Below are 135,626 nucleotides of genomic sequence, written 5' to 3' on the forward strand. Positions count from 1 at the left end.
GCATGGGGCTTCGGAGAACCTTATGTCTTATGATTTGCCCTAGGGTGCATGTCGTGAATGACTCTGTCGAGCGAAAAACAATGATCAGTGATTTTCTGCCCGTCATGAACTCTGTTTGAACACATCAATATTTTAGCGAGCAATCATACTTGTTGTTGTTATTCATATTGGAGCGCTGATTGCCGCATGAAATGGATCTTTGTTTTGGACCCTCAATTCATCAATCTGCATTCCTTCGCAATACCAAGCTTCTGCTTCGCTGGCGAACCTATTGGGTAAGACGTGTGTCCATGCCTCTCACTCTTTCGCCCATCTCCCACATGTGCAGCGGTCGCCGATGTTTACCCAGGGCCGTGGAGACCTTGTCCGCCTAGACCCGAGAGAGCCGGGCTGCGCAATCTCGGGGGGCTTATGGACGAGGTGGATCTCACGCGCGACCCCCGAGATGAAGGGCTTCCAAGCACCGGGTCTCAACTTGTCTTTTGACGTAGCGGCATAGTAGCGCTTCTGCTTCGTCAATTGCTTGACATTTAACATTATGTTGGCTGTTTTGTTATTGTTATTTCTTCGACACACTTCCAAAGCGGCCCCGGTTCCCTGCTTCGTGCCTGATTTACCCGTTGGGTATTCCCTTCAGGCCCAAACCTGGTGTTCCGTCCCCCCGATCAAAGACTCGACCCGCATAGGGGTGATCGCCATTTCGCAGGCCGAGACAGGCTCGATGCCTGCGGCGCCAGGCACGAAGGTCTTTGCTGGACGCAGGAACGGCGGCGGCGTGGAAAGGATCTCGCTGGTCTCTGAATGAAGACGGGGGTGGGCTGACGATGGCATATTGGCGGATGACGCCGGTAAAGTGGATGATTGTTATTGTTCAACGCTCTTCCTCTCGCTGGGCAATGCTTGCCAGAGTCTTTACGACCAATGCTTGCTTCTGCTGACCCTCGAATCTTGGAAAGATGAAGAGAGTAAAATGGCTTGCGAAAGTGTGAGGCTAGTTTGCTGTGCCCCATGTCTAGCATGAGGACTAGTGTGGCTTCCCTCCAAATGACCTTCCATCCTCGACGCTAGATGCAGACCAAAATCCTTCTAGCCTGCGGTGCGATCCTCACCGCGGAGGGAAGACCCTTGTCGATCCGTGCGCCGGGAGGAGCGCAGCGGTGGCCTGTCTTTGTCGATTCTTGGGAACGCCCAGGTAGACACAGCCCGGCACCAGCCCGCGAGCTCGTCCTCCCAATGACGCCGTCCGCTGTGTACGGCGGCACTATATGGTAGCTCGACGAGGCTGGCTAGTCTTCTCAGACTTTTTGGACATAACTTGACACTAGAAAGTTGGAAGGCTCGGGCCAAGAGCTGAGATGGCCTGATGTCCGGATGCATCCCCTTTATCGCGTCATCAGCGAATCTCCTCAAAGACTCAGCATGAATATTGACAATCTCGTCTCCGAGCAGAGACCCTCTGGAGACCACCGGGAGGGCTCGTGCGAAAACGAAGAAGCGATCTATGCGTTTCTTTGACGAGGGCGCTTGTCGTTCATGTCGGGCTATGGTATGGGAGACGCGGTTATAGGGTCTTAAGAAACCGCTACTATTGAGGCGTGCGCCCCCGGGTATTGTTCCTGACGTAGTAGCTGGAATGCTCACCGTTGCAAAGGTGTCAATCGGCGCAGCCTCCGCTGAAGATGAATAAGCCTCGCTATAGCAGGGACCGAGGGGTCAGCGAGATTGCTGAAGCACAGGTGCCAGTCAATGGAAGGGGGATCCCATCCGCCCGGCACGAGGTCCGTCTCTTGTTGAACGTAAGAAAGTTTAAGCAGGCAAAATCCTTGCCAAACTCTTACAAGGTCTCGCTGTTGGTCAAGCTGGTCATGTTCCTGCAGAGCCGACTCAGGACCAGGCTCACCGTCATTGGCAATTGCTCCTCAGAGCCCAGCACTCCCTGCACTGCAGAACCTCAGACGATTCATTGGAGGAGCCGAGGGGTGAGTGAGGGTGTGCAAGAAGGAAGGGGTGCACCTGTGCTTGGCTGTATATCGAGGGGTGGAGGGTGATCTCTGTTATCTTTCCTAGCCTTTCCCTGCTTGGTAGCGTCTGTTCTCCGGACTTTGTAACGTGCGACAATGCTACACGGCCACGGCAGTTTGTCGCTTTGGGGAAGAAGAAGGGGGTTGTGCGCCGTGCCGTCTTTCCAGCGTCGCGGTGGCGGGAGGGGAGAAAGGGGATTAGCAAGATTGTCACGATCCCAAGGGAGTGTTACGGCCCCATCGGCGCCGTCACGACGGAGAGTCCGTCGAACTAAAAACCAACGTTAGCGCCGGTCCCTTCCCAATGGTAATGAGGACCAGCAGCCGGTGCGGGCCCCCGTTAGACCGGGCCATCTTTCGACCGGGAGTCCCTTTCCATCCTTCATGCTGCCCATCAACACTTCTGCCGCTTCTGCAGCGGCCTTCCTTCGTCTTAGTCGACAGGCCATTGGCCAGGTTGCGTCGTCTGCGAATCGCACGCCTGCCGCTTCCCACCCCCTCGGCGTGGATGGGGACAAATTGCAACGTGTTGGAGAAATAGCCAAAACCACCACACGCAAGTTTCAAGATTTTCATCTGATCAACTCCTCCACACCGAGGTGTGTCCAGGTCTTGTCTATTTTCCCGCCCTCCCAGTACCGCAGAACGGTCAGGCCTGGGCTGATAAGGCCAGCTAAGGTGTTTAGCGTGAATGAGGGCGGTTCAGACGGAGCGGCCAGTCGTCGTCCGCAGATTTTCTGCTCCCCCTCGCCTGTCACCAGCCACACGACTGAAACAGTCAGATGAAAAGAGACGAAGACCAGCCGATGCTCGCTTATGCATCATGAGAGACGTCAACGTTTGAGAGCGTCGCCAAGCGAGCTCTAGCTCCAATGCTGTTACGGCACAGACGGCGTAGGACAACGGGGGCAGACGACACACAAACGGTCGTTGCCTTTGCTACCGCTCGGACGCCGACGTTGCGATGTCACCTAAACGCCAACTGCAACGCCATGCGCTAGAGAAAATGGGGAGACGACGTCGAAAAGAGGACAAGACGACACGCATCCCGACTGTTGAACCCCTGCACCGGAATCTTGACATCCCATCTGCACCCCTTATGCCCCGGACGATCCTAGATCAACTGATCACCATGATCAACCCCTTCGACAGCTGCACGGCGCCGTGGCTTCCAAGACAACCACCGCATCGGGCTCTCAGTCTGCCACGGCCTCCAGAGCGCACTTGTCAGCGACTAGCCAACTGCCGGCTGGTCCTCTCATTTCGTGCTGTCTTTAATTCCCTCAGAAAAGCCAATGCGCTCTCTGAGCCATGCGACAGTGCATAGCGAAACTGAGCGGTGAGAGACATTGATCGTCGAGGAATAAGAAACTATCAACTGTGAAGTTCTTCTTCAAAGTCTGGTCCGAAGTCGTTATTTTCCCACGGCATGCCTTGCCGTGGCCTTGTCTGCAATGCGTTTCCCTTCTCCGCCTGTGCTCCGCACCCCCCAGGACGACGCCGTCAGGGCCAGCATTGAGAACGGCTGTTGCGGCTACGCCCTTGACTGGGTCAACAAGCTCAGAAAGCATGGCAAAGAGCCTCTTGATGTTCGAATGAGGATGAATGAGACAGTCAAGTTTGGTAGAGGCGGAGAGACCCTCGTCCAGGTCTGTGACAACCCTCCCGTTTCAGGTGGCTGGGACTAGGTTGCTGCACGCAGCCCTTCTCTGAACTCTTGACAGGCGGGATCGCGGACGCCGGGGCGAACTTTGTGCTGCCCATCACTGGGAGCTCCCGGGCTGCAGCCTTTGACTAACCGCTTTGTAAAGCGACCGAGCTTGACTTTGAGTTTTAGGTGCATTTTGCTCGCGCTTCGCCATGCAATTGCTTTCTTACTCTCGTGCTATAGAAAGGCGAGTATGTTTGACTCGGGCACAGCAATTGAAAGCCGCCTGCCGCCGACCAGCGAAACCGATCGACGAAACTTTGGACGAGGCCAAGTCTAGCTCGTGGATCGCCGGACGCTAACGCAGTGCCGGGTGGGTGTATCTGTGGGGGGAAAGGAAATGGCGAATGGCTGTGAAGGGGATGTCCAGTCGATAAGATGATGGAGGCTCGCACCCCTGCACCGACGAACGACAAGGACGACGAGACGACGTGAACGGTTGGCGGAAGATGCCGCCCTGGCTCCTACTTCGGCGCTGACTTCCCTTTCCTCTCCAGCGTGGCCTGTATTGGATGCAAGGCGTCTCATGAATCGAGTGTGACGCACACATGCACAGTCCGTCTCATTGTGCATGGCGTATGGGCCACCCCTTTCGTCCCAACTTGTGCCCCTTGCCAAATTGTATTTTACCGCAAAGCCGGGGAATCCCATTACGTTTCCATGCCGACTCCGAGCGAGCATGGGTGCTGACCGTCTTTCTGGTGGAGGCGGCCCTGGTCATGAATATCCTCAGAGGGGGGAGTGGCTGGAAGTCCATGATAACTCCGCTTCCAATGGCCTGCCTTCACATGTAGGGGTCACGGGAAGAACGCATTCCGTGAAGGAAAACAGGGGAATATGGGAGGCAGTAATACCCTGAATACCGGGGATTCTCGGTTTGGTAACGTGTTTCGAGAATCTCCTGGATGAAAGATCGTCGATAGAGTGTGCAAATCCCCCGAACCCTAAACCGGAAGCAACAGGCCTTTATTCGCAATGATCCGACATATTACGCAGTGCCGGTAAATCATCGAGGATGGCGGTGAGAAACAAAGCATCCCAAGGCCGTGGAGCAACCCGTGGAGCAAAGCAACAGACGGGGGCTTGTCTCGTGAAGGATGGAGAGGGAGTTCGGTAGCGACAGTTCCGTTCAACAGACTCTGTCCTTATTTTCAGCCTCCCGCGATCCCCGCCGTTCGCCTTGTCACCACCTGCCATCAAGGCGTCAAGTTTCGTCTGTATTCTGTCTTCTACGTCAAACTTGACACAGGCTATGCCGTTGCCACTGTCAAGCGGGTTGAACGCGTGGCATCTCATCTTCGCCGGGGAATTTCTAGGCATCGCTTAGGTCGTTTTGGTCTCAAGTTGTTCAGCCTGCCTCGATCTGACAGCCGAGCCTTATGCACTCTGCCACTCATCCGAAAGGAATGTGGGATAGCCAAGCATGTCGAGGTAGCGTTTTCTGGCCCAAGACGCATGACACTCTCGACCCCCGTGTGGCTCCGTGATGCTTGTCCCTGAACCATGAGCCACCTGGAACGAAGAGCGCGCCAGACACCTGTCAGCCCCGTGTGGGTTCCCGATGCGGGGGACAAAGGTCGGAGACTGGCTCGTCCGGACGCAAGAATAGCATCTTGTCTGACGAAAGAATGAGACATCGCCGGGAAGAAGCCCCTGCTGGCATGAAGGATCTGTTGAGGCTCAAAGCTTGGCTTGTTAATCTTCTTTCAATGTCAACGACTGTCATCACTTGACGGGCGGGCCGACTTGTTTCGACTCATCGCCTCACGGTGGCGGTGTTTCAACTCTGTAGGTTGCTTGTGTATATATCTTGGCGACATATAGACTATAGTGACAGATGGCGTTTCTTGACAAGGCTGTCTTGACGCCCTGGACTGCCTGTGCTCCGACGAAGTATCTCTCAAGTCATATCTTGTACAGCATCTCTTCCCGAGGGGCGTCTCAATAGCTAGACTGATCGTTCCAGTACAGAGTCTCATGATAAACCCTGTGTATGGGTCAGTGTACGCGTGCTATGGTGATCCAGCCAAACCTTCTCGGCTTGATGTGCAGATGAAGCCAGCATATCGCAGGATGGAGCGAGCTTAAACAGGATCTTAGCAAGGGGAACTTACTCAGGCCCAGTAGCGTAGAGTGGCCAACCAAGCTTCAAAGTGATGTACTGGATGAGGTGGCTGGCAACCTTGATCTGTCCGACATCCGTGGGGTGCCACTGTGGCGCGATATCGTTGTGCTGCAAGATGCCGGTTGTGTTGAAGAAGTGCACAAATGGCTTGACTGGTTTGCCTGTGGTAGATGTCGTGTTGGTGATGGCATCCCAAGTGATCGGGTCGCCGAGATATTCCTCCGTGTTGAAGTACTCATACACGCTGTACACTTCGTCTCTCAGATCCGTGTTTTGGCCGTAGGTATTTCCATCTTGGAAAAAGCCTTGCCACATTTGCTGGCCAAGTCAGCTTGAGGGGCCGCATTGAGGTGAGACTTGTTCCCACCATGATGACGACCTGTGCTTTGGGCCACTTTCCATGAACGCCCTGGATGAGTTTCTTATAACTCTCCACATAGGTAGACTTGGTGACATTGTTCGCGGCGTTGGCATCGTTGGTTCCAAGGTTGATGACGACGAGGTCTGCAGCTGGGTTTCTGGAAAAGTCCCAAGGCTCAGGGTTGTCTACATTCGTCTTGGTCAGTTGTGTGATTTTTGACAATTACTCAAGTTGAGAATCGGGAGGAAATCTCGGACTCGAGGCGGCAAAGGCTATTTGATGCCCAGGCGTAAAGGCAAAACACATACCTCCCCAAACCTCGGCTGCCCTCCCACCAGTGTCAGAAGTGTAGAACCATTGATAGGACTGCCCTCGAGGATTCCCCCAGCAATCTTGATCAGACACACAGATGCCTGGATACGCTGTGATTGAGTACTCGGTGTTTCCGAGACCTGCCCCGACGCCATACGCAAAGCCCGCCAGAGCTTCATACGAGTTGTACATGCCTGCCGATAGACTGTCGCCAATGAATTCAACCCGGCGTGGGTAGTCTGGAATCTTGACAAGCTTCTTGCCAGCAGCCACATGAACCGTGTCAATCTGCACTCCATATGCCCAGTTCGTCACTCTCATCTCGAAAGTAACGGGGCTGATGGGACCTGTGAGTTCAATTCCTGGCGTCTCGGGGCTCACAAAAAGATGCGTAGCGCCCGCCGTGACATTGGTGTGCATCCAGTCTAACCCAGCAATTCTGTAGGCAACCAAAGTGCCCTTGGTCGTCTCGTTGCCGAAAGTGACAGCGACGCTCTGACCTGTGAAGCCAAACTTGATGCCTGGACCGCTGTGCCATATTAGATACTCAAGAGTTTCTGTGCTTTGGGGAGAGCAGACTCACGCCCACCAAGATATCATCTTGGAGTCCCAACGGCCCTTGTAGGAGATTTCTTCCGCGTCGGCATCGTACGTCTCGTACTGGCCGTCTGCTAAGTTCACTTTGGTATCCGGGAAATCAGTGATTCTTGGACGACCATTCTCAAGGATGGTTGCTGTCACGGCACATGCGGAAAGCACGACTGTCGCTAGTGATGGAACGAACATCATGGCTACAGGTGCCTCTCAGTCAATCGACTGGAGTTGTAGAACGAGTATCAGCTAACTTGATCAATGCAAAGGCCATGATGAGCGCAATCGACACTTCTTATATGAATGCGCGGCCTGCAGCTATGCCTAGTTGATGTTGGCCCCTCATTGCGATATCAACTGGAGATCCGGGACGGCATAATAAGGACCGAGATGAGCGGGAAATCCGTCACTTTGGCCCAAGACTTGTTGGGGTGCATGCAGAGAGTATTCCGGCTATTCGGATCGCGAACCGCTTCCGATAGCTGGTCTATTTTCGAGGACAAACAGCGACTCGTCGCCAAAGTTGCTGAGGGATGAACACGCCAGAGGTCTCCTTAAAGTGCATGGAGTTGCTCCCTTCATGCATTTTGACAAGACGCTTCTTGTTCTGAGCAGGTCGAAACCAAACAAAACGAAACAAAAAAAAACCACGGCTTCGGTAGCCAACAGCTGGCGAGCCTCAGTCAGCTGGGATTGTCGGATTCGCGATTCGGCTCATCGCTAGAGATATCCGGCGGAAGCAGACACTCCGTGCCCAATTGGTGCGAGCATGTGGTCTGCAAGGTGTGATGTAATGTGGGCCGTCGGCGCAGGCGATCTCCTGCTGAGAGGGACGTGGATTCCGGAGGAGCATGTGTTCCAGTCCGGGCCGGCCGCACGGGGCGGGGCTTTGGGGGCACTGAAGGACGGCAGAGCCGTTGGGTTGTAGAAGCTAGACGGGTTCACCTCTGGAGAAGTCGGCACTTTTTAGCGACAGGGACCTATGCGCCAACCCCGTAGCGTTCGGTCTTCCTGAGGCAACGTGGTGGGTTAGCCGGGACACATGGTCATCGGCTTCGTCTGGATGTGCAGACGCGCGCGTAATGTGAAAAGCCAACCTTTCCTGGGCTAGACGTCACAGAAAATCCAGGAGAGAATAACGGACGAGGGCGGCTAGCAGCAGCGATCGTCGAGATCGAGGCTGACGTCCACGAAGCGCTGAACAAGGGGGAGGGGAGGGGGGCTCCCCAGAAGCAAGCGCCCTGCAAGGTCCGATGTGATGTGCATACGGGATCTCGATGATTGCAGCAATCAATCTGGCTGCCCGCGTCCTCTGCATATGATGAGGTACGGGATCGCACATTTAAGCAGCATTCGACCTGCAACCGTAATGCAAGGCCGTGCGTTTCGATTGGCGCTCGTCATCGGGCAAATTGTCTTTTTCTGCATGTTATCCTGGCATGGCTTGTTAGCACTCGACCGACTGCTGATGAGAAGAAAGGTCCTACCAACACCAACAGGAACCACCGTCAGGCCATGGAGAGAGCTGATTGTCGAGACGGTGCCGAGGTGAGGTGTCTGAGCCACGTGTGAGGTGTTTTGAATATTCCGCAGACCGGTGGTATCAAGTAAGGTAGGAGGCCGGTAAGGTAGAAAAATCAGGTGTTCGGCCAGCAAACACGCTACGAGCAGGCGGCGTCGAGTTCGGCGACGCCTGACGGTAGCAGGCCGTGTTCCCCGGAGGGCCGGTTGGAGGATGGAATGAAGCTATCATCCCTGCGGCGAGCTTGCCCAGCGTGACGGGTCTCAGGGAGGGCACTGGCCGCCTGGGTATCCCCACGGAAAAGGAACAGATCCCTTTGGACAGCTCGGTTGCCGTGGCTCGTGGTTCCAAGGTTTCGAGACGAACAGACCGGCAAGTTGCAGTCGTTCATTGATGCTCCATTAAGGTCCATGTCTCTCCTCGCAGGCGAGGTTGCGAGGTTGGGATGGGGGATTGCGGCCGAAATGAGGAAACGGTGTGAGCCAGTTCAATTTCGGGGAACTCAGAAGATGCCACCCGGTGTTCAGCGCAGCGCAGCATCGGGAACGCGCACAAGGTAAGGTAGGAAGAAGAGGTTCGGCCGAGGGACATGCATCAGGAAGAAGATTGCCTTGAAAGGTTGGTTGGTGGTTTGATGGAGGAAGGCAGGTACGAAGCAAGGTACCTGCCCAACTTACCTTACCTTAAGGTAGGGAAAGAAAGCATCAGGTGCGCCTTTCTTCCTCCCGGGCACTTGGAATTCTGGCAAGCGCGACCCCATCGTCACACCGAGCTGCATGGGCCCATACATCACACCTACCTTACCTGCACCTTCCTACCTCACACTCGTTGCTCTTGCTTCCTGCCTCCTTCCGTGCAAGAAAGCGCCAATGACGGGACCGACCTCCCGGTGTGGCTTCCTTGACCGTGTCCTCACCTTAAATATCGTCCCTGCCTCTTTTGGCCTCTTCGCACCCAAAGCGATCTACCTTACGTACCTTACCTGGGGGCCTTTGGTTCTTCTACACGACTCCTCCCGACTTTGGTTGCCTCTCCGTCTCTCGCCGCCATCATCGTCCTCTCCGACTGCTGCTTCTCACGTCACCTCGCCAACTAATTACCCGACAACCCCTCATTTCCTTCGAACCATCCGCAACCGAGGTGTTCGCAGTGTGCGTGGTGTCTCAGTTGCAAGATAGCGCAACGATTCCCTCCCACCAGCATCCATCACACCCACCGAAATCCCATCATCACGAGCGCCGTCAATCGCCATCCAGATAGGAAGGCCAATAATCTCTCAATACCACCACGGCGGAAACCCGGCGCTTGTCTCGAATTAACAACAGCCCCGAGGGCTGCCACACTGTTCCTGTTTCCCTCTGCACACCATCTGCATCTCGAATCATTCTCCCGCATCCATTGCGCGACTTGATGCTGCTGGAGACTTGACGGACTGGAAACCTCAACCAACAACTCCCTGTCCTGCTCTCATTGCCGGCTCAATTCCCGTCTCGTCTTCGCCATTATTGATGGCTAATCACCCAAGACAAGCCCTACAGCCACCTCGCATCAAGTTTGCTTTTTGCGCCGCTGCAGCATTACATCGTCGCCGTCACTAGCAGTTGCGGCGTCCCAGGACGTGGGAGATCGCCTGTCAGCTGATACCGAGCTTCCTCCATTGCACAAAGGAAAAAGAAACCACACCCGCAACCAAGACATCCAACAAGTCCTCGCTTCTTCCAATTCCCGTGCCGTCACCAGGGACCGTCTTTCCTTGTGTCCCTTGCGCGCCGACGCTTTTGCGCTCTTTTCCCCCCAACAGGTCAAAGCGGCCGAGACCTGGCCCGGGCCTGAGTTTGGGTCACCAAAGTTGGGACCTGTGCGGGTAGCAGAGCATCGCGGTGTTAGAGCGTGCGAAGTCACCGGTTGTGTATCACCAAAAAAAGGTCCCCGACTTTCAAGCACTGTCTCTCGGGCTCCCTCCTCTTCTTCTCTTGCCCTAAAACCCCCCTCCTCGAACTCCAGTCCAAGACAACACCTCTTGTCCGCGACTCGTGGCTACGATCACCTCCGTCTTGCGAAATCCTCCAGCCTTTCGCGCTTTCGCAAAGCACTCGGTGCCAGCACGACGACGAGCCTATCGATCCGCCTCACCCTTGCCGGGCTCGAACTCCGACCTCCGACCTCCAGCAATGCTCTCTGTCGCCTCCTCGAGATCATGACTTTGTGCGCGCTGAAATCGCCCAAACAAAGGCCGCTACGTTTCTCTGCTCCAAGTAAGAGCACATGCTATTCGTCGCATCCGCACACGCAGCTGCAGCTCTCCTCCGCCCCCGACTGTCGTCGACCCCCTCCTCTCCCCCGAACCCCACCTCCGCCAGGGACAAGACTCCGAATTTCATCGACGTCGCTGTAGCACCGCTGAGGAAGGAAGTTCCATCAAGCATATTGTCCCACACCGAAGCGCATCACCTACGAACGCTAGTCGAGCAACCAACCAACTGCGCACGGTGCGCTGCACCGAGCCATGTCGACCACCCATACGAACGCGGTGCCGGACTCGCAATTGGGGTTAAGCTATGAAGAAGTTCAACTACTGCGCCAAGGCCAGGCCGCGCTGGGCCAGGGAGCTGGAGGGGGCGGTTCAAATTCGTCCCGCGCCGCGAGCCGAGCTTCATCCCAGGGCTTGTTGCTGCTGGACAGCACCTCTTTAGCAGCGCTAGGACGGTATTTTGACCGCGTCATGAACCAAATCGAACAGCAAATCATCTACCTCAGCGAACAAAGCCAAATGTTCACCATGGCACAGTTCGACCGAGCAGGCAACCTGATCGAGGGCGCCGATGCCGAAATCCAGCGTTACCACGAGATCCTCCGGCAACTCGACGAGCTCGAGCTCGACTTCGATCGAATAAGACATATTAAGGAGATTGTGAGGGGATACAGATCCAGAGTTGAAGAGATGGAGCGTGAACTTGAACGAAGTAGTGCCTCGTCTTCACGGCACAGGGAGGGACACCACCATTCCTCCCACCGACACGGTCACTCCCACCGCCATGGCCATGAAAGCTCCCGCAGACATAGGCATTGAGTTGTCTGGCAGGCTGCGTACCTGCAGACTTGATGGCCCACGATCTCAGCTGGCAGGAAGCTTACTCTATGGGCGTCCTAACAGTGTGCATGGGGGATAGTCGTCTGAGGATGTCTCATTCATGTTGGGGGTAAAATATTGGTCACACGGCCACCATAAAATCACAAAAGGTCAAAAGGCCCCTCGTGCCAAGCGGGAACACACAGCACCGCGGGAGCAGGCGTCTGAGCCACAATGATGGCGGGGCTTTCGTGTACTATGGGTTGTGCGAAAAAAGGACATCGATGATCAAGACGGAGGGCCTCGCGGCTGGATAAGATGGAATAGCCTCACGGCTCGTTGGTTTACTTTCATGGCGTTCAATTTTCTTTTCTTGCCGAGCCTCAATGTTTCGGCGGTTCATGACGACATTTTCATCAACAACTCGGTTCTTCAAAGCTGGAAAAATACCCATCTTCCTTTGTATTGCGAAAAACAAAACTCAAGCCTCACGGCGATGAAACATGTTTCGATTCTGTTTCGATGGCAAGGCCAGCTTGTCGCTACCTAAGATGACGAGTCACGTTTTCTACTCTGTAGTATTGGTTTTTATCTCAGCCTGATCTCAGCCTGATGGAGGGGGGACGGACGAATTGCCCAAGACTAGAGGCTGACGTCCAATCCCATTCAAGTTTGTATGAAAAGTAATCACCCCCTTTTCGGCGTACCATTTAATCAGACAATTCTATCTTTCTCGACCTGTGTGTCCGCACTGTGTGCAATGAGGAGAGAGAGAGGAGGGAGATTTGCGCCCCTGACGCAGTTGGATCGCAGTTGCGAAGCGCTTAAAACCAAGGCTCGGGGAACCTCGGCCCTAAAGCGGCCGGCGGAATATCTCCTCCCCTGGGTTTTCCATTACTGAAGAATTGGACCAAAGGTTTATTGCTGCTGCATTGCACTTCGGCAGCGTGTGGCGTCATGTTCTGCGTTTTCTCTTACTATCTAATCTGATGCACGCCTGTAAGCTCGGTCGCAATGTGGCAATGCTGACGTCCCGGAGAGATGGCATGGCGAGATGGTCTTAGTGATTTGAAAGACTTATTAGGGGACATGAGATATAGTTGTTGGATCATCTCAACGTTGTCTATATTGTCGTCTATACTGTGGTACCCATGGTCGGCGTCGTCGTCTTTTCCGTTGTTGTCTGTGTTGTTGCTATCGTCGTTGTCGCCGTCACTGTCATTGTCAGTCTTGTTGTTGGTATTCACAATTATCCTCCACATAGCTGGCAATTCTTTGCAATGTGCATCTTTCCGTTGCAGATTTGCCATTTCAGTCATGGCTGCAAGCATATGCATACGGACGCTTTGATTTCAATGTATCGCTGGTGGCTGTATCTACAAGACTTGGCATATAATCCTTTGCTGGATTGGTAACTTCAGAAGAGTCATTTTGAACCTATCGCGCAAGACCATGCGTCATACGACGTTCAGCTGGAGGCAGACGCGCAAAGATGCAGCACATGGTGTCAGCCAACCCGCATGTCTTGGGTGCCTCGTCCTCTCCGTGCTTCGATTGGTCGCCTGGTCTCTGGTTGAACTGGCTCAAGTTTCTTGAAAAGATTGCACTCCCAGAGAATTTCTTAGACCTGAATGGTATCTTGCACACACCTGCCAGACCATTCGTAATTCGAAGTGATGGGTGCGACGTGCTCGAAAGTCGATTGCCCGGACTACATAGACCCGGAGGATGTTGCGGACCCTGATATGATGGGGTTTGGAGTATGAATCTCTTGCAGAAGATGATTACGAGCCGTCAACTGACAGTAACGACAGGTGCTTGTGGCATTCTTTATGCCTGCGTTCTTGTCCAATGCTGTGCTGGGCGTGGCGTATCTGTCTCGCACATTGCCCGATAACATGTATGCTCACTTCGACGAGAAATTGGTGTCGAGGCTCAACTCTACCTTGAAGAGTTGGAGGCGACTCTGGAATTTCTTGGAAAAGCACCCCAAAACATGGACCTGGATGCGAATGGTGAGATACGAGGCGCTGCTTCTTACAATCAGCGACCAGGTACTTGTCGCAAGCCTTGTGATTCTTATCGCGATGTACGCGCAGATTTGCAGCGTCTCAAATCTCACTTTCAGCGTAGCTATCACGCTATCGTACTTTGCTACCGGCGTTCATGCGTTGACTCTCGTCGCCTTGAAGGGGTACTTTGCTGGGCACCAGACACAAGCCAGGATCCGACTAGGCTCGATGGTTTTCATCACCGTATTCCAGATAGCCAGCGTATTCCTCTTCAAGATCGCCGAACAAGGCTACCTCTCCAATCACGTCGTTTGTGATATCAAAGACCCTAACGTGGACTGGGCGTATACCATGTGGAGTTCACTCGCCGAAAGTTGGTTCATTAGCTACGGTCTTTATAACGCCATGTTCAGCATTTGGGAGCCTCACTCGCAATACTGTCCCGTCAACGCCTGGGTATTGGGCTTACTACGACTATCATATCGAGATGAAAACTGTCGAGTGGACAGAGACGAGCTGGTGATTCAAGAAGGACGAAGGCTTGGCCAGTCTCGCGCTCGTCACATCCACAAGCTTCAACAGCATCCTGACGCCATTTTAACGAAGCTGCGCATTATCGTCCCGGTCATTGCGATAGACTTTTCAACATCAACATTCTGGACGATATCAGGCTCTGTATTCTTTACGTTGTGGACTACAGAGATGTTCGTGGAAATACTATTTTACGGACGCTACGAAAGCATTGATGTCAAGTCCCTCCTCGAACCCAAGTTTGGCCAGCTTCTGCCAATACTTCTTCTTCTGGTCTTCGTGTTCAGCTTCATGGAAGCCAGCGGTATGTATCTTGATGGGATGTCAGTGGAAAAAGCTGGAGACTAACGCAAAGGACACAGGGACCCCGAATTTGACAACAGACGTGCCACCTGGATGTAAATCAAAGGCATCCGACACAAACTCCATACTTGATAATAATATTGGAGTCTCTGGAGGTTCTAGAAGTTCTGAAGATTCTCTCAACGAAGTACCGAAACTGAACCAAGGACAAGCTGTCGCAGTGGAGGCATCAAGCACTAGAGAGCGACATGCAGCATATGTCCGTCTCGAAACTACCGACGCGCAAATCGATCACACCCCGGCCGCGAATTCGACTGATACAACTCGCCTGATAGAGCTACAGGCCCGGACCGACACCTTCGGGCAGGAGGCTGGACGTCTTGAGCTGGCCTCCTTCGAAGAGCTCATGGAAGCGATTTACACTAAGGCCCCAAAGTACAGTAGAGTTTTTGTCCTCGCGACGTTAGCGGCACAACTGTGCTTCTTTGTTGCCTTGTTTTTCTTCTTCAACCCGACTGTCACGGCTCTGTTCTGTTTGAAGACCCTCGTTGTCTTGAAACGAATAGTAGTGGGGTTTAGGGGCTTCAGACGGGTAAGAAAGGAGCGGATGAACAGAGAAGCTGATCAACATCAAGAAGATGAGCAGCGACAAGAACAAGTAGATAACCGGAATTATATTGAGGGGTTAACTCCAGAGTAGCCGAACAGGCAGCTGGCAGGTCTTCAAGGTGCATAGTATGGTCGCATGAGTGAAATTCTGGGGATGGGGATGCTCAGGGAGGAACTCAAGAAAGTTGCCATGGGGCCCATATACCAAGTTTGCGAATACATCACTCCTTATATTGAGTACTTATCTGAATGACAGTATGACTACTAATGCTATTACATCGCAAGCCTGTATTGAATGCAATCGGCTCTTGCAAAGGCCCACAAATACTCGTCAGTCTGCCAGAGACTTTTCTTCGGCCATTGAAGATTCTTAGGATGAACATTTACATTTGTTGGTTAACGTGTGCCACGCCATATTCGCTGCCCACGGAGGTAAGCCCCCCCCCTTGACCAGCTAGCTGGCCCCGCGAGACGAACACCAATGGATCACAGTCTGGCTTCAAGAGACGGGATCCTTCTAAGTCGTACTGCCTACTACGAATACCGGGAAAGCGCTTATTCGGACTGACAGACTTTGCTTATCTTGTGCTGCTCTGGTCGTCTTTTGGTATGCTACTGTGCGCGTGGATGATCATATACGTAGAGAGAAAACATGGTCTTGGAGACAATGCATATAATACAGTACCTGACTCCAGAATTAAAGCTTTACTCGACAAACACTTGCTTCCTCAACCTTTGATAAGGTAGAGCTTGCATGCGGCGACAGTTGTATTGTGGGCGACCCAACGGACGCTGACATCCATGATAGAGTTCGGGGGTGAGATCTTCGATAATATTTCTGAGCCTGGTTGACGTCCCGCAAGGTCCTTGCTGCTTTCATCTTCTCAGTCATTGCGTCTCACTTCTTCGTGGTGTTATTCTACTCACAAATTAAAGAACGGGGTCATTGAGGACTAGAACGCAGGCTGATTTCTCGGCGGTTCCTTGAAAACCCCCACCATTCAATTATCGCCCAGTCGCCGCATGGCTGGCGATAGTAAAAGCGTTTACAGCCTGATGACGTGAATTGAACCGAGCCTTTCCCAGGTAGTTAATGACCGCCAGAACATTGTTTTTCCTACATACTAGCTCTGGACCTTTTACTACATCAGTCATTGACAATTGGCGGCAAAAGGGTCCATCGATCTAATTCGACTTACTCCAATTGATGAGCTGCATTCAGTTGGATGAAGAGTTGTTCGTGGTGGGCTATGAAAAGTCAGGGATGCATGCAAATATGCATGCCGGATGAGTCAACGGCGGGCTGGGCAGGTTCGTGAGACGAGCACAGCCCCAACAAGCACTCTGGCGTACGGTGAATGGCGGATATTATACAGCCTCAAATAATGTTCAAACGCTGGCAACCACTTCAAATCCAAGCAAAAACGAACTTGAAGTCTTTTACTCCAACAACTCACATTATACACATCACCCAACCTTCGTGATCATTCATTGCTCACAAGTCAAGTACACCGCATGAGTCGAAACCTGGAAAGATGGAGAATCTGATGCATTACGGCAAATACAAGCAGCGGTCTCATGAGACATCTCGTGAGAGGCACCTTGTAGAACTCGAGAACAACCCTGCGCAACCGTCTATTGTGTTGCTAGGAGATTCTATGATCGAACGCATGATCACAACTGGCCTATCTCCGAGCTTCGACCCATGGCCCTCCACAACTATGATTAGCGACGAAACCATGGCTCAGCAACAGCCACATGCCTCCTCGGCTAAGCCTGCACGGTCACAGGGCGTCTTGAACGCAGGCGTAGGCGGCGACAAGTTCGAAAATGTCATCTATCGACTTACCGGCTCATCAGACCCCTCGAGACCCCTGGGTGGTCTGCTGGATGCGCTTCGGAACCGCAACGTCAAATTATGGGTGTTGCATGTGGGCACAAACAACCTGCATCCCAAGCGCGGGTTGAGAGACTACGATCTAGCTCTACTTCGCTTGATCGTCGAGGCTCTGCTCGGCATGGGCGGGAAGATACTCCTTGTCGGGCTCTTCAGAAGGAAGGATATCAATGACGAACTGGTCGTGAAAGCGAATGAGAACTATCTTGAGCTCGTTCGACAATTTCAAGAAGAAGAATCAGATCGGATAGAGTTTCTGGAGCCACCCTTGGTTGATAAGGATGAGTGTCTGGTAGACCATGTTCATCTCAACGAGAAGGGTTACCAAATCTGGTCCGAGGTTCTGTTTGGGGCAGTCACGAATATTGTTGATGATCTTTGAAATGCAAATCTTCAGCCACTTTATCACGCGTTTGCAACGATGCTTGCCGATACTACCGAAAGAGATCTAGACACAGTGGTCGTCAGGGGTGATTATGAGCTCCTCCACCCCTTCCTTTCAACTGTGATATGGAAGACATTCAGTCATACCAGTTTCCTGAAATTGGACGTCGAGATTCCTATCGTTGTAGGGCCGTAGGGATCACTCCAATTCTACGCCGCGCGACTATCCCATAAACCCTTAAATCTGGAGGTCCTCCCCAACAGTTCCCTTGGGTCTCCAACCTCCACAACTCTCCCCTCATGCATAACGACGACGACATCGTATCCAATGATAGCCTCCAACCGATGCGCAACTTCCACAACAGTACTGTCATCAAATTCTTCCGCCAGAACTCTCCTAACCTCCTCATCGGTACCATGATCAACATTACTTGTCGCCTCGTCAAGCAAAACCACAGGTCCATGCTTCAACACCGCTCTCGCAAGACAAAACAACTGCTTCTGGCCAGCAGAAAGCCCTACCTCGGACATCTCCACCTCCAGTCCACCCCTTGCCTCCAGAGCGTCCCAGACTCGGGTCTTGCGGAGGATGTCGATGAGGTCTGCGTCAGGGGTGTGGCCTGCGGGATCAATGTTGTCACGGACTGTGCCCGGCAAGAGAACAGGGTCTTGAGGAAGGGTTGTAAGGGACGTGCGGATCTTGTTGCGAGACATTGTTGTCAGGGACTCGGAGTCGATGGATAGAGTGCTGTTGGGATCGGTGTCGAGAAGACGGAGGAGGGCCAGGAGGAGGGAGGATTTGCCGCTGCCTGAACGGCCGCAAATGCCGACTTTCTGGCCGGGCTGGATTGTGAGAGTCACATCTCGTACGACGGGATCGGTTTCGTCGCTGGTGAGGAATAAACGTCAGTGGATAATCTGAAACGGAGGAAGAGGGAACAATGCGGACCTGTAAGCTGCAGTCACGTTGCCAATTTGAATCTTGCCGTTCTCTGGCCAAGACGGAGGGGGCATGTCTTTCTCGCACTCTCGGTCTTCGCGAGGGGTGTGCTCAATGAAGTACTTGAGCCTTGTAATAGCCCCCAAGCTTGTCTCCAGCATAGTCCACATCTCGATGAATTCAGCAAGCGTCCGGTTGAAGCTGATGATGTTGACCATTGCCAGACCGATGGCGCCTTTGGTAGTAGTATTATTGAAGTGCAATGCGAAAGCAACCAGGCAGAGCGCCATTCCTGCAACAAAGAGATCCAGGACGACATTCAGCCAGCGCTGGACACAGAAGAAGAGATAGTACGGCCTCTGCGATGCGTCCAGTAGAGTCTGGCTCTCGTGCAGCATGGCCGAACGCCAGGAGAAGGCGCGGAGTGTGGGTAGACCGGCGAGGACCTCGGTGAAGTGGGTGAATAGAGGAGATTTGGCTTCGAGGTCGATGTGACGGAGCTGACGGGAGGTGCGGAGATAGTATTTCTGGAGAAGGTAGAGGGCCACGAAGGAAGGGGGGATGAGGGCAGCGAAGTAGGATGCGCCGGAGGCGATGAGAGCTGTTTCGGCAATGACGAGGAGGAAGGTGTGGAGGGTTGCAAAGGCGGACATGGGAAGGCGGTGGTCTATAAGGGTCATGTCTTGACTGAATCTGTTGAGGGTCACGCCGCTATCTGTCGTTGTGAAGAAGACCAGAGGGGCACTGGGGCGTTTGTTAGTTGAGTGTGATGAGAGGAGATCTGGGTACATACGCGAGGACAGCGTCAAGGAGCATCTGGTGGAGATGGCGTGCGGATCGAGGGACGACAGTGAGCATCCAGAAACTTGAGTTATTAGCATCAAAGTCCACAAGAAAAAAAAAAAAGAAAACTTACCTCAAGGAGACGGCGTTCATGACGAGATAGAGCAAAGCGAACATGAGGTAGATACCGAAGTACATGGCCGGACGTTCGTTCGTGCCCTCTTCTGTCCACACTCGCAGCCAAACCTCTGTAATTGAGAGGTCAGCAAGCCTCACGATCGAAATTTGCATAGTTGAAGGACACTTACGGGGAAGCTTGGTAAAGCCCACATACAAAACGATCATGAATACGAAGGGACCTAACATCCGCCACCCGATGGAACTGAAGTAGAGCCTATAAACCTCGGTGTCCCCTGTCTGTCTCGTGAGCTCTGCCTCGGTGACCCTGGCATTAGTTGGTACTGAAGCCTCTACTTTGATGGTCTTCGCTTCATCTTCGGTCAGCTCTTCGGCATCATGATCGTGGTCTTCTGCAAGCTCCTTGCCCTTGACGTCCTGAGCGAGATGACCCCACACAGACCGTGGTACGGAGTCGAAAGCGATCTGATTACGGATAATGGTACCATCTTCGATCATAGTAATGCAATCGGCAGCATGAAGGAAGTTCACTAAAAGCATGTTAGTCTATAGAGTTAGTATTGCCTGTGAGAAGACTTACCATGACTGGTGGCAAGGAGTACGGTCATGCCAGCCTGTCGAAGAAGACCATTAGGCCCCAACAGGCGTTGAAACACCGCTTTTGAGGTTTTATTGTCAAGACCACTGAAGACGTCGTCGAGAAGGAGCAGCTTTTTTCGAGAGTATACTGCGCGAGCGAGTGCCTGGAAGTCCGTGAGCCACGATGGAATGACGCCGCAGAGACTGACTTACCACTCGTTGTTTTTGCCCACCACTCAAAGCCACCCCGCCAGTGCCAACAAGAGTATCCTCAGCTTTGGGAAACAGAGCAATGTCCTGGTCCAGACTGCATGCGCGGACGACCGCCGAGAACCAAGCGGCATCATAAGGGACTTGGCCGATGATGTTGTCCTTGACGGAAATATTACGCAGCCAGGCGGCTTGGTCGCAGAATGCAACGGAAGAGGTATGTAGAGTCACAGTGCCGGAAGAGATCACCAACTCGCCGAGTATACCTTTGAGGAGTGAAGACTTGCCACAGCCAACACGGCCAACAAGCATGGAGATGGAGCCCTTCTTCAGTACAAGTGAGATATCCCTTAGGATCTCGGTGCCGTCTTTCAAAGTGAACTTCGCTTCATTGATGCTGACAAGTAGCTTGCCCAGTTCGATGGATGGCGGTCTGAGAGTCGTAGCTCTCAATGACTGCAACTCGACCGCATTGCTGGCCGAGACTTGATGCTCTGGGGTCAGGGGTTGCAAGTCTGACCCGTGGAGGCTGGGCGGCAGTCGCGCAGAGTCCAGAGAGGACTTCTCAGAGTTGGTTAAGATCTCCCGCCGGTCTTCGAGTTCGTCCAAGAGAAGGAACTCCTGGATTCGGGTAAAGCAGCCAAGAGCACCCACGAGTTGAATGATGGAAACGATCAACTTCATAAAGGGGGCAGACACGAGAACGATAATCGACAGGGCAGTGAAGGCCTCGGCTATGCTCAAGCCTTGTTCGGCCCGAGTCCAGAAGACGGCGGCGGCGATGATGACCACGGGTGTGATCTGATCGGCAGCTCCAACTGGAAACGTGGTGTCAGTTGTCAGATTACTAGAAGTGAGGTGAAAAGATCTTACCAATCACACTGAGAAAAGTGATAAGAATTCTGAACTTGACGGAGAGCTTCAGCTCCGTGATGCGAAACTTTTGCACTATGCTGGAGAAATGGTCGGCGAGACCCATCATCTTGACACCCTTGATCTGGTTAAGTAGTGATGATGTGATTGAGATACGCTTCTGAACACCTTCGTTCCACGCAACACGGGCCGGGGCCATGCGCGCAGATAACTTTGTGGTAACCGCAGTGCAGACTTTACGTTCGTTAGCAGCGGCTTGGGAAATGGGCAGATGAAATTTACTCACGGAGCCCGGGGACGAGAAGGAGGAAGCAAGGTGGTCCGACTTGACGGTACAGGAGGTAGATCCCAATTGGAAGCTCAACAACCGCAGGCCAGATATCATGGATGAACGTCAAAGACACGGCGATATTCTCAATGTCGACACTCATCAATGTGACTGGCGCGGAGTCTTTGATCGCCGACGCGTCTAGGTCCAAGGTCTTCTTGAAGATGAGCGACACGAGGCCGCCGCGGAAGAGGGTTACGAGCTGGAATGTCATGTGCTGGTACCAGCATCGAGATATCTGTGGCTGTTAACCTATGATGCGTAGGGGATAGATGAAAGACCCACGGCAAGTCCGACGTAGATGCAAGCCGTAGCGCCGACCAGGCCGGCAGCTGTGTTCCTTGAGTCCTCCCCCCACGGGCTGCCGACGAAGTTGACTATGCGGTTGACGAGCAGCGGTTGGGCGAACGTGAAGCCCGCGAACAAAAGACGGGGCAAAACACCAGCAAGGAAGGTGGTTCTGTATGCCCAGAACGTGCTGATGACCAAGCTCCATTTGCTATCCTTCTTACCTATGCAAAGTTAGATGACATCTGTAGATGAAACGGCGTTACGCACTTGTAGCCCACGCTCTGTCTAGCATGCCAAGCAGACGCGCCGAGTCAAATTTGGGGTCGATGGAACCCAGATCCTCAAGACCGATGAGAAGCCTGAAGCCCTGGAAGAATAACGAATTGAGCCACCAGAAGAGGCTTCTGCTGACGACACCGGTAGTGGATTCGACAGCAACATCCTTCTCACTGCTGGCCAAAAGAACTCGCTTGGGAGTCTCTTCAAGGGCGAGAATGACCACCTTGACTACTAACGAGGCGGTAAAGACGCCCGCGACCGAGTTCAGACCGTCTCTGAGCCATAGTGTTCTGGCTTGCGCGATGTCGAGGACGATGGTAAGAAACAGATACAGGCCGATGAGTGCCGAAGGCCTGATGGAACGCTTGTGCTCCGTGTAAGATAGGGCACCGAGGGCGATTGCTTCGATCAAGCCCAGCGCGCTTTCTGCGACCGAGGTGCGAGCTCTGGGTGTTGATGGTATGGACCATAGTGCTATGAGAACGATCTGGAGGCATAGGAACACAGAAATTGCGACCTACACGAATTAGCTCATTATACGAAACCTGATTTGCCGTAGAATTTGATATTACCAGTTTCAACCACAGCAGCTTTCCTGCTCGAACGCGGACGTCATTGCGAAGCAACCAGGTGATGCGAACCGGAGCAAGGAGGATGAGAAGGGCGGTGGGCAGGATGGACAAGATGCTCTGCTCAAAGAGCACAGTGAAGTCAAAGTAGCCGTTGACCTGCGGGCCGAAATAGTTGTCGGCGTCGCTCATGATGTCAGTCACGCTCAGAGGCTACGTGACTTACACTTGGGAAATGGTCAAAAACATAAGATGCGCTGGGAAAGCGCGTTGCGACTAGCTAGATAACCAACGGTTTTGCGAAACACGAGGTTCTTATCCATTCGCCAAGTTATCAGTCGCATCCCCTGGCGCAGGATTCCAGCTTCCTATTCGAGCGCGCTGATGCTGATCGGAGGCACAGTGTCCCAACTGCAGTTGACAGCAGTGACCGATTTGTCCAATCACACATCGCCAATTGCGAGTAAGAGACACGCGTACTGCTGGCTTCGTTTAGAAATTGTGACGGTCGGTGCCTCTTGTTCACTTATCAGCGGCTGTTGGGGTCTTGGTATCTGTGCTTCGATGGATTAATATCTTTGACACGAGTCTTGGAATCGCACGTCGCTCTGGTAACCTGCCGTTGTGTCTGTATTATGTCTCTTTGGGCTGGTTGTCTTCTCAGCGCCTTGAACTGACACCATGTCGTGACCAGGAGCGGCATTGCGCAATAATTTCGCTGACGTTGATACTTCTACAATAAAGGCTTGCAGTCCTAGTGGTTCTATCGTCCCTACCAATTTCATCTGTCATGGCCCTGACGTCTCTATTGGCCTCACTGGCCTCAAACACCTCTTCGCCCCGAGGCCAACTCATCAAATACCTCGATGGTCTGGCCATCATTCAACAAACCGAGTCTTCATTCAACACATGGACCGATACGTTTGACTCACACCCAGATTTGATGGCCCTAGGGGCAATTCTTGAAATTTTCACACGAGTATTAAAGCCTTGCATCGCACCTCTTTAATTGCTCCGTTTCCCCTACCAAGACAGCAACATACATCAACATGATGGAGATTGACGAGCCTTCGCCTAGAAACGAATGTTCCTTGGGCACGACTTTCCATCGATTCCCCCAACTCCCTCCGGCCATTCAACGAATGATATGGAAAGAGTTCTACCTCATCCCACGGCAGTTCCTCGCGCATTGGGAGGGCTACGAGGATCTTATAGGTAAAAATACTATCCTATCACCCTGGGATTTATACCCCGTTGCCCCAGGCTGCAACTGGAACGCAAAGAGTTACTACTACTCCATCGACAACACCATTGATCGTATGTCGAGGTCCGTGGCTCGCGGCCTTCGCAAGCGGTTCGGATTTCCCACGTATCGTCGCAAGAGCCTAGACCCCTGGTCGTTCTCGCAACCAACTGAGCAGGGCACTAGGTCGGACGTCATGATCAACTGGGAGGTGGACTTTATAAACCTGGAAACGGAGACTCCTCAAGTGGATCTGATCGACGACTTACCGCATCTTCAGTGGCTCAGATACATCGAGAACATCGTCGTTCAAACGTGGTTCAGCGAGTGTAAGTCAATCATCGAGAACATGAACGGGCTCACATCAGAGAACAAGTGGCTGCTGGAGATGAGGCACTGGCTCCCAAACCTCAAACTCATGCAGCGTGAGTTCACCAATAGGGCGCCAGTCGTTCTCAACGAATGGGCATTCTTCCAGACAAGCTATCTACTTCGTGAGGCAGAAGATACCCCGCCGAGCTGGAGGCATACAAGGCAAGTTGCGACTGACCTCCATTGGCATTCCTGGATTTTTTCGCCCAAGACACCTCAGTGGACTTCTTTTCTAGAAAGATTGCAAAGTAGTGGTGTCGAACTTCGACATGTGATGTCGCAGGAAATTGAGTTGTACAACGAGGTGTTGGGCAGTAGAAAGCTTTTTCAAGGGCTCGGGCAAATCGAGGCGAAGGAAATGGAATCGTGAGATATGGAAGCTGCGACGCCAGGCCCCCTTACGTGGGCTACTCCAAGGTTACCCAATGCATAGTGCCTGCCCATGTAGTACTTTACGAGTAGTTTAAGTAGTACCATCTTAGAATGAAATAATGTCACAAGAAAATACTATTCGTGTAGTTTGCTGGCGTAGACCCTCCAAACGCCACGCACTCGAATGCATCTGCGGCGGCAAGGATACAAAGAAGTAGCCGTATCTACGGCTTTCCCACAACACCCGCAACTTCCAAACCACCGTCCTTTGTCCGTGTCCTCCCAGACTCAGCTTCTTCCAGCGCAAGTCTGGGTCCCTTGCCAAGCACCTTCTCGCGATGCCACTGCCCGACGAACATACCCTCCGGGTCAGCCGCGTTCCTCACAGACCGCCACTCGGCCAGCTCCCTGCCGTAAAAGTCCTCCACCGCCTCGCTCGCGAGGAAATTCTTGGCCCAGTGCGGCTTGCCCCCGAGATCTTCCATCAGCCACTCGAAGGCCTCGTAGTACCGCGCCCGGCAGGGCGGGTCCATGAGGTACGGCCGGTACAGCGTCGCGTTCAGGTACAGCGTCGGTCCGTCGGGGGAGGTCGGGTCGAGGTACGGCCGCACGTTGGAGGTCAAGGTCGTGTCGCTTACGCGCACCTCGACCGGCGCGTGGACGTAGAGGCCTTTGGCGGAGAAGGGAATGTTGTGGGGGACGTAATCCGGGTCCGACGGTTTTAGGTGGTTTAGCCATGACGATAGACGGCGGAGGGCCTCGGGGCCCCGTTCGAGCGGGATGGCCCACTCGTTGACGAATTGTGAGTAGAGGCAGTTCATGAGGAGCGCCTTGCGACTGGGTTGGACGGCGGAGATGGTCGAGCCGTTGGAGAAGCCGTATTGCATGCCGAAGACGAACCACTCAACCATGGGAAGGATTCGCGGCACGTACTGCGCCAGGTATAGCAGGTTGTGGTAAACGTAATATCCCAACGCGCCATCGTAGTTCCTCCTCGGTGGCTCGACAAGCTTCTCGTCCGTCTTGTCCGCCCTCCAGACCACTGCTCTCCTGGTGTACGGGAACCACCACACGCGAACGAACTCGCTCTGCGTCCACAGGTCCTTATTCCACGCGTTCAGCATCTTGACGTCTGTATCGATGGTCTGCGTCCATCTCAGGGTGAAGGAGCGCACAGCGCGGAAGGTGATTTCGGTGATGATGCCCAGCGCGCCGAGCGACAGCAGCGCGGCGCGGAAGAGCGCGGGGTTCTCGTCGTGCGAGCATATCTCGGTCTTGCCGTTGGCGAGGGTGATCTTCAGCGCCAGCACGTCTTCGGACATGAGCCCGTGGAAGAGGCTGCTGCCGTGGGTGCCCGTCGAGATGGCGCCGGCGATGGACTGCTGGTTGATGCTGCCCAGGTTCGGCATGGCCAGGCCGTGGCGCTCGAGCTCATCGCAGAGGGCGTATAGGCGAATGCCGCTCTGGATGATCGCCAGGCCCGAGGACTTGTCCACGGACAGGATGCGGTTGTAGTTGTCGAGGTTGACCAGCCAGCTCGAGGTGCAGGTGATGTTGGACGGCGAGTGGCCGCAGCCGGTGGTCACGATGCGGCGGCGGCATTTGCGCGCGAGGTTCACCACCTTTTCGATCTCGGCGAGGGACTCGGGCTGGATGTACAGCTCCGGGAGGGAGTAGAAGGTCTTGGCCCACGTGTGGTGGACGTGGTTGGGACGCGCGCGAAAGGCGATGTCGTTGGAGCTCTTTTCGAGCTCTTCAAGGATGGTAGGGTCCATGGCCCCGGGTGTAGGAAAAAAATCCTGGGTGAGGTCGAATCTGTCCGTTTCTTGCTTTCTGTGCAACTTGATGGCTCAGAGATACTTCGCTAGGCTGTCCACGTTCATCAAGGTTGGCGCCCAAGGTCAACTCGGCGCTCGGCGCATTCGGACAACCATGGAAGCAGCACAGGTAGATGAAGGACGCATGGCTAGTGAGGGAGAAGACGGAATGTGCTAAATTTCTACCCCAGAACCGCGGGGTTGGTGTAGGCAAGGGCTGGAAAGAGACGGGATGGAACATTAATAAAAGGGTCTCTCAGTCCGGTACCGTTTTAGCCCGACGAGGTCTTCGATATCTGGATGGTCGCGTCATCGAGTTGCTGTTTGCGACATGTGGATGCGCCGATAAGCTAGGGCTGAGCACGCTAAGCTCACAGCTTCTTCCGCTGTACAGCTGTCCGCGGGGTGCATTCCGCTGAGCTGGAATCCCTGCACCGACCAAGCCGAGGGAAGAGACGCCGACACTTACCATCTGTCGTTCTGTGCATCTTCAACTTCATCGCAGTTTTTCATGCATTCTCGCGTGAGCGGATGATGTCTAAAAATCAACGTAAATTGTACTGTAATGCATTCTCTCATACCTAAACAGAACCGCCACAGTATCCAGATTTCTAAGTCAACAGCTGCCACTTGACAGAAACACCAAGCACACAACTAAACCACACAACGAAAGGAAAATGCCCTCAGATTAGCTCTCTTATTGTTCTCACGGACAACGGCCGATGGGCTCCGCCAAAGTGACTGGATGTACCCTCGTGCTGTCTGCAAATTTGGCTTTTCGGACTCTGGGTCATCACCGGGCAATTCTGAATTCCTCGCTGCGCAGCCACTGGGCGAGCAGTTCTGAGATCTGTCTCCCGTTAGCAAGTGTCAACAGCGTCAAAGATTGAACTTACCGGCCAGCTCCGATTGAAAACTATATACGTGCTGTCATGCGCATAGTCGAGGCAAGCCACAACCCCGAAGGGGTCGCAGCCGTTGGCCAACGACCTTGCTTCTAGACTTGTTGCAATTTGTCGGTCATTGCGGCGCGTGATCTCAGAACGTGAGCAAGCCTAGAAGAGAAACGCAACGAGTTGTTCCCAGACTGGGGGAAACCCAGCTGGTGCCTGCTCAGATCTCTGTTCTTGGTGCTGGTCCTGTCACCAAATGGCGGGTTTCGTTAGAGACCACACCGTTCGGCGATCCCATAACCTTGTGAGAGTTGTCATCAGCGCAGACGATATTCTGAAAGCAGTAAGGGGATGGAAACGGTGGCTTGCTCGAAAAGTGGTGAGTGATCAGGAACAGAAACGACGTTGACGATCTCAGGCGCATCGGCAGGATGCTGCTTCCCGCTTGGGAGACAGCCACCCAGCGAGCGAGAGAGCACACGCGCTGGATTAGAGGCGCTTCGTGAAGAGGAATAAAAATGCTGGGAGTGATGGCATGGCTGGAAAGAAGCTCTCGAGCTGTCGCCGACCGAGTGCGTTGATCTAGAATCAAATGGTCAGTCTTGGGGCTCTGTGATGGCAGTAGCGATCCAAACGCAGGCTGGATGGCTAAACTGCCAGGACGCCCGACAAGTATTGTGCGACAAGTTCAATCATCTGAACTGCCTCGTAGATTCTCACGAGGTGCGCGACGTTTCGTTGTCAGGAAGCCTGGCAGAAGATGGAGGTGGATTGCCTTCGGTTGGTGCGCAAAAGAAGAAGGAACGCGACTGGACGCGACAAGCTTATGGGCTTGACCCACAGTGTAATATCCACCAACATACACAGCTCTACACACTGTATCCACCACCTAGGCAAGAACGGAGAGACTTCAAAAAGGGGCATGTATGTGCTTCGTTAGAATTGCACTAGTTTTTAATAGTTGGACATGGAATCATGATCAAATGACACTCTATCTTCTAAAGTCTATCCTTCTCCGCCTCGGCAGCCTCTTGCAACCTGGCCTCGACCCGCGCAATCACCTCCGCGTCGTACAAGTCCTCCAGGTTCTTCTCTCCGTTGAGATACTCCTTCTCGTGACGGAGAGCCTCGTCCCTCGTCATGCAGACCAGGTCGCGGAACCGGATGTTGGTCCACTTCTGCTGCTCGGAGCCCTCACCAATGACGAGCTTCGTCTTGCCCTCAGGCCTCTTCCACCGCACGAGCACGAGCCTGTTAATGAGACCGGTGACGGCGCTGCGGCCCTTCCAGAGCTCTTCGGTCAAGAAAGCGGCATCACCGAGGGAGACGGGGACCCGGATGCCCATGGATGCCTCGACGCCGTCTCGGTGCTTGACGAGGCGGGTCTCGGAGCCCTGGACGAAGCCGACGATGTCGCCGTAGAGCTTGTCGCGGTTCTTCGCCGGGACGTAGTCGAGGGGGTATCCTAGCTCACTGTTAGCCATGGTCTTGACATGGGTTGAATGTTTCTTACCTGAGATGCTAAGAATAACGTGGTTCGCGACAATGTATCCAAAAACGGCGGGCATGGTTCCAAGAACGGGGAGGATTCGCACTCTGAAGCTGGGAAGAACGCTGAGATCGCCAACGGTGCCCTTCTTGAACTCCTCCTCGGAGAGGGGCAGCAGAGCAGCCTTGCCTTCGGCCGCCACCTCGTTGGAGTACACGACAGGAATACCACTAGTCACACCAAGCAGCTTCAGCTTCCTGCGCGTAGCCCTCGAGAGACCGTCGTCGGTGCTGGCGCCGATGTCCGCAACGTTGATACGAGTAGGATCACCCTTGGCACCGGCGCCCATGCTGGAAATAACAGGAATCTGGTGGTCATGGCAGTACTTGAGCAGGGCAACCTTGGTGTCGATGTTGTCGATGGCGTCCACCACGAAGTCGGGCTTCTGGCCGTCCTCGGCCCACGGCGCGAGCAGCTCGGCAGCGACGTCCTTCTCGAACTTTTGGTTCTTGAGCTCGAAGCGGGCCCACGGGGTGATGGCGATGAGGCGGCGGTAGAGACACTGGACCTTGGGGATGCCGACGTCCGCGAGGGTGGCGACGGCGTGGCGGTTGAGGGAGCTGAGGGTGACCTGGTCGAAGTCGATGAGGCGGATCTTGGAGACGCCGGAGCGGGCGAGGGCGGCGGTGCAGTGGGAGCCGACGCCGCCGACGCCGACGACGACGACGAAGGCCGAGCGCAGCTTGCGGAGGCCGTCGTCCTTGAGGAAGACGCGGTTGCGGGCTAGTTGTTCCAGGATCAGTTCTTCGTCGAAGTCACCGGCTTGGGCGCGACGGGCCAGGGCTTGGTTGCGGGCATCCTCCTTGTCGACAGGGGGAGAGGCGCCGCCGTATGAAGTGAGCTTTTTAAAATGAGTTAGTCGTGAGGTTTTCAGTCACATATGGAGGGGTTGACTTTACATTTCCAGATGAGTCAACGGAGGCGGGGATGGAGTTTTTGAGGTCATGAATTCGTTCTTCTCGTTCGAACGCTTGGTAGCCGAAAATAAGACATGCTACCGTCGCGCCGGACAGTAGCGCTGTTGCTGCCAGTTGTATGTGCGGATTTGACGCCGCTTTGGAAAAAAGTGAAGACATTTTATACTCGTATGCTCATGATGAAAAAAGGGTATAGGGGAATTCCTGGCGAGTTTCGCTTGAGGAGAACAATTGAGACGGCAAGAAACCGAGCCGGTCTAACCTTCTATCAAACAGGTTGACCCTCTTGGAGTAGCAATTGGGTCTCAGTCGTGAAAATCAAAATGTTGCACCATCATCAGCGAGCAAGGTCAAAAAATGGATTTTCGGTCAATGGCCAATCAGACGAGACTAAAGTGTCCCGCGTCAGCGGGACCAGCACGGGGACCTTCCACCCCACTGCTTCCCCCCAGATTTCAATGGCACAACCAGACAAGGGCAGCTTCAAGATTTCCACGTCGAGCTCCTAGCAGCAAATCAACCCCACGATCCCGACCTCGCGAATTCACCCGTCCATGATTGGCACCCCCATCTGAACATAGCGAAAGGCCCCGCAGCAGCCGAAAATGCGCCAACGCCTCGCCCTCCGCCGGATCCTCCTCCAGAGGCTGTTCCGCCTGCAACAAACCACCCGCCCCTTCACGAGCAACACCGCCCTCACCGCGCGCAGCAGCACCACCCGCCCCCAGCTCCCCTTCCTCACGATACCCGTCACCAACCGCCCCCGCGCGCGCTACTTCACCACCGAGAAGAAGCGATGGCTGCGCTGGGAGGGCAGCCTCTTCCTGCGCTACAACGTCTCCATCTGGGGCGGCGCCGCCTGCGTTCTCGCCATCGTCTTCCTCCTCAACCAGGAGGCGCTCGAGAAGGAGTTCCCGACGCCGCATGAGTGGTCCATCCGCACGCGCATGTGGATCCGCGGGGCCAAGAGCGCGGCCGTCAACCCGCACCTGAGGAACGTCGACTGGGCAGAGGTCATCATCTCGTGTAAAGAGGCGCTGAGCATATTGGAGGACGTAGAACGCGACGGCAAGGGGATCAGGGAGCTCCTGGACGAGCCGTTGTCGATTGACGGGCTGGGCGCCGCTGGCAAGGATGTGTCGGCCAAGAGCGAGGAGTGGAGGAGGGGATACTACGAGGTTCTGATGCTGATGGCGCAGGGTCAGGAGCAGATGGACGGATGGGTAAAGGATCGAACGAGCAATCGTGTCTTCCCTCCCGAGATGGTCATCGGACCGTCAAATCCGCATCCCAAGCCGATCCCCCATGGGGTCGACAAGGCGCCCAGAGAGGAGGACTGCGAAGTCGCATTCGAGCCCGCGGAGAACACCTACCTGCGCATCTTGACAACGAAGGGCTTCACGAACCGCCAGAAGATGGACGCCGCGCTGGCATATGCGTCATTCCTTGATTTCAAGAGCATGTCCGATGCCGCGGAGAAGATGTACCAATGGGCCCTTGCCCTGGCCACGGAGACTGCCTCCGCCTCGCTGGTTGACGGACGCACATACACTATCAACGACAAGACGACACCACCCTCCGAGAACGTTCTGACCGTCTTGACGTCGATCGCCACGCACAAGGCGAGGAGCGGCGACGTCAACGCGGCGCTGCCCATCTTCATCTCCGTCCTCCGCGCTCGCCGCGCCCTTCCCACGACGCCTCTGCCGGGCCAGGAGCGCCCGCAAGAGGTCCCCATGTCTCTGTGGCAGAGAGTCTGGAACGCCGCCGCGGCGCCAAAGTACCCGCCCCCGCCTGATGACGGCTCCCGCCCGCCCTGGAGACATTCCAAGGAGCTTTGTGAGGAGGCCAGCCTGAACCTGTACATTGGCGAAATCCTCTTCGCGACGAAGGACGCCAAGGCGAACCGCGAGGAGGGCCTGGCTTGGACGAGAGACGCTGTCGACCTTGCTGAGGAACAGCTCCGCAAGGTCGGCACGGTTGGCGGCGACAGGGAGGCTCGCCAGACGTGTCGCGAATGTTTGGGTGTTGGACTGGAGAACTGGTCTGCTATGGTGGCGAAGCTTGCCAAAGAGGAGGAGGCGAAGAAGAATGCCGCGCCTACTAAGTCTACGTTCGGATTCTGGAGCGAGGCCAAGACGGTTGATGGACGGTGGGCTGCGGAGCAAGACGTTGTCACAGAGAGGATACGCCGCACCAGGGAGCTCCTAGTGAATGTTGAGCCGCCTGCTGCTGGGCTTGCATCACTGCTTCGGGCGTAAGACTTGTGGGCACTCTGTGCTGCTGTAAAATATTGTTCAACATCACACACTCAAAATGCAGAGCCATGATACCAAGAAATTCGATTCCCTATCTATGCCCTATGACTGTGTACTGCAGCTTTGCAGAGAGCAGATGAGCACCGCCAACCACACCATCCTCGGCTGAGCCCCAGAACACTCTATTGCTGGGAGTTGGATGCTGCGCTGTTCCATGCGTCCCCTCAATGACAGCCTTCTATCTGAAAACACACTCCATCACTCCTTCCCTCCCGTGCGAAATTGGCCTTGCGTGTGAGGAAGTCTATGCATGTGCCCGTCCTGGCCTACTGATATGCCGGGTGTGAAGCCTTAGACCGCGATAGGAGCTGGAGCTGCACGACCTGAAATATCCTAGCGTTCAGCTCTCTGCAACAACTGCTCCTCCTCGTCGTCGCCGTCGTCGTTGTTGGTTCCGAGCTGCTTCTGAACCTGAGCCTCCATGTGAAGCTCCAGTTCTTCGAGGGCCTTGGCTTGCTCGGCAACCTCCTTGGGCACGGCGTATCCGATGCTGGGCTTCGCATACTCCGGCATCTGTTCCCACATCTTGTCGAAGGAGGAAGTGGTCGCGGCCCACTCCTCGTCGGTAGGCATGGCCGGGTTGACGGGAACGATCTCAGGGTGGCGGTAATCAGGTCCTGCCTTGGCAACCTCTTCAAGCCAGGCGAGAATCGGGACGCGGCTGGTGATGAGCATCAACTCAATGTAGTAGACCTCGCCAGAAGAGAAGACGGTGCAGCCATGTTGGGTGAATGAAGCCGTGTTGGGGTTGCCACCGGGCTTCGCAACGGGCGTCATGGCGGCAGCCTCATCCGTAATGTAGGCTCGACCGCGGCGGACGAGGAGATCCTTGAGGGGTTCGTGAGAAAGCTCGTCGGCGCTGGTGCTGCAGCCGATGGCCGAAAGTGTGTTGATTCTCTTGCCGATAGCATCAAAGGTGCCAGGGTTGTCGAGGGCCTTCATGATGTGGTCGGCGCTCAGACCGATGCCGATGATGTCGATGGAAGCAGTCGCATTGGTGATGGCGGGGATAGCCTCGTCGAGGACGTACTGAATGTGCGCCAGCGGGTGCTCGTTCTTGGGAATGGCATGGACCTTGGGGTTGTGAGCGCGGCCGTGGTGAACCATGCTTGCCATCGGAACAGCGCAGGCCGAGACGGGGCTCAGAGGCTTCTGTCCCTCAGGCCACCACCACAGCTCGCCGGCGTTGGCAAGAATGATACCAGGAGGGGAAGGATCGGTGGCAGAGGATCGCTGCTTGAGTAGCTCCCGGACGATGGAGACCATGCTGCCCTTATCGATTCCGCCAGATCTATTGGCGACGCGAAGAGCCACATTGCCGAGATCCTGGCAAGGCTCGCCGAAAATGACGACGACGCGGGAGGCAGTGGAGAGATTGCCACTGGTGAAGATGGGCACGTGGGGAGAAGTGGCCGGGGTGCCAAGAGGAAGGAGCGTCTTACTCATGCCGAGATTCTCGAGGCGCTCGTGGACGACATCGCGGATGGCCTCTGTGCGGACATTAGTAAAATTGGCAGGAAGTGGTCTGCAATGGGACTTGCCATTGAAGTGGAAACGCTGGCGGTCGTTTACGCGCTCGTTCTTGGTAAGGAAGTACTTGAAGTAGAAGCTGGGGTCTCCGATCTTATGAATCTCATCATCAATGTCGACGAAGTAGCTGCTGGTATTAGCTTCACCTGAGCGAACGCAAAGGCAGGCGCTTACCCAAGCTTCGTGATGTCCGAGGGGAACACAGGGTCCTCGGGTAGAGCAGACCAGCGGCGGCGGAACATGATTGCTGGTGGCAATGTTGATAGTTGCCAGATGGTCTGGTCGAGTCAGAAGGAAGTCTGGCTGACCTCGAGATTATTGAGGTTGCCTTGTGAAGTGGGAAGAGAGGGAGAAGATCCGAGGAATGACAGATTAGAAAATATGAGAAAATATTGGAAAGAACTGGCGGAGGACTTGATTGGTTTGTGTGGTGCCCCGAAAGTGTGACGGAAGGTGAAAGTGAAAGTGTGGTAGATCGGGTTGTTGTTTGTAGAGGATGGAAGCAAGAGGCTGCTTTGTGTAGATATACCTATCCAGTCGACAAGCAGAAAACGGGAAATCACAAGCCTGGCTGTTCCTTCTGCAAAAGCTTTTGGAGACCAAAAGGAAACTGCAAACAATCACATACCCGGAACAAATGGGAGTTGTGCATTTTACTTGTTTTGGTATCTGTACATATCCTTCTCAGATCCGGGAAGCTGCGACCAAAACGCCAGTCCCTCGTCTATACGTCGCTCAAACTTGATTGAAGTCTACTTCGTTTGAAGAGCTTCTCAATCATGTTTGTATCGTACACAGGCACTCTCGTGCCATAATCGTCGAATCGTCTCCTTCCACCCGTCCGTTTACCAACTGGCCCTCTTCACACCAGGCAGGTTGCCCTCGTAGGCCTGCATACGGAAGTTGTACTGCGATCGCGTTAGAAACTATGCCCCGATCCCCAGAATCGCCGGCTTTTCGACATACCCTCGTCATCTTGAAGTCACGGAAGACACCCCTTGACTTGCCTCCCAGGATGCAGCGGTTGCGGATCTGAGTCGAGCGGGTGTAGGAGTGCATCTGCGACAGCTGGAGCTGCGCCTCGGCGCGCACGCGAGGAGGGAGGGTCGCGTTGCGGATGATGTGACGGAGAGCTTGCCTGCAGCGACCGCAAATGTCAGTCCTCTGGCCTCCGCAATTTCGACGGTGCTCGGTGGTGCTCACCTCTCGGGCTCGTGCTCCATGAAGACCTGGCGCTTGGTGTGGTCACGAATCGTCCGGATGTTGACGAAACAGCCCAGGTCGAGCTTCTTGGCACGGAACATTGACATTTTGGCGGCGTTGGGGGAATTGGGCGGCGACGATGATGTCGATAATCGTGATGTTCGAGAAGTTCAGTCGAGAGCTCGCGCAGAATTGAAGATCCGTCACGTGGTGTCGGTGCGGGTGCTTATCTTATCAGTCACCGAGAGCTCACCGAAAATGGGTAGCCCAAGCAATCTGCGGAGAAATTCAATGCTACCTAAGCACTATTACCCGACCATCGAACGAACGCAATGCGAACCACGCTACATAGTGCGCACACTTGGTCTCGTAAGGCAACCGCTAGTATTGCGATTGAGATGTGACGGAAATGATTTTGGTATTGAATAGCCATTGACCCCCGGAACGCCAGCCGTCGTCGCAGTCTATATCTGGACGTCCAACAGAAATACAAGTACACCACCACATCGTCTCCAGAATATCCTTTTCCCCTCGGCAAATTATCAGATTTGTCGTTGTACGCAGAAGAGGAGAGCGCCGCGCCATATTGCTATAATTGGTCCAGGAGCTTCTGCCGTCTCCTGTTAATCAACTCTTCTTGCACCTCCTCCAATGTTGGCAACACCCAACCCTTGCCGTCCCCTGCGTCGCCTGGCAGTGGCTCCCAATCTTCTGGCGCTTGCTGCTTTCCAGACTTTGCCATGTGTTCGAATGCTTCCTCCTCCTTGGCAGCTTCGTACGCGAGCAAGTCCTTGTCCTCCTCGTCTGGCGCGTAGCCATAGTATGCCGCATCGACCTGTTTCCGCAGGTCATCCCTGGTCTCCAGCGGTCTCTCGTCGCTCGCTTTCGCCTTTGCTGCTTCGAATAGCTCCTTGACTCCCGGGAGGTCTCGCGCGCGTCCAAAGTAGCGGTAGCCTTTGCCGCCGCCGGGTATCTCACGTCCTTGCTCGTCGTATATCTTGCCGCCTCCGCGCATGTAATTCGGTCCTCCCAGATTTCGTATTTGCACCTCCCACATGTACTTCTCCCGCATGAGCTTGTTGATCTCGTCGTTGAGGTCGCGGATTTGGTAGTCGCTAAGGGCCGGGTCTTGGATCTTGGAGACCTTGCGCGAGATCTCCTTGAGCACCTGACCACGCCATTTTTCGCAGGAGGGTATGGAGTCGACTTCGGTGATTACTCTTGGCCGTCTTGTTCTGCCAATGTCGATGATTCCGAGGTCTGCAGCCTGTGCTTCTCTGAATCGAAACAGCATAGACTGCGCCTTCTCCGAATTTCGCGCCTGCAAATCATGTTAGCGCTCTAGTGCTGCATACAGAATACTTTGGTTTACTTACCATTTTGACAGCTTTGGGGCCGGAGAGGCGTCAGGGTTCCTGGAATGGGAGTCGGGTTCGCGCTGGAGGTGAAAGTCGCGGAGGAGCAGTTGCAACTTTCCATTGAAGGTAATGCGCCAACCTCTCCACGGAAGCACAGGCCACCATGCACCCAATCAGCCAACGGCTTAGGTACTTTGGTGGGGCTAAGCTGCCCGCGCTGCTGTATCCGTACTGAACAGTGTGACGTCCCAGCTTAATAGTACATCTGGACATTTCTGGAGCTATCAACAGCTCGCGCGACTTCAGACCAACCCCACGATGCGCCTTCCGACGCTGCTTCTCGCAGCCTCATCTCTGGTAGGCGCGGTGTTCGTCGACGAAGTCGGCGACATCGATTACCACCATAAACTTATCGGCGTGCCTCAGGTCGAGACGACCTTCTTCCACAAGCCCAGGAAGGACGACAAGGCTTCTCTCCTGTACTCCTTGAGCGACGTCGGCGTTGTCGGAGCCGTCAACCCGAGCAATGGCGCCGTAGTATGGCGTCAATTCCTCACTGGAAACATCACGAACGGTGGTGGACATTTGCGAGCGGCCGAGGGCGAGGACTGGGTGGTCTCTGCGTATGGCAACACCGTACAGGCTTGGAACGCCATGTCGGGCAGAAGCGTGTGGTGGACCGATTTCACGGGCGACATAAGGGATTTGGAGGTCATGGAGCTGACAGAGAACGGGCGCAAAGACGTGCTGGCGCTTTTTGAGGAGGAGGATGGATCTTCGACCCTGAGACGGCTCAATGGAAAGGATGGAAGCGTCGTCTTCGAGTTCCACGACACGAGCAAGACCGTTCCCCTACAGGTTTCGAACAACATCGAAAAGATCTTCGTGGTCAGCCTCTATGGTTCTGCCAACTCGTACGGTGTTCGTGTGTCAGTTCATGACACGGTTGATGGCCGGCGCGTTGACGACATCAGCCTTGGCTCGAAGGGCGATGTCCAGACCAAGGAGGATCTCCTGCTCGTTGGTGCCAACTCGGCATCTCCCATCATTGCCTGGACCGATGCTGCGCACTCGAAGCTTAAAGTCAACGTCCTTGGTACCAAGACCAAGCAGGAGTTTCCTCTGCCTGCTGACACGCTCGAGGTGGCCATCCATGCCCCTCATCACCTCCAGGCTGAGCCGCATTTCCTGGTCCACAGCAGGACGAAGGCTGGCAACAAGGGCGAGGTTTACCATATCAACATCAAGAACAACGCCATCGCCAGGGACCACGAACTTCCTCTGTTGCCAGGCCTTGGCGCGTTCTCTACCAGCTCTGAGGGCGCCAACGTCTGGTTCACGCGCATTACTGAGGAGGAGGTTATCCTGACGTCTTCCAGCTCTCATGCCATTTTGGGCCGTTGGCCATACAAGGCCGGCACCGAAAGCGTCTCTGCTATTCATGCCGTTTCGGAGGTTATCAAGAAGGCTGGCGACAACTTCGCCGTCCGATGCGCCGCCGTTACCACTTCAGATGATTGGCTGCTTGTTCGTAACGGCGAACAGGCTTGGAGCCGCCCTGAGGGCCTGACCGGCGGTGTCGCCGCGGCCTTTGCTGAGATTCCCGAGAGCGAGGACCTGGCCAAGACCCTCGAGGCCGAGGCTCACAGCAGCATTCTGTCCGCGTACATTCACCGTGTCACCCGCCACATCGACGACCTTGCCTACCTTCCTGACTACCTTGCCTCAATCCCTCAACGTCTTGTCAGCAGCATCACCGGTGCCGAAGTCTCCAAGACTGAAGGCCTCTCTCGCGATGCCTTCGGCTTCAACAAGTTGGTTGTCTTGGCCACCCGTCGCGGCAAGCTCTTTGGCCTTGACGTTGGCAAGCATGGCAAGGTCATTTGGAAGCTCGACGCGTTCAAGATCCCCCGCGGATCTTCCTGGGACGTGAAGGGCATCTTTGTCGAGGATGCCAAGTCCCACGTCACCGTCCGCGGCTTCCACGGTGAATACGTCGTCGCCAAAACCGATACCGGTAAGATGGTTGATGTCATGCCCGAGGGTTCCTGGGCGCAAACCCAGGCTGCCGCTATTGTGGACAGCCCCTCTGGCCCGTGGCTTGCCCCGGTTGGTATTGGCGGTGCCATCGGCGATGTTCCTGCTGCTTGGGCTCCCAAGCAGACTGTTGTTGTCCGTGGTACAAACGGCGAGCTCAAAGGACTTACTTACATCAACGAGGACGGCACTGCGAAGGAGCAAGTCGCCTGGGAATTTGCACCGCCGGCCGGGTATGAGATTGTCAACATCGCCACCCGACCTGTCCATGACCCCATCGCATCTATCGGTAGAGTTCTCGGCGACAGAAAGGTCAGATACAAGTATTTGAACCCCAACACCATCGTCGTCTCTACAGTCAACGCCGCCAAGTCGACTCTCAGCGTGTCTCTCCTCGACTCTGTTTCCGGAGAGGTCCTTCACTCTACTTCTTACGAGGGTGTTGACACCAATAAGAACGTTGAGTGTACCCTCTCTGAGAACTGGTTTGTGTGCACTTTCTTCGGCGAGTACGCCCTGAAGGACGATGCTGGACAGCCCCAATCTGGCCAGTCCCTCAAGGGCTACCAGATCGTCGTCTCGGACTTGTACGAAAGTGACTACGCAAACGACCGCGGCCCGCTCGGCGATGCTGCTAACTTCTCCTCCACCGACCCCGTCGAGACCCCCACCGGTGCTCCTCTTCCTTCCGTCATCAGTCAGGCTTGGATTTTGTCTGCCCCCTTGGCTGCTCTGGCCGTCACTCAGACCCGACAGGGCATCACCAGCCGCCATGTCCTTGGCTACCTGCCACAGTCTCACGCCATCGTGGGCTTGCCTCGCCAGCTTCTGGAGCCGCGTCGCCCTGTCGGACGTGACCCTACCCCCGCCGAGATGGAGGCCGAGGGCTTGGTCAGATACCACCCAGCCTTGGAGATCGACCCCAGACAGGTCATCACCCACCAGCGCGATGTCATCGGCATCCAGAAGATCATCACTTCTCCCACAATTGTCGAGAGCACCAGTCTGATCTTCTCCTTCGGTGTTGATGTATTCGGCACCCGCGCCACTCCTAGCTTTGCCTTTGACATTCTCGGAAAGGGCTTCAACAAGATTAGCCTGATTTCGACCGTGCTTGCCCTCACCGTCGGTGTTGCTGTGTTGGGCCCCATTGTGAGTTAACCCAAGCCTAGGCACGCATGATTTTGACTAACAGTATGCAGGTCCGCAGGAAGCAGACGAACATGAGATGGGCATAAATAGTGTATGATATGACATGACATAATAAAGTCTTACGAGTTTGAGTCAACTGTCTGCCCCTTGTTTGCCTCATGCGCTTCCATCGTGTCGCGATGATTGTCCTGGTACTCTGACATCTGTCTTTGCTCATTCTAGCGCCATAGAAGGCCTTCACGTGACGTTACTTTGATTCTTGTCACCTTGCCACATCTTTCATTGACACAAGTGTGCGGGACTGTTGCAGTAAGCCAGTGTTAGGTCCGGAAGAGACTCGGCGGTCTATTATTGAGTGGGTAGACCTGACGTTCGCCGTCCTGGAGGAGCCCTGCGATGTAAATCTTGGTGAGCAATGTATCTGTACATTTACATGTAGTGTTGATCAGAAGGAACCTCCTTTGGACCTTCATCTCATCAACTTGAAGGTGGATCAGGTTGCTTTCGATGACATGGCCTGTTCGCCGGTTGCAGGGTTTTCGCAAGAACACTACAGTTACGGAGGTTGGGGGGATGTTATTCAAAAAGATACCTACGAGAGCAAACTGCCAACCATATCAAGGGTTGCTACAGGTCACAAGTTATGGCATTTGTGTGATGAGTGTCAGGTTTCCCGTCAATCAATCCTGCGAACATACCTCATGGATCTGGTATGTTCACTGAAATCCCTACGATTCACCCTTGTCTGAACGTGTCTTCTACTAGGTGCTTCCCTACGTCAAGCCCAACTATTCCAAAGTCACCTTATCCGAGTTTACATCACCTGCGACCAGTATAAGCTCAGCTTTATCTTGATCTTGCGACTTCTCAACTTTCCGGAACGTTTTAGCCATTCAAGAGTCTCTCATGAAGCCTATCCAGGAACTCATTGGGATTCACCGGGGATGATCAAGATCTCAGTCTCCTGTGGACATGTTGGCAAATCGTCTGTAGAGGAACTAAGCTTAAACAGCTATCACCCTGTCAGATATTGGACGAAGATCCATGGAAGCATTCATCCTTCATCCCATCTCGCTGACCAGCCAGACCATCGTGGTCGCCGAGAACTGGCCCGCGGAACATGCACGACGGAACCTTGATTTCCACAGCACCATCCTTTTGAGGCCAGCACTGCCCCTGCTAGACTGTTCTCGAGTTCTTCAGCGATCTGTTTGGCATCCACAGACAATGATAGCGCAAGATCGGAGTATTGTACTCCCAGCTGCTGCTTTCACCTTGGTGGTCTCATCCCCTCGAGAACGTGTCGGATAATTCTCTACAGCTAGGATGACTCACGTCCCTTATCCGGGGATTATTCGAGGACCTCGTTAAGTCGTTGACGAGATCTACATAAAAAGGCAACTCCTGTCGCACATCGTGGCCCCAATCCAAAGCAGACACCATCTTGCTTGCCGAGGTAGCCGCACTAACTCATCAGGCAATTGTAATTTGAGATGTTTTCATACCGATGTGGCAGCTGCATGCGAGCCAAGGAAGCAACTGGTCACGATGGCATCATACAACCTCAACTGCATTGCTAGACTGGTTGCCTTGTTTTCCCATACCTGTGAAGACTTTTCCATTTTTCACGCGAAGTCCTTGTGAGGAGGACCAGTGTGTTGGAGGTGGGGGTTTCTACCAACACTTCTACCACGCAGAAGAATTTACAAACACGACCACAAGGATTAAGGTGCAATGCAGTGGGCACCAGTGCATTGTTGGGCTCAATATCAATGACCCAGATTGTTGAAACCGTTGGTCTGAGCCGACCACATCCAATTATTGGAACTGACTGTGCGGCACAGCGGATGTGAACTTTCAAGCAGCCGTTTCATCCAATACATCTCAGCAAACAGTGGTCTAGCATTTGACAGCGAGGGGGGTTGGGAGCTGGCGGGGTCGATTCAGCCTACGCTAGTTGTAAGTGGAATTCGGAAAGCGGCGGTGAGGACTGGAAGTCAACCTTGCCAGGCGGACGTTAATGCACAATAGGCACAAGTTCTCTTCACAGAACAGGAGCCAGAGCCCAGCTACCTCACGGGACAACTGGTATTGCAGGTCATGTGCTCAACCGGCGATGCTCCGGCCCGTGCCGTGGCCGTAGACACTGTGTTCACCGCTCTCACCGTGCGCATCGACAAGGTCCCCAGTCGTGCAAGGGTTTGGATAGGGGTAAGGCCTGTTCTCAACCTCGTCTTATTGCTACCCTGAGAATTCAAATACTCACCGACAAGCATCCCGCGATTTCCTGACCGACGAAGTAACAAGGGATGGCCATGCGAAGTGCTTTCTCAGCAGGCAGCTAAAACATCTGCACTGCTGCCTTGTATGGAGGACATTGGAAGAAGCGCATCGTATCCCGAAGTGCTTCCTTCCGCAATCCTCCGACGTCAGGCAACTCTCAGCTCTGCAGTCACGCTTCCTTCCGAGTGCCGGGTCTCCCAGGATCTTCTGAGAGTCCCGTCCCCCCCCTGTGAATGTAAATGTAAAGCCGCTACCGGACGAGAGATATCACAAGCTGAACTGTGCGTATGACGAAGGCATCTGGTTCATCGCGTCCCAGGTTGAGCGTCTGGAGTCCGACATGCGCTGCTCTCACCAATAGAGTTTCGTATGACCTCCGAGATTGTCTTGCCAACGCTCGCACAGGCCTATGGTTCATGCCAACTGTAACATTTCTTCACAGGACTGTGTTGCGGAGTGCCGAGGTCGTGCGCTGGGAAACGTTGTGTTCAGTTCTACGTGAGACGTCGTGCAGGACCATCGTTCGATGCTCGTGGCTCTGTGATACCGGCCTCATCTACCAACAGTCAGCTGTGCTTCATCTACACGATATGTGTCGGGCGGATTTCATAAAGAGTTGGGAGGAAGCGTTCGAGCCTTGGAAAGTTCTAGGATGATGAGGGTTGCCTCGTCGTCGATCGCAGTGCGAGGCGCTGACGGTTGGCATCGAGGACATGGAGTCTCACGATGGATCCTCCTCAAACGCCCGAGAATCCAGCTTCAGGATGCATTTGCATGGAGAATCCCCGCTTTGATCGGTTTGAATCCGTAGGTACTTACCGAAAACTGAGGCAGGCACAAGCTAGCCAGGAGAAGGCATCTGGTGCCTTACGAGGCGGTGGTTTCGCCCCTCAGACTTGTTGAACGCTGATCTCTGTCTGAGGGAAAGTTGTTGCCTTTGCGGAAGATCGCTGGATCTCACGCATCTCAGTTGTTGCTAGTCCTGTAGCTCCAGCCTACATATTGCGGATCGTTGTTGATGGGGTCAGATGTGTCTAGGCAGCATGGAAAATCCCCAGGGGCTGGCCGCCTCGCCCGGACCTTTTCGAATACTACCTTACGGATAAAGCAATAATGTTTTGCAGCACCTCTTATTCGTTTATTCCAGAACCAGTAAGCCGACAGCGCAGAGTAGGCTCACACTAGACCGGGTCCGCCTCGACCTGACAGAAACAGCTCACTTTGCAGTGGAAGATCTCCATCTGATAGGTCATCAATAACATAGCCCCACGAGTCAATTCGCTGTGAGAGGTCGACACAGGAAACGAGGGGCTTTGAATAACTTGCGGGACGATTCTGACACCAGCATCGTTCGCAGCCCAATGACACGAGGAGAGACGCCCTGGAAGAAATGGGTGGCTTATGTTCTCTCTGGACATGCTGGAAAGATCTTGGGTTTTGGGCCGTCACGCAAGCATACAGCCCTATTTCGGATCAGATAACGCGGCCAACATCCTCGTGACCCGCTCAATAAGAACACGTCTTCGTATGATAAATCGCCACGATATTAGAAAAGAAGGCAACCTCCGAGGCGACCTCAGCCGCAATGCGTGGCATGCCCTTTGCTGATAGTATCGTTGCCCGATCACTGCTAGAGATGACTCCTTCAGGCTATCTCGAAGTGAGGCTATGCGAAGCAGATGTTGGGTGGCACTTTGAATCCTGTAAGGAACCATGACTGGGTGAAGAATCGTTGGGTGCCAACTTTATGACGACAAGGCGTGAGAGGTGATGTTGAAACAGATTATACAAGCCACCTTCATGCGAAGAAAGGGTCATCTGGACTCGCAGGCTATTCGGTGTGCTGTCTACCGTGGGGTAGCCGGAAGCATGTACTACCTCGGTCAATGTTGCGTGGTAACACCCGGTGAAGAACCTGGGCAACTATATCAAGTGTAGTAGGAGAGGAACTGATTGGCGAGACCACAAAGTGCAAAAAGTCAGGTTGCAGAACACGTTTGATTCAAACCGCGACGGGCCGAATGTTTCAGCAGCGTAATGCATCCAAGCCCGCAGGACACACTGTCTGGTGTGCCGACCTGACGGGAATCATCTGCACGGTCCGGTGCCTAACTGTCCGATCAGCGAGGGGAGCAGCGGCGCCGAGGCCCGATAATTACGGGTACTTCCACAAAGATGCGCCGATGCCTTTCCCGGCGTCCGCCCGGGTAACACCGCATGGATATAATCAACCAGATAAACGTAACACAGACGCACTTTTGTCAAATGGAAGAAGGCACTGTCCCGATATTCCAAGTGTAATTTGTGATGCCGAAACACACCCATTTAAGCTAGCTTTGTTTTCTCCTCTGCAGGTAGCCTACGGTTCGGGTAGGTTTCGAAGCTCCAACGTGGAGTTCTATCAATAGTTGCTTTTATGCCACGGTAAGAGAGCCCCAGTCCGGTGAGTTCTTACTACCGCGGAATCCGGATATTGCCCTGGCGCCGAGGCATTGATAGGGGACCGGTGAGCTGTACGAAATTGGAAAAAGAAAAGAAACGTGTAGTGTCATCCCCCACCCTTGTTGGAATGCGTTGAAGGTTACTACACCACAAATTCCTTTCCTAGATTGGTTCTCCCTAGTATTTCGGTCCATTCTATGGCGTCAGGCAACGAGGCGAAGTGCTTCTCAGGGGGTTTCTAAGGGCGGCGCATGAAAGGGCCAGAACGAATTCAGTGGTGGTGACAAACAGCAGTGGAAAGGCGCGGTAGCGGTAGCCTTGGTTGGCTGGGACGCTCGCAGCATGTTGCAAGCCGCGCGCCAACAGTACCAAACAAACAGTCCTACAAAGGAAACGTGGGTACGAAGAGCAAATATTACGAGACAGCCATCTCTCAAACAGATATGAATTTGGTATCAAATACCCGCGACGTCTAGGAGCCGTTTGCGAGGCGACGAGGCTTCCAGTAACGGGACTTGGCCAAGGGTTTCAATGGATGTAATTGTCCTAGGCACTTGCAAGGCAGTCAACTCATGGGCGAAACAGAGAATAGACCAAGGGGCCAGGCAGCAAGACCCAGTGGTGCCTTGCAGGGACGATATGCATCGGGAAATTGAGAGGCATTCTTGCCTGCGATAGGACATGACGCCTTTCACTTGTTAAGGGTCGGGTAACCGCTGTGCCTAACACAAGGCTGATCTTGTTGGACCCCAAAGTAGGGATAATGTTGGATCCAAACGCCCGCAAATGTGTATTGTATGGCAGCATCAATGGCAACTGTGTCTCGGCCTGCTCCCCGGCCGGCTAAAGACATCAGAGCCAGAGGTTCGGGGGCAAGTAATCTGCCTGCCAGCCCTGGACGGAATGCTCGTTTCTCAAGGCCCCCTGTCAGATGTTGATTCTCCTTTGTCCCGATCGCATGCGGCAATACGAGCGTCAGATGTAATATAACGCAGGACCTGCTTGCTATGATGCCTAGCTCATTCATCTAATTGTATGGTTGCCTTTCGTGACATTCGCCCGGATTCGCGCGTTCGGTCGTCAGGCATCAGATGCCTCGACAAAGCCACGGGCCTTGTTGGCAGGCAAGGGTCGAAACCGGTCTGACCTCGAGGTCATTTTTTCGGTATCGCCTTAGACGGGATCTGTGTCGGTTCTGATCTTGAGACAGGTGATGAAGACATTCGTTCGGTGTGGGAAAATGCGAAGGCGGTCGGTTCGTGGGAGAATTAAGGTAACACGAAGCGATCTTCGTCAGCTCACAAAGCTTGATAACGGACGACGGTGCGAAGATTCCAGTCCATGTCTGGCCACGGTAAGGTGACAGTTGGAAACAGGTGATGTTTAAGGATAAGCGGGCATCGGCGAGGATAGGGGATCTCGGGGTCACCTGGCCTTCTTTCGGCTTGGGTTGATGTCGGAGAAAAAAAAGTCACCCGACTTCTAGGATCTGGGCAGAAATTCTGACTGTTTGTAGCAAGCTCAGGAGGACCTTCCGAGCGAAAGTGATTCAAAGGAGCACCTCATGGGCCCGGCCATATGGAACAGGAAACGGACAAGGATTCCTTTCGTGATATTGTGCTGAATTATTTCACCTATCTAATCTGGTCTTGAATGATGCGCCCGGGTAAAACGCGTCATGCCAAAGAATGGAGACGGATTAGACCTAGCCGTCCGACGACCTCGGACGCCTTGCTCAACGGTGAAGCGTGCGGCCCACTTTAAGATAGTTGCCTTTAACGCACTGGTTCGCATGGAACGGAACTCCGGGGTGGATGTTACATCGTGGTTTCCAACGTCTGCTACTCTGTACTTGCTCTATCAAAACCACAAAATTGACCCTGCCATGAGATAAGGTATGTGCTGAACAGCGTTTATTGTTGTTTTCTCACCCTTAAGGAAGAACCAAAAACAAAAGACCAAAAGAAAAGACCGGGGGCAGACCGGGATCATATGCAGCGCTTTTAGGGCCATGGGGGCTCTGTGAAGCTACCGCAAAACATTGTGACAAATCCAACCACATTAGACGAATAGAACCCTCGCACTCACGCTAGCTAATTTCAGACTTAGTGTCCCAAGACTACCAGTTTTGGTGGTGTGCAGGAAACCCAGCACTTTTACTCGATGTTTAGAAAACGTGTGAACTGCAAGTTTGAAGTTCGTGATCGTCTCACCTCGAATGCAAATGATCAAAATTTTCAAGCTTTTGATGATCGAATTGACACAGATATTAGCCCATTACTTTCGTTGATTACTTTGATATGTGTAAGTAAAAACGAATAAGTATTGAAGAAAATAGATCGGTATGAGCGTGGATTGTGGTTGAGAACTGAGACGAGCTTTGCTGTCATGGCGGGTGCTTCAGGCTCAACTGCAAGGCTACACATGTCACTTCATTCTTTTATCAACCCTGCTATATATGATTCCCGTCGTCTTCACAGCCACTCTCTTTCTCAACAGTGCAATGGGTCATGTCTTTTTCTTTTCGTCCATGTCCGCTCGGATAGCTTGACGCATCAAGGTCACAAGACCTCAAAGATGGACAGCCAACCATGATACAATTTCTAAGAATAACACAAGCAGCCGTTAAACCTTCTGCTGGCCCTAGATCAAATGGCGTACGCTGGCACTCACCCTTGGGCCAGTTTCTGCCTACATACACTTGCAACGTGACTTTCAATACAAGAAAAGGAAAATGTATAACCCGGATGATCACGGTAGGCTAGCAACATGTTCCATTGTGATAAATGGCCAACGAGGTCCCGAAGGTCGCCAGTGGCTCATTGGCGCACCCTGTCGTGTTTCCACTGACGATAGCCACGTTACCAGCTCAGCCGTGTATTAGGATTGGCTGAAAAGTTTCTTGATTTCAACCCGCCACATTTTGCAAATCGCCTTTGGATAATTCAAAGCCTTGTTTCTGCCTCAATATTGAGCAAACCGAGCAGATAGGAATCGCCGCATCGAAAACCTTGCAATCGCCATATCAATAGTTTGAGGCAGCATTGACAAGGAGCTGCTGAACTAGGCTTCTGTGGCACATCAAGCACACGAAGATTTGATTTGTCCAAGGCATCTGGATCTGATGGTGGTGATAAGCTGGAAACAGCCTCAATTTGATCAGCCAACTGCAAGGTTCTTTACAACGCCCTTTGAGTGGTAGGTTGAATTCTCATGTCATATTTTCCAAATGTAAATCTGACTGTATCCGGGGGAAATGGCCAGTCTAGTACGTACAAGACTAGCCAGACAAGAGTTTTTGAATCTCGGTGCAGTTATGGCTTTCGATGCGATATCTGATGGCCAAGGACCCAAGGGACCAAGTTCCCCGGGCAGAATGGATTCTGCGATTAGACGGGGCGTGATGCAGGGCTACCTAGGCAGACGTCGCTGCTGTTCGGCCTTAGTCACCAAATTCTCGACGGACCAATCTTTTTCGGGATGACTGGATCTAATTTCCATGTGTTAGCAAGTGTGAAATCCAGGTGAATGTTTGGGTAAACATATCAGCTGAATGTGCGCGGCTGTGAAAACTCTTGACCAATAAACTGAAGAACGGAGGTCATTGCCATGAAAAGACTGGCATCCACGACGCCAGGAACTTCTTCTTCAGGAAAGATTACATCGAGCTTGATGGCGTGACCCGCTGCTGCCTGTTGGGTTTTTCTTTCTTCCGGCGGCAGCATCGGCTTCCAGCCTGAACCGAGGGGGCTCTAATCCAGGCAGATACCAACCACGATGGGCCTCGAACTACAGTCTCCTAAGGCTGTTGGAACCAGGCGTCCAAAGGCAAAGCCTTCAGGCGAATGATGCCTAGCGATTTACGAGACTGTGACTTTGTATTACGTATTCCCCGCCCTCAGTAAGTTGCCTTGTGAATTCATATGAATCTGCCTTCGCCTTCCCACGGCCTGATTGGTGATCAAGGCATCCGAGTGTGTCTTGCCCCTTCAGTTCTGGGGATATACTAAGCCTTCGCTGAGCTGAGATATGTGTTCAGTGGAGCGGATACGAAGAAATCGCCCCTGTTGAGCCCGTCCACCGTATCATTGCATCTGTAATTCTCATTAGCTTGATTGAGGTCGTGACAAGAAGGCGATGTATTGGTCGGCGTTAACAGCTGAGCCACTTGGCTGAAAACGGTCTCAGCCCCATTCGGACATTGCAGCGGACATTGCAGCGGACATCTCCGAACGGTGAAAATATCGTCAGTCTTCCTCCGGAGTCTGGATGGTTCATCGACCAGAAAACCCGCTTCTTTTCGTATTATTCAGCGGGCAAATCCTCAGCTGTCGTTGTAATTCCCTCAGCAAATCGGTGATACCGATTTGGTGTGTGGCTGTGTTCGTGTGGCGAGACGACGAAACGCCACCGGGAAAATATTGATGGCAAAAGCCATGATGCGAAGACTTTCACACCATTGTCTTCTAACTTGACGACGAAATATTCCAAATTGTTTTCAACTTTGAAAGCATCCGTGGGAGGTATAGTCATCAATTACCAGCTAGCGGAGAAGACCATGCGGGTAGTCACTGGTAAACACCACGGTGCGGCGCAGCTCCGCGCTGCTTCGGGTCTAACAGGCCAGTGATGTTCCGCAGAGTTGAACCACTTGAGCAATCAAAGTTGGTGTGAACACATTCAAGGAAAGAGCCCAGTCAGATAGAAAATATTGCTGAGCATTGTGACATTGCCATGACACCAATAGAGACAATCTGGCCCATCGTAGAGTCCCAAGGCATCCGAGCATATGACGGCTGACACCGAACTTGTGTCTGCTGGTCTTGGTGCCTTGGCTGTTTGTGAGGAAGATCATGAAGAAGGAAACAAGATCATGAGAAATGGAAAATCCACAATGGAAGAGAAGGCCCGTACTTGACTTGCATGCCCGCAACTGCCTGGAACGGAAACATACGAGTATATATCGCTGGGCATTGAGGGGAAAGAGGAGAGGGCATAAATTCGGCCTCAGTGGGCGGTCGCGGGTTTTGTACACACGCATGACCAAAGCATGTAAGACAGCGGATGGATGAATTTAGCGTCATTTGACCCCGTAATGCAACCCTCTGGGTCGCTTGCAAATGTGCATTTTCCAGAATGTCGGGCACCTTTACGTTTGGGCTACATGAGAAGAAGAAACAAAAAATAACGCAACTCCGGTTGGAATTTGAGCAGGTCGTTTCAATCCACGCACCCGTACGGGGCCATTCGAGGTAAAAGGGTGCATTCGCATTTAAAGTGCAGTGACGTGGACGCCAGATGCGACCGTTGGCCGAACCCTACAGGTCTTCCAAGCTCACCGTGGCTGGCTGCATGCCAACCCCCCGCACCCACTTACGAGTTTTGACATCAACAAGACACGCTGACATTTGAAAGCAACAGACAGCCTCACGCGGTCGGGCGTTCGGGCAGCGTGGATAGCTCAAGAAGAGCATGATGCCCGATACAATTCGAGGACATGAGTAGGAAGACGTTCGTGTCTTATAGTTGTTGGAGTGGTGGGAGAGAGAGAGAAGAAAATTAGGGAAGCAGGAGGAGGGGACCCCCTATACCCCCTCAGATCGCTGAACAGCGTTGGAAATGGTGCGCGCACCGTAAGGCAGCCACCGCCGCTAAACGTGGTTCGCATCCATCCTGCCGCCCTATTTACCATGTCTTTCACTGAACCAAAGAGTCTGCATTTCCCCAGCATCCTAGCCTTCTCTTCTTCGCCATAGTCCCTCCTTCTGCCTGCTTAATGGCAGTTCGCGTTGTCCGCCATTTCCAATGTTGAAAAGTGCGAAAGCTCTTCTCTATAGATAAGCTACGTTGATGTCCCTGAATCGGACTTGGACTTCCTCAAATCACTTAGGAAAATCATTTGCCCGATCCTTTGGCCCAAACCCTGGTTTTGGTCGGCCATTCAAGCATCACGCACGTCGCGCGCGAGAAGGTCAATCATGTCCGACAACAAGACGCTACAAAGCCAGGCGGCGGATATCGACAAGCTAATCATTGGCTCAAGACGTCAGAAAACAGATCTGAGACGAAAATGCCCAGCTTGTCCGAAGCTATTACCTTCCCACTCAACAAGGGAAGATATCGAAAAACATGTTCAAGATAGCCACCACGACCGTAGCGATGCGGACAAAACAAGTTTAATTAATAAAACATTATTACAGTAACGTCATCATCAACAGAGCCGCATGTTCAGGCGCTAACCCAATTATCTGCAGACTTAAGGACCGACGAGAACCCTTGCCGACAGCCACACCTGCCCAACCCACCGGGACCAATGCCGCATCAGACCTATCCCAATCAGTCTCCAATACAGCTGTCGTCGGTCAATTTGATCCCGCTTTACAGGAAACTAGTACGGGTGGAGATCGTAGCCGGAGGCTGAAGAGTCCTGCGTCCAACCGAAGCCTCAAAAGAGACAATGAGGAGTCATCCCTCCCTCCCAAACGAAGCCGAGCTCGCGCACCTATACCAACTGGCAATGCCAGCCGTCCGTCTGACAACGAATTTCGGAGAGAGCCTACGCAGAAGGCAGGGAAGCTGTGGTCCCCTGAAGAAGAGCCATTGAAACGGAAAGACAACACCGAGTCACCTAGACCCCCTACGTCTCGGTCGTTTGAGCCTCGTAGTCCCGAGGTTGACCAAACGGAAGTCTTGATAAAGCAACCGGAAACTCGTCCCATATCTCAGGAACAGTTAGTCGCTGAGGTCAAGGGCATATATGCTGGTCTAGTTATGGTCGAGAGCAAGTGCATTGAGGTCGATAATGCTCAAAGCTCAACGACGGAATCAAGCCCAAAGCTTAACAACGAGCAATGGCAAGCCCTTATTGCGTTACATCGGACTTTATTACACGAACATCACGATTTCTTTTTGGCGTCGCAGCATCCTTCGGCTAGCCCAGCGTTGCGGCGGTTAGCTAGCAAGTACGCTATGCCTGCCCGTATGTGGAGACATGGGATTCACAGTTTCCTTGAGCTTCTGCGGCACCGTCTTCCTGCCTCGCTAGAGCACATGTTGACCTTCATCTATTTGGCATATTCTATGATGGCATTGCTCTATGAAACGGTGCCCACTTTTGAAGACACTTGGATCGAGTGCTTGGGTGATCTTGGAAGATATCGGTACGTAAGCAGCATAAGCTGACTGCCGTCACGTGATAATACCGAATCTCATGAGTTCTGACTTGCATCTAGTATGGCAATTGAAGATGACGATTTGAAAGACCGCGAGGTTTGGACTTCTGTCAGTAGGCATTGGTACTCAAAAGCAAGCGACAAGGCACCTACAACTGGCCGCTTGTACCACCATCTCGCGATTCTTGCGCGCCCAAATGCACTTCAGCAACTCTTCTACTATACGAAGAGCCTGTGTGTTCCGATTCCCTTTCTGTCAGCCCGCGAGAGCATCATGACACTGTTTGAGCCCCACCTCAACGGATCGCCAACACGTCTTCAGGAAATTGATGCTGCCTTCGTTCGAGCTCACGGCATTCTGTTCTCCGGCCGGAACCAGGAACAACTTGCACCCTCCGTTGACGAGTTCATCGGTAGTCTCGATAACCACATTGGCCGAACCACGCGACGATGGATGGAGAGCGGATACTACATCGGCATCGCCCTCGGTTGCTCGCTACTTGAGTATGGTAGCGAGTCCAACGTCATCATGCGACTGATCAAGTCGGGAGCTCGCTCCGATGAACCAGACACGGCCATGCAAGGGGTTGAAGCCGCCGCCCCATCCCAGAAATTCCTCGATGTCCTCGATTTCACCTGCCGCACACACGATGTCGTCTTCCGTCGCTTTGGTGACCCGAGCGTCACCCCATACCTTCACGTCACTCTATCCTTCCTCTACCATCTTTCCAAATTCCCGACTGCCATGGCTCATATTGAGTCCAAGATCCCCTGGAAACTCATCTCACTTATGCTCAACACTCTGGTTAGCACTTGTTCACGTTTTGACAAGATTGAGAATGAGGCCTTCCCCCGAAACGAAAAGGAAAGCCCACGCCCGCTACCCGACGATTTTGCCCAGCGTGGTCTCCTCTGGGTAGAGAAGTACTACCCCGCCGACTGGTTCACCGGCGCGAAGATCGATGACGAAGAGAAGTATTTCGAAGTGGCCTCCATGATGGAAGAACGGCAGGACCGTTGTCTCTGGCTAGGACACCGCTTGGCATCGTCGGGCGCATGGCTCACGTACGATAAGAATTTGAGGCAGTTTGGCGTGGCGTCGCGGTATGCCATTGAGATTGCCAACTTGCCAACAGCGTCAGAAACAGATAGTGGCACACCAACGCAGCCGAATAGATGGGGAAGAGGAGAAGACGCTGACGTGGACATCCCAGATGCGCCAGCAAGTGCAGTGTAGGTGAATTCTCTTTACTAAACGTGGAGTTGAGAGAGGGGGGCTTTGCATGGCTTTATATACTCTGCGGGGTACAAGGGTGTGCCTTCGTGTAACAGTAGCATTGCGTTGGCGTTGACGGAGTCTTGAACGGACCTTGCTGGGCCCATCAAGTATACATGGATAGCATCGTAAGTTGGATCATCATCAAAGCCCAACGGACTTCTATAGATGTAATTGGGTATTAAACCGAGCTTAATGGGCTGCTTGAATACGTGCGCGCATTCCATCAGCCAGTACATGTGCTCACCAATACAATTAATTATTTGTTACGGTGTACGCCGTAAGGCACCTCCATTGCGAAGTGACGATGACATGCCTTGACTACGATGGAGGATATGGCAAATTCAGAACCAATCTTTGAGAAGAAAATAACATGCGATGAAATCTGTCATAGCATTGTCACTGAATTCATGAACGTCTGAGGTTTCTGTGATGCCCACATCCAATGACTAAGCCTACTTACTGCATTCGAGTGTTTCCTTCGTAGATTCTTCACGCGAGCTGAGTTTCGTAAACCTAACTAATAGTAGCATTGACGCTCTCCTGGTCAGCTTCATCAACGTCGGTCGTCGACTTAGAAGTCAGGCCAGCTGAAATCTACCTTTTCACAACAGCAGTACTCGAGACAATGTCACTGTAGTTCAACCCAGGAGTGCGCATAATGTTTGAGCGGGTTTTCATAGGTATAGCTAGTTGTAAGCAGACACGAAGAGCCTGATCAGCGGAAGAGGAAATTTACGCACGACCTAGAATAAGTTCAAACGCGCATCCATTAGGAATATGAGAAGGTCCGTTAATTCTTAATGGAATCTGTTTCGCAACGTGCCCTGATGTAGAAGCAAACTGGCGTACCAGTGCAATGGCAGAATAACACGTCTACCCACTCGCTTTCCTCAGGAAGAGGGCGAATGAGGGTTACGTGAATTTGATGCAGAATTTTTCTTCCCTTCTCACTATCTACTCTAGGAGTTGAAGTAGGAAGCACCCAAGTCTGGGATCGCGTCATTGCGCACGGGATGCAGTAATTCTTACAGCAGGGGAATTTTTGGATGCTGCAGTACGGAACTTTTGAAACCTTTCTACAGCTATAGAAGAGACAAAGTGTTTGTTCTGAAGGTTTGATACGTCGCTGTTAATTCTATCTATCCATCTGCAGACGAAATAAAGTGCTTGGAATTCCGCCTTTCCTACATGTTAAAACCACAAAATCCGGAGATTCTGGCGTAGAGCATTAGAAGGGGCTGAAAGAAAATCATTCATGGACATATATTATTTTTATTATAAGAAGCGAGAGGAAAAATAAATTGGGATCAAACAGCGGCAAACCACAACCACGGCAGGGAATAACCCCTACTTTACCTAATAAGAATATCATGGCGTGTATTGATTTGGGGTTTGTTCAATTTAGTACAATACAAATATTTCTCATGTCATTACGATAAGAATAGTGGTTTTCCTGGAGAGATTTTGCTAGAAACATTGATCTTAGGCCGAGTTTGCAGAGTGCCATTCACGTGGAATGACACATTCAAAGTTCGGCCAGCACTGACAACGGTGATTTATGAGCTTCAGCCACGAGCGACGTACTTGGAGTCGTAAGCTTGGTAGGTGCCTACGGGGAACTTACGAATCCGTATTTCACAGCCATCAAGGCAACCGGGCTATGGCACAGGCTTGTCGGTAAACTTCGCTTGAATGGGGGCGGCGCAGTCGAAGCATCGTTGTGACCCTCCGTACTGGCCCCAGTTACCGAGAACATACAGGTGCGAACGCCAAAGAGCCGAGAATCTGGACTGGCACGCCAATAATGAGTGACATACGCAGTGCAGTTGCCTTTTTCTGTCTTCAATCTCGGTCTTTGGCACGTGGAAAGCCAAAAAGGTCTCCATTCATCTCCGATATCCTTTCGGTGAGTGCCCGGATGTGGAGGAGCCCCCTAGACACCGAAAACCACTGAAGTCGGCCCGCAATGCAGTGTGCTAGCTGACCCGCGCACTTGGAAACCACATGGCGGTTCCACTAATGTACCTTGTTGTTAAATCCTCTAGTCCAAGGACGTTTGGGATGAAACCCATAATACTGATCAGTAAAGCACCCACTTGTTTTCAATTGAGTTTCTCGGAGTGTTGCCTTCCAGGCAGATATGGTTGCCTTCTTTGCCTGCTCTGCTCTCGGCCAGGAGGACTCCATGGTCCGTGTTAGTAGGTCAACGTGCTTCGGCGTTGGCGGCTGTTGAACAGATACGCTCGAATCTTGGCAGAGTGATGACAGAGACATGAAGTTCCTTGGTCCAAGCCACAGAGGAGGAATCTTGGTGTTTTAGACATTAAATACAGGAGTGGTGTTTTGGGGGCCATCTCGTTTTCGGGGTTTGGCTTAGAACCCCCAGCCGGAACCTCATATGAAAACTCGACATATTTAGCTGACGATTAGCAGCCCCTCGCAGCAGAGGCAACGACCTAGCGCGGTTGCCGCGTGGCTGCCTTTCCCTTGATTACCATGGTCAGCGGCACGAAACTCAACGAGACACCGATGATGTCCGGTAAATAGTGAGGTAATTAGCGCTCCCTGAAGTTATGGCATGCGCCGGAACGCACCATGCAAGGGTTGTTGGGTCTCTCCCTGCCCTGTACAGGCATAGGCATGTCCAGCGTCTTAGTGGATGTTGACGTGCGTCCTGCTGTCAACGCCTTTGAAGTTTTGAACATGTGTTACCCCTCAGAAATCCATGGATAGCGCCTGCCGACCATCCTCACAGAGAAGCTCGCGCTGCCTATTCTGCGGCCAGCCATGCATCCTTGGGCTGTCGATTCAACAACTTCAGCAGTTAGTGCTCACTTTGAGGGTCCATTCCTTCAGCTGTCATCCGTGAACGGAGAAGAAACCTATTCCACCGCAGGTCTTCCTCCCATCTCACATCATCCGACCACTAATACCAAACTGAGGTGCCCTAAAGTCCTTCGCGTCCGGACCATCCCCCGCTACCAAGGCAGCCCTCAGCCCTGAGCCAGCCATTGACACCGCTTCGGTAATCAATGATATGCTGCGTTCGGTCAACGAGGAACGCACCAAATTGGATTTTTACTGTACGTCAATTCCCTCACGTGGCATCAGCCTGATTGTCAGCCGCGGAAGATGATTTCAAATCCGGAACGAATCATGCAGCCCTGTGGCGCACACAGGGAGCTTCAACAGCAGGCAGAACAATGTGCAAATACCCCGCCGAAGCGGCCGCAGCAATGTTGCATTGCAGCACCAAAAAAACATGGTAAGAGGTGTGGCCATCGTTGATTAACCCCGCTCGATGGCGAACAGGTGCGTCGCAAACCTTGAGCTCAAAATGCCATGTTCCAATACTATGCTTTGCACTGCTCTTCTTATCTCTGAGACAACAATTCTGGTGATACACAGCAGTGGAAGATCTTTTGCACTTTGTCACACTCACCGACGATTTTCATCATTACTGACCAGAACCGGCTCTCTTCCCCGGGCCTTGAAACAGGAACACTCCTCGACAGATGCCTTGGCAAAAGCACATAGATGAGGGGGATATTTGTATGTCTCCAGGCTGCCGAGAGACGTTCTATCGTACCAGCCTACTTACTGGCGCCGTCGAATCAGAAGCAAGCTGTATAGGGCCGCGGAGCTCTTCCAGCAGCTGCAGGTCTAATTGGGCCTTTTGATGCATGTCATCCAGGCAGCGACGACTCCACACCACGGGCCACATTCGACAGCCTCACTCTGCACATCAGTGGCCGCTAGAAGCTGATCTTTCCTCTTGAAAGTTTCCATGGGGTTATTTACGATGCTCCATCAGTGCATACCTGTGACGTTTTGGAGATTAACAGGTGTGGAAGACTCCCTCGGCGACTCGATATTCATTCACCGAGAAGTTAGACATTAGGTCATGCTGATTTAGAAGGTTGTGGACTTTCATAGTCTAGATAGAGGCATAATGCGACACCAGAGAGGCGCAGCAGCTCTTTCGCATCCAGCCAGGAAACCCCCCTTAGTAAGATCTCCAGATCAGGAGCCTGACGTGGCTTCACTTATGGGGGAAGCGGAGGCCTTCCGACAGGCTTGAACGGTAGGTAGTGTGCATTAGCTGGGGGTCATACTGGAAGGGATCTTGCTGCAAAATATTGCGTGCTCGTCAGAAATTCAAAATATCGCTCAACATTTACAAGGGATGTGCAAATAGCTCAGGCCGAATAAGGCAAACCATTATTATGTGGATCGTCAGAGAAGTTGTCACATAAGTGGAATCAAATTGGTTTAGATTAAGGCAGACGTAGGCAGGTTCTCAAGGCATCCCGATCATCTCACATCAGGTGAGCTTGGGAGATGTGATCCAGTATGGGAGCCTGCATGGGTGTTGCAACAATTGGCGCTCAAAAAGAGGGGGAGCTACACCGGTAGTCACGAGCATAAAGCCTCATGCACCTGCTCAGTAGCGGGAGCCTGGTGTCCTCATGACCCTTGCGATGCGGTCAACATTTGAAGAAGCCGAATCACCAAGGTCTGAATTAAGAAAAGGGCGTTGCATGATGAACCTGACTGGGCTCTTGAATTGTAATTGTTAATGTGCCGGCAAATGAAGTGCAAAATCTCTAGCGAGTTGGCTGTCATGTAAGTGATATGTGGTAGCTCTAACACGTGTACCAATAAAGGCAGTGAAAACCTCTGGATAAGCCTATCTTATTGCAATTGAGGCTCAAGACTATTTGAAGAGCTTCAAGGACAGCAAAATGATGACGAGCATATTGCATCTGGAATAATAACTAGAGAGTGTGATGGTGTGGTGCATCAGGCTGGCTACGATCTAGTTTCTTTGATCGTCGGCATGGCCATGAACGAGCTCGGGTGTCGTACCCAAAGTCGACATACTTGGAACCCAATCATTCATGAAGTTATAGTTGAGGCTGACGTGCATGTTCATCAAGCACATCTTCAGGATTCCCGCCGAGGGGCGAAGCCTTGAGCTTTGATGATGGAGGTGGTACACCATTTGTGCCAGAGTCGCAAATTCAGGGCTGGCTTAAACATGCATTGTTTAAAAATCAGGTTTTGATTTTCAAGGGATGATCACCATAGACTCTTACCTAAAACTCGGACATTGGTTGGAGGGATATTGCCATTCAGATAGTAACCCTAGCTAGCATAGCACGTTACATCCATATTATGTGACTGAACTCCATGATAGCTATCAATGCTCCCAATGCACTTACACCTTTCGGCCATCCGGTTCAAATGTTCGTGTATCTATTGTAGTGTGAAGACGGGATCATGACCGCTCGACTCTGAAAGTCAACTCGAGCAACGAGTAGAAACTGACAGTTTTGAGAGCTAATTACTTTTCAACTTCAACGGGATGTCCTTTAGTTATGTGCTATTTTCCAAGAGGGCCACGGATAATCTTAGCAAGGTAGTATCTATCCATCCCTAGTTGTTGAACATGTCATTGAAAATAGTCAAACGACGTAGTCATACTGACCCTTGTACTACCTATTTCTATGTGTCTTTCAACCGTGCATGAGATCAATTTGAACTTTCTAAACGGGCCGATGTAAGCCATGTAAGCCACCAAGCTAGCATATATGGATGAAGACATTTTCCGTTAATTTTGATCTATGACAATGACTTGCGAGGTACATGATGGGTATTGAACAAAGTCCATACCCGGAGCGCCCTTAGCTAACGGTATTGAAAACTTTGATACGCAGAGAAACAGACCTACCAACATGGAAGGATGTGGTAAGGAGTCGGGATATCAATGGTCAGGACTCGGATGCAGGATAATACTCTCATACACCCTTTGTGTCTGGAAACTAGGTCTCGAAACAGCTGGAAAGAAGAGAAAAGAAAAGAAACATCGTTAAGTGACTTCCGGGTGTCTAGGTGGGCCCAGACACTTGAACTCAGATACCAGGGCCTATCCTCGAAGACCCTTTGGAGCCCTCTACCTTCATGGTCTGTCACGGAATTTCATGTAGGTTGAACTGAACTTCGTATGTTAAAGTTTAGAAAATTAGTATTAATTGGGTTGACAGGAAACTCTTAATCCAACTCAATTTTCCTCATCACAGCGCCACAGACCGTGTCTCGGCACTCTGTTCCTATGCCATCGGGGTATCATCTGCTGCCATCTCCGATCTCCGGCCGAAGGCGTTCGGCGTGGATGCCGAGCTCACGGGCCCGGCATCCAGCTCCGATAAGCGGTGACCACCCGGCAGCTCAGCACGTCCCCAGAATCTCTCCGTATGTGCCCCGTCAAGCTCGTTGACACCTGCCTTCTCCGCCCGAAACCCATCCGCTTGTCCCGTCTCGGCGACCATAGATGCCTGAATGTTGTTCCTGCGTTTGCGTCGTCTGTACCACATGAAGAAGCCAACGGCTGCGAGCAAAATAATGCCGAGAGCGACGCCGACGCCCACCCCGATGCTCGTTGCTAGGGGAATGCCATTAGATGCAGGTGTTGAGGTCGTGGTAGATAAACTTGACGTCGTTGAATTTGACTCAGCAGTGGTGGATTGGGCGGAACTGTACGTTGTGGTGGGTTCGGGCGTCGTCGTCGTTGTCGTGGTGGCTTCCGTTGGCTGAAAAGTTGTCGCATCCACGCGTGTCGTTTCTGCAGAAGTCGTCTGCGCAGTGGAAAGAACGGAATCAGTACCAAGCGTAAAGATGATTGTAGATCGACTCAACCGGACGACTGCGGTCTTTACAACTGTCGCAGTGACGAATGTGGTGGTTTCGTCGTCTGTGGTTGACGCGGAGAGAAAAGGGGTAACGGAGAGGGCCATTGTTGCGACGCGACCACGGAAGACCGATTTACGGTAGATTAGAAGAACAAATGAATAGATCTGAAGTCTCAGAGAAGTTCAGAATGACGCGTCAAGAATTTCATTGTGAAAACAATGGTATCAATGGAAGCGTATTGTCGTGAAAGGACGCCTCACCCAACGGGAATGCATCGTAGATCGCGAATGTGGTGCTACCAGCGAAAACAAACGACAAAAGACTAGAAATTAGACGTCGTGGATAGGATTTGAGTTGCGGATCCTTCTAATCTTATTTTGATTCATGATTGGCCCAAAACCGTTGTCTCAGCTGTTGCTTGTTGGTTCTGCGTTGGCTTCCAACATGCGAGAAGCAAATACAATCCTTGCTCCAACAGCTTCGGCAGCAGCCACGTCACACATCATGGACCTCTCAAAGCCTGATGATGATGATCAGTCCGGGTCACAAGAGCATCAAAAGACATGTAGTAGCTCATCGAAGTCTGCTTCTCGTGATTTGGAACCTCATTATAGTAAGTAGGTACGTTATACTATGGATGAAGAGAACCAACTTAGAAGGCTTGACACTACTGCAGAGCCCCCACACTGAGATCAACGAATAACAGCCCAGGTAGCTGATCTTTACTGATTCAGGAATCCATATGAAGTCTAGAATCAGATCCTTCCTTGCCAATCTACTCTTTCAGGACGTGGCATCCCATGAAGTGCTGGTGGCCTCCAGATCTTTACCCAATCAGAAAAAATCGACGGCATTCTCTAGTAAATAATGATTATTGTGCGAATTAGGGGAAGGCTGAAGGCGTCCGCTGATGAGAAGTACCGTGGTCCAACGCGGTTAATGGGATAGTCCTGTAGTGCATTGGAGGAAGACTGTATTGTGGGCCAACTCCTGCAAAGACATGAAATTGATGGCAACATTCCCGTTGAGTAAACGTGTAATGTCATTCATAACATGTACTCGGTTTGAGATAGCCAAGAAGACTTACATGCATTCCTGTTGCTGTCTCAGGGGCTCAGCGGGTATAAATATCCTTTACCCTCCTAACCCCTCGTCGGTTCTCTTTTTTCTTTATTCATTTAGTCTTGCTTTCATCACTCGAGGCTGAGTCCCCAGCACCTCACACCAAAAGAGTCGAAAAACATTCATTGTTCTGACCCGATAATGTCGCATAGTTCGGGACGAGGCAGATACCTCGGCATGTGTCCGTTGGCAAGCCTTTCCTCCCCCTAGAAACCTTCCTCTATGCATCAGAGAGAAGGGGAAAATAAGATCATATATGCTATCAAGTACTTGAAAGCTCAAGTACTCTGAACAAGGGCTCCAAGACGTTTTCCAGGCCAAGTCAACCTGTGCTTCCAGAACAGCCCGCGCCCACGCAGCACATCCGAGAGGCATCACAGATGATGGCCTTCGCAGAAAGGATTTTGAATTATTCCCGTCCTTGGCGCGGAAAGGCTATCCTCAACACATCTGTTGTGGAATTGTGGACTAGAAATCCTGCACTACATCTTAAACCATACGAACATCCCTCGACCAAGAGTCATTACACTGCAGCCATCGAAATGGACATATGACAACCTGGCATTGCATGCAGTCTCGACTAGTCATTGATTTATCACGGCATTATGAGATTGGCTGGAAATTAGCCCAGCAGCACCGAGCCGAACCTCTTCCCGATCCGAAAGTCTGTCGACGGGAGGCAACCGGCTACCGATCTCGATCGTCAAAGGTTACGAAAGAACCTTGAGACTATTAGTGGTCGACACAAGAGGCATGAATTTCATTCGTAAAGCTAACATCGGCTATTAAAGGCAGCGAGAACCCTCTCGCAGGACTCCTCCAACCGCACTTCCGTATCTTGGACGGGTTCATCCAGTGCAGCTGGCCGGAGCCGATGCGTTTGCGAGGATGGGATACCCGGAAGCTAAGTTGACAGATAGCCGATGGCAAAGGTGAAGCACCACACACCGATCGGTCACGAGGAGAAGTCTGATGCATCATGGAACAATGGGGGTTGGGGGACCTGTGTAGACAAGTTGGTTCCATTGCCGACGCGGATTTAAATCCGGGAAAGTGGCAGAAAGTGGCACACCATCTCGGTGTTTGTGCCGGCTATTCATCCATTGACCAATAGAGCAATTTCTCCCGATGTCTTCTCAACCTTCCTTGCTCGTTTGGACGAGTCAGAGATGATTTGGGTGCGCCCAAGCGTGGGCCACCACGTATTTAACGGCAATTCGCGGCGAGTCGGGGCATCGCAGTGTCGGTGTTCGTCCCTCATTTCCAGAGAACCCCGCCATTTTGTCGTGAGGGGGAGGGGCACTACCCCCCACTTTGTGCCTCCAAAGCGTTGTAGTGTGTGTATTCCCCCACCATGGCAGGGAAGGAGCACGCTATTTTAGACGAAATCGCGGCTATCCCGTTCCTCCGTCATCGCTGTCGGTCGGCCAATCTGTTGCCGAGTAGGTAAAACCCCATACAACCCACGGCTCTTCACCACGCGCGGTTTCTTTTCCAGTTTCACGATATTTCTGCTTTCACCAGATCCGTAATCCCGCATCCCAAGGTACGAACCCTCCATCTTCCAACACCACAAGTTGAGCCGGGCCAAATACTCACATCAACTCTAGATCCAGCCCCAGATACCACCGCCGCCATGAAGCTCCTCTACCCAACGTCCCTCAAGCTCGACATCGAGTCCCTGGAGGGCTTCTCCGTGAAGCTCGTCCCCTACGACGTCAAGACGGCCATCCCCGAGGAGCACACCGACGCCGAGATTCTCGTCACCTGGACCAACTCCGCCGACAACCTCAAGGACGCCGCTGGCCGCCTCAAGAACCTCAAGTGGATCCAGTCCCTCGCCGCCGGCCCCAACGACGTCCTCAACGCCGGCTTCGACGCCACCAAGATCACCGTCACCACCGGCTCCGGCCTCCACGACCACACCGTCGCCGAGCACGCCCTCGGCCTCCTCCTCAACGCCGCCCGCCGCTTCTACGAGATGCGCGACTACCAGCTCCAGAACAAGTGGCCCGGCCACCTCGGCGGGCCCCAGCCCGATCGCCCCGCCGGCGCCTTCACCACCCTGCGCGACGCCCGCGTCCTCATCTGGGGCTTCGGCAACATCGCAAAGTCGCTCACCCCCCACCTCCGCGGCCTCGGCGCCCAGGTCAAGGGCATCGCCCGCGGCCAGGGCGTGCGCGACGGCGTCGAGGTCTACGGCGAGGACAAGCTCGCCGAGCTGCTCCCCGAGACCGACGCCCTCGTCATGATCCTACCCGGCTCCGACGCCACCAAGAACGCCCTCAACGCCGAGCGCCTCAAGCTGCTGCCCAAGCACGCCTGGATCGTGAACGTCGGCCGCGGCACCTCCGTCGACGAGGACGCGCTGGTCGATGCCCTCGAGTCCGGTCAGGTCGGCGGCGCCGCGCTGGATGTGTTTGTCACGGAGCCGTTGCCCGAATCGAGCCGGCTGTGGAAGGCGCCGAACGTTATTGTTTCCCCGCACGCTGCTGGCGGCCGGCCCCAGGGTGCGGAGGCCCTGACGGCGTACAACTTGAGACGGTTCCTGGCCGGCCAGCCGCTGAAGAACGTCATCTGAAACGAGGGTTTGGAGGGGCGCTTGGATCGGACGGGATTATGTAAAAGGAGAAAAAGCATGATTGGGAGGTAATTAGACGGGTGCTATGGGAGTAAATACAAAGCGTCTGAACATGATCAATACAAAGCCCTCTTGTTGTCTTTTGTCGCATCTGAACCATTCAGAATCTCCCACAGGACTTTGTGTAATGGTGCTGATCTTTCTCTTCTAGCTTCGGATTCTTCCTTAGCAGTCGACGGCTGCAATCTGTCTCGCGTAGAAGGTCTCCATGTTCCAGGACCAGCTGGTGATCTCTCGCTCCGTCATCCACTCCGAAATCTTCTTCTCCCAAGCAAGGCGGCAGGCATCTCTCAGATCAACCGACTTGAGGTTCTCGAGATTGGTGTGCTTCTGCTGGCACCACTTTCGCAAAAGGTTGTAGCGATCCTGAACCGGTGTGAGGGCGATTTGCTGCTGCAGCCATTGGCCCACGCGGTAGGCGGCATAGTCTGCTTCTGATGTCCACGGCATGAGTGCGAGGTCGCGCTCGCATCGCCTCAGCTCTTCATCAGTGAACGCTCTTTGCTCTGCCAGACCAACGACCTGCGAAGCGCCTTCACTTTCCCTCTGGACGGGCCTGATCATGAAGTTCTTGAATGCGTCGGAAACAGGGCAGCTGGTGCCGGTGACGACGATCTTCCTGGCTCAGTTGAGCGCCATGTTATAGCTCAGGGCCAGGTTCATGCGATTCATCGGGTTATCGAAGGTGTTGGGGGCGAGGCCGAAGACGATGACAGAGACGTAGTGTCCGCTGGGATTGAGGCGACGGACGATTCGACCATGAACGGCGGCGGGGAGGTGCTTTCGCAGCTCTTCGGCATCGAGGACACCATGAGTGCGGAGCTTTTCAGCGAAGGGGATGACTACCTCGAATGGATGGCCAGGCACACAAGGCTCGCCGAGGAAGACATCGTCCGAGATGTTCTGGCGGAGCGCAAGGTCCATTCCGCCCCTGAAGTTGCGCGCCATCTACGGCTCCTCGTTCATCAACGGAAGACGCTTCTCGATGCGGGTGAGGGCCGGCAGGCTGTTCTCTCGGATGACTGCAAGTCTAAGTTCGGCGAATAACTGGGACGCGTCGGTAGGGCTCGCGGGAGCCATGCTGAGCTCTTCATGTATCCAAGGAAACTCTCCGACGTCGGTCTGCTGGGTCTGTTTCAGCCCTTTTTGCTGGTTAGTATGTACGGAACAATGAAAATGGGAAACGATGGTGACAAACCTGTGGCGAAAAGTTTGGCCCAGACCTTTCCGTGAACCTCCCACTCGAACCACGAGGCCGAGACAACCTGAACACCTCTGTTGACGAGCCACTTCGCAGCGCCCTTTTCCTGGGCATCGTAGAAGCTCCGGAGTGTGCGCTTTTCTTGGCGCAGCACGCTGGTGAAATTCTGCTCCATGAACTTTTCCCGCTCTTCAGGCGTGGCGGGTGGCTTCTCTGGAGCGTCGGCCATGCCCACATCTTCGGAGGATTGATGGTTGCTGACCGCCATCTGTGTCAGGACGAGCCTATGATCGAAGCTCGAGGATGAGTGGTAGCAAGTGAGGAGGTCTGAGGGAAGAGAATCTCGTGGAAGCCACGAGGATGAAATCAAAACAAAAGAGAAAAGATTCTTTGTTTACTAGAGCGTTCACCGTCATGAATGAGGTCCTGAGGCCGCAGTCATGTTCCCCCGTGAGCCTTACTGCAAGCTGCCCGGGGAACATCTTCCCTCAGGTGGCTCGGTATTGCCATACCATCAAAGTCTTAAACTCTTTTAGAATCATCATGAATCCAACAAGGGAGTCTACAAGTATGGAACCAAGTGCTGTGCATTGAAACCAAATATGGGCTCTGGGTTACCTGTCTTTGGCTGCCTCATCCACGCTGCCTGGCTTGATGGGTCTTCAGTATTCTATTAGGATACTTTGAGGATGAATGCGTTGATAGTATCATTTGACTAGGGCATCACTTTCCCGAGAATTTTCAATGGCAGCAGAAGCAGATGTAAAACGTCATTAACAATTTTGGATAACTTTGATCCTTGCCTTGGATGCCCTCTACTGATAGCTGAGCTGTGCGTACCGCATTCAAATTCCGCTAAGAGAGTGACTAGTAACTTCTGAGAAAATGAATGTTAAAAGGAAACAATCCTTCGAAACAGTTTACCATTGCCAGTTGTCGTCAAAATCCCTCCGTAGCGTTGAAGACCCCTCTAGACAAAGAGGCATCTCTGCCCCTTTCTGCCACAATCATCAGCAATCCCATAGTCACAGCAAGACTCGCCATCAGCCGAACACTCGTATATGTGGTTTCTGACCCTCTTCCTCGTGACGATGTACTTCTTGGTGTCCGGGTGCTTGCAGGCCCCGCAGACTCTTCGCTGATAGCCGCGGGTATCGCACTTGCACCCGGTCTTCACACAGTCTCGTTTGTCGAGCGAGAAGACCTGGTGTTGCCGATCGACGAATTGCTTGTGCAGGGTCATGGCAGTGGAATCGCGATTGGAAACGGCCGCTTGTGCGGTGATGGCGAGGACGGAGATAACGAGGGAGATGGCGAAATGCATGGTTGGTAGATGAGTACTACTGCTTGGGTCTGGTCCCTAAATAAGTCAGATAAGATATATACAGGAGGACAAAGGGGTTTGAAAATTAGTAAAAATCGCAGCTTGCCTTATTCTTTGTAGTTGCGGTGATGTTCAGATGTTGTCTGACTGTTGACTCAAAGATTCGAGCTAAATTCAGAAGAACATGGCGATTCTTTATACACGTGTGTTTACCAAGGCTGTTTGGATCTGTGATACTTCTACTGCTGAATTCCGTCTTCAAATTTTAGGCCTGTCTCACATGTTTACCTTCATGTTGAGGAAGTTTCGTAACCCACCCTGTAAGAGGGTATATAGTAGGTAAATCCAGTAAGAGCACTTCGGCCGGTGCTTCGTCCGGTAAGAAGATCGCAGTATACATACTCAGGGGCCCGGAATAACATCTTTGCCTTCATACGTGCGAATAAAACAGACAAATTTCGTCTCATTGTCACGCACGTCGTACCTGAATTAGAATCCAGTGAGGCATAGCCTTTGAGTAAAACAGCCAAGAGCTGGAAGGTGATGCCTTTGATGTAGTGCTCGACACCCTACTAACGGGTGCCATGTGTAGTTGTAAGATCCGGTTCAATAAACACTCCGTCCATCTTGCCGCACCAAACATCTGTCCTAGAGAGGTGTAGCAGAACGGAGAAGAAGGCTGATGTATTGGAGGCTCTTCAGACTTGTCTTCGGCCATTGCATTCACAGACCCACCAAAAAAAGAGATGGGAAGACAGTCTGAAGTAACTATACAAGCGGGAACGGCAGTCCTTATTCAGAGAAACAACCCCTCGGAAAGCGTTTATCGATCTGACAAAACGGTTGACATACGAATACTCCAATGCCGCCGTCAATACAGGACGTGACGGTATAATTGACTAGGCCGTATCTCGGCCAAATCCTCCAACAGTTCAAGCATGCAGCTTGCTTGCATGAGTTGTCACACTTAGTCTTGTCGATCTGATAGACGAGTTGTCACTTCGGGAGTCTGCGCCAGGTTGGTTTCGGATAGTTGAGTCACATTCTAATCTAGGAACCGAGGCCACGACGCAGTCTGGAGGCGTTCGTTCAATCGTTTCGGTTCCATGAAGCACTGGCAAACGATTGCAACCCAAGTATCACAGCCGATTATCAACGAGGAGGGTTACCTCGCATGAAATCTACAACTGGCTGTTCCACCGCTGGCTCTTAACTGCGATTCTCATTTGGCCGCTCGCGACGAAGGAATGGGCAACAATGGCGAGAAGCATAAAAGTTGATCCGTCTTACTTTTGGTATTCTGGGCTGTGTAATGGCTGTGTAGAACAAACAGCAGAGCAGTAAGCAGATTGTGGACGGTGGAACGCGAAGTCTTGTGTCCTCGTCATCTACCGGGTGCACTAGGAGGCTCAATTCGAGACGAAGTTGGCAATGCGTCCAGCCCGATCTAAGCCACCCCCTCATACTGAAGCTGGGTCTCTCCGGACAAGATGCGTTCATGGTAACCCAGGTTGAAGAGTATGGTAGGGTAGCGATTCCATCAGCTCGATGCACTGGGGACACCGTGACACCCATGCCGGCCATCACGACCTGCTCGGACCGGACAGTAGCTCGATCAAATAAGCTTCGAACTACGGCGGTGGGAGCCGAAGCACACTAGTAGATGGAGTAGTCCGAGAATTCACGGCAGATCTGAAAAGCGATTTGATAGACTGCTGGGAAATACTGGTGTATCCGTACATACGGGAAAAGCATTCATATCACTAGTTGATGGAGATATTCATGTTCTGGCCAGTCTCATAAGTAGATGTCTAGCCATGGCACTTTGTTGGACACTTTATTGTAGAATATACTCATCGCCGAGTTAATGGTCAAAAATAGTCTAGAGCTTGGATAAAGGAGTAGAAAGTCAAAATAAGCTTTCTGACCAGTCTGCTGGAATCGTTCGAGACTCAAGGGTTCTCCGCATTCAGATGGCAGAGAGAACTTCTGACCGAGCTTAAATAAATTACGCGGCCATACCGGCTTCCTAACGAGCTCGTCGCATTCCCCTGCGCCCTAGGGGAAATGACTCGGAACTGGCAAGGGCCGGATATTTCGTAATCCTCTGCCGTACGTTTCCCCTCGGAAACTGTTCTCATGCCGTCTTACTTGCTCAAACCTTAAGGCCATGGGCATCCAAGTACTCATGACTAGTCACAGAACTGCAAACTTTAAAAGGAAATACTCTTTGCGGTTCTACAAGTTGTCTGATTACGCGTACTTGAATAGTAGTTACAGGAAGAAACTTTGCAGACTCTGAAAGTGATAGTTCATAACACCCGAAGACACGCGCTTGTCTTTATCTCCGGCTACACCTCAGTTCTTGTCAGCTCGGCGCGCTTTTCTCCAGCCGGCGCCTAACTTCCAAAGGGAAGTTTATCGCCCGGAGGCCCCGCCATGCAAGACGCAGGATTACTTAGCGGCGGCGACTTATCAGACATGGAGGCCCCATTCATGACACCGCCGTGGCACAAAGTCAAGTATATGACAGCCGACGGGAGGTTTGAGTTATTGGCTGGGCTCCCACCTGTAACTACAACATGGGCTAGAACTCAGCTTTCACGATGGCTTCGGGTTCAAAATAGCCTATACCCATGGAATGTAAGAAAGCTTGTCAGATATAGGAGAATTTGAGAAATGACTCGCTTTGGTAAACTATATATCACGAAGTTTGCAGCTGATATGGAAGAAGTCCAAATATAAATAGGCAGAATATCTCTCCCCGATTGTATGCAGATCATCGACTACAGGAACTCCAAAGCCTCCAAACCAGCTATCAGTCTTTCGGCTCTTGCCAAATATCAAGAAAACCTCATTACGCGCGCATACGCACCACCAAGTCAGTATCTCCAGCAACTGATACTTCTGTTGGTATCATATCCTCTAATATGATGTGTAGCTCCAACATGAGATTCTTCGAAGTCATCTTCTGCCTCGTTGCAGCAACCGCCGTCAGCGCCGCCCCTCAGGCTGCTAAGGCATGCCAGCCTCAAGGCTTTGACACATACTCCAACTGCAAGGGCCTGTGCTTCAGCAAAGACTGCCACACGCAGTCGGATGGGAAGTTCCATTGCTGTAACTTCTAGATTTCTCTATCAGAGGCGAGCGCAACCAAGGGAGTCGGCAATTGGGTTAGAAGCGGGCAGGGGAAATCATAGATTGAAGTTTTATCTTCCCAAGGCTTTGAGGCGTCTTGCAAAATTCGGAGTAGACTTGACTTCACCAAACACAACCCAAACCATTATGGTCTTACTTGTGACTGGTGCAAACTGGAATCCTTCATACAATTGTATGTGGAACCGTTCTAAACATTTGTCTTTCCGCGTGATCACGCCTTAGGTGGAATAATGCTGCCTAATAACCGAGACCGCCTATTTTGCCTGTGTCTGCGTGGCTATATTTCCTGTGTATTTAATTACACCTGTCCGAGACGATAGTATTAGCGAGGACGACGACAACGACGACGGTATAAACGACGGCGATAACAGAAGCGATAATAACTATAGAAGCGACGACGACGATTAAAGTATGACGATAAGGTAGAATAGCTACAGGAAAAATAGTCAACATAGCACAGGAAAAATAGGCGGTCTGTAATAACCGGCCTAAGGTATGGTGCTTCGCTCGACTATTGCAGAGCTTAATAAATGCAAGAACCTCCAAAGTTTTGCCTCATCGACGACGTTTCTATCCTTCTGGAAACCTTCGACAAGCTCAACCACGTACTCAGCGCAACCATAAGAGCCTTGGTATCCCCAGCCAGCATGTCCATAGTTGTGGACCACTAGAGTTTCCTTTGTTGAAAAATCGAAATCCGTCTCCAGTCGGATACCGTCCTTTCTCCAGGGCCGCAAGCCAACTCCGTGTCCTATGATTTCGACACCTTCTACCCCCTTTTCATTCGCAAGCTGAGGAGACAACGCCACACAACGCTTGATGATCCGCTTGGCGATGTTCATATCAGGCTCCTGGCTCCAATTTCCCTTGTCGTAAGTGCCGCCCAACACAGTACCTCCTCCAGATGCGCGCATCATCAAATACGAGATTTCGGCATCTCCGTCATCCGTTCCCGATATGTTGTAGAGAGGTCCTGCTTCATTCCGCACCAGGACAGTCTGACCTCTGATGGGGACGACGGATTTATCGAGAACGCCCCCTAAATCACGAGCCAGAAGACCGGAAGCATTGACGAGGACGTCGGCAGGCTTTCCGCTGTGGTGCATCGTCTTTAGGTCGTCGATATGAGAGACTGCACCACGCTTGAGAATAACCCCCTGAGCTCTGCATTGACCAAGTAGCCAGGGCAGATAAAGAGATGTGTTGATGCAGACACCTGTGTACTTAAAACCAGAGTCTACTCCCTTGGGAAGTTCCTCTTGTTTCAAGGTCGCGGTAGTCCGAGAATAGACCACGAAGCCATGAGTTTGGAGAGAAAAGTGGTCCAAAAGGCACGTCATCGCCTTCAAAGTCTTTGTTCTGGCGTTAGATGTGAGTTCCTACTTGACATGAGCATCAAAACATGACTGGAATGACTAGCCCAGTAGTATATCAGAACTATAAGAGACGATGGCTTACTCTGGAAATGGATACCAGCTTCAGGGACAGACGATGCCAGCTGTGACAGCTCTGGCCAAGTACGGCGTTCCCATCTGCTGTCTTCTTCTTCGGACATACTAAAATCTTCCGTCAGTTCTTTTCATGCCAATCCTGAATATGTGGGTATGACATACGGTTGAAAGGCTGCTCCCGCCCAAGGTGACGCGTATTCAATGTCATAGTCTCCTGGCATCTGCTTTGTCGTGGTTACAATACTATTGACCAGGGGCTCCAGTGGAGCTGCATCTGGAGCATTCGCCTTCATCTTCCTATTCCAGCTCTTCTACGGCGTTGGATGGCTTCCTGTAAGTACAGAAATCTGCTGGAAGCGTATGCATAAAGACTAAACGATTTTAGGTCCCGAGATTTTACCCGTCTGAACTTTCGACCACCCGAGTACGCTCCAAAATGCAGGTAATTGCTTCTGGCTGGAACTGGATGGCCGTCTTTGCTGTGGTGAAGATTACCCCTATTTCCTTCGTTGGGTTTGACTATTCTTCAGTGTTTGAAGCGGACTGACGGGGATTCACAAGCAAACATTGAGTGGAGAACGTTCATCATTTTCGTCATTCTAAGCGTCCTGTTCATACCCATGGTCTACTTCTTCTACCCAGAGACCCAAGGACTCGAGCTGGAAGATATCCCGCTCCTGTTCACGAGAGGTGGTATCACGGGCGGAGTTTACGCGACTGGTGGAAGAACAGTCCAACCAGGCCAGCATGCCTCGGAAGCTCGCGTAGATTCGAAGCAAGGCGACATTCAGTTGGATCAGCTTGAGGAGGTGAGGGCATAACCTGTCTCATGTTATTACTATCGCTCAAATGATCTGCATATGTTCCGAGCTACGTAATAGTTCGTTGATATCTCTGAACTTAACCTCCCCAAAGTACCTCTCGCGCTGATGAAGTGCTTCTTCCAGAGGCACAGCGGTTGCACCAGCTAGTGACCACTCATCAATCGTAGCCCTGTACCACTTTCCGACCTCTGCCTCATTAGCTAAGTCTCGAGATATGTCGTCTTTGGTGACGTGTGTTCGCTGTTTATCAAGTCAGTCTATATTCGTACAGGGTATAGGACCAACTGACAGTTAACATAATTTCATAGTAGCGCTCGACCTTCTCGATTGCTTGGTTCCAGGATCCAATCTCTCCGAATACGTAGACATGATCAGGCCACTCGTTATGAGATACGAGCTTCACAACTGCCTTCGCTACATCTCGTGCCGCTGTCCAGCACATCGGTTCATCCCCAGTACCAATTACTCTAACGGTCCGTTCCTCTATATTGATCGGCCATCCTTGAGGAAAGGGACGAATGTAGCTTCTTGACCCATCAGGCTGCTGAACGAAGTAGTCCGCTAGCCATCCAAGATTAACAAGAGTCCACTTGATTTCGGACTCTTTCAGCAACTCCGAGCGAAAGGCTCTCCGCGCGCGAGCGATTCCGCGTGGGATGTTGTCAAATTTGCGCAAGTTTCCCAGGAACTCGCTGGGTATAAACCTCTTGCATGTCTTTGAAGCCTTGCAGGCCAGGAGAAGTGCATTATGCAATGACGTGTAGAGCGCCGGATCGTCGGTGTGCAGGGTCGAAATCAGAACAGTCGCGTTGGCTCGTTCGAGAACAGCTAAGACGCTGTCGGTGGAATACTCATCTATTTCGTGAGTAGTCACACCTAATTTGGTGAAGAATTTGCGTTCCTTTCGGGATATGAGAAGAACATCGTGCGTGTTGTCGACTTTGAACTCCTCGGCGAGATACTGCGCAAGATCACCGGCACCGGCGATAACGACAGTCTGTTTGTCCTCGGACATGGTGCCCAAATGCAAAGAACTATGATTAGCCACTATGTTAGCCCATATGAGGCAGTGCTGGGCAGTCAAGCTACATTATCAACGTTCACCTCGGGATACGCAGCGGGGTTACAGCCGGTAGTGCATACAGAAGTATTCTCAAAACCAGCAGGTTTCAACGATAACCACTAGGGTTTCTTATCAGACCTAATTTACTGTGAAATCCTTCTCCCTTCCCCGCATGTATTGCCGGGTGTTGATAGCCAGGCATGGGTTCATATGTAAGCGGGTGTTGCTTGGCTCCCGGGGTTCGTGGCCCCCACAGCCGAACAGATGACATCGCCGCCCGGATGGAGATGCCGTAGCGTGACTCGGCGTCCGGGGAGTCTATGCGCCAACGTCGCCGATCACACCGGCGTCGGCATACTTCATTTTGCACAATGAATTGACTGATTCACGGATATGTCGGTCATAATGCGTCTTATTCATTTGAATGGGAACTTGGCAACAAAGCCAGAAGAATGAAATGGTGGACTCTGGAGTCACAAACGGTCCTTCCCCATATTAAACAAGACGTTGTTCTCTCAAACCAATGACAGGTAAGTCATCACCCTCCTCCACAAAGGTCTACTGTAGTATTCGTTGAGAAATTGAATTTCTTCGTCTGTCAGCATATGCCGCCCGGTTACCAAGTCAGCTTCCGCTGGATCGACCCAACGCGAGCGCCTGACGAGCTTGTAGCCAATCGTAGCACCCACGATCATGAGAAGGCCGATCATGTACTCGAAAAAGTTCTCGGCCGAGAAATCGGTCTGCAAAAGGAATGTCAGTTACGAATTGGTACAGAGCTTAGAAGCCCCAGCGACTTTAACCTGAATTACTCACCGAAGGGTTAACAGCCGCATAAACCAGACAGACCAGAAGCATTGAGGATATAATGAGACCCCAGATGGGTGCAAACGGCCAGGCGATAGACTTCCAGGCAAAGTTTTGGCTAAATATCTTGTCGTTCTGTGCTCGCAAAGCAGCATGAAACCTCAAGTTCGTCAAAGCAATGATGGCCCAGTTGCTGAAAAATGAGGCGCTCGTGATCGAAATGAACCAATTCAACGCCGTGGTTCCACCACCTTCACCTAAAGTTAGTCTATCTCGATGCTGAATAAACGGATGAGGGATCTTACTGCTCAAGCTGAGGTAGCTCAAGATAACACCCACAATGGCGCTGATGAAAAGAGCCCATCGAGGACGGCCTTTGTCGTCGCACTTTGCCAGAACCTCCGGAAGCAGACCTTGAAAAGCCATGGTACGGATGATCCGAGAGGGAAGATATATCGACTCCAGCGCAATGGCCAATATGCCAATGATCATGCAGACATTGATGAAGTCTGGAATTCCCGCCAGGCCTGAGTTCCGCGTTGCGATGACGAAAGGCGAGGCCGCAGAGCCAGATCCGCCGAGGAGAAGGGGGTCATCTGATGGGACTATGATGCCGATAAAGATAACGGAGACCAGATACATGAAGCTGACACGTATCGGGACCAGAGTTGACGCGTGGGCCATCGAATATCTTGGCGAGCTGGCCTCTCCTCCCATGACGCCAATGAAGACCTGGTCGCCAACTGCCCAGATAGCTAGAAGTGCGCAACTCGCAAAGCCCTAGGATCACATATGTCAGTGGCCGAGAAGCTCCGCTAAACGTGGATGCCGAATGGTTACCATGAATCCGTTCTGGAATGCCTTTCCTTCACGCCAATAGCTTCCATCTTTGACAGATCCGGTGGGGCCGGCGCCAGCGATCAATGCAAGAGAGAGGAAAATAACGAAGACGAAAAGAATGATCTTGACAAGCGATCCAATGGATTGAAGCCAGGCGAAGAACTTGTTCGGGAGGAAGAAGACCACAAGACAAATGCATAGAAAGATCGAGACTATTTGTTCACGCGTTAGTCAGTTTGAAATCTTTCAAGATAAAGAGAGAGAGAGAATAACTGACTCAAAGCTGCGTGTGGTACTGCAGTCGTCCAGTACTCAATTAAAACGACGAAGAACTCTGCTTCAGCTGCGAATACTGCGATCCAACCTGTTTCCTCCTGGTCAGTGGGAAGGACATATGACGATGGAGACAATGAATATGAAGATTGGGACGCAGACTTACCGAGCCATTCGGCAAAACCTGCACCAAAGGCTAGAGCAGGATCAACCCATCGACCAGCATAGTTGACGAAGCTACCAGAAACAGGGAAAGCGATGGTCATCTCACCCAGGCTCTGGAGATTGGACCAAACTCCAGTACATACAATCAAGTAAGCCAGGAACATAGTGCCGGGGCCGCCGGTTGCTAACGCCTTGCCAGTCGCGATGAAAAGCCCGCTGCCCACGCTAGAGCCTAGGGATATTATCTATGGCCATGCGTCAGACCTAGCAGCGAAGGAGGGGTGTATATAGTTCGATAGAACGTACGTGAATATGCCGTGGACTGAAATCTCGGTGTAAGTCCCCCTGCTCCTGTTCATCGGACGTGATCTGACCCTGATGAACAGATTCAGCGGTGCGCACGGGAGACAACTGCTTCTCCTGGTCTGATTTCTCGGAAGCCTGCGTGTCGGATATCTGAGACGTCTGCATTGTGAAGAACAGTAGGTGGGTGTTTGCAAAACTCGCAGCTGTCCAAATCGACAGGTATAAAGATCTCTATGACTGTCACTATCGCTTGACTATCTCGGCGATACAGACCTAGCCTGGAGAGCGCTCGAGATGGAATGCTGCAAACGTATGAAGATTGGGACATCGGTGTTCTGTCAAAGCTGACCAGACGAGGCTACCATTTATGGGGGCTTTCCAAGGCTCAGATTAAAGGGAATATGATTGCCATTTCCAGGGACAAGAAAGATGACGCCGTATCTGCATTGCATATCTCGGGCACGTTACATCGACGATTACAAGGGGATGTCCGGGGTGATGTGGGTCAAAACTCCGGAACGAGTATCCGATGATAGTGATTGAGTTCGATATCTCAAAAGCAACAGCGTTGCGCGTTTGAGAGACGGCTATCGGATTGTACGTAAGCTGGCCGAACGCTAAGAAGCAAACCTCGAGGGCGATAGGGAAGGATTCTCGGTGCCGTTCAAGCACCTGTTTCTGACTGGTCCTGCTATCCAATGCTCCTTGTCGTTCTTGCAGGTCATGTGTCTTCCCCTTCGCTAGACTGTCTAGGCTTGCAGGGCTGGCTGGTCTGAGCAGGCCTCGAACGGCTTGGGCTCTTCTGTGCTGATTGCACGAAGTCGAACGAATGTGTCAGAGAAATAGCAGGCCTCAGTCCGGGTAGTGATAACCGAATGCTCAAGGTAAATATAAGCCAAGGCGCATGTGTTACGGAAGATCAAGCGAGATGGCTAATGCCTCGGTTACTAACGACGACCATGAAATGACGTGCAAGACGCACTGTATTTTGGAGAACGAAAATAAAACTACTCAAATGTGCGTGATACCAGCTTTTGACCTTGGTCGTGTTTGCCTCTTTCCATCACTGCATCGCGGATCCAACGACGACCGCGCCCGCCAGAACCATGAGACCACCCACAGATATAGCAGCACCTTTGGCAGGAGCGCCGCTGTTAGCGCTGTTCGATGTCGATGGCTGGGTTGCGCTACCGGTCCCATTCGCCACCAACGCAGTCAGCTTGGAGTCCGTTGCGAAGGAAGCGGAGACGGAGGTTGCGTTCTTGCAGCTCGCGGGTTGGGTGCCTGTACCCTCGACGAAGTTTACGGCGGAGCACTAGATTATATGCATCAGTAGTTGTCCAGAGACAAGATATAGGGGAAATGAGCAGGGAAGCATGGAGACTTAGATGTCTGACTTGTCCTACAAACCGAAAAGGTATCGTGCTGAGATGATGTCACTTACTTGGTAGAGCAAACCGTCTGGTCCGTCGGCGACAACACTCAAGACGCCCTTCTTGCCGACCCAGCTTGCAGGTGCAGTTACGGAAGGCTCGCAAAAGTCGCCCAGCCCCTTCTGCTGTACGATAGGGAACAGCTGTTTCCAGTTCGAAGCAGCCGTCTGGTCCAGTGTACCACGGAACAGCCAGTTGGCCTGAGGGTGTGCAAGCAATAACGAAATGGCCTCGCCGCTGACATGGAAATCTGTCACGTTGTCCTTGGTGAAGTCTGGAGTGAAGCTTCCGCAAGGAGCGGAGCCCTCGTTATCATCGCTGAAGCCAATTGTGGGCGGAGAGTTGAGCTTGAAGTGCGCTTGAGCCGCCGACACCAGCAGCAAAGCTGTAACAGCGATCGATCGAATTGGTGCCATGTTGTATTAACGGACGTACGGCGGAAGAAGAATGATGTATAGGGGACTGAGTATTAATGTAAAGATAGTGAGAACCAGCCTCAGTGAAAACGATACTGTGATTAAAACGAAACTTTGAATCAAGAAACAAAAGGTTTGTGCTGCCGGATGTCACGCAAAGATGGAGGGTGCTGCTTGGTGATAAATAGTCGGCCAAGGATGTCGTAAAGGCTGCACAACATCAGCGAGCAAATTTGGGGAATAGTATCATGCTTTCCCACCATGTGAGGCCAGTCCCTGAAAGACGGCTGTTTGAAGAGAAAATGGAGCTTGCCGGTGCCGGTAAAACGGCTCCTTAGCATCGTTGCCCAGGGAGCAGATGACCAGTGTTAGCGGCACAACGCCACACCCATTGGAGCACTACCAGAACTCTGAGGGGGATTGAGGCAGATTTCGCCTTTCCCAGAGTTGAGACAAACACCCGATGTACGAGAAACAAGCATTCTTTTTCCACGATCCAGTGACAACGGCATACCACGGTTCCTGGGTGCCGGTGGCTGAAATGGTGAAACTTAGTTCGCGGCAGTGAGAAGAATTGAGCTTGTTTTGGCACGAAGGCTCTAAGCTCTGTTGAGACGAAGACATACCCCTTCTCGCGTTTTAGACCTATTTGTATCTCTATATTGCATAAGAGTAGCTGGTAATTGAATAATTGCGGCCACATAACCCTTTTTTCAGGGGATCACGGATTGGACGGAGATCCATGCGGGCGTAACAAAGCATATCTGGAGGCCCCATGTAACTGCGGGCTTTCTTTAACTTCATTAAATCTTCAATTATATGATTGGTCAGAATATGGTTTGATCTCCTATTGTGTTATATGGTTGGGCGAAACCAAGTCCCAGTCCACACGAAGGGGACGGATGGCTCCTTTCCTACCGTGGTACATGCGGGGGAAGAAGCCCACTCACATGGTACAGCATACATGGATATGAGAAGAACGGATGATGCAGGATGACTTTCCAGGAAGATCCGAATTTGTAAGTAGTTCACCGTCACTGGTTGTAGTTGGGCTTTGTCACAATGATCTATCCCCTCCGCCGCATGTGCCTGAAGACGTCAGCTGGTTTTGTTTGATTTTGACGTCTGTTGATATGCTGTTGTACGCAAAGATATCCATCTTCTTTTAATTTGAACTTGATTTCTTTTCTCACCGTCTTCAGAAAACGCCAGCGCTGGAAGCAGGCCTTCTCAACCGTTACATCGCCCGACATCGTTCATTTTAGCGGCGGCTCCCGCCATATTCGCCGCGATGGATATGAGTAACATGGGCGGTATGTCCATGGACATGGGCATGAACATGTTCCAGACGACAAATATCGAGCTCGCTCGCGATTTTTGGATCATCATCGGAAGCGTCCTCGGCAGTATTGCTGTCTTGCGGCTGTTGAGTCTGTACCAGTCACGTATCAGGTAGGTACCCCTTTATCTTCTGCTTTTGTGTATACTCTGGTGGGAACACCATTCAATTCTACTCTTTGTCGTCATCTTCCTACTTGATGGCTGAATCATACATCTGTCAGACTTCGCCGCCTTGCTTCAGGTTCCATCCGTCACCCTACTCGACCAACCAATGGCTTCCAGAAGGTCTTTGCAACGATGACAGCCCTCTCCAGAGAGATGAGCTACCCGCAGCTTTTCATCAGCAAAGCATGGCTTTCCTGGATGAGCCCACCGCCGTTAGGTCGTTCCTTGGTATTGCTGGTCTACTGGATCATAATCGCCTACATGATGGCCGCTGGGACAGCCATCTCGGACGGATACTTCTGGGAGCGTATTGGCTTTCGTAATGCCTGGATTGCCACCATGCAAGTGCCGCTAGTCTACCTCTTGGCGTCTAAGTACAGCATCTTCGGCCTCGTCGTTGGCTCCGGCCACGAGCGCCTGAACTGGCTTCATCGGTGGGCGGCTCGCACTCTACTACTCTCGGCAACGGTTCACGGTTTCTACTTTTACACCGAATGGGTTCTCGCCAACATGGTTGAGTTGCAGATTTCGATGATGGGCCCCATGATCCGGTACGGCTTTGCGGCTTGGGCAATCTTGGCCTTGCAGTTCATCACTTCTCTTGGTCCGCTTCGGTCTCTCTGCTACGAGCTCTTTGTAGCGCAACACGCCATCAGCGCGGTAGTCTTCCTCTGGCTCCTTTATGTCCATGTTCCCAGCTACGCGCAGGCAGCTATCTGGGTCTCGGTAGCCGCTCTTGCTTCCGATCGACTTGGGAGAACGGTATTGCTCGTTCGCAACAACTTCCAGATGAGCGCAGGAAAGCGACTCGGCCATCCGGCTCGCGTTAAGATCTCAGGATCTCAGACCACAGTGCTGACTATTGAGGACATCAATTTCAGTTGGCAACCAGGTCAGCATATTTATCTTTGGCTACCAGGGGTCGGACCAACGCAAACTCATCCATACACCATTGCTGGTGCAAATCGATCAACAGACAAGGAGAAAAAGGCGCAAAACAATAGTATCCAATTGGTCGTACGCAAGCACGCGGGCTTCTCGCGCAGGCTTCATCGCTTCGCTTCTCAGAGCGATGCCCAATCCAAGGTGTTGACAGCCTTCGTGATGGGTCCCTATGGGCATCCGCCTGCGAGTAGCCATTACGAGACTTTAGTCCTCATTGCGGCCTCTACTGGCGCCTCGTTTACTCTTTCCATGCTAGAAGGCGTCATTGCAACAGACAAGAAGACTTGCGTAACGCGGGTTGACTTTCTTATCATGACTAAAGAAGCAGACGAGATCGCTCTTTACATTGAGCGTCTACAAGAGTTGAAAGCTATGGTAGGACGAGGAAGCAACTGTATGGAGTTGAACGTTCATATTGCGGTAACGGGCGGCGTAACATCTCCGTCCTCATCAGACTTGACTCGGTTGGTCAAAGACAGACCTTCGTCTTTCGCATCGGGCGATTACGACATAGAGGCCGAAAAAGCGGCCACGAAGTTCTCAGCGGTGACTGACGTTGAGGCTGATGGCGCCCGTCAGGCGTACAATAACACCGGGGCCACATTTTCAGCGAAGATCAACCTCTCAACCTCGCGGCCGGACATCTCGAGCTTTATACGAGAACCTATTGAAGCTGCAGGCGGGGAATCCTTGGTTGTTGTTTGTGGTGGCTCGTCTCTCGTAGCTACGGTTAGAAATTGTGTTGCCCGACTCTCCGACGAGAGAGCCGTACACAAAGGTACTGGGGCGCAAGGAATCTGTCTACATGCAGAGCAGTATGGGTTCTGATCTTGGGTCTAGAGTTCTAGATGATCAGAAAAGCTTAACAGTCATAATTGAAGCGGATACTGATGCAATCAGCACTGATCAGAAAGTAGAAAGAATTAAAATACAGCATATGTCATTATACGTTTTCGAACCGAGCAAAAGCGATTTCCCCGAACTTGAGTGAAAGCAACTTATATATCCAAAGACGGAAATTCGCTAAATAATGTCGAGGACAAATCATTCGGTTTCTCGCATTTCAGACTTATGAAGTCACTGACCAGGTGCCCGAGGTACGATTTCCCTTACATGACAGTCACAACCCCAGTTCAAGTCGAATATTGGTCTTACTGGAACGTTAAAACAAAGCTTCCAACTCTTTTTTATGTATAGGAGTTAATTCCAAGGGCATACGATGTGACCTTTTCACCGTCGGCCTTGTTGTCCAGATCCAATGGTCGCCTATGACAAATGCGTAGCTGCTTACGGCGAGATGCAGCCGCCCAGACGGCCCAGGACGGAGCGATTGCTGACCAGGGCCTATCAAAGCATCTATTGCCAACCAACTCTCGCGGGCCAGACGGCTCATTGTGACTGGATGAACGGAAGCCTCGGCGGCCGGCGGCGCCCGAGGGCCCTGCGGCTGCGGGAGATAGCGCGTGCTTTCCTTGTCTGTTGCTTTGCTATCATTGATGTGTCTGTGACTGATATGTGAACATGAATACTGGGATGGTGCTTACTTTGCAGTGATCAACAATGCAAGCCATGAACCTGATCAAGACGTCTGGCTCAAGTATCAAATTTGTTGCGCTGGAGGTCGACTATGACAGAATTGGGGATAGGTCACTCATTTCGCGGGGTTCGAACAAGTAAAAGAAGACGCCGAGCTGTCCGGTAAATTTATCGGTGACCGCGACGTCTTTGAGTGGCTGGATAGCCGTCCACGCAAGGTTCTCTGCAGGAGCGAAATACTACAGCGACTGATGCTGGAGCCACCCCAGGTACAACTTTCATGAATATCCCCAGAAGCTTTAACAGGGCAATGATAGTTCCGGTAGTGTCTCCGCGTACGACGACCTGTCGACAGCTAATTTGGCACGTACACAGTGTTATAAACTGAGAAGGATTCCTCGGCCTCATACATCCCCGCGGATGGCGCAAGCATTTTCGGCAGGAACCCAACCATCGCAATAAGCCAGTCATGTTCAGTCCGTGAAGTTTGGCCATTCAAAAGTACGAGTTTGATCACTGAACGTATACAATGTTGAGCGGAATGAGCCCAATCGCTGATGAAAGCATGCCGGGCAAGCGGAAGCAAGCCGATGTGGTGGGAATTCTGCGCCGTAGATCACTGCAGCTTGAGCGTCAACAGGGCCAACAGAAGCCTAAGCACTGAAAGTACCGTGCAGGCAGACAGGGACAACGCCTCCGTCCAAGACGTCAACATGAAATAAGGAAATTGGTCGGTTTTCCGAAGTAGCTAATTCTTCGCTTTCCCGTGTCTAAGAATCAACTATGAACCCTGAGTTAGCTCAGGCATCAAGCAGGGCTCGTCGTGGTCTCACCGCCTTGTCGTAATTGCTGTTGTGGCTGTTTAATTTTCGGGGTTGCCGTGATCATTTTGCCGCACGAAGGATGATCTGGGCTTGGAGACCACTGTTCTGGAAAAGCACACATGCGCTTACAGGCCGCATTGAGACTGTGATGCCACCCAGTCCCAAATCAGAACATGGTGTCGTAATCGCCCCTTGGCCTTTCTGCTCGAAAAGAAGGCAACAATGGCCGGCTGAGAAACGTCATCTGCAAGTTTGTTTCAATGGGCTACATCCTGTAAATCCTTCAGAGCCATTCTGCACATCTGGAAGCAAGGCTATTGAGAGTTGGCCAATGAACGAACCAAAATGCATCTCTGCGTCAAGGCCTTTCATTCCTTGGGGTACGTATGCCCCGGCGGGATGGCAGCCCCCTGTCTTGTTATCTGAACAGGTTCTTCAGCTGTGATACAGCGCGATGGTCATCGAATTCGGAGCGGCCCCGGCTAAGTGCATCTGTGGTCGGCTCGAGTTGAAGACGTGAGATGCGTTAGCAACAGATCCTACTTACCTTCACCTTCCCAGAAATGGGGGCTCTGGGGCGAACCATCTTTAGTCCGCATCGGTTGTTCTGCTCATTAATTTTCAGCTATCTGAAGAGCGTGAGAAGGCAGCTTTGAGTGAGCCCACACCTCCTCTAGGACTCTAGGCAGCAGCAGCTAGCAGACGACGCCGTGTTTTTGAGGCTGCCCATGATAGGGCAATCCGAATTTTGTGTCTATTCCAAGCGTTTGTTCGTGCCCAACGATGCCGTAGGGCTTTCATCTTTGTAACAAATCGCGCCCAACGCTAAGATGATTATTGTGAAGTGTGATTCGAAAGGCCCGTCCCCCGACGACAGTTAAGAGGTCGCTGTTAGCATACGCCTGTTGTTCATAAGACGATGTTTCGAGGGCATCCTGCAAAATTATTAATACAGTTCTCCTCGCTGTCCCGCCCCTGAAGTCTTTTCGAAAAGTCACTTTTCTCTTGACGTTGAAACAAAGACAGACATGGTCTCGAGTAGCTCAAAGCGCAAAGCCGATCTCCAACAGCAGCAAGGCACTGCGGGCCAGAATAATCGAGGCTCCATGTCTTACCCCTACCAACCTTACGACGCCCAGCAAACGGCGAACCCGCCGCCACAGCCCATACCTTGTCACTCTTCATCGCACCACTTTGGTATGGGCCACTCACAGACTGCCAACCCACATTCATCGCCGCAGAACGCAACAGCTGGCGAGCCCGATGGATATTGGTATCAGCCGGCGGCACAGCAGCAAATGGACTGGAATGCAACTTTGCCTTCTCAGCCTTATGTAGGGAGCGGGAATGATTTCAGCACCGCACATCCTGACCCCGCCATGGGTGATGCGATTCCCAGCGCTTACTATTCGTCAAGCATGCAGTCGGCCTCCACAGGTTTCTCAGTTGGAACTCCGTCATCCCAGGACTTTGGCCACATGGGCGCTTGGAATCCACATGGAACCAACTTTGACATCGTACCAGCTCAAGAGGATCCCCGCGGCCGTAACCCAATACAATTGAACTTGCAAAATCTCCCTGCGAGATCCGAAAGATCGATGTCGACTCATGTCAATAGACCTAGCAGGTATGAGTTTCCTCCAACAACTCGGGATCTCTCTAACTGAAGTTACAGTCCAAATCATGATGAGAAGAAGAAAAAGAAAAAACACTCCAAGTCCAGCCATCGTCAAAAGTAAAGGATAAGGAAGGGGGTATGGGAGAATGTAGGATATGGCTTGGCATCAGCCATGAACTCACTCATCATAGCATTTCGACGTCACCTATCTTGAGGAAGAAAATCCTGGTTTCTGTTGTTCTCTTATCCCCGGCGCTGTAAAAAGTTCTTGTTTGGTGTTTTGATGAGAGCTGTACTAGTAGTGGTCGTTCAATGCAGTCGAAAAGTCGTAATCTTGCATGCTTGAAACATTCTGGTCAAACAACTGAGTTGATGTCAAGATTAAAATGCAGTGAAAAGAGGAGTGGGAGCTAGTGAGTTATCAGGCCACGAGCGACCTTCCATTACGACTGGTAATCGAACATGCACTACGAATAGCCCTCTACATCAAAACACCATGCTGACTCCATTTCGACCCGGCGAATAAACTTCACCCTGGTACTTTTCAAGCTAGATGATTGATCAGTCCCATTATTTTGCTTCCTAGCTTGCGGTCATACCACGGCTGCCTAGCCAATGAGGTGGAGTAGCAAGGTGAGGCGAGCATTTGTTGAACCCTGTTCCCGCCCTAATAACTTTGACTCGTCCTTAGTGACTAGCGGCTCCGTTGCCCATATATCACTGCTCTTTTCATTGGCTAGATCGCCAATCTTTTCCGATGTTCACGATGGACCATCACGCGCGCGGCGCGCCGAGACCTCACGAGTCCACACAAGACCCCTGGACATGGCTTCAGTTGCTTAGACCATCTCGACTGACAGACTGACGGTTTCCTACTCGTATCACAGCACCATAAGAGTGTTGGTCGGCGTATTGATTGTGGTTTATAGGAATTGAGGGGTCATGAGAAGGCAACGCCAATACGTCTGTCAAACTGCATCCCATGAGACACAACGTGCCACTCTTGACACCCTTCCCCTCCTGTTCGCGGGCGTCTGGCTTGACAGATTGATCATGTGATCACTCACAAAGCTTTCGCCAATCACTTTGACGTCTTGTGCATGCGAGGCTATGTTGAGGAGCTGCAGAAAGCCGCTGTCGCCCATAGGAACCAGTTCTTGGTCAGACCCTGAGGCACCCCCTGGACCAAGTGCCGGTCAACGCGCTAAACAGCATTTCACTTTCCACTGAATTTGCCGTCAATTCAGAGTTTCCTACCTCCCGGTCCCGTGCGTTGCAATCGTACTAGTGACGGGTCGTCTATTTAGTGCGATCTTCGGTCTCCACCATCGCGAACTCCTACACTAGGATTTGACGCAATGCCATATGTGACGTTCATTATGGTAGTTAGCATACCAGACTTACTAGAGAATCCATGATCAGTTCTCTGAGAAACCTGTGGTATAGAGCGTGCGTATCGATTTCACAAGCTCCTGAAGTCCTATTATCAAATGTTATATCTGCCATGCATAAATCATCACTCTGATGGAATCATTACTATTTGTGGCCTAACATACGGGAGATCAGGAGTCAAAGACAAATTGAAGACGGCGAAAACATCATATATCACGCATGTTATCAGTTCAATACAGTTGTTTCTGAAGGTTTAGGCTTTGCGTAACTTGACTACACTCCGACTCTTTGCTACAACTTTTGCCTGAATCCGGCTTCAACTTATTCAGCCAAAGCACCATGTCGCTGAATCATCACTAACAACGCATGAGGTCTCGTGCAGCTGACGCAAAGGTGCCAGCATGAAACATCCACGCTTACCCTTGTTTCTGGAGTTGAGAACACTAGACTACCTATCCAACCACAGGTAGATTCCATGGCCAAGGCTATATGACCTAGTCAATCGAGTTCATTTATTTCAAAATGGGCATAGGTTAGTTTCGACGTCTTCTAAGACTTTCTATGTTTCTATGGGAAATCCAATTGTGCTATAACAACTCCCATTACAACCACCGCGTCTTTCTTCAGATAACTACTGATTTCGTCGCATGTACGTACATTCTTTTTGTACATTACTTCGTAAATACATAATTCTGCTTACTAAAGCCTATGATTGATATCTAATTTGTCCCCAGGATCCAATTGAGTTGCACAGACACCATACAGCCATGCCTGCCCAGGTTTGGTATACCAGCCACAAAACCCCGGGGATGCATGTCTTATGCGCGCGACCTTGCGCAGCCGTACAAGCCTCCAAAAAGATGATCCATTCAATGTGTCTTATTGTGTCAAGTATTCATGCAGAGGTGTCGCCATGTATATGGGCGTCTCCCCCGGATGCACGTGCCTTAGCAGCAGGGTATCCGCGCCACGACGCACTCTCTCGCTGCACCGAGACCAACATGACCAGGCTCCCGTAGAACCATACCAGGCATCAACAAATGGGAAGTGTGCTTGGTATCTGTAAGTTGTATGTTGTCGGGAAATGTTGCTGGTGAAGCTCCGCCCTAGAGGCCTAACGTGGCCGGCTCCTATCCAGAGAATTGTACGCAGGCTAGCCTCATCTTGGAGCAGAGAGTGCTGGCTAAATGTACAAGAAAGTGTAATTGTGATCAAGTGAGCAAGTAGACTCTCGGCTCAGTGTGCCTCATCGTGTGTGCCATGGGGTGTGTGCAACTAAGGCTACCCTCTTGTGGTCTGTAAAGCGGGTATCTCTTGCAGCTTGACGGCTTTGAGCCCGCTTTTAGTAAGGAATCCTTAGCATTCTTCTACTTCCTGCGAAGATGTTCCCGGTACTTAAGATCAACTGCCAGAGAACCTGTGAGTGGGGAAGGACATACATCCAATGGATGTTCTGAGGCTTCGTTAGGGCAGGGACATGGGCTTTTTCTCCGGCGCCATGCAGAAGAGCCCAACGTTCGAGGTGTCTCTCATGTGCGCCAGCCACAGTGAAGGACGACGTATGGTATGCCCTTCAGGAAGCTAGCCGTCTTTGAGAAGTCCTACAGAAACTCAGCCCATGGCTAGTCAGCCTAGAGTATTCTGAGGGGCGCAAGGGCATCATGCAGAGGGTAACTCGAACCGAGACAAGTCCCGATTGTTAGCATCAGAGGTCACAGGTTACTTTCGTGTTACCGTTGGGCTCTCTGCTACCAAGGTTGCCTTGCTAGTCGACATCTTAGTGCGATGCGCGCAGCCCCATCATATTTGATAGATAGCAATGCATCCACCAGAACACTGTGACAACAGAGCCACAAGACGGTGAGCATGCATCCTTGTCACCTCGCAAAGGTAGTTCCAGCAAATAAGCGGCACTGAAATGACGAGGGAGTAGAAGTATGTGCGGATGCATCGGCCACGATGACTTTCGTCACAACTCACGAGATGAGAGGGTAGGCAGACTCGCATCTCCGATGGCAAGAAGGTGAGAACCGTCGTCCCTTAGCGGCCTTGCCAGAGAAGGATCAAACCAGTACAAAGAGCGACACTCACACTTCCGCTTGGCTATTCCACATAACAAATCGTTTGGGTGTCTACTAACAAATGTGAGCTCCCGAAAACTGGCCTCGGGCCCCCAAATATCAGCCATCCACCACTCCAACCCGAAGATGTTGCAACCCAAACATCGAATTGCCAGCTATCAATGCACAGCCAAGACATCAAGCCATGTTTTGATGGCGGTCAATCGTGGTTCAGCCATGTGAGTAGGCCTATTAACCGCCTTTTGGCCCCTCTCTATTTTCAGCCCTTCTAAGCCTGCGCGCAGATTACCTCAGGGATGCGAACCTACGGAGAAGACTGCGTTTTCTGACAAGGCAGTGTGACAACCATCAACGGACATCAGAGAATATGTCGAAGACAGACAGAGAAGCTACAGGAGGCTTGCATGCCACACCACCCCAGAGCAAGTGATCGACGAAAAGAGGAGGGCTGCTACAAAGACCTTGCAAGCCTTTTGCAATGCCATGTGCGGAGAGGTTACCGCCGCCCCCTTTTGTGTCGATGAATGCGGACGTCAATCCACTCAAAATAAATTGGAAAACGACGGAAGTGTAGTACCCGGGTTCGTCAAGTTTAGAGGTAACGTCATGTTCACACGTTGTAAGTGAAAGGACGCTCTTCAAGAAACCCACTGACAAGGCTCTTCCAGGATTATGATCCTTGCACAACGTCTCACCTGCCATTTTAAGACTTCAGCTGCAGCCTTCTGCGATGACAGCCGGCCACCTCGCCGCGTAGCGGTGGTGTAAACGGGAGGCATGGATTCAATGTTTGCAGTTCGGCCCGGCGGCTCCTCGAATCACGCAATTAAGTAAAACAAAGCCAGTGTTCGACAGCTTTTGGCTCAGAACTCCGGCGAAAAAAGGACACGGGGTCCAGTACTATTGACTGAGATCCGTAATGATAGCCCAGATCTGTTCTCGATCAACGTGATCCGTGGGCTTGGGACCGGGCAATCTCATTCAGCTATTCCCGGCGGTGAACAATCGGGCTTTCGGGGGTGAAACATGCGGAGGCATGGCTCGGGACGGGGATATCAACTCGCTTGTTGGAAAGGGAGACAAGGGAACTTGGTGGGCGTGACGCTGTGCCGCTGGCTGGGCCATGTGCATCACCTGAGACCGCATGGCCAAGCTGCACGTGGTTAATGTTGAATCCTGCATCTGGTCCACTGCAATCTCGGGTAGGGAAAGAGCTTACAGTGTATCGGTCCATCTTTGTACAAGATCATCAAATGGGCGGCCGCTGCCTCAGGCTTTCGGGTTTCTTGTACTCGTAAAGATTCAATCTCTCTCAGAAGTCTCGGCCCGACCAGACTGTTGAAATCAACTGCGTATTTCTGCTTGGTTTGAGTATCGTAGAAGGCGATAAAAGGGGTGGTGGTGATGGTGTCGGGGCCACCATCCAACGGCCAATAATCCCCGCTCGCGTGCTGCTTGTGTTACACTGATGGAACCCGATTAAGACTGGCATCTTGCAAACATGCATGCAAGAATCAGCTCGGTTCACCGTTCACAGAAGCTGACGGTAAATGGATGGACGCCACGAGCCAGACCTGAAGATTGGCTTCCAGCGGCCAGAGCGACTGGAGATTTTGTTTCCTTTACCAACTGCGGCCGAAGGTGTTTCTGCGCCCATTACAGATCCAGGTTGTGTAGTTCACGAAAGATCCTGGCCCTTCTGGGGCGCGGTACCAGACGAGTTGAGATCTCAGCCTGATCTGGCTGTTCCTACTTTAATGACAGACACCCATGCGCATTTCTGATTTCCCTTCCTGGACTTTCAACGTTCGACGAGGACCAGACACTGACACCTTGAAGAAATCATGCCATACGAAAAGGCTGAAGGAATGTCCCCAATGTGACCTCGGACTTTGGACGACAGGCCTTACAAACAAGCACCCTTGTCCCAAGCACCAACAACAGGGGTCGAAAATCGGGTCCATCACACAGAGGAATGCAGTGCAAGGGACATATCACACAGATCAATCTTCAAGCCTGCCGTGATCACCCCGCTACCGGGACCAGATAATTAGTGAAGGGCCCCCAAGAGCTTACTGCGGTACTCGGCGCTGAAACGACCTGGACCGTTGGGGTCGGAACCCCAGCTTTAAGCCAGGTTTCCCAGATTTTATTTCGGCGACTCCGTTCCCTCGTTCTCTTGCGCTCTCAGCATGGAATTGACTGCTCCAAGTAACGTCACTGCCTTGCTGGCCCCCGCGGACCATTCTTTGCGCCGGACCTGCGCAAGGTTGCTGATGCCTACAACCTGAATCGAAACGCCCTCGATGCCCACGAGACCCTCGAACAAGTGATAAGATGATGGAACGGTCGATTGCAAGGGCACGCCTGTGTTCAAACGAGATATGCATGGGGCGGTCTGACGGGGGGACGAGCAGGCAGTCGAGTTTCCAGCACCACTCGTCGGTCGGTGAGGAGCACTGCCTCTACAGCGCCTGCCAACTGGTCTTATTCCACACGAAGCAGGGCACCAGTATCAACTCCTTGACTTACGTCCGTATTTGAGAAGATCGCCGTACAAGCTGCTGCTACTCGCAGTCTGCCTCGCCGACCTCAGACAATGTTTTGACCTTTCACAAGTGAAGCTGCTGGACTGACATCGCCGACCTAGCCTACCTACACAGCCAGGCTACCGTTTAGCACCCAGCATCGTCATTCTATCCCGCCCTTCATCGTGGACACACCCCAGTAGACCAGGGTTTCCATGGAGCTGATTTCCAGACGCACGACCCGGCTACCAGGAACCCAAGCACGAATGCACACCGGCGGCTAGGATTCCCGGCTGGGCCCCTGATTGAAACTACACCATATCCACACGATGCCAGATGTAATCCGGCCTTGCTTTTTGACCTGTCATCAACGTCGCTTCGTTTACCGTACTTTGAATCGAGGCAGCAGGTAGATCGGTAGGCTGAGCAGGCTATGGGGTCAGAGCTTTCTTCATCAGGTAGAAGCATTTCACCTTTATCACTGCATATATATATCATTGAAATGTGAAGACACTCTAGAGGATCTTGAACTCCTTATCCTCAAACTATTCCACCTGTATCAAGAAACGTTTTCTACTACACCACCCTAAACACCGCCACAAGTCGAATTCTCTTTCATCAAATCACAATGAGCTCAAGGCAAACTCAGACCGTTCATGACGATGACGTTCAAGCTTATGCTGGGAGGTGAGGCTGGTGTTATCTTCATTTATTTACCGAGACTAAAGTTTGCAGTTGGTGCGGAACGCAACATGAACAAAGTGTCAGAACCCATCAATCCGGTCAATACGACAGAAATACCGCCGCTTTCGTTAACGATCGGAAGCGTGAGGAGGAGAATCGTCATAGACTTCATGACAGAGAAGGCAGGCGTGCCCATAAGAGCGATTTGAAAGACAAGATTGACGGCTTGCTATTGCCAATGAAAGGAAGCTCCCACAAGGATACGTCTACTCGGAACAATGACGAGTCCAAAAAGAAGAAGAACAGGTGATATGAGTTAATTGTTTGGAAGCTGGAGAAAATTTCTCTGAAGCTTTGGTCTTACTGTACTCAGGTTTTCTATCGGGTCGCAGTCATTTACCTAAGTGGCGCATGTATTTTACGTCGGACCTCTTTGCTTTAGCCGGGCTGGCTGTAAGTCTTGTTGGTGGTTTTCTATGGAATCGTCTTCTGATTTTGCTGCACTTGGGTTTCCGGGTTTCTGTACTTCTATCGTTTTTGGTTCAGCTTGTATATGTATCATTAGCAATGTTCTCATTACGTTTATCTTGCATCTCACTGATGGCAATTAATACTGAGATCATGAGACTGAAGTGGAACGACCATTTCTGACTTCATCTTGACGAAACTCTTCATAACGACGTCTAGTCTTCAAAATGCTTGCTCAAAGGTTGCTGGTTTTGTGGAAATTCCAAAAGTGTCTATGAACATGGTAGTATAGTCACTTGCATCAGGGATATAAGGCCTGGTCCCATGTGGGTTCAACATTATCTATGTTTCTCAAAAGGTTATTCGACCGAACAATATAGTGCTAAAAGATAAGAGTTTTATTAGTCGGGCAGTGTTCGTTAGCTGTCCGGGCAGTATCTATATACACGTGCGTAATCCGTAGCCTGTTTCTAAAGTGATTATTATATTCCCTATTCTCGCTTTCGTTATTATTATTATCTATTATCGTTATCGTTATCGTTATCGTTATCGTCGTCGTCGTCGTCGTCGTCGTTATTATCGTCGTTATCCTCATTACTCCATCTATTGTTCTCTCTATAATCACGGATTATGGGGGACACTGCCCGGATAGCCAATGAACACTGCCCGACTAGCAAGACCCAAAGATAATTCCATGCGGTTGAAGTTGAGGCGGCACTGCCTGGACCCGAGATTAATGAAACACTACTATAAATGCTGGGTAGCGGAGGTAGCCCTGCATCAAAAGAGCGCAGTTTGATCATTTCAAAAACCCCATTCTCGATCTTAGAGTCTTTTCTTCTGTTTCAAGGCAGATTTAACTTTGTGCACTGCCTTGAGATAATTCCGGATGACGAGGAGAGACCCGAGCAAATATTTCGCTAACAACTGACTCGGCTAGCAACACGTAGATCACCATCAGATCGGTGCCCGTTGCAAGAGCCTCCTGAACTATGATGAGGTTGTTCTCATCGTTCTTGTCCATCTTTAGGAGCTCTTCGTATATACCTCAAAGGCCTCGATCTCATCAATGGAAGCTTGGTCAAAGAGGGTTCGCCTAACTTGTGGGATACTGCTGCCACCAGTAAGAGTGTCAGTCGGCGATTTGGTCAAGGCTGTGAGCAAGCCCAAGAACATTTTGTGTTCTTCCGCTGCAAAGCGCGGACATGATGGCTTGAAACCTGACAAGTCCGTTCTGATCATCAACTTGGAGATCGAGTAACCGAGTTGTGTCCAAGTCCGCCTTGGTGGATGTTCGAGTAAGAGCCCCTAGTACTGGCGGACCAGTAGTCGACAGTCATGCCTTTAACGGGAGAACCTGCGTTGACGTTGATAAACTGAATTATCATGTACAGCGGCACGCCCTCTTAATCTAGGTTCCCTCACGATAGAGCGGGTCATCTCCTCAGTAGGTACCTTAACGTAAGGTAGTAAGGGTTGTTGGTAGTACGGGGGCCAGATCACAAGACTGGTTTCCGGTAGACAGCGCGGAATATTATATTCAAAAAGTGATTACGTTCACGTTGGATTAATGAGAAGTTTGCCCTTATACAGATCGCGGCCAGTCGCGCCTCACTTACGTATGCCAGTCGTCAGAGCGTGACGTTATCGAGCTTGTGCACCAACGATTCCACGTTTCTCCAGAGACAAGCTGCAGGAGTTGGCCCTAGCAGAGCCGGGTGGTCTTTTATGAAGGAAAAAAGAAGACATCAGTTGTGCCGATGGAAGCGGCGAAGTTGATGCTGATTTTTCATGGTCTATGCCTTCGGTTGAAAATGATCTGATATACATGATTGATGCTACGCAGATTCCATACGCCCAAGTGCTTCAATAGGGAACTAAAGCTCCGAACGGGAAAATATTGTGAATCTGATTGCGCGGCTATCGCGGCTCTTTGCCGGGATTGGGGTCCATGTATGTCAAGGAGCAGCGCGGAACTCGGGTTCGCTGACGTTGACCCGAGATGTTCGGACACAATTTAACCCACGGAAAACCAGGGTTTGTATCGGATGGCTCATACCACCCGCTTCTTATAAATCATGCCGGCAATTTGTAAATGCCAAGATGTCGCATTCGCAATTGAAGATATCCAATTTGCGAGGGCCCCTCTTAGCGCGGAGGTCTCCTGTAGTACGGTGTTTGCAGTGTGTGTGGTCAACGGGGGCACGTAGATCGCGTATGTACACAGATCCGCTACTCATCGGGCTGGCTTTGACATAATAATAACGCATATGTTCCTCCGTCCCTTGCGGCCTACTTAAATGATGAAGATGCCAATGGGAAAGCATCGATTACGGGAATCTTTAGAACTTTTAGCTGGGCTACATGGCGTTTATGGGCTAACGCTTTAGGATAGCTTCCTTACAGCCTCCTCGTTGAAAGCTCTTGCCTCTGTTTCCCGTGATTCCAAGCCGCAACTTCCCGATGGGTCTGGGTACCTCACAACCAACTTAAACGTACTCCGCGCAGATAATATCTCCGCCGATATCCATCACGTCGCCTACAGTGACGTTGGGAAGCATCTCATACAGGGACAGAACATGGGTCAAAGTTGTGACATTAGCAGGGTCGCCGCTGTAGTCCGTGAAGTTGGCGCCCGGCGCTTCCCAGTTGTTCTGAAGGTTGAATGAGTCGGATGGGGTATTCTGGCCACTGATATCCGTCAGACGGGCAGTCAAATTCATTGACTGCCATTCCCACCAGAGACGATCCAGGTTGTTGTGGTGCAAGAAGAAAATGGGGTCCCCAGGGGATAAGACAGGATCTTGCATCTGTGGAGCAAGTTAGCAATCCCGAGACCATGGATTTCGATCTCCCAGAAGACGGTACTCACAACACCACCGGTGCCTGCATGGCCAGCTGAGTGGGGAGCCTGTCCTAGGCAATCCCAGTAGTCCTTATAAACTTCTGCCTCGTTGCACTCATCCACGCTGGATTGACTTGCTAGCTGAAAGATAGATTCGCTGATCGAACGGTTCAAGTAGTATGTGGCAGCCTTGGGAATGACGGTATTGAAGGAGTAAGCTCCGACATGGAATTCCGTGTAAGCGAAAGGACCATCCGTCACGATATTGCTCTCGGAAGAATTGCCGTCACCGCCAACGCCGTAAACCAAATCCCACACAGCAGACTGAGTGACGTTGTCTGCGTCGACTTGCAAGTCCCAGTAAGGCATTCCACCGGTGTAGTTGCAGTAAGTCTGTAAGAGATACTCATGGAGCTTCACGTAGTACCGATGCCAAGGCAAAAATTGTCCCTTTCTTCAGTCAGATTGATAATTGATGCGATCGCATCTTGAAGAGCCTTACCACTCCGTGAATATAGTTTGACATGGTCAAATGCAGATATTGCTGCTCGTCCCACAGGGTGGTGGCGGCATCGAATAGCCCAAACACGGCATCGTGAGTAGTGAGACACTTCTCAGCGTCTACCCAAGCCAACTTTTCTTCGTTTGAGAGAGATGTAAAGTTCTTCCGCTGAACAGGAGAGTCGCAAGTGGTTGCGGTAACGACTGTGCCAAACGCCAAGAAGGCTAGCCGGGATATGACAGGGGTCTTCATAGCGCTGGGAACGAATGACTTGGAGAAAGCAGATACTCAAACAAAACAGTGCAAGCACGATAATGACGGTGTAATTGTGGATGCAACAAGTGATGGTGGCACCCTCGACGTGGGAAAAATGGTTTTTTTAATGGTTCGCATCACGAGGTTTTATCACCATTTAGACACCCCCAAGATGCTATTCCGAAATTGGGATGCTCTGCAATGCCCCCTGGTACGGAAGTCGGTTTCCACATCCCGTTCACGACACGCGTTCAGCCAAGACTAAACTTCGTCAGCGTAGCCCCTTTAACGAACACGTTTATTCGTTCTGTATTCATCTCGCATCCGTGTTGCTTGCGTACGTCAATTTTCAGTCATCATAATCTCGGCCGAGATGAGTTATCCCGTGGTCTCGTCCCTACGGCAATGGCCATTGGCCATTGGCCATTATTGAGATGATAAGTATGTCGAGTAAAGGTCACGTCTTACCCAGGCAAAGATGAAAGATGAAGAATCGTAGCAGTATCTACAGGCCGAATACACTTAGCACGGAAGATTCTCATGGAAGATTTTTCAGATGACGACCACTATTGCCTACCCCTCAAGCTGGATCAACTCTACCCAGCAGGGAGCGAGGACTAGACTCTGCTTCAGCCTCATCCATCTTGCGCGATGGAATTTGACTCCGCAGGACGCGCAGCCCGTCTTCAAGCCATTGAAATAAAGCAAGAAATCCCCACTTCGATCTTTCTGAACATGGAGGTGATCGACAATAAGGGCTGTAGTGGTATCCTTGCTCGCTGCAGTTCCGCTGGTAGTTGTGTGGGGTTGCCGTCCGGTTCTCCGCGGCTCTGCTCTGCTCGAGTCTGGGGCACAGATCCAAGCAACCACTCATTCATGCATCATCACAGAGGCCTGTGATGGATAACTAAATGTCGTGACAATGTGAACGAGCGAGTATTTATGTGTCAATCGCTGTGATATATTCTATTACTAGCTCCGTGATTCGGGTTTTGTTTCCAAACTTCACCACCATATCGTCAAACAAGTTAGTTAACACTTCTGTCTGGCACACACGCGGTTCGGTTTTACTTCATCAGAAATAAATCAAAGATCTGCTATTACTTTGGGCCGAATGTTTAATACCATCCTCCTTTTCCGACGCAGGGACTAATCCGGCACGTCGAGTCTAGTCATCTACCATGTCGCCTAGGTGGAGGTTGACCCAGCAAAGACCATTCCCTATAAAAGGTCTCATTGCGACGCAGCCCCTCCACGCACGCTCCAAAGCCGCATTCCTCCCGGCTTGGCAGCGGTTCGCTCCGGGATGTGGAGTGGAAGTATGGAAACATGTTTCTCTGACTGTGCAGTCGTTCCAATACAAAGAGGTATGTAGCCGACCGGTCGAGTGTATCTCCGATTGCTTGCGAGTCGGTGCGCCGATTTAATGTTGAATCTACGTGCGCTTTGAAAATTCCGGTCTTTTTGTGTATCATCGAACAAGTTGCGGGTGCTGGATATCACATTGTTGGAGGGTCAATATCATTCATACGTGCTCGTGAATCTCTGTTGCCTCACAAGCACACGTTGACAACAGAATTCTCGGTATCAAGGCGAGGTACTTGCAATGTTCTTCATTTGATAAAAGCTCGCGTCCCAGCTTTGCTTGTTGGTGTCAGATACGGTCCACACGGTGGGTTTTCAGCTGCTGGAAGATGGTATTTCTCTTGAGAGAAGGTTGAATCGTCGACGTGGAACGAGGAAAGCTGCTGGGACTATCTAAGAGATTATTAAAGGCGGTTTGTTTCACTGAATTGTTCTGATGTCAGAACTTCTTACGCCCAAAGTAATTAATCAAATGGTATTAGTAACTAGGCGCTTTCAGCAGCGGTTATCCCACACCTCTCTCTAGTCCTCCTTATGGTCCTATAGCCTTCTAGGACATCTAGCCGACCTGTTCCTTCTAGTTGTATTGTCCTGGACCCTGCCCTTCAGTACTTTCCGTGGCTCTCCTTGCAGGCATTCCTTGAGCTCGGTCCCAAACACCGCCAGATCTCCAATCAGCAACCATGATGATGAAACGGGACGCTGAACCGCAAGGGTCACCAAACAAGGAAGAAAGTTTCCCAGAATCAACTTATACCTTTTGCGTCTTCTTTCTCGTTTTATATTATTATTCTCACGGCGGATCTTCAGCAACACCTCTTCATCCTGAAATCTAAGCGACATATTACCTATATCAGTATTCACGTGCCACCAAATCTTCTCGGCGTTTCTTGAACAATTTACGACACTAACAAAAGTCGCACCACTAAACGATGCCAGCTAAAGAACACATTATTGCGTCTCAATGGACGCAAGCAAAGAGCAAGTCGCGTTCGGTGTTCGTTTCAGCCGAAGCATCATCGCCGAATATCTCGTTTACGCCCTGCCGTTCTATTCGACAACGGCTGTGATTGCCTTATTCATCTTTCTTCCTATAGATTGCCTCGGCGCCCTCTTACGCAGAGAGTCCAGTCGTTTGAACCTCGTTGACTTCCAGAATGACGCCTTCGTTCTTCCTATCAACAACTTCACGTTCACCACCTTCTCGTTGCCGACCAAGATTCTTCTTGTCGTACTGTGGGCACTTACAGCACGGCCGGCTGTTGTTCTCGCTTCAAGACTCAACTGGGTGTTTCCAAGCCATCCAGCTGATCCAGATCTGCACCGCCGAAAGACCAATGCTGATTATGCCAATAATGATAGAGATCAACAGGGCAATAAACGCAACAAGTAACGCGTTTCCCTCACTGCTTTGCCATTGAAGCCAACGTTCTATACTGTTTCTGGGCGGCCATTTCTCCAGAAGGCCGTGTAAGTCAGCGATTCTTTTAGCCCAGTAAATGTAGCGAAAGTCTTTTGGCAGCGTTTCGCCGTCGTAGCGTGCGCACTCTGGATCGAATGGGGTATCATGGTTGGCAATAAGCTTCTTGAGGATTCTCGCTGCTTTCTTGTTATGTGGTGGGAAAAGTACGGCCTGGATAGAGTGCAGCGTCTCGGCAAGCAACTGGGGCGGGAGTGTTCCTCTGGTTTGGTGTAAGTCATACAAACAAAACGTTGCACGTTGATTCTCGTTTGAAACCACTCACTTTTTGAGGCTCTCATCGATGGTCAACCCAAGGCTTTTCTGAATTGGCAAGTACAACCCCGCTTGCGTTTTCAAGAATTTGACATGGTGGAATATGAAGAGCACGTTCCGCCGACGGTCAAGGAGAAGATGCTTCGTGAGATCGTTCGTTGGCTGAAACTTGATACCCAGCCTTTTCCTGAGCTTCCATGCTTTCAGAGAAGCCTTGAAGTCTTTATTAATGGCCATTCCCATCCCTTCATTTTCTAGTTTGACGCCGAGTCCAAGTGAAAGTTTGACGAAATCGACAAATCGTTCCGTTGGTTGCCACGACACAGGTTTGTAGGTCCCCAGGCTATAGTCAGCTGCGTGTGAGCTCTGTGCCGAACAGTCCACCATGATAGTACAATGAACGGCCAAGTTGAGGACCTTTTCGACTTCGGTACTTGCTACTTGGCTACCAGTGGCCACTTGACGCAGTAAAGCTCGATGAGCTCCTTGTCTTGTCAGCTGAGGATCATGCTTCAATAGATTGACAGCTTGAGCCAGGTGGTCGTGAGTCGGTGTAGCAGAAGCAGAAGTGGGCGGTATCGCAATCACTACATCGCCTCCCTTATTAGTCAGTTCATCGTATAGTTGGAAAAAAGCTTTGAAGTCATCGGCTGAAAGATTCGATATCCCAAATACACCCCTGAGAATATTGTGTCTTTCTTCTCTAGTTGTACTCCTCCTCATGCTGCGGTGTGTCATTGGTGGTCATGTAGCTGTGAAGAAGACAAAAGTGTGCTTTCTTCTTTCATATGATATGGATGCGGTCTAATATTAGTAGCTGACAGATGCCCTACCCCATTGGCTGATTGGCTGCAGAATATTTCTCGCTCATTGGTCTTATCCAACAACCCATCGAGTCAACCTTGAGTCGAGGCAGTGTTTGGTATGCATGCTGCATTCATGCCTTAGGCCCACCGACTACACCACTGTAATCTCAGCCCGATGGGCAGAATTATCCAGGTCAGGTCTGTTGCCCCTCTCCTATTTCTTCTTCGTTCTCGATGACAAAAGCCGAAGACTGTGCATAATCGATGACCTCGAAAATATCACGCATCAGGGAATCAATGGCCGAGACAATCTATGAGATACCAAGGGAACCCCCTTCAAGGCTTCCCGAAACTACGGGGTAAGGAAGCATCTCCTGTACTGATACCGAGAGCCTTGCGATCTTACCAAATCCGACAGGCAAGGAGCATCGATCCAGACCTCTTTCCAACAGAAGCACGACAAGATACCTCACATCAGCTCTCCTCAAATATCCAAGAACAAACAAGTGGCAGCCAATTGTACGAACACTTTCAGACAGGGCGAGCACTCAACGACAACCATCGATACCTCGATCGGCCACGATGATAGACATGAACAATTGCAGCATACTAGGCGACGAAGAGCCGACTCCGAGCTCGATGATGAAAAGGCAGCGGCAGACCTAGGCGGCGACAGGAAACGGATGAAGTTGCCACAGACCCAAGAAACAAAGATCCAGGCAAGCAACCAGTCTTTGCTAGATCATGCCAATGAATCTTCGATACTTCAGGCGTCGTCAACAGCAAGGCCAGATACCGGCATTCCTATCCCAGACAGCAAGACGAAGAAGTATTGGCCCCTCGAAGTTCTGCGCCATCCCTCACTCTCAGCAATCGAACTCAACAGCTACAAAGAAGGGGTCATTGGAAGATTGAAAGAAGCTGTGGACGATCACAATATCTTACAGGACCGTGCACAGTTCATCGATTACAAGGCAGGCATGGTTGGCCCTGCCCCAAACCAATCTTGGGCATCGATTCTGTTGTTTTGCCAGAAGAAGGACCAGAAGCATATAAAGAAGCTTCTAGACCATGACTTTTTGACACGGATTAACTGCTGTAGTCCCTACCGACCGAAGTTTCTCCCATGGGCTCTTTTGCCCAGCGATCCCATGTTTTGGATATACATCTTTGCTTCCCGCTCCAACCCAACAAATCGATTTGCAGCATCAGAAACTGTGGTCATCTCTTTCCATACGGGATCAATGCCGGGCTTTTGCGGGGCATTGGCTAAGCATCAAGGGCGAGTGGCAACTGTTGGCCTGACGGTAGAGATTGATGGCATTGATCGACTCCTTACAGTCGATCACATTTTCAATGAAGAGCCATATGAAGACCCCTCCTCGTATGTATTGGCCTCCCTTTGGAGTCATCCCTTCCAGACGTACATTTCTGGCTAGTCGCCGTGTTGTCCATGGAGTTCATGATGTCTCACTTTCGTCCAAGTACGCAACCAGGTTCTTACATATACTTGCAGGGACGGTGACAGCGACGATGAGAGTTCGTGGGACTACGATAGTGGCAACGAAGATGATGATTTGCTCTCTGAGACTCACTCTGATTTGAATCAGAGCGATCCTCGCCTCACGCCGATCAGAGATTTTCATGATGAAGAGGAGAAAGCTTCTCCAGATTCTACGACATCCCCTGAACCTACCACGCTAGATGACACACAGACGCATGTGTCAGATGTTGGACATCAAAATGCCGCCCAGGAGCAAGATACGGCAAATAGTTTGACAGAAGTCCTCGTCTATACAAAAGCCTCAGCACACAAAGTCCAACGCCCCAACAAATTGAACGAATTACCCGAGCATGCGTATCTCGACTGGGCATGTCTTGAGTTGGACGGGAAGACAGTGGAGAGACGCTCGCAGAGCTACATCTTGGGTCCAGATAAAAGTCCGATCCGGCTCCAAGAGATTGGAGACGTGCCAACATCACATACGACGTCAGTCCTAATGATATCCGGGATTAACGGAGCCAGGACTGGAATACTACTGGCCGGACAAGGCTACTTGGGATCCCGGCAGGGTGAAAAGATGTGTCAGATGTGGACACTGGTTCTAGATTCTCAACCAGGTACATGAGTCCCTTTACAACGTTCTGAAATATTGATATAACTTGACTCTGTGCTAATGATACGAAAGGTCTCGTCCCCGGCGAATGTGGCTCCGTTGTTGTTGACCAAGATACACATAAGGTCTACGGGCATGTCGTAGGCTCAAATTTGCTGGGCCATGCTCACGTGGTCTCAATGCGAGAAGTTCTTGACCAGATAAAGATTGCTTTCAGCACAGATCTGGTTTACTTCCCTTCCAGGCTTTCGCCACCGGCCTCGCCTCAATCGCTGAGCTCGGATGATGGTCTGATGATCCAGGCTCCCCTGACCGATACGTACAATTCGGGACTCGTCGCAGTAGAGTCCATGCCCAGTTTCCTCATAACGCCACCCCAGGACGATGATTCTATGGTTTATACACATGGAGACCCCACCGAGGTCGGCACATTCGAGCCAATATTTTCGGATACCTATTCCCGGAGCTATCTTGAGGCGGCGCCTGATCCTTTTCGTGATGTCGACTGGGATGACTTCGTTTCTACGGAATTTAGCCACATGGTCCCCCAAACAACTTATGAACGCCCCGGATCCAGCGCAGTCAAGAGATCTCGCAGGTATGATAGACACTACCAGTTGCACGCCCTATTTAACTAGTGTTACAGTCCAACCGACGACAAGAATGATCAAGAGAAGAAACGCACGAAGGGGAGTCGAAGTCATCACAGTAGTAATGCGGCACTCCGGTCCACAGGACAGACCGAGTTCAAAGGTGAACAAGGACAAAGATAGTACAAGTTTACGGCCCTGCTATTGTTTCTTTCGGGTCGGCGCTGCATTTATCGCTGCGCTTGTCTTCTGTATTCTCTTCTTCTAAGGTCTGCGCAAGTGCGTCTCCTTTTTATCCAATACATTTGCAGTTTCAATTTGGTTAAAGACGGTAGTAAGCTGCAGACAGTACATGGAAATAACGATGACGACAATAACAACAACGACGAAGACGATAATAACAATAACGACAATAATGACGACGATGATGACGACGATGATGACGACGACGACGACGAAAACGACAATAGCAATGATAAACACGATAATCGCCTTGGTTAAGGAGTTGGATAGCGTAATAGGGATCAGGGGCAGGCGACAAACTGTCGTACGCTTCATAATAACCGCTCTGCGCCTGCAATCAGATAATGATGTTTATACCTCTAAACCCCGCCCTATCTATATGATAAACTCCTTGTAACATCTGGAAATTTGAGCTCCAGTCCCGTACTAATGACTCTTCACCTTTCTAAGGGGAGCAGTGACCGAGAACGAGACGATGCTATACTCCTTTCTCTCAGCATCCCTCTCCGCCTCCTGTTTGTCCGCCAAATTCTTCTCCTCGGCGGCCTTCTCCTCAATCTTCCGCTTCGCTTCCTCCTCGGCCTTGCGCTTCTTCTCATCCTTCTCGTCGTCCTTGATCTCCTTGAGGACGTTACCGTTGCCGTCGAGCTCGACGACGACGTCCCGTGTGTCCAGGCTGCCATCCTCGGTGTATATCCACATCTCCTTGAGTTCGCCACGAACCAAGCCCGTGAGCCAGAGAGAGCCGAGGACGCCTGGAACGAGGTACAGTAGGGCGGGCTGGCCGTGCTTGAAAATGGTCAACATGGCGAGTGTGAAGAGCATGCCGAGGGCGTAGCCGATCAAAGAAGCGTTGAAGTAAGTCTTGTTGAATGTCGACCCACGAACAGTCGGTGCGACCTCCTTGTCGCCCTTGAAAAGGCCACTCCAAGAGGAAGACCAGAACCAGTCGCCCCAGCAGCCAGCGATGTCAATCCAAGGGGCCTTCTGAGCAACATGCTGAGTCTCGCTGACGGTGACGACATCGCCAGATTTGGTGTCCTGCTTGTGTGACTTCAAATCGGTCGGGACATACTTGATCTGGCGCTGATAGTGCATCCACATATCAAAGCGCAGCGCCAGGCACATCACCATGCCGGGGACGACAATGTCACCGAGGCCGAGAATGCTTGATCTAGAAGCGGATTGGAACTGGAGTTTGATGGGAACATCGAGCTTGGTGGCGACAGTAATCATATAGGGCCTGTTGGGTGTTAGCAGATGTTCGATGCAAATTAAAGCCTGGGTAACTTACGTGTAGAACACCATGACAATGTCGTAGAAGAAGAGGCCCATCAAGACCAAGCTTCCGGTGCCAAATGTCGTCGGCGACATGATCAGAGCCGTGCCGTAGCAGAAGCCATAACCCATGATGTTGGAGAGAAAGGGGGACCCGGTCATGTAGTAAGCCGAGACCGTGCCAAAAGCCAGGAAGAAACCAAGAATGTGCGTGACGGACAGGTGAAATTTCTCCCTAAACAAGCCATGCACCTTGGCCTTGACGGTCCATTCGTCGATCAGGAGATGACGGACATCCCAGAGGAGGCGATTAACCTTTGCTGTAACGGGGAAGATCTTGCGCAGGGCGGATGGGAGGGGGTTGCCGGTCGTCATAACCTCTGTCTCTTCGCCGTCATTGCCGTTCGTCTTGACATATGTCTCCCGGTCATCGTCAACCCGGCACAATACACCCTTCTCTCGAACCCAGTTCGGAAACACAAAGCCCGAGCCAACTCTCAACGCATGCGCCATCAGAGTCGTGAGACTCGCAACACCCGCGACGGACATGTACACGCGCAGGATCTTATTGAGGATAGCCGGGTCCTGAAGCCACTGGATGAGGTAGTAGAGTCCGATCAACATGGCGCCCGCCAGCAGAGGGAAAGCGATGGCGTCAGAGGGCATCAATCCTTCCGTGATGGGCTCGTCCTCTTTGCGGTCAGCCTTCTCGCCCTTCTTCCGCTTCGGGGGAGCTGCGGACGGGGGGCGGCGGAGAGCACCGTGCGCGCCGACGTAGATGATGGCGAGGGCGGAGAAGATGAGTTTTCCTTCCATCGTGAGGAGGCTGGCGACCCTGGCGAGATTCCATTCTGGTGATGCGCCGGTTGTGACGTTGCTGGCGCCGGTGATGTTGGTGAGGTTCTGGGAGATTTCGTCGAATGGCGGGGTCACCGGACTGGGGACCGCTGATGATGCCATGGCGGTGGCAGGAAGAATGGAGTCCTAGGGTGCGATGCCTCGGAGCGGTAGTGAACGGATATTGGAGAATTGGTGGTTGAGAGCTGGTGATATGCTGTTGACGGCCTGAATAAGCACGCTCGTGATGTTCCGTGTACGTGATGAAGCTGATAGAGATCCGGATGTGGCAAGTGTAGTTGGTAAGAAGGCACGATGGTGCCTGAATCTTCAGTCCGAATACTGGTCCCAAAGTCTCTCCTATAAGCTGCTCTGAAGCTTTCTTGTTCGTGAATCAATTTTGCTGCAGAAGATGTGAGAAGCCACCTTGCAGCTCTGGGTGTTGCGCGCACAATAGAAGTTGTCTTGAACAGCGTGTTACCAATAATGCAGAGTTGGAACCTTGTCAAAGTACTGGAGGTGGGAGACGATACGCCACACCGGTACCAGAGACACCTTGCCGGACGCGGTCCTTCTGGAAAAAGAGACAGCCGGACTTCCACAGAGAAAGATCCGTCCAGTTGTGGAGGCTGCGAGAGGGATGGACGAGCGTTGCAACTTGCAGGAACAAACGTAGGAAGTCACTCCAAAGATGCGCTTAGCCTCACACTCAGACAGCTCGGCAGGCAGGCACATCCAGCAGATGATGCAGGATCTGGCCAGAAACCAGCGCGCCGCAAGGGACCCAGGGCCCATCTCCACAGCGGCCCAGATCCCGCTAACCTGACCTGCGCGACCAATCACGCACCGTAACTGCCTTATTTTTCTTCTTCGACGGCAGGCGGGTGGCTCAAGCTCCCCACCATCGTCCCAACTCAATTGCTGCTTGCTTGCTTTCACCGCGTCGCGGGCCGCTACATCGCAGCCTCGTCCACGATTTCGACAACCCCTCCATCGCGAATTCCCACCTTTCAGCTCGCACAAACAAGTCGCGACAGCGCAAAGAAGCCAACATGACGACCAACGTGTCCCTCGAAACCTCAATGGTACGTTCACCACCTCTCCTTCCTCCAGCGCAAACCCGCAAAGCTAATCAAAACCCCCAACGGCAGGGCACCATCATCCTCGAGCTCTACACCTCCCACGCCCCCAAGACCTGCACGAACTTCGCCACCCTCGCCAAGCGCGGCTACTACAACTCGACCATCATCCACCGCATCATCCCCAACTTCATGGTCCAGGCCGGCGACCCCACCGGCACCGGCCGCGGCGGCACCTCCATCTACGGCGAAAAGTTCGCCGACGAGATCCACCCGGGCCTCAAGCACACCGGCGCCGGCGTCCTCTCCATGGCCAACGCCGGCCCTGACACCAACGGCTCCCAGTTCTTCATCACCCTCGCCCCGACCCCCTGGCTCGACGGCAAGCACACCATCTTCGGCCGCGTCAAGAGCGGCCTGAGCGTCGTCAAGAGGATGGGGCTGGTCAAGACGGGCCCCGAGGACAGGCCGCTGCAGGAGGTCAAGATCGTGCGCGCGAGTGTCGTTGAGGAGGGTGAGCCGGAGGAGTGATGGGGGAGGACGCGCGCGCGGATAGACAGATATTGAGATACCTTTGGAGAAACTGGCGTTTACGGCGTTGGCGGTTGCGAATCTAGACTGCTTCAGGCGCCTGAGGATATGAAAAGCATCGTGACACACATGTTAGGCAGCATAGAATGGGTAGCATAGAAGATCTCCTGCTGTTTTTGAGTAAAAGGACAAAAAAAAAAGAGAAAGATACCAAAACGACGACAAAATAATGTCAAGATGACAAAACGAGCGACCCAACGCATTAGACCCAAGGGCAGACGGTAATTTCGAAGGATTGAAGTCCCACGCTGGGAAGGCCGAGTAGCTTCGGGAGGCAGTCGAACAACCGCTCGACCACCAACCTCAACGGCAGTAGTAAGGCATTGTGCAACTGATAAGCCTTCCTTCCTGCCGCCTTGCGCAGTGAGGAAGGAGTAGCTCAAGAAGGTTGGTCCTTCCTCACTGCGTCAAAGAGACCGTCACTTGGTTATCCACACGCAGCAGATATCAGGCAGCTCAATCTGGCTGACCATTCACAAAATGATTCGCAAAAAAGGGAAATGCAGACGGCATGACACGTCAGTGTTTTCTCCAAGTCCTGAGCACATTTTGACCCATCTGGCAGTGTCTAGTCTCGGCCCCGGGAAGCTGCAAAACAGGATGCTGTCGACTGGCCGACGTGTTGCTTCGGTCATTTACAGAGATTCCTAGAAGCAGTTACTCCCTTTTTGCAACGAGTCAATACGTGCATCAGTAGACTCAAGTAACGCGTAATCAATGGGGAATCAATATCATTGAGTCAATGCCTATAAAATAACCGCAGTCTCTCTAACGCCGTCATCCGCCTTGCCAGGTGATGCAGAAGAATTGTATGGGATAAGCCACCCCCACTCCTACCCAACGAACTCCCAGTTCATGCAATGTTGTTGAGTGTGAAGGTGTGTGTGTATCAAGAGCGTCTGTTGTACTGCGGTGCCAATTCTTGCTTGGATACAAGATGATGTGTCGGTCTGGAACCCGACGGTGGATCAGTTCGCTGATCTGCTTTTGGCTTCGGTGTTTCCAACGTTCTGGGTTGAGCGATGTCTTGTTCCTGGTTTGACGCTGAACCAGGCCGGGCATGTCGAAGAGAATAAAGGGATAATGTAGATGTTAAATGGTTGTTACGAGCAGCGTCTCTTCTTGGGCTGATCGTTGATCTTGTCTGGGGGCCTCTTTTGACCCTTGGTAGCAGATTCATCGAACTTTCTCTTAGAGATCTTGTTCGTGTGTGAAATAGACGGTGACGAAGCAGGTCCAGACGGAGGTGTCGGCGGCAGATGGCGTTTACTGGAACCGGCTGGAGGGTTGCTTCTTGGAACAGACTGAGGCTCAGGTTCCGATACGGTGGCAAAGCCAGAGCTTTGCTGGAAGCCTGAACCGGAGCGGGAGCTGGGGGTTTTCAGCGCTCCACGGCCAGTTGTGCCACCAAGTCTCTAGTTTGGCGGTGATGACAACGTGCCGGACGATTCGGACTCTGCGTCTTCGGTTCTACCGTTACCATTCTTTGACAGCGGCGACGATAAGGGCGGCTTCGCGGCGCCGAGCTTCAGTTTCTTGGCCGGGCTGATACCTTTGCCCTCCTTAGACTCCTTCTTCTCCTTCTTAGGGGCGACCTCGACAGTGGAATTGTCATCCTCGTCGCCCAACTTCGATTCGTGGCTTAGCAGCGAGTTGGTCTTGACCTTGTCTTTCTTAGGGCCCTTTGTCTTGAGAATGACCTTCTTCGTCATAACCGTTGGCTTCATCTTCTTCTTCTTGTGGCTGTTCTCCGATTCCTCCTCTTCCTCCGGTGCCGCCACTTCCTCACTGTCGCGCTTCTTTGGGCTCGAGGCCCGTGACGCAGGCGCTGGCGTCGCCTTCTGGCTTGATGGGGGTGTTCCGTCGTTCTGGCTTGTACCGTTACTGCCGTTGGAAATCTTAGCTGCCGCAGCGCGACTCGCGTTTCGGCCGCTGTTGCCGATACACGATCCCATGTGGTTATTGAGTCTTGTGACGAGGATGCATCGCTTGCACTTGCTGCATGTGGCTGACGGGAACGAAAGCACGTTAGCAGGGCGCCCTTCGCCGGGGGCGGGAGACTCGATGTTCGGGTCGGGCTTCATGTCCTTCTTCTTCTTGCCTCGTCCGGGGCCCGGCTGAACCCAAGTCTGCCCATAGATGTCGTAGCCAGGCTTGTCGATGTAAGGATGTTTCTTGCAGTAGATGACGCTCGGATCGGGCTTTCTCGCCCCCTTGCCGTCGGTCGGGTAGAGCAATCGAGGCAGGTGGCATCTGGGGCAGAGGATCTCGGTCGTTGTCTTCAAGGGATTGCCCTTGAGCATCACCTTGCCATCTTCATATATCGCCGCATCGGTTTCGATCCGCACATCGGGTTTCGAATCGGGTGTCGAGCTCTCTGATGCATCGGAAGCCAGCTTCTCGACACGGATCGCCGCCGTGGTGGCCCTCGCCATTTTCTCGTCGCGGTGCACCTTGAGCAGGAGGTCGTGAACGATATTGTACATTAAGTCGTCAAGCACCGAATGGGCCTTCGCGCCGGGCATGTCAGCATCATGTCATCCCACCGCCGGCGTGTCGCGGTGGTGTTAATTTGCGGTCGAGATGGCCGAGTGCGCCATCCGCTTAGTTCGAGGCACGGCGAGCACTTACAAGATTCTCCATGCTGCCAGCATCGTCGGGAGCGACGATTACGCCAGCCTTGCCCGTATTGGAAGCCATCTCTCCAAGGGCCGGTCGGACGGCGCACAAAGGCTGAGGGGAGAAATTGGGGGTGGTGATGGCAGCCTCAGAGGGCGAAGCTTTGTGGTCGTGTGTGCAGGTTTGTGGAATCTGAATCGGGTTGACGGGTAACTAAAATAGGTGCCACACGGGCTGACGAGGGGGCAGCGGTAGCAGTGTGAGATGAGGTCAAGCTGGGAGAGTTGGCGGCCAAAAAAAAGTTTCGGAACCTTGCTTGCTGAAGTAATAAGGGTGCAACGCCGCGGGTTTGCAAGGAGGTGGTATGTATCGGCGATAATTCTTAGCAGCGGCAGGCGACCAGCGACTGACTTGACAATTGGGAAGCACGAGCCTCGTGTCGACCGCTCAGCTAATAAGGCGACTTTTGGTCGTTCGTCTCTGCGGACAAGGCTCCTATTCCGAATCAGGCACTGGCACGGTTAGGGATTTGTAGCCGGTCCGGAGAAGTTGTTGAGTAGAAGAGACTCGGGAAACCGCAGCGGAGGGGAGTTTTGAAGATGTGAAAATAGCAAAATGGAAGGTCAAGAAATGGGCAGTTTTTCCGGAGCAGAAATTGCCAAGCCAAGGGAACAGAACGGAGAAGAACAAGGCAGGCGGAATTGAAGGTACAAACGGGGAACTGCCCGAACGCAACTTCCCAGGACTGTCGACATTTGATTGATCTAAGCGGTCCACTGGGCAGCAGCTTTACAAGAGCTCAAACCGCTTCTTGTCCACCAACTGCTATTGCAAGGTCCCTTTACCTTGAGCTACCTCAACTAAGGTACCTTTACCTAAAGTGCATTGCAAACATCCATCATTGGCTTTCCGATGTGCTCTTTCATGCGGAAGGTCGATTTGGCGATTTAGCGGTTCAATCAGCGACTTACACCGCATCACTTTCGACTGCAACTGCCCGAACGAAGACAACAAGAGCACCTTAGCTGCATCTCATCGTAAGATGACCACCTCATCCGTTCAGAGTTGCATCGGGCCAGCTTCAACTCCAAGTCATGGGTTAGTTGAAGTGGCTGCAGAAACAACATGATACCCGCCCCGGGCCATCGGATTCGGTCTGCGAACTCAGGCCCATCAGCGTATGCATGTGCCTGAGTTAGCTCCCCTTTTAGGGACTTGACCCCAGGCCAACCTCGCGCCTCACGATAACACCCCGGGCGGCAGAAACCATAGAGCATCGGTTTCTCGGAGAAAGTCTTGACCGCCCGTGCAGCACGTAATCCGCCGCACTGCATCATCCATCACCAGCAGAAAGCCTCCCTGCCCGTCGAAAGTAAGGGGGGCGCTCAACAACCAGCCTCATTTGTCAACGGCCTGGAGCTTGGGGCGCTGACTTGCTCTGGGAGTGGACACATTTCTGTTGGCTGGCACTAAACCCAAACCCCCGTGTTAGCGACAACGAGCTGGGCCATTCCATCTTTCTCCCCTGCCGGCCCAGTCCTCCCGAACCTGGTATCTGTGATGAACTGGATAGCGTCGACCTGAGGCAAGTGCCATTCAGTCGGTCAGGTGGGGCCGGTTGCCGTCGGCTCCTTCCCTGCATCAGCGCATCTCATTCTGCGGCGCTTGACTCTTTCCCTCGCTGGCAATTATTGGCTTTAGGAGGCACCTGTGGTGAGAGCACCTGTCTCTGAACCTTCCCGCCGTCATCACAGGGGTCACCACCACCCTTAGGTTCCCCGGCCTGTCCAACCAGCGCCTGCCCCTTCCCGCAAGGGCCTGGCCTGGCCTGGGCTCCGTCACTGCGTCGCAACCATTCAGAATTCAGAGACATTCCAACTCCGTCCCGAAACTTCATCCTTTTTTTTCCACACTGCACGTCTCCTTTGGGACTCTGATCTTCGCCCTCGCCGGATACATCGACATCCTCCTCACTCCGCACCCAGATAACCACCACCTTTGGCCGCTCGCGTGTAAATAGTGCGAATCTGAATTTGAATTTACGTCAACCCCCATCATAGACACATCTGGCTAGAAGCCACCAATCCCTCGCATCCTCAACGACCCTTGGACCCTGAATCTTCTTCTCGCCCCGAGCATATAATTACACCGACATACGAACTCCCCAAATTCGAAAGCCACCATGTCTCTCCCCCAGACGAAGCCAACCCAATCTTCCATAAAATCCTTCTTCCAACCCCGCCAACAACCGTCTTACGCACCTCCTCCGTCATCAACCAAGTTCACCCCGGCACCCGCAGCTCCTCCTCCAGCTGCAGCTGCCCCTCCCCCCGCAACGCAAACCCCCACCTCGACATCAACGACACCATCACCACCACCTCTCGCGACAGCTTCGTCCGTCCACCCGTCCGCACAGATCCGACCCGTCACCCCGACAGACATACAAGCTCTCCGCCGCATAAACTCCCTGCTGCTCCCCGTCGCCTACCCAGAGCAATTCTACGCCGGCGCCCTCCAAGGCCCCTTCTCCCGCGTAATAACCTGGTCCGACACGTCCTCCTCCTCCACAACCACCCAAGTAATCGGCGGCGTCGTCTCTCGAGTCGAACCCTCCCCCTTCCCGCCGACAACAATCTCCTCGGAGCCCGAACACGCCCTCTACATCCAGTCCCTTGCTCTTCTCTCCCCGTACCGCTCCCACGGCCTCGCGACCGCAACGCTCGACAACATCATCGCCGCCGCCTCCTCAGTCCCAGGTGTCAACCTCCGCCACGTCTACGCACACGTCTGGACAGACAACGACGAGGGCATAAAGTGGTACACCTCGCGCGGCTTCGAACAAGTCGGCGACGAACTCAGGGGCTACTACATCAAGCTCCGCCCAGACTCGGCTTACATCGTCCGCCGCTCCATTGGACCGCTGTCTCTGTCTTCCAGTCACCAACACCACCAAGCATCCTCCACAATGGCTGCCCCGATCCCCGCCGGTCCCACCGCCGCCGTCGCGAACCTCCCCCCGATGAACACGCGCGTAGCGGCAGGCGCGAATGGCGATACGGATAGGCCTCTGATGACGCCTTCGGGCCAATCGTTCCAGAACCGACGCGCCGAGACGGAGTGGAACGATCTGCCGGCCGACATGGCGCCGCCCATGCTCGCGCCGCCGCGGAGCAACAGCGGCTCCGGTGCGAGCTCGCGAAGCAGCTCGGCGGCGAGGAAGAAGAAGGATCGCGCGTACCCGGCCGCTGCTTTTCAGAGTTAGAACTCGAAGATTTGGAAAGGATTAATTAATGGGCTAAAGCTGATAAGGATAGATAAAAACCTTGAGAGATGGCGTTGGGACTGGATCAAATCGTTTAGCAGGACCATTCTAGACACTTTGTGCCAAGCATCACCATAGACCACGAAAGAAATAGAAACCAAAAAAGGATGCCAAGAGACGTTTCTTCTTTATTCCAGAAGGAGCCAATGTACAACTTTGAACAAGTAGTAGAACAAAACAGAAAATTCGAAGTTTGCTCTTCCCAACTCCATGACCCCAGCTTCGAATGTGGAAAAATTCGAACGTCCAAAAACGACTTTGAAAAAATTGAATCAAGAACAGCATGCTGAAAATGCTTGCCCAGCCAGGGTGGTGGGTGGTCTCTGCTTTTTGTCACCCCTTCCCTTGTTCCCAAATGCCTTGCCTCCGCCCGCCGTCACTCTTCCCTTTCTTTTCACGCATACACACATTCATGACAGTTCATCCCATCATCCACACTCATTGACGATTATAACGAGACCACCACAGGGCCCCAATGGCTGCAACACCCACCGCGCCGCCAATGGCCAGTGTTGTGTTGGAAATTGCGGGCTCCTCGCCTAGAAGGAAGCACAGAGAGGTTAGTTTGAGGGAACAACAATGGGGATTGTATCGGCGTTTTCGCGGTGCTCCGTGACCGGTGCAAGACACTTACGTGGTGTTGGGATGGTATCGAGCTCGCGCTTGACGTTCTGTCTGAACTCCGTCAAGACGTCCGAGTCCTTCTCCATGCCAGCCGCCACGAGGGCAATTAGTGCAGCGCCAACGCCGCTGCCATCCTTGGCAATGCCAATACGAATCTTCTCGGCGCCCTTGGCTCCAATGCTGTCAATTGCGCGCAAGGCCTCGTAGATCATGTCGCGGAAGAAGGGGTAGTGCTCGACCAAGCTACCGTCGACACCAATGTCAATGACCTCCTCGTTGGGGTCGTCGAGCTTGCCGGACTGGATGACGATGCCAGCGATAGCGACGGCAGAGAGACGAGCAGCACGGCGGCCAACGGCACCAGCGACAGCCTTGAAGGCCTGGGCGTCCTCGAGGGAGGGGCTGTACACGTGGAGGACCGACTCGAGCTCTTGGCGGAGAGTAGAGAGCTCCGGGGTGTTGTCGGCGGCAGCAACAGACATGATGGCGCTGTCGAGACCCCACTGCTTGAACATGCCGGACTGGGGGCTGATGTCGGTGGTGGACTTCCAGTCGTTAAAGCTTGAGTTGGCATCCTTGAAGAGGGACAGCTTCTCGTCCTTGAGCATGTCAAGGATGGTCAGTCTGACGATCTCGCCCAAGAACATGCCAGACACGCGCTTCTCGAACATTTGGATGCCGGGGTTCACGCTGTCCTTGTCGAGCTGAGCGTCCCAGGGGGTGTTGGGAAGAATGTTGAGTTGGTTGTCGAAAGAGCCCCACTCGACGTTGACGACCATCTCGCCGGTAGCAGCCTCGTAGTCGCCAACAATGGGCTTCTTGATGTTGGACAGCTTCTCGAGGTAAGCGCCGTTGGTGCCGGTGCCGAAGATGGCGCCGAGAATCGAGCCAGATTTGCCGGTGGACGTGTAGGATCTCGCCATGAGAGTTCCGACAGTGTCGTTGACGAGAGCGGCGACGCGCACGGGAAGGTGCAGCTTGTCGATCTCGGTCTGCAGCAGGGCGCAGACATCCTTGCCGACGGCATCGGGGATGTCGAAACCCTTGGTCCAGCGAATCAGGTTGCCCTTGTTGATGCCGAGCTGCTGGACGGGGAAGGAGAAGGTGAAGCCGAGGCGGAAGACGTGCTCATCGCGGTAGCCCTCGGGGGCGCTGTAGGTCTGACGACGGCGGACGTGCTGCTCGAAGTGTTCGGCGTGGTGTTCGCGCAGGAAGAGCTCAATCTGCTTGGCCAGGAAAGAGAACAGGTCTTCGGCCTTCTTGGCGACCATCAGCTCCTTGGGGATCGCGACCTTGCTGTATGTGAGGTTGAAGGTGGTGTCGCCGTTCAGCTGGACGGAGCACACGCGGAAGTTGGTGCCGCCGAGATCAACGGCCAAGTAAAGGCCCTGCGGTCGTCAGCATTGGCGTGAGGGGAGTTGGAGAGCTTTCGCCGCTGCTGTGTAATTACCTTCTCGGTGCCATTGGGGACACCAGTGACGTAGGTCGGGATTTGGGACAAGCTCGTTCCGTCCTTCTCGAGGCCCTCGTCTGCAGAAATTGCTCGGGTTAATTTTCAATTCTTTGCGGGGTTATTCGTGCCTTCCCGCAACCAGACAGCTCAAGGTGTTTTGCGCTGTGCGCGCACACTTATTCGCGCACAGAGCATCGACCAGCTGGGAGCTCCAGCAAGGTAGCTTAGCTGCCGCGGGAAGGAAGCAAAGCAAGAATTGCAGCGGGAAGGAGGGGTAAATCGACTTACGCATCTGGCCGAGGAACTCCGTCACAGCTTCGTTCAGGTAGACATCGGTGACCTCGAACTGGTCGACGACACGTTTTGTCTCTGCTTCGAGCGCCATTGTGAGTGGTTTCGAGATTGGAGGCGTGGTTGGGAACGGCGCGGGGTTCTCGCAGACTGGCTCCTGGAATATTTGAGCCGAAGGGGAGTAGAATGGAGGAGAAGGATGGAAGAATGGGTGTGAGGGAAAAGAAAGAGAGGAACGAAGTTGTTGGAGCTGTAGGTGTTGAGGAAGGAGCAGGAGTTTGGCGTTGCCGAGGAGGAGCTGCGCGAGCTGTGAGGAGGGAGAGGAAGAGAGAAGATTAGTTTATGAGCTTGGCTAGCAGACGCCTTTCGTCATGGAGGGTGGATGGATGTTAAGGTGGGTAGGCAAGGTAGGACACTAAGGTAGGACAGCCAAGGGAGAGAGATGGGATTCTCGGAAATAGGTATGGATGAAGATGGGAGGTAAGGATGTGAGGGTATACAAAGGTAGAGACAAAAAGTCAACAAAAATAATGAGAGGGCTTAGGGGAGGGAAGAGTGGGAGCTTCGAGGATGATGTATGTGACGAAATCGCAGAGGAATGGACGGGGGACGGGGGTGGTCAATTGGCATGGAGCGGAACATGGAGCAAGGAGCATGGAGTACGGAGCATGGAGTACGGAGCACACGCGTGGAGCAAGCTGGAGCCCCAGCAGGCATGTCGCTAGCGCCTCAGCACGTAAGGTAAGGCAAGGCCAGGCCAGGCCCAAGTCAGGTAGGTACCTTGCACACACGCTACAGAGTGCCTCTTTCAGTGAGGAGGGTGCTTGAAGAAAAAAAGAAATCGCGGGAAAATGAGGTAATGATGTGGTGGGGTGACAGGCCTCGTGCATCTGTCTTCCAGAAAATCCCCCCCAGCGCGACTTTCCAGCTGGGTAGCCTGGTCCCCTGGCTTGGTAGGGGACTGCTGCGACTTGGCCACGACGTTGGTCTGAACATGCATGAGGAACTAACTGTAGCCGTCTGATCTGACCTGACTGACAGTTCATGATTCTGACAGTTCGCCGAGAACAGCTCAGCCGAGCCAAGGGCCAGGACCGGGAACACACTGATACTGCAGCGCCTTGGTACCTAGTGGCAGAACAAGAGATAGACCTGACCTGCCAAAACCCGGAGCTGGCGGTCGGCCCCAGAGGAAAACTGCATCCCAATCGCTACTCTCAGCGCAACTTGCAGATGGAGATGCGGTTGCAGAGCTGCAAGTCTCTCGACTGGGGCAGCACGGAGCAACAAGCTGCGTGTTGGAATCGGGTCTTGGACAGCAGCACCCTCTACGCCTGGCAAGCAACATCTCGTCTCAACATCCCGCTATGGCTGGATGCAGCGAAGCAGTGCAGGCGTCAGGCAGGCAGGTAGGTAGCGTGACGTGAGGCGACGACAGCTGGCTGGACACCAAGTTCTTGGTCCTTGGTCCTTGTCCTTGGGAGCTGCGGGGAACGTCTAATGTCAGGCTGCTGGGTCCAGTCGAGCAACCAGGTGCTTGGCCTTGGGTCCTCACTGAGGTGCCTGCCCACCAACAACACCGTCCACGTCTGCTGCGAGACCTCGTCATGCCCGCCAAAAACAACAGACAGACACTGACACGGACCAGAACCCGCCCGCCGCAAGAGGAAACACGCTGGAAAAAACTCGGCGCCGGAGTTCGACCACGCTGAGCCAGCCATTGGCCCGCTGGCTCAAGTTCGGCCCCTCCGCTGTCCCCAATTGGCTTTGCCGGCGGCGCTGGGTCCAGGTTTCTGGAGCTGGAGCGGGCGGCCACTGGACACTGCATTTCCCTCGCGGTGCTTCTCGCGGGCTTTCACCGAGTCCCCTGCTTTCTCCAGTCTCCAGACTGCAGGTGCAGCATCTCTCATCCCACACCTTCCCACGCTCGCGGCTCTTCTTCCCAAGCTCGGAAAGTCGCCTGAAGCACAAGAAGGAGGAGGGGGAGACGGCCCCCGGGGGAGGACCCCAAAAAGCTGGAGCCCCCGTGATATGCACCGAGAAAAAGTCGGGCAACGTCGATGGGCGAACAACTCATCCGTCCCCCAATCAGTGGTGATGATTTGCTGGTACGATGCTGGAGAGAGAGAGGCAACTCCAGGCACTTGCACGCCTTCCGTGGGAACCACGACACGCGAAACCACCCCGGCTCCACGGTCCCACTTCTGCGCCGAAGAAGCTCCCGTCCAACATCCACCGGGCGGGCCACCGAACATGCCGGAAATGGAGAGACGCCACTGACGAGAGGGAGAAATAGGGACTCCAATTCGAACGGCAGCCACAGAAAGAAACCCCCCAATCAACAAAACGAAAAAAACAGACTGTGCGCGTGCTCAGGGTGATGTGGGTAGTGGATTCAGATGACGGGTGATTTTTGGGACGGGGGGATAAGGATGGATCATGGAGAAAATGTGATAGAACTGGCTGTCCAAACACAAGGAAATACGGCGACCGCACGCCGGGTACTTACAAGAACAAGCACTAATAACACGACCGAGCAAAGGCCGTACCAAAACGAGGAGACCCCATGGGAGACCAGGAAGCTGCTCCTCCTTCTCCGGTGCCCAGGTCCTGGAGTCTTCCTCGGTAACGTTGTCGTTGTTGCTGTTGGCTGCCGCTCCCTGCCGCTGCCGCCGTTGATCTCGTCCAAGCCGCCGCTGCCGAGTGTCAACATCACCTCCTCCGTGTCGTGATATGCGCCGACGGCGTCATTAACGTAGTCCATGTCCTCCACTGCTACCTCGGACATCCTGTCATAGTGCATTTGCATGTGCTGCTGTTTGTTCTTCTTGGTCTCGCGAGATACGGTCCTGGTGATGGGCCGGGTTTGCTGCCAAGGCCACCCGAGCGCCTGCTCTTCGGCGCTTCCCTCCCGGATGAAGCCCGACAACGTGGCCGGTGTCTGGTGTGAGTGAGATAGCGGGTGTTCCAGATGCAGGTCTCGAAGCGGGCGCGGCGCGAGACTCTCCCGCCTCTGCGTTGTTTTCTTTTTTCCCTCTAGACTTTCGGGACGGAACGACGGCTAAATGTCCGGCGTCCTTTCCTATCAGCGAGAGATAAAGACGTCCCGGCGTACGAGGGGATGTTCTAGACTCTTGCAGCTACGGGCTGCGTGCAACCTGCGAGATGCAGATGGATACGCAGACGGGCGCAATCGCAGCAGAAGCAGCAGTCGCAATACGGTGACTGCAGCGAAGCGACGCCGACGATAATCGCGCCGCCGCTTTGCGCACACACACACCACCTAGCTGCCGCCTACAACAGCTGCTGGGCAGCAGATTGCGGACTGGTGAGGTGAGGCTGGCGATTTCCGTCCGGTAGAAGTGCGCAGTCCCAGTTTCGGCCCTTTGGAGGAGACAGCACGCGTTTAAACGGCCCGTCTGTAATTAGTTTCCCGGGTGTGACGCTGCGGATAGACGACGAGGACCCAGGTTTGCTCCCCCCAATGAGGTCATGAATGGGGATATCCCGGGGGTGGAAAGCCACCGATGGGGGGACTGGACTGGAGCAAGGGCTTTCTTTCGCTGGCCGCGCCAAAAATTCCTCGCTCAAAATCCCAAAAACTCTGCTGTCCTCGTGCAAGTTCGCAGTCGGGCGACAGCGGGCCTCTCGAGGTTTCTGATCTCTCTCGTTGGTTGGATTGGCGACCGGAAAAATTGGCCGTTGTAATAAAATAAAGAATTATGGGATTATGCGGATGGGGGAATAATAAGGTGAGAACAGCGAGCAAGTGAAAAGGGGTGTCTAATGCTGGGCGCTGGCTCGTTTCGTTTGCGTTTTCTGCTTCGTTCAATTGCTCGTGATGATTCGTGCAGTCGTCCAATAAAGCGACAATTCAAAAAAAGTCAGGGTCCCTCCCCTAAGTCTGGGTCTTGGGGTGTGTGCTGTTGCGTGGTTTCTCGTTGCTGGTTTCTGGGTTCTGGCAGATCTGGCTGGGCAATGAATCAATCGGTCGGGAATCTCGCTGCACCTGGTGTCGAGATAACCGTCGAGTCGTGCGCCTTGGTTGGGTGGCTTGATCTTGGTATTAATAAACCCGCTCCTGCCTGTCGTTCTGCTGCAGGATTGCGACCACTTTTCACTCCCGTCGTCTCCTCCTTTTCTTGCTCTGCGAATTTCCCCTCAACCTTTAGCGCGCCTGCAGTTGGATGTCATGCGACCACCGATCAAAACGGCTGCAGTGGCTGGTTGGTGGTCGTCCTGTTTGAGGAAGTTGGCAGGTGCGTAGCGCGCTTTTCTCGCCTGGTGCAGAGTCTCTCTCCCCTTGTCGAGGTCCAGTCCCACGTCAGAGAACTTGCAGAATCTTGGTTGAAAAACAGCTCCGAGGTCTTCGCCAGTTTCCCGGTTTTTACGCTTGTTGAGCAAAAGTGGTTGTGGAAGGAGGGAGACGCAGTCGAATGGGCGTCCCTTATCGCTGGTTGGCCGTTGGATGGTTACACCAAAATGACTTGGGCGAGGCGCGCAATCCGCTGCTCGTGTGATAAGCCCACCACTTCTCTCTCAGTGTCGAGTTTGAGGAAGCAAGGGCAATGTTGAGGTAAAACGTCGATTGGTAAAGAATGAGATGAAAAACGGAAGACACAACCCGATTGATGCTCAGCAATCAGAGACAAGAGAATAAAGAGCAGCGACGGAAAGAGGCTGGCTGTTGATCCTTCTCTCTGCTAAAACCAACGGCCTTTTCCTTCCCCCTCTTCTCCTTCCTCGAATGCGACTTCTGCATTAAACAGTCCCCTTGGACGGTGGAGGGTGAATTTTGAGTTGGCCACTCAAATCGCTGCTCAGTCGAACCGGTTCGCAAGGGGTTCCGCAAAACAAGTGCGGTGTGGACTGCAAGAGCCGGGGTTGACGACTGCAAGTCGAAGGATCTTAAGTGCAGCTCACTACGAATGGCACGCCGCCACGCGAGGAGGGCTCACTCGGAATGCCAATCGCTGACGTGCACTGTTCGAGGCCTTCACAGAGTTGGAGAGGAAACTTGGGGTAAACACATCCCAAAAAAAAAGAGGCACACGATACTTGTAGGACACGGCACGCGGCAGCCAAATGCCCCGAAAGGGGAAGGAAGCTGGACCTGATGAAACGGAAACCCAACCCCAATGAGAGCAGGCCCCTGCGCTGAACTCGGTCACTCAACCCCACGACCTCGTTCCCCGGCGTTTGGTTGGCGGCATCGTCACATATCCTGGTCGTCAATATCTCCTTTTGCTGGGGGAGCCTCGCTTCACCTTCAACATGGCTCCAACAGGCCAGATTGCTTTCTTTTGATTCTCTTCCAGAAATTTCCAGTCTATGAGGGATGTCTGACCGTGATTAAAGCCATATGCCAATGTTCATGCCAATCATACATCGCTCTCCACAGTACCCGTATCTGATGCAAATGCCATGCCTTGAGTATTCCCTTTCCCACGCTGAATGAACATTTCATAAACTTGTCCATACGCCCAAAACACCCTCCAATCAGATGCACCTTGCCGTTGCGTAACATGACCCTGAGCAACGAGGCGTTTAGGCAGAAAAGCTCCTCTTGATGATAAAGAAGGATGCCAACAACAAAGCCGCGCAGGTGATGAAGACCATGTTGCGATGACCGTCGCCTATACATAAAGTCAGCATGCTTGTTGAGTGTTAGTCTCGAAAGGGACCACTTACCTTCTTCGTCCAGACTGTGCGCAACGACGACGAACACGTTGAGAGGCAGTCTCAGAAGACTGTAGACACGCCCGCGAGTACTGTCCTCCACAACCTCGCTCTTCAAGAACGACATGCTTGGGAAGTAGGCTCCAATGCATGCCTCAATCATGCAGAGAGCCCAGAACAGCAACTGCTCCTGTTCCAGCAAGATGGCTCCTGATAAACAACCGCTAACGGTGAGGACCGCAATCATCAGGATAAGGGATGTCGTCTCCTTGGTATGCGTCTTAGTGTAGAGGGAGAAGAATGCAGAACCGGCCATCATGGAGCACATGAAACTCGAAAAGATGAGACCGAAGGGCAGCTCTTCCGTTGAACCAGCCTTGGTTCTGGCACTCTTCAGCGCTGCGGACCAGAAGAAAACAAAGAGGTACATCGAACCCTCGAAGAAGGTCAATGTCAGACCCAAGGCCACAACGCGTGCATTGGCCAAGATTGACTGAATTCCACTCTTGACATCGGCAAGAGAACTCGACTGGCTATTCTGCAGGCCTCCGTAATTCTCCTTCCATGACTTGAGAATGAGCATGATGGCCGCAGCAGAGCACGCAGCGCTAGCCATGAACGGCCAGACCCGGCCGCCGAGAAAGTTGACTAGGATGTCGCCAATAATGCCAGACAGGATCGCAACGATGGAGCTGATGGTGGTCATGTTTCCGAAGATGGCGCCCAGCTTGAGCTTGCTTTGGGACAGGCCGCGTTGGTGGTACTCGGTAATCAACCATGCCTCGAAAACACTGTAAAGAAGAGTGGTTGAGACGCCGCCGGCAAAGCGACCGACGAACAGGATGAAGAGGTTGTCGGAAAGCATCGTCAGGCACGTCAGGATGTAGGTGACGCAGTACGTGAGGCAAGCGAGACGACGCCCGTATCGATCAGCGAGCTCGCCGGCAAAGGAGGCGGAGATGGCACCAGAAACAAATCCAGCGGCATAGAGCGCCGCAACGACCTTCTCGGGGATGTTCTTCTCGTACTTGTAAATGGCATAGATGTGAGGGCCCTACGGATGTCAGCTTGGCTCCCACGCACCGCCTGTCACCAACACATTACCTGCAACCAATCCGCAGCCATCGCAAGGGCGTAAACGGGGAAATAGTCTAGCTGGAACTGGCGGGCAGCAGCCTTGGTGTCGGTTCCCAGGAGCGAGCCTTGGTGCTCGGCCTCCCCATCAGAGCCGTAGTCCGCATCAGAAGCCTCCTGCTTGAGCTCCTCGACGACCTCGTCTTGCTGGCGCTGATACTGCCGGTACAGCAGGTAGCCGTTGCCTGCCACGAAGACGGCGAGATTGAGCGAGTAAAAGTCCATCATGTCGAAACCCTGGCCCTGTGATGGTGCTGTGGGCAGGTCTGGTGAGAATCGCAATGGGGATGTCGAAGCCTTCTAATAGATGCGGAGAACGCGGTGGCCCAACATTCCACGAGGCGAGGTTATCAGCAGTAGTTGCGCGTGTCTTGGGGATATCCTGACATTCAAGGTGTCTCAGTTGCCCTGCAATGACACCCCCAGATTTCCACTCGCAGAACTGGCGTAGGAGAAGCTGAAGACACAGAGTCGAAGGGAGACTGGAGGTGGCTGCATTTTTGAAAAAAAGTGCTAGGTAGCGAGGGAAAGAGACACATCTGATGGCTGTCCGTTTACCTGCAACGCTCTTTCCGCCCACCATCAAGCTTGGTAGCTGCCGCCCGCGACATGGAGAATCGCACTTTCCTGGAAGCGGCCATCAGTCGGCCGAAGCCGGCGATTTGAGTGTAATAGAGCAGTCATTGTATGATTCGGTGGCTGCTTGCACTATTGGATCTGCAGCGCAGCTACGAACATACGCCTACAAAGTTTGCCAACTCGCCTTGGTAGCTGGCCAATTCCGTCTTTCCGTTCATGAGAGGAGGACGTGATTGATATCCAGAGTTTAACCCAAATCTCAAGGCTGGCGTTCCAAGCCATTGGATAAGGCACGGGGAGGGAGAGCCGGGGCCAATGGAGAGGCAGCTACTGCTCCCAGCCAGGGACATAGTCCAACCACAATTGGGAAAGGGAGAATAGGTAGCCACTGACTACCTGGTGGCCACGCAGTACTTGACGGCAGGGACTATTGAGACGGGCGATTGCACTTGCACATTCCTGTTAATAGGGGAAAACTGCGTCTGGCATGCGCATTCGGGGGCCCATAGGAGTCCTATGGCACGTTGATTAACCCCTTCAATGTCGTCTGCTTCTGACAAAAGACATGTCGAGTGCCTTTCGAGACGAGAGATGTGACGTCTGGCTCGGTACTCGTGGGAAAAGGGACGTGGGTGATGGACGTGGCCGATGAAATAGCTGCATCGCAGCATGCTCAACAGCAGCGCTCAGGCGTGAGAGGATAAGCTGGAGACATCTCGTGATGTGTTGAATGTTATGTTTTCAAGACTTGGAGACCTGCACGCACACCAAAGGCGATTACAAAGTGAAATCGGTTTCGTCCTCGTCTTCTCCGTTCGCGACGGCACCATGATTCACTGCCCGGCACGGAACTTCCGGGGCACCGAAGCCACGCAGCGAGCACGTCAGCCAACCTTGCCGGCCATCCAAGTCAACCGACGCGGCGGGAGTGGCTCTGTCCACGCGGACGGTATGAACCCACAAACTTCCATGTTCCATGGCAAGGGACTCGGACGTCGCCGGAGCCAATCCGGAGCTTTGGAGCAGCTCCGAGCCAGAGAGGCTCCACAAAGCGGACGGGGTTCAGAAGGGGCGGTGCACCGGCTCTCGCGAGTTTATCGTATCGACGTCGTAGCGGAGAACCACAGGCGCTGTCTCCCATGCGTGGGGTCCCTAGCCAACAGAATACCGATGAAGCCGGTCACGGAGCCCATGACAGGATGAAGAAACAAGAGGCCCCGCGGGTTACCGAGCTACGAAGGAAACGCTCGGCCGAGATGGGGCTTCTGCGCATTACACTAGCCTGCGCTCTCGGGTGTCGGTGTGATGAATGTAAATCGAGACAACCAACGCACGGGAGGTGCTCCGCCTTGGCCGCCTGTCGGTACTGCAAAACGGCCGGCAGGTTCCCGGGGATATTGACGGGACAACACCGCTCCGGGGCGGCGGGAAGTCTTGGAAAGCGGGAAGCCTCGAACCGAAAAACTCAGGCTTTGGCGCTGACAAGAGCCACAAGCGAGCTCGCGAATGAGAGAAGGACTGAAGCGGGCTGGCTCATAGACTGGCAGGATTCCGACCGGTCGCGGGACGGAGACTGGACGGGTACGGGGACGCTGGAGTGAACCCAAAAACAGTGCGGCTGAGCTGCGGAGGCCGATCAGAGAGACGAAGGCAGTAAGGGCTCCCTTGTCGAGCCTATCAGATGTCTCCGGGGCTCAGCATGGCTTTTGTGCTACGCCTCACCGACCCTGGCTTGCCAGTGTGGAACATGATTGTATTGTCCACCGTCCTCTGGCAGGCGGCGGGAAGCCTACGTCAATGATGTTTCGCTGTTTCTGATTCCTAGAGCAGGCACACCAGGTTGACTTGGCGATTAGTGTTGGCAGAACGGAGCCAATGTTGACGTCGGCAAGGCTTTCTCTGCGGAATATCTAACTGCTTGTTGATAGACATTCTCGACACCGACTGATCAGCAAGCAGCGGCCATTGGCGACTGCAGCCGGCGTCTTCCTTTTGCATTGCCGATATGGAAAGCTCAGAAAGGATAGCTTGAGTTTTTCGTTGGTTCACTGCTTGTTGGCGAGGGATGCAAGGCCTGGAGGTTGGATGACATGACCGAATCCTTTGCCCCACTTTGCTAAGGCAGCTGGGAGATGTGCATCAGCATTCTGTGGAACAATTGAATTGCAGGGCTCCCGGTCCGGGTGGGATCTCCCCGGGTATCGTATGCAAATGGCTTTCTTCTCAAGTCAGAATGTTGTTGGGAGCGGACGAGACGGCATCTTCGAACGACGGCTCGAAGGGATTTCTGTGGCTCGGAAGTTGTCGCCGAGGAAGTCGCACATTTTGGCAGGTCCCTGCCTGCCGTCCCGAGCAATTATTACATAAGAAACACATGGGGAAAGAGGGGCTCACGCCAGTGCTCTCTACCTTACACTACCTAGGTAGGTGATTCGAACCTAATCTGGCGGGGTAAGCACGAATCAACGAAGAAATTGAAGGAGATGGCTGGATGGAATTCGGCGTTTAAGAAAAAATAAAGATAAGGGGGAAAAGGTACACCGCCCAAGCCAACTGCACCCCTCCCGAAGCCAATTCCCAGGACAAAGGACCGGTTCGCCCTGTCGACCGAAAGGAGACGGCGATTGTGCCACGATTTTGATCAAACACTCGAGGGAGAGAAAGAAGGGTGGACCAGTGGCCGCCCTATTCATGAGGGATTCCATGATTGACTTTCACGGCTGCTTCAAGCTGAAGGAGTCGGGAAGCCTGATGTTGCTGGTGGCGGCGGCGGTAGACTGCATGTGGTGGGTTTCTTCCTCATGGAATCCTGAAAAGAGGTACTTCAGCGGTACAACCAAGAAGGAGGAAAAGTCCTACAGAAAGTCCTGCATCCCAGGGCCACACAGAACCTGTGAGACCGTGCCGAGCCACGCTAGGTCTGTTTCTGTCGCGCGTATTCCACAGCAGGTCCAGCATGCAAAAGATACTTTGGCCGTCAAGGGTCCGGCGGGCTGGCATCGCAACTCGGCTCGCGGCTGGGATAGACGAAACCAAGACGGGGTCCCACGAGACGGATGCTTATTTCTTTGCTAATGGAATGATGGTTGGAATCATGAATCTTTCGCAACCTGCATACCGATGTCGCGTTGGGCGTCAATTGTGGCCGTATTCTTTCTGTTGCTGCGCAATGATGCGTACATGACCGTCTTGGCCAACAAGCCAGTTCAGACAACCGAAGGCTTGCAGTAGTTTGTCGGCAGAACCGCAGCCACTGCTGAAGTTCCGCGAGTTATCTTGGAATAGGGTACGCAAAGTGAGGAGGAAGGCTGCCACGGCACGCTGATAAACAAGGGTCTGCCGCATCTTCGCGGGATGGACAACACAATTCCCTGCCCTGAAATCCTTAACTCAACCTTAAGCTGGTTGCTGACAAAAGGGCGCATCCAACGTCCCGGGAACCCCGTGTGTCGTCTCCACGAGAGTCGCAGCAGGATCTCCGCGTCCCTGTCCTTCTTTTTTGCCGTCGTCGCACTCTGTCAGCTGTCAGACATGTCCGACGAAAGGACAAGGTTGAGTTTCTGGGCATCGAAATTGTCTTGTTCCTGAATGTCATCAACGACAACTTTAAGCCTCTCTGAGAGCGAGAGTTCCTGTCTGGCCTCTCGGTACATGGTAAACTTCTTTCAACTTCTCGGGAAAGCGAGATGAGACGATTACTACGACTCAGATGCTTTGCTCGGCCCGTCGCCCAGTCTTCGCCGTATTGGGCGGTACAGGAAAGCCGTCCCTCCCTCACCACAGACGCCGTCCAATGTCTGCCGCGTCTGATACAGGCACCAAGGACGCAGTCTCAAGACAGGTGTCTGGTGTAGATAGAGGGACGCAGCAGGTTCACTGACAGGACAACGGCGATAGAGACAGGACGAAACCAACACTACTGTCTGACCGCTCAAGTCCTGCGTGTAATCCGGTGTGAAATCTGTCGACTGCTCGGCGCAGGGCAACGAGCAAAGTCCTACGAACGTACGAACGGTGCTTGCTGACGAGGTAGGCAAGTGAAGTAAGTACCTCGCGCGTACATGCGACGGATAGTACAGCTTTCTCCACCGGCACCGGCACCGCCCATCCAACGTACGTACCTTGCGTTTGGTGGTAGGTACCCAAAGACGGGACTCTCGCGCTGCAGGCTGCAGCCAGAAGGCCAGTTTAATTGTCGCGAGCCCAATCCAGTGGCAGGCGGCGGCGGCGTCGCTCAGCCTTACACTGCCCAGAAACGAGCCGGGGTAAGTCGTGGGAGTGGTTCCTCCACCTGGCGCACCCGCTGGCTGGTTTTAGTGCCGTCAGCTGCTGGCGCCAGTCCAGCCACACTACCAGGCGGGAGGTGGGATGTAGGATGTAGGATGTAGGCACCTAGGGAAGGTAGGCAGGTAGAGTCCCTGCAGAAGCATGCGGTGAGATACTTGCGGCGTCCTACAGCTACCCCACCCCGCCACCTATCGCGGAGGGAGCACAGGGCAGCTCAGCACCATGGACGGCTCCAGCAGCTGGAGGTGCACCGGCAGCAGAGAGCACAGCGCTCACGCTGCAAAACACGACGGGACACAGAAACGAAGCACGGGAAGCAAGAAGTAGAGGCAGGCAGGGCGGCAGAGGTAAAACAGCTCGAGAAACAATGCAAGCAGTTCCTCGGTTTTGATTTCAGAGTGTTCTGTCCGTTTGTCCGTGTTGACGGTCCCCAATACTCGCTCCAGAATCTCGTATTGCCTCTCCCTCTCCACTATGAATTGAGGTACATGCCTACCTTAGGTAGGTACAGAGAAGGTGCCTCACCAACACCAACACCAGCAAACAGCAACGGCCAACGGTAACATTATCATCATTGTCAGCATCCTCCAGCCCGATCCTCGATCCCCAGCGGCAATCTTGTCCGTTGTCGGGAACAACCATCAGGTCTTGTGCATAACATTTATTCTGCAGTTATTTACGGCAACAAACGTTCGCTATTCCGTCCACCTTGTTGCACAGAGATCGAATACGTGCAGAGGTATTCCTCGGTCCAGTAAACTCGCTTTGCCTCCTCCACCTCTCCCAAACCAAAACTTGACACATCCCGGTCGTCCCATCCCGCCTTCTGCTTTCGCTATTCGTAAGGTACCTACTCGACCTCTTCGTACCACCGTCCGCCGTCCACCGTCAGTCAATTCTCTTGCACGCGCCTCATACAACTAACTACCTGGGTAACTTCTTCTTGGACAATACGGCTCTATTGAAGTCGTTCGCTGTCTGTCGCACCGCTCTCTGCACCACCTGCATCATCCCCAAAAACGGAGGAGAATCTCATTCAGAAAAGCGAAAGCAACAAGCGCCGGCCCACGTCGTCCACCTTGCCTTGGCCTTACGGTGCCACACTTACTTCGGCTTCCCTTCCACAGCCCACGCCCTCGTCGCTCCCCCTCGCTCCTTCCCCCCGCCAGGGAAGCGAGAAAAAAAAAGCAGCACACGGCCCACGAATACGGCCCACCCCCTCCACCCCCCATCCTCGTTCCGTCGCTGCGTCTGCGTTGCGTTGCGTTGCGTCCACCTCGCACTCCTCACGCTGCTGCTTGCTCACCACGGGTCCCCCATTCCTAATTCCCAGCCCGCCAGTCCAATCCAGTCCAGCCCGGCCCAGTGCACATTCTATTTTCTCACTCCTCACTCTTTCCCACACGTTCTCGTCTGGTCCATCCGATCAGTCCTGTCAAACAGCCCCCAGAACCATACCGTCACAGCCCGCCAACCTGTGTGTGCCTAGTGCAGAGAGTCCAGAATTGCAGACTGCCACCACCTGGGAGAGAGACAGAGAGAGACGGAAACGAAGTAACAGACGGAAACGAAGAGAGAAGGACAAGTCCTGAGCTACCTACAGAGGCCCGTCCGTCGTCCTGGCTTTCACCCACTGCCTGACTCTCGCTCCCGACTCCCGTCTGTTTCCCGTCTCTCACTATCCGTCCACACGGCGCGCCGTGACTTGACTGCGACTTGACCACCACCCCCTCCCCCCAGCCTACTGCCTGCTCCATCCCATCCTTACCTTACTTGTCTTGTCCTGCCCATCCTGTCCTGTCCTGTCCTGTCCCGTCCCCAGAAGCAGAAGCACAGCACAGCACAAGCACCGGCAGCAGCAGCAGCGCCCACCTCTGGAGGAGTCCTAAGCCCAAGGTCTAAAGCCCAAGCCTGCGCCCAGGACCAGCCCGGCGAGACCACCACCACCACACGGCTGCAACCCAAACCGAATCGATATACCCTCTGCCTGTCCTGCCCACCTGAGGCCCGAGTCCCTTATCCTCTCCCCTCTTCCCTCCTCTTCTTCCCTCCTCCATACCACTTCCCTTATGAGCTTTTCCAATTCCCGCCTGAAAGGCTTTGGTTTCGGTAAACGCAAGTCAACTGCCAGCATCCAAACGCCAGACCCGAACCAGACCCCAAGCCCGACCCCTCCTCCCCAAGGCCACCCGTCCGGCGCCCCTCAAATACCGCAGCAGATCCCCGTTCGTCCTGGCTCGATCGCCTCGACCTCTTCCGCCTCTATCGCCCCTATGAATCACCCAGGCGCCGGGAACCGACCACCGAGTTATTCGGCAAACTACCCTCAAGGCGGCCCTCCTCCCATCGGCCGCACAAGCCCGTTGACGAACCAAGGCCCGACGAGAACCCCGCCTAGCCAAATGGTCGGCGGTCCCCCTCCCATCAACACCGGCGCTCCCGTCGCCGGATACCCGCCTCAGCTCCCTCCTGTCGGCGGTCAAGGACATCCCATGGGCGGTCCTCCTCAGTACGGCGGTGGCGGTGGTGGCTACCCTCCCCCGGGTCCTCCTGGCCCTCCCGGAGGCCCTATGGCGCAATATCAGAGAGGCGGCAGCGCGGCCGAGGTTGAGGGCAACAGCAGGAGCAAGGCTCAGCTGATAGTCGGCATCGATTTCGTACGTGGACACCGGAGAGAAGTGCGGGGGTGACCGGGCTTGCTGACATGACTGCCAGGGTACGACGTTTTCCGGTGTGGCTTTCGCGTTCGCCACGAACAACGAGGCTAAGGAGGATATTATTACGGAATGGCCCGGCGCCGGATCATACACAAAGCAAAAGGTTCGATCAAGGAGGCACTGAATCAATGCGTTCAATCGCAGCTGACAAAACTCGAACTAGATTCCCACCGTTCTCTACTACGATCAATACCAGAAGGTTGTCGGATGGGGTCCCGATATTGCGGATGCCCTCGCGCCTACTGGGTACCCGAAACCCGGCGTGCAAAAGGTGGAATGGTTCAAGCTGCAGCTGATGCTTTCCGGCAACACATATATCGACCCCATCAACCTGCCTCCTCTGCCTCCTGGCAAGTCTGAAATCGATGTTGCGGCCGACTACCTCTTCAAGCTCCGCCAGGCCATGCGCTCTGCGCTGCAGAAGACGTTGGGTGAAGTGTTCAACCGCGAGGAGAGAAACATTCGGTACTACCTGACAGTGCCCGCTATTTGGAACGATGCTGGCAAGGCTGCCACCAGAGCCGCTGCCATTCAGGCCGGTTTCCTCCGAGACGAGAACGACAACCGCCTTACCCTGGTTTCCGAGCCCGAGGCGGCGGCAATCTTCTGCTCCAAGACTGGCCTTCTTAACTTGAAGGTTCACGACGCCGTTCTGATTGTCGATTGCGGTGGTGGTACGGTCGATTTAATTGCCTACGAAGTCGAGGATGAGAACCCCTTTACGGTGGCCGAGTGCACGGCTGGATCTGGTGACTCTTGCGGTTCAACAGCGCTCAACCGTAATTTTAGCAACATTCTGCGCACAAAGATCCGCAAGATGAAGCTGCCCGACGGATCCAAGACGGCCGGCCGTGTGTACGCCAAGTGCATCATGGATTTCGAGAACCGCATCAAGGCCGACTTCCGTAATAACGGTCAGAAGTGGGCTGTGGATGTCGGTATCGAGGCGGAATTCCCCGAGGCCGGTATTGAGGAAGGTTACATGACCTTCACAAACGAGGAGATTCTGCAGTGCTTCGAGCCTGTCGTAAACCGCATTCTGGAACTCGTCAGAAACCAGATCATTGCCATCCAGGCTCAGAACCGCACTCTGCAGAACATTCTGGTTGTTGGAGGTTTCGGTGCCTCCGAGTACCTCTTCCAGCAGATCAAGCTCCACGTCCCTCCTCAGTTCCAGTCCAAGGTGGTGCGTCCCATGGACTCCGTCGCTGCTATCGTCAAGGGTGCCGTTACTGCCGGTATCACGGAGCGCGTCGTCACCCACCGTGTTGCTCGTCGTCACTACCTCATGGCCACTCTCCAGCCCTTCAAGGAGGGCTACCACCCCGAGGCCTACCGTGTGCCGTCCCTCGACGGCAAGGACCGTTGCAAGTTCACCAGGCAGATTTTCGTGCAAAAGGGCCAGAAAGTCAAGATTGGCGAGCCTGTCAAGGTTTCCTTCTTCAGACAGGTTGCCCCCGGCGCTACCCTCATGTACGAGGATATCCTCTACGCCTGCGACGACGATGTTTGCCCCGAATACACCAAGGATCCTCGTAAGCGTATTACCTTCACAAATCGACACAGCACTTGCTAACCCCATGACAGGTATCAAGGAAGTCGTCACTCTGACCTCTGATCTTTCGCGCAAGAACCTCGAGAAGGACTTCGAGAGGATGGACACACCACAAGGCACATTCTACCGTGTCTACTTTGACATTTACCTGACTCTTGACGGATCCGAGTTCAGTGCAGAACTGGTCTGCCAAGGCGAAGTCATGGGCCGCTGCAGAGCGCGCTTCAGGTAAAAATGGCGGATTTGGGGGGGAGAAGAATGATAATCTGTTTGCCGGCTTGCGTTGGGCATTTCGTTTCCATACACTCGGATGATACCTCGAAAAGGTGAAGGAGCAGGAAGGACAGCCGAGGCTAATAATGGCCAAGAGTATATATCTTACGAAGAGACCTCCCAGGACTCACTACTGGAGATGAGAACTGGACTCTGGGAGGCTTTTATTACGACACTGAAAGATGATGGCCTGTGGTCCACTGTAGACGCACGACATTCCCAGCATGGGACAAATCAAGTTTATTGAAGACCAAGAGGTTGCAACCAGTGCCCGTCTGGGACGTGCAAGGTTATTTTCCTGTCTGCGCGTCTGAAGATATCGCCGGGTCGATGCAGGGTCGAAGTCAACGCCAAATCTTGGCCAAGAAATAAGCTACGATGCCCGGCACAACTCTGTGGGCTTCACTCTGCACCACGTGGTGAGTCAACGTTCCCCACGTTGGCCCTTGACATTCTCAATGGCATCTAAAGTGATATGATGACGGCGAAAGAGCAACGATACTGAGGCTGTGTGTGAGATAGAGGACAGCTCATAGGAAGGTACAGTCCCACAGTCCGGCGGCAAGGCAGTACTTCTCGCGCTGACCGCTTCTAACAATCCTGGGTACAGCCACATCAGCTTGCAGGTGGAGCTGAGGCCAGAACGGCGCGGGGCAATAAGCCAAGCAGGGAAGGCCCCGGTCGTTGGCCACCCGAAATGGACCCTGCAGTTCCAACGGGAAACTGGGCAGCCAGTTGCACCTGCGTCATCGTCTGAACATGAACCGCTGAGAGGTTCGACCCAAGGTCCGGCCCTGCAACTGCAACGTCGACAAGCGCCGGCGGGCAGGCGACGATGGGATGGGCTGGTACTCCCCATCGGCTGCTGTTGGAGGCAGTGGCTCTCCAGTGCCCCCCCTTTCCATCGTGTGTCGAGGACGTGAGAATGGCGGACAGAACCATTTTCATCTGCAACAACGAGCGTGCGAACCTCTAAACACCCTATCCGCCTCTCTGCATCGCTAGCTCCACGAACACCCTCTTTAAGCGCCTGAAATAGTCGTTTTTACCTTCTGCCCTACGACCCAGTTCCTGATTCATCCGTCCAACCAACCTGCAGCTCCCACCTGGCACCCTCTGACGCTATATCGCGTCGACAGGGATAATCAGGTATTGGCCCTGGATCAAGCAGGCCGATCACCTCTTGGGGCCTCGCCGCCCCTTGCTTCCATTCGTTCTTTCGACGACACGCTGTACGTCACTCGGCGCAGGTCCGTTGCGAGCTATTGGCGGCACCAAATCACCACCTCGCAGAAGCCGCCGGTATATCTTTGCCCGATCGTCGTCTCGCCGGACCATGGAAGCTTGGGGCCTCTGAACCATGAACTGTTGCACCATCCCAGCATAGACCACACCTTTACTCTAAGTCACGAATCGATACCGCTGTTGATTCTTGCAATCATCCTTCTTTGTTTGAAGTGTCTGGGTATTCGACCGCAGACGACCGATACGCAGACAATGAGACAGGTGCCGTCGAGAAAAGGCGACAGGCGCTCAACGGCATCCGGCCGGAACATCTTCGTTGCGCTGGCTCTCGCGTCGCAGCTCCCAGCCGCCAATGCCATCGTCTTCCCGAGCACACATCCGAATTACAAGACCGACTACTTGTCACTGAACAAGCGTTACAACCCCGCCAGGCGAGGCCCGCCCGAGGATTGGAACGGGAGGATACCCTTGAAGATCACAAACACATGTTCAGAACCGATCTGGCCAGGCATCACCACGCAGCACGGCGTCGGCCCCGGCACCGGGGGTTTCGAACTTGGCGCGGGTGAAAGCCGGGACCTGTGGGTCGGTCCGACATGGCAAGGCCGAGCGTGGGGAAGAACCAATTGCACTGTCAATGGAGAGTCGGCTGGTTGCACAACGGGCGATTGCTTCGGAAAGCTTAACTGCGAGTTCAGTGTAAGTGATCATGGTTCGCGCGGTACTGAGAGATACTAATGAGGACAGGGCGCCGTTCCTGCAACACTAGCCGAGTTCAACTTGGCTGGCGGCGTTTCCGGGAGACAGACCTTTTATGACATCTCCCTCGTCGACGGCTACAACATCCCCGTGGGCATCAATTATATCCCTGCCGACAACACCTCGTACATTCCGCCCAACCTCACCAATTGTGCTTGCATCGCCACGGCCGGCCTTTTGTCAAATACCGCAGCAAGTGGTACTGTTTATACCAACTCCACCTACCCCGTCCCGTGGGAACCGACCGAGACGAATAACAGCGCTCGAGACTGGTGTCCTTGGCCCCTTCTTACCATGCCACCGGAGAAGCCTGGTGACGGTGTCTACCCTTACCCCGATGACAACATCATGCGTCCCGACTTTAGCCCGTGCAAGAGTCAATGTGCCGCCACCAACTCGGATAAGGACTGTTGCATAGGATCGTGGCACGACCCCAACAAGTGCAAGCCGGGGTTGTACTCGAAGCATGCCAAATCAATTTGTCCGGACGCTTACAGTTTCGCCTTTGATGACCAAACATCGACTTTCATTATCCCATCCGGCGGCGGCTGGGAGGTCGTCTTTTGTCCGGCGGGGAGGAGTACCAACATCCTTCGCACCATGGGACCCCAGCTTTTCGAGCTTGCGAGCGCCGGATACTTGAGCCAGAAGAACTTGGATCTGGTTAAGAACCTCTCCTACATAGAGTCGCAGAGTGAGAAGAACGCCGCTCCGGGTGTGACGTCCAAGTCGGCATGGGCCGTCTGTGCAGCGGCTGTAACCGCTCTACTGATGGCTATCTGAGCGATTTGGCGGTCTTTCTCTTCGTTTCGACATGACGGGCTGGACCCGCGCAATGAGTCATGTTTTACTTTTGGATTCAAGCATTGGGATACCCTAGAACGAGAACACGAGCCGTGGAACGAGAACTACGAAGTAGACGATAAAGATAGGACTCGAGGGTGTGACTCGACAATGACAAGAGCGAACATTTCCTTCCTTCACGTACCTAGAACTTTCATACCCTGTATCAAACAATAGATCAAGTGTATACTCACGTTTGGATGCCTTGTGAATGTTTTGGTTTGTTTCCTTGATATTGGTACTTGGCATTTCTGACTGTAACTTGGGGAAAGCAGTTGCGTCTTCCGGTGAAATCTTAGTCTCAGGTACGTCGATTTTGGCTTTCGGGTCCGGTATCCGACGCAGTGGCACTGGAACGGCGGCTCCGATCCAGCCGCATGCATCCAGAACTGTTCTCTGCGTCTTGCGTTGACGGCGCTCAGAAACTAGTAACTTTTGTTTGCACTCAGTAAAGATGATCTTCAAATAAAGCGAATCGATGCTTTGATAATTCATGTACAAACCGTAATCTCATACTTACCTCCTTCTCAACCTTCCCGTCTAAGCCGGTACGAGAAAGAGACCCGTGGCCTCCAGACCCCCTTGCATCACTCCGGAACAGAGGACCATTTGAAATGTCTATGATATTTTTTTGTTTTGCGAAAAGACCTCCCCTCGAGGGTTGACGAGACGGCGACGATACCTTAGTCTAACATGTGTTTCTTCCCCCCAACCCTCCCCGTTACGCAACTTGTACCAAGAAATTGACTCCTCCCGTGAATCTGGTTTTGTTTGTACTTCCCGTCCTGTATCTCACAGCTTTGCGTTCCTTCTCCCTCTCTCTTTCCCGAGTAGACCCACCCAGACGGAGGGAAAGCGCGTCCTCTCCAAATGCAAGATATGTCGGAAGTCTCCCCTTCGTCCTCTCGAATGCAATAAAAACTGACGATCCACTAAACCCCAAGCCAGCCGCAGCAGCCTCATCAGCCCCTCCTGGCAGCCCTCTCCTTCCGTCTGCGCTCCCACTCGGCCCTCTCCTCGTCGTCGCTCCCGCTGAACTCGGCGTCGTCATCGCTCTCGTCGTCCTGCACCGGCGGGGGCGCCGTGTGGTTGGGCACCGGGGGCGCCTTGCCCTTCGGGGCCGCGGCGGAGGAGTCGACGTTGATGAAGTCGCCGGCGTTGAGGGAGGCGTACTCGTGCTTCTGGATGAGGTCGCGGAGGGCGGCGTTGCGGGGGTCGACGAGCTGGAGGGCGGTGAGGCCGCCCTTGTTCTTGACGCGCGGGTTGGAGCCGGCCTCGAGCATCATGTCGACGAGGGCGTTGCCGAACTCGCGCTGGGCGGGGGGTTCCGAGTTAATCCAGCGGATGGCGGTGTGCAGGGGCGTGTCGCCCTCGAGGCGGTTGACGGGGTCGCATTCGAAGTTGGGTTGGTCGAGGAGGAGGTCGATGATCTCGTCTACGGGAGGGCGGGTGTGTTAGTGGGATGGACAGACAGTAAGTACATGTGTGTGGAGGAAGGGGTTTGTGGTTGGAAGCGAGTGGGCAGTGGTTGGGATGGGCTCCAGCGTACAGTTACCCCGCGAGGCGGCTTCGTGGTAGAGGTGGTTTCCCATGACGGTGGTTGTCTCGTTGAGGATGCGGGAGAGCTCGTCCTCGTCCTTGATGTCGGCGACGACTTCATTGAAGAGGTCGGTGTTGTTGCGGCGGCAGGCCTCGATGAGGATCTCCTTGACGGAGGCGCCCTGTGTTGGGTTCGGTGTCAGTCTACCCCTCCTTGATGTTTTGGGCAACAGGCAGATCGGCGACATGAGCGACTTACCTCGTGTTCCTCGTTGTCACCCGCCATGATCAGTCGGCCCTCGCGAAGGTATTGACGTCGTTGGGATTCCGGGGGAGAGATGTGTTTCGAAATGGCACCGTGCTGGAGTGGGATGGGTGCAGGTAAGGTAAAGGTAGGTTCGGTTGGTGGGGTAAAAGTTGGGTTCGTTTGTCGGTGAATTCGGAGGAGGGGCTCCTGCGTTGCGTTCGTTCGTTCGTGTAAGGTAAGGTAGGCCTGGCTGCGCTAGGTAGTTTGCCCGTCGAAGAAAATCGCGAAGTGCAAATGTGCCCAACGAAAGGATGCAGATTTCGCGCGCACACAAGGCGAGACAGTTGGACCAGGCAGATGTATATCCCGTCAAAGGTACAGGTGTTCGGCAGTGGTGGTTGGGCCAGATCTGGGTCAAGGGGACGTAATTGGGGGAGACGTGAGGTGTTTGGCTGGGAAGACCCGGGCCCAGGAGGTGGCAGTGAGATCTACCAACCCCTGGAGGCTGTCTTCTTTTAGCGGGTGTGGTACGTAACCGCCGGCGGCTTACAGAGACAAAGGATCGCTGTAACAGCTCACAGTGGTTGGAGTGCCCCGCCGGTAGGCGCTAATTGTCGAGGGGACGGGTAAGGCGGGGGAGTGATGGAAAGGATAGAGGGGCACGGAGATTTATTTGGGCGGGATCCGGCGGGATGAGTCCAGTCCCAAGGTGAGTGATGGATGCCAAGCTTTTCTCGGTGGTGAGTCTTGACCGAGGTGTGACTTCGTCGTCCCCCACCGTCGCATCTCGACCCGCTGAATTTTCTACGATCACGACAATCACCGAGACATGCTTGCTGCGCATTCGCACTCCCCTCAGCAGCAGCAGTATAGCCGCCGCATTATTCAGCCCTCCCGCTAGACACGCTGAAAAGCTCCAGCCGCCAATATGTTGCTTTGTAAGTTCCACATTCTCTCCAACGCGGCGACACCGACTAACGTTATGCCTCGCCAGTCTGCCCCAACTGCGCAAACATCCTGACCGTCTCCGCCTACGCCGGCGTCCGCAACCGCCTCGAGTGCCGCACCTGTCCATTCGAGCACGCCATCACCGAGCCCATCTACTCGCGCCGCGAATTCGAGCGCAAGGAGCGCGAGGATGTCTTTGGCGGTCCCGGCGAGTGGGACAACGCCGACAAGGCGCGCGCGCAGTGCCCCAAGGAGGGATGCAACGGCGACGAGGCTGCCTTCTTCCAGGTCCAGATTCGGTCTGCTGATGAGCCTATGACTACATTCTTCAAGGTACGCTGCTGCTACTTGGTGTGTCTGGGGTTGAGGAGAAGATGCTAACAGAACACAGTGCATGACTTGCGGAACGAGATGGAGAGAAAACTGAGGAGCGCGTCGTCGTTGGTCTACACTGCTTGGCATTGCGTGGCGTTGGGGAATATTCATTTGCTATGTTAGAGGCGCGATTGGTGCGCCTGGGAGAGGGTATCGAGGGGTCTTCTGCCTTAATCTCTCGAACCAGTTTAATAATACCCTGTTGGACGTCCGGCCGTCACTAGCCTTCTTGACGCCATTTCCCATATACCTGTCTGACCTCTGTGCGCCACGTCTGTATTGGCATTGATGTGCATGCCTCTCGCGCTCTTCCAGAACCAGCGATGGTAATCGCCCTGCGTAGGCCGCAGCATGCGGCTGCGGCGCTTCAGGGCTCTGTAGTTTTGACCCCAGCTCTGGCTCGCATCCATTCACCCATAATGCTGAGATCAAATGCGTCTGGTTCCTGCCGCATCCCAAGACATGTAAGGGTCCGTCTGACGTCCCCAGAACGCCGTCGTGAGATTCAACAGCGCGAATCCGCGTCAGTATTGTCACCGTTCGTCCTAGGCCTCAAGCCTCGCTGCGGTGCCACTCCACCGGCGCCTTCATGCCATCTTCAATCAGCCTCGACACGAGATCTGGACTAATGATATCCTGTCGGAACTGCTCCTGCTGCAGCAGCTCGAGGTGCTTGAGTGTAGGGCCAGGGTACATGATGTACTTGAGGTAAGGCGGACGGGTCCAGTATTGGAGGTAGGCGAGGTACGCGACGAATTCGGGGCGGGTAAGCAGCTTTTGGCTGGCGAGGTGGTTGAGGTAGTAAGGGTTCGCGAGGGATTGGACGAACTGTTGGTGCGACGGTTAGTGCTGTTCGCGATGATGGAGGGCGGGCGCGAAGAGGGGGGACAACATACCTCGAGCTCGATCTCGAACCGCGTGTGGCCGCCGTAGACGGGCTCATTGTCTGCGGGCGGCGCGGGCGGTTGAGAGGGTGTTTGTTGGGGTGCGGTGGCCATGTTTGCGGTTGCGATGGCGATTGTGGTGGATGAGGGAAGAAGGTTGGATGGTGTTGACGGGTTGGCGTGGGTGTGGTTCCGAGCTGGGACCAGGGTTCGAGGCTAGCTCTGGATGCCCGATAGTTGAGGACCTTGCTGTATTTCCAGGACGTCGTGGCGATGGTTTACAACGAGTTCTTTGCTGTTATCACGAAAGATCACATAATTTCTAGCAGTGCTTTAT

At 52.9% G+C, this 135,626-nt stretch overlaps 38 protein-coding genes across 38 annotated transcripts; 14 read left to right on the forward strand and 24 right to left on the reverse strand.

Moving 5' to 3' along the window:
- Positions 1–5,670: 5,670 nt before the first annotated feature.
- On the reverse strand, positions 5,671–7,316 carry GCG54_00008756 (uncharacterized protein; the record flags this gene model as incomplete). Its single annotated transcript, XM_045408715.1, has 5 exons — positions 5,671–5,716; positions 5,844–6,172; positions 6,222–6,400; positions 6,524–7,056; positions 7,111–7,316. The coding sequence occupies 5 exons, from the start codon at positions 7,314–7,316 to the stop codon at positions 5,671–5,673; spliced, it is 1,293 nt and encodes a 430-aa protein (XP_045266458.1).
- A 3,830-nt stretch (positions 7,317–11,146) lies between these two features.
- On the forward strand, positions 11,147–11,577 carry GCG54_00008757 (uncharacterized protein; the record flags this gene model as incomplete). Its single annotated transcript, XM_045408716.1, is given in 2 exon segments — positions 11,147–11,551; positions 11,566–11,577. 2 exon segments carry the CDS (start codon positions 11,147–11,149, stop codon positions 11,575–11,577), a joined length of 417 nt encoding a protein of 138 aa, XP_045266459.1.
- A 5,123-nt stretch (positions 11,578–16,700) lies between these two features.
- GCG54_00008758 (uncharacterized protein) lies at positions 16,701–17,444 on the forward strand (the record flags this gene model as incomplete). Its single annotated transcript, XM_045408717.1, has 1 exon — positions 16,701–17,444. The coding sequence occupies one exon, from the start codon at positions 16,701–16,703 to the stop codon at positions 17,442–17,444; it is 744 nt and encodes a 247-aa protein (XP_045266460.1).
- A 212-nt stretch (positions 17,445–17,656) lies between these two features.
- On the reverse strand, positions 17,657–22,759 carry GCG54_00008759 (ABC transporter FUM19; the record flags this gene model as incomplete). Its single annotated transcript, XM_045408718.1, has 13 exons — positions 17,657–18,335; positions 18,396–19,130; positions 19,180–19,251; positions 19,303–19,417; positions 19,478–19,837; positions 19,888–20,050; positions 20,100–20,914; positions 20,970–21,203; positions 21,256–21,535; positions 21,583–21,809; positions 21,856–22,384; positions 22,440–22,649; positions 22,745–22,759. The coding sequence occupies 13 exons, from the start codon at positions 22,757–22,759 to the stop codon at positions 17,657–17,659; spliced, it is 4,434 nt and encodes a 1,477-aa protein (XP_045266461.1).
- Positions 22,760–23,485: 726 nt separating this feature from the next.
- On the forward strand, positions 23,486–24,177 carry GCG54_00008760 (uncharacterized protein; the record flags this gene model as incomplete). Its single annotated transcript, XM_045408719.1, has 2 exons — positions 23,486–24,104; positions 24,158–24,177. The coding sequence occupies 2 exons, from the start codon at positions 23,486–23,488 to the stop codon at positions 24,175–24,177; spliced, it is 639 nt and encodes a 212-aa protein (XP_045266462.1).
- A 470-nt stretch (positions 24,178–24,647) lies between these two features.
- Positions 24,648–26,198, reverse strand: GCG54_00008761 (putative D-arabinono-1 4-lactone oxidase; the record flags this gene model as incomplete). The annotated part of the gene is made up of 1 exon (XM_045408720.1): positions 24,648–26,198. One exon carries the CDS (start codon positions 26,196–26,198, stop codon positions 24,648–24,650), a length of 1,551 nt encoding a protein of 516 aa, XP_045266463.1.
- A 1,933-nt stretch (positions 26,199–28,131) lies between these two features.
- GCG54_00008762 (tRNA threonylcarbamoyladenosine dehydratase) lies at positions 28,132–29,758 on the reverse strand (the record flags this gene model as incomplete). The annotated part of the gene is made up of 3 exons (XM_045408721.1): positions 28,132–28,598; positions 28,647–29,523; positions 29,582–29,758. The coding sequence occupies 3 exons, from the start codon at positions 29,756–29,758 to the stop codon at positions 28,132–28,134; spliced, it is 1,521 nt and encodes a 506-aa protein (XP_045266464.1).
- Positions 29,759–30,204: 446 nt separating this feature from the next.
- GCG54_00008763 (uncharacterized protein) lies at positions 30,205–31,860 on the forward strand (the record flags this gene model as incomplete). The annotated part of the gene is made up of 1 exon (XM_045408722.1): positions 30,205–31,860. The coding sequence occupies one exon, from the start codon at positions 30,205–30,207 to the stop codon at positions 31,858–31,860; it is 1,656 nt and encodes a 551-aa protein (XP_045266465.1).
- Positions 31,861–32,250: 390 nt separating this feature from the next.
- On the reverse strand, positions 32,251–33,689 carry GCG54_00008764 (uncharacterized protein; the record flags this gene model as incomplete). Its single annotated transcript, XM_045408723.1, has 2 exons — positions 32,251–33,574; positions 33,622–33,689. 2 exons carry the CDS (start codon positions 33,687–33,689, stop codon positions 32,251–32,253), a joined length of 1,392 nt encoding a protein of 463 aa, XP_045266466.1.
- Positions 33,690–34,292: 603 nt separating this feature from the next.
- On the reverse strand, positions 34,293–34,757 carry GCG54_00008765 (30S ribosomal protein S14; the record flags this gene model as incomplete). Its single annotated transcript, XM_045408724.1, has 3 exons — positions 34,293–34,355; positions 34,414–34,585; positions 34,651–34,757. 3 exons carry the CDS (start codon positions 34,755–34,757, stop codon positions 34,293–34,295), a joined length of 342 nt encoding a protein of 113 aa, XP_045266467.1.
- A 482-nt stretch (positions 34,758–35,239) lies between these two features.
- Positions 35,240–36,029, reverse strand: GCG54_00008766 (Pre-mRNA-splicing factor ISY1; the record flags this gene model as incomplete). The annotated part of the gene is made up of 2 exons (XM_045408725.1): positions 35,240–35,971; positions 36,027–36,029. The coding sequence occupies 2 exons, from the start codon at positions 36,027–36,029 to the stop codon at positions 35,240–35,242; spliced, it is 735 nt and encodes a 244-aa protein (XP_045266468.1).
- A 297-nt stretch (positions 36,030–36,326) lies between these two features.
- GCG54_00008767 (ER membrane protein complex subunit 1) lies at positions 36,327–39,283 on the forward strand (the record flags this gene model as incomplete). Its single annotated transcript, XM_045408726.1, has 2 exons — positions 36,327–39,197; positions 39,248–39,283. 2 exons carry the CDS (start codon positions 36,327–36,329, stop codon positions 39,281–39,283), a joined length of 2,907 nt encoding a protein of 968 aa, XP_045266469.1.
- An 11,722-nt stretch (positions 39,284–51,005) lies between these two features.
- On the forward strand, positions 51,006–52,331 carry GCG54_00008768 (Telomerase-binding protein EST1A; the record flags this gene model as incomplete). The annotated part of the gene is made up of 2 exons (XM_045408727.1): positions 51,006–51,082; positions 51,155–52,331. 2 exons carry the CDS (start codon positions 51,006–51,008, stop codon positions 52,329–52,331), a joined length of 1,254 nt encoding a protein of 417 aa, XP_045266470.1.
- Positions 52,332–58,486: 6,155 nt separating this feature from the next.
- On the reverse strand, positions 58,487–59,170 carry GCG54_00008769 (uncharacterized protein; the record flags this gene model as incomplete). The annotated part of the gene is made up of 1 exon (XM_045408728.1): positions 58,487–59,170. The coding sequence occupies one exon, from the start codon at positions 59,168–59,170 to the stop codon at positions 58,487–58,489; it is 684 nt and encodes a 227-aa protein (XP_045266471.1).
- Positions 59,171–61,824: 2,654 nt separating this feature from the next.
- On the forward strand, positions 61,825–62,769 carry GCG54_00008770 (D-2-hydroxyacid dehydrogenase; the record flags this gene model as incomplete). Its single annotated transcript, XM_045408729.1, has 1 exon — positions 61,825–62,769. One exon carries the CDS (start codon positions 61,825–61,827, stop codon positions 62,767–62,769), a length of 945 nt encoding a protein of 314 aa, XP_045266472.1.
- Positions 62,770–62,994: 225 nt separating this feature from the next.
- On the reverse strand, positions 62,995–63,393 carry GCG54_00008771 (uncharacterized protein; the record flags this gene model as incomplete). The annotated part of the gene is made up of 1 exon (XM_045408730.1): positions 62,995–63,393. One exon carries the CDS (start codon positions 63,391–63,393, stop codon positions 62,995–62,997), a length of 399 nt encoding a protein of 132 aa, XP_045266473.1.
- Positions 63,394–63,453: 60 nt separating this feature from the next.
- Positions 63,454–63,777, reverse strand: GCG54_00008772 (uncharacterized protein; the record flags this gene model as incomplete). The annotated part of the gene is made up of 1 exon (XM_045408731.1): positions 63,454–63,777. One exon carries the CDS (start codon positions 63,775–63,777, stop codon positions 63,454–63,456), a length of 324 nt encoding a protein of 107 aa, XP_045266474.1.
- GCG54_00008773 (uncharacterized protein) lies at positions 63,778–64,298 on the reverse strand (the record flags this gene model as incomplete). The annotated part of the gene is made up of 2 exons (XM_045408732.1): positions 63,778–63,971; positions 64,028–64,298. The coding sequence occupies 2 exons, from the start codon at positions 64,296–64,298 to the stop codon at positions 63,778–63,780; spliced, it is 465 nt and encodes a 154-aa protein (XP_045266475.1).
- A 702-nt stretch (positions 64,299–65,000) lies between these two features.
- On the reverse strand, positions 65,001–65,354 carry GCG54_00008774 (uncharacterized protein; the record flags this gene model as incomplete). The annotated part of the gene is made up of 1 exon (XM_045408733.1): positions 65,001–65,354. The coding sequence occupies one exon, from the start codon at positions 65,352–65,354 to the stop codon at positions 65,001–65,003; it is 354 nt and encodes a 117-aa protein (XP_045266476.1).
- A 3,647-nt stretch (positions 65,355–69,001) lies between these two features.
- On the reverse strand, positions 69,002–70,257 carry GCG54_00008775 (D-amino-acid oxidase; the record flags this gene model as incomplete). The annotated part of the gene is made up of 3 exons (XM_045408734.1): positions 69,002–69,892; positions 69,972–70,076; positions 70,123–70,257. The coding sequence occupies 3 exons, from the start codon at positions 70,255–70,257 to the stop codon at positions 69,002–69,004; spliced, it is 1,131 nt and encodes a 376-aa protein (XP_045266477.1).
- Positions 70,258–70,400: 143 nt separating this feature from the next.
- GCG54_00008776 (uncharacterized protein) lies at positions 70,401–70,785 on the forward strand (the record flags this gene model as incomplete). Its single annotated transcript, XM_045408735.1, has 2 exons — positions 70,401–70,448; positions 70,504–70,785. The coding sequence occupies 2 exons, from the start codon at positions 70,401–70,403 to the stop codon at positions 70,783–70,785; spliced, it is 330 nt and encodes a 109-aa protein (XP_045266478.1).
- Positions 70,786–70,809: 24 nt separating this feature from the next.
- GCG54_00008777 (Oxidoreductase swnR) lies at positions 70,810–71,803 on the reverse strand (the record flags this gene model as incomplete). Its single annotated transcript, XM_045408736.1, has 2 exons — positions 70,810–71,028; positions 71,078–71,803. 2 exons carry the CDS (start codon positions 71,801–71,803, stop codon positions 70,810–70,812), a joined length of 945 nt encoding a protein of 314 aa, XP_045266479.1.
- A 563-nt stretch (positions 71,804–72,366) lies between these two features.
- Positions 72,367–74,407, reverse strand: GCG54_00008778 (Amino-acid permease GAP3; the record flags this gene model as incomplete). Its single annotated transcript, XM_045408737.1, has 6 exons — positions 72,367–72,594; positions 72,668–72,915; positions 72,964–73,438; positions 73,499–73,710; positions 73,938–74,181; positions 74,243–74,407. The coding sequence occupies 6 exons, from the start codon at positions 74,405–74,407 to the stop codon at positions 72,367–72,369; spliced, it is 1,572 nt and encodes a 523-aa protein (XP_045266480.1).
- Positions 74,408–75,305: 898 nt separating this feature from the next.
- On the reverse strand, positions 75,306–76,091 carry GCG54_00008779 (uncharacterized protein; the record flags this gene model as incomplete). The annotated part of the gene is made up of 2 exons (XM_045408738.1): positions 75,306–75,557; positions 75,687–76,091. 2 exons carry the CDS (start codon positions 76,089–76,091, stop codon positions 75,306–75,308), a joined length of 657 nt encoding a protein of 218 aa, XP_045266481.1.
- A 1,291-nt stretch (positions 76,092–77,382) lies between these two features.
- On the forward strand, positions 77,383–79,370 carry GCG54_00008780 (uncharacterized protein; the record flags this gene model as incomplete). The annotated part of the gene is made up of 2 exons (XM_045408739.1): positions 77,383–77,543; positions 77,654–79,370. The coding sequence occupies 2 exons, from the start codon at positions 77,383–77,385 to the stop codon at positions 79,368–79,370; spliced, it is 1,878 nt and encodes a 625-aa protein (XP_045266482.1).
- Positions 79,371–81,930: 2,560 nt separating this feature from the next.
- Positions 81,931–82,569, forward strand: GCG54_00008781 (uncharacterized protein; the record flags this gene model as incomplete). The annotated part of the gene is made up of 1 exon (XM_045408740.1): positions 81,931–82,569. One exon carries the CDS (start codon positions 81,931–81,933, stop codon positions 82,567–82,569), a length of 639 nt encoding a protein of 212 aa, XP_045266483.1.
- Positions 82,570–92,162: 9,593 nt separating this feature from the next.
- On the reverse strand, positions 92,163–93,272 carry GCG54_00008782 (Tyrosinase ustQ; the record flags this gene model as incomplete). The annotated part of the gene is made up of 3 exons (XM_045408741.1): positions 92,163–92,483; positions 92,546–92,968; positions 93,021–93,272. The coding sequence occupies 3 exons, from the start codon at positions 93,270–93,272 to the stop codon at positions 92,163–92,165; spliced, it is 996 nt and encodes a 331-aa protein (XP_045266484.1).
- A 2,641-nt stretch (positions 93,273–95,913) lies between these two features.
- GCG54_00008783 (uncharacterized protein) lies at positions 95,914–96,762 on the reverse strand (the record flags this gene model as incomplete). Its single annotated transcript, XM_045408742.1, has 2 exons — positions 95,914–96,322; positions 96,386–96,762. 2 exons carry the CDS (start codon positions 96,760–96,762, stop codon positions 95,914–95,916), a joined length of 786 nt encoding a protein of 261 aa, XP_045266485.1.
- A 3,795-nt stretch (positions 96,763–100,557) lies between these two features.
- GCG54_00008784 (Signal peptide peptidase 1) lies at positions 100,558–102,369 on the reverse strand (the record flags this gene model as incomplete). Its single annotated transcript, XM_045408743.1, has 2 exons — positions 100,558–101,374; positions 101,426–102,369. 2 exons carry the CDS (start codon positions 102,367–102,369, stop codon positions 100,558–100,560), a joined length of 1,761 nt encoding a protein of 586 aa, XP_045266486.1.
- A 929-nt stretch (positions 102,370–103,298) lies between these two features.
- GCG54_00008785 (Peptidyl-prolyl cis-trans isomerase-like 1) lies at positions 103,299–103,856 on the forward strand (the record flags this gene model as incomplete). Its single annotated transcript, XM_045408744.1, has 2 exons — positions 103,299–103,331; positions 103,398–103,856. The coding sequence occupies 2 exons, from the start codon at positions 103,299–103,301 to the stop codon at positions 103,854–103,856; spliced, it is 492 nt and encodes a 163-aa protein (XP_045266487.1).
- Positions 103,857–105,331: 1,475 nt separating this feature from the next.
- On the reverse strand, positions 105,332–106,441 carry GCG54_00008786 (uncharacterized protein; the record flags this gene model as incomplete). Its single annotated transcript, XM_045408745.1, has 1 exon — positions 105,332–106,441. The coding sequence occupies one exon, from the start codon at positions 106,439–106,441 to the stop codon at positions 105,332–105,334; it is 1,110 nt and encodes a 369-aa protein (XP_045266488.1).
- Positions 106,442–108,717: 2,276 nt separating this feature from the next.
- On the forward strand, positions 108,718–109,797 carry GCG54_00008787 (uncharacterized protein; the record flags this gene model as incomplete). Its single annotated transcript, XM_045408746.1, has 1 exon — positions 108,718–109,797. The coding sequence occupies one exon, from the start codon at positions 108,718–108,720 to the stop codon at positions 109,795–109,797; it is 1,080 nt and encodes a 359-aa protein (XP_045266489.1).
- A 498-nt stretch (positions 109,798–110,295) lies between these two features.
- GCG54_00008788 (Glucokinase) lies at positions 110,296–112,598 on the reverse strand (the record flags this gene model as incomplete). Its single annotated transcript, XM_045408747.1, has 5 exons — positions 110,296–110,396; positions 110,492–111,869; positions 111,932–112,011; positions 112,223–112,532; positions 112,587–112,598. 5 exons carry the CDS (start codon positions 112,596–112,598, stop codon positions 110,296–110,298), a joined length of 1,881 nt encoding a protein of 626 aa, XP_045266490.1.
- A 5,174-nt stretch (positions 112,599–117,772) lies between these two features.
- Positions 117,773–119,338, reverse strand: GCG54_00008789 (Molybdate-anion transporter; the record flags this gene model as incomplete). Its single annotated transcript, XM_045408748.1, has 3 exons — positions 117,773–117,861; positions 117,917–118,958; positions 119,009–119,338. Coding segments are annotated over 3 exons (1,461 nt in total), but the record flags the coding sequence as incomplete, so codon positions are not given.
- A 6,635-nt stretch (positions 119,339–125,973) lies between these two features.
- On the forward strand, positions 125,974–131,236 carry GCG54_00008790 (Pathogenesis-related protein 5; the record flags this gene model as incomplete). The annotated part of the gene is made up of 6 exons (XM_045408749.1): positions 125,974–126,561; positions 126,620–126,724; positions 126,785–128,156; positions 128,209–128,360; positions 129,929–130,393; positions 130,442–131,236. 6 exons carry the CDS (start codon positions 125,974–125,976, stop codon positions 131,234–131,236), a joined length of 3,477 nt encoding a protein of 1,158 aa, XP_045266492.1.
- A 1,022-nt stretch (positions 131,237–132,258) lies between these two features.
- GCG54_00008791 (uncharacterized protein) lies at positions 132,259–133,121 on the reverse strand (the record flags this gene model as incomplete). Its single annotated transcript, XM_045408750.1, has 3 exons — positions 132,259–132,731; positions 132,846–132,933; positions 133,095–133,121. 3 exons carry the CDS (start codon positions 133,119–133,121, stop codon positions 132,259–132,261), a joined length of 588 nt encoding a protein of 195 aa, XP_045266493.1.
- Positions 133,122–134,010: 889 nt separating this feature from the next.
- GCG54_00008792 (DNA-directed RNA polymerase III subunit RPC10) lies at positions 134,011–134,457 on the forward strand (the record flags this gene model as incomplete). The annotated part of the gene is made up of 3 exons (XM_045408751.1): positions 134,011–134,020; positions 134,077–134,363; positions 134,422–134,457. 3 exons carry the CDS (start codon positions 134,011–134,013, stop codon positions 134,455–134,457), a joined length of 333 nt encoding a protein of 110 aa, XP_045266494.1.
- Positions 134,458–134,957: 500 nt separating this feature from the next.
- Positions 134,958–135,403, reverse strand: GCG54_00008793 (Mediator of RNA polymerase II transcription subunit 31; the record flags this gene model as incomplete). The annotated part of the gene is made up of 2 exons (XM_045408752.1): positions 134,958–135,233; positions 135,302–135,403. 2 exons carry the CDS (start codon positions 135,401–135,403, stop codon positions 134,958–134,960), a joined length of 378 nt encoding a protein of 125 aa, XP_045266495.1.
- Between the last annotated feature and the right edge of the window lie 223 nt (positions 135,404–135,626).

Source organism: Colletotrichum gloeosporioides (genome assembly GCF_011800055.1).
Source record: "Colletotrichum gloeosporioides strain Lc1 chromosome Unknown consensus_30, whole genome shotgun sequence".
NCBI lineage: Eukaryota > Fungi > Ascomycota > Sordariomycetes > Glomerellales > Glomerellaceae > Colletotrichum > Colletotrichum gloeosporioides.